The following is a 138,367-nucleotide window of genomic DNA, read 5'->3' as shown; positions in this document are numbered from 1 at the left end:
ATCCATAAACTTTTACATATTGCTTACTTCCTCCAAACTCGATAAATTTCTATTTGGCCTTTTTTATGCCAAGATTTTGTTGAAGTCTTTGAAATAAAAGGAAAATGAGATTTATTGAAGTTCCAATTTATCAAAAGAAAAATACAATATAATGCAAAATAAAAGAATGACTTTGTAAATTTCCCTAGAACAAATAGACAACAAAGCAAGTAATAGCTGAGATGTTATTGCAAAAAAAAAAACCTACTCAAACCCTAAACTAGCTCTCACTTTACATAAATTAATAACCAAACCTCCCCTGAATTTGTATCACAGTTCCAATGCATAAAAAATCAACAATTTACTGATCCATCAACAAATTATAGAGATTGAAGAGGAATATAGAATTGAAATTTAACAAAGACATCATCCATATGAGATGCAATTTCAATTTCTCCAAATCATGCATAACTTTTTGAAAAATTATTTTTTATACAAAAAAAAAGGAGCTCAGGCACAATAACTCTAATACACATTTCCACCCATGAATGAAACTAGACTCTCCCTATATACCATAGCTTGTATTCGGGTGAATTAGTTTGGATTCCCTGTGAATTGAAGATTCTTAATTTCTTGAAAACCAATGTTACACAAGACCATTGCAGCATTGCCTCATTGTCATCTACCAGAAGAAACTAAAGCTGTCCATTTTCAAGTATAGTACTTCATCTTGTTTTAATTTCTTGGTTTCAACCTAATCATCTGATGTGTCAGCAACGACCTTTGGTCAGTTAAATGCAAAACCAACTTTAAGTTGGCAAAGACGAAGAAAAAAACAATAACATGTGTATATGGAGTTACTTCAGCCTGAGTTATTACAACTGACCTTCTAAGAATTCAAATGCAATTAGATGAGTATATGGCAAAAGATAAGATTAGGATATGCGTATATGGAGTTACTTCAGCTTGAGTTTTTACAGCTGACCTTCTAAGAATTCAAATGCAATAAGATGAGTATATGCAAAAAGATAAGATTAGGATCTAACAAAATTAAATTTCATATTCATGAATAACATTAGCAAAAAACAGAGCAAATATCATATATGGGAAGTCTAAAAAAACAAGAATCAGGCAAATCAAATATACTACTAGTGTAAGAAAAAAGGCCAGAGAAATGGGTGGGTTTGGGTTGAATTTGACACCCCTGGTTAGAAGTGATAACTGATAAGAGTTTAATACACATTCATTTAAATCAAACCTTTATCCATTTAATTATGTAAATGCCACATTCCAGATGTAACAAACACATCAAAATGTGGGTGGAATGGCCTTTTAATGACGTCTTCCAGTTGAAGTATGTAATCATGAAGAAATCGACTATAAGGGAGTCTTTTCTGGTGGAGGTGGGGTTGCTTGAAATTCTTACCTCTTTTGTTGTCTCTACTGAAAACTATGTTGGCTTGCAAGTCTTGGAATACATACACCCAAAAAAAAAATCCATGCCGGATGGATCGTGCAATCGAAGGAGGTAAGCTCATCTCATTCCAACCGATTTGTTATTACTTTCAGATTAGAGAAACATTTTTGGTCACATCCTATGTTACTAAAAAATTTCTTCATCACTTTTATTATTTCTGAAATCTTTTACAATTACCACAGTGGCTAGGATCTTTTCCATATTCCATATGCACCTAAAAAAATTTTATTTACATAATTTTTTGCTTTGGAAATTGGTCCTCTTCAGAATTTTGCTTCTTTCTTTTCTTCCTCACTCCAGAGAGCTCTAAAGGCTAATTACATCACTAATCTTGTTATCCTTGCCATCCTCACCAGTAAGAGTTGTCCAACTCCGTCCTCTTAGTATCAAGAATTCTAATTGTCCTATGTTAAGACAGTGGTGCAGAGGCCAACGGTGAGAAAACTGCCCCAAGATGGCTTAGGTGTTTGTTCCATGAAACATCAAGGCCATTCTTGAGGCTCTGTCACATCACTACCAGTAATTACAAGTACGTGTTTTCAAACCAGAGGGTCCCTGCTTGGCAGATGTTTGTTCATTTAATTGAGTTGTGTTTCTTGGTATAAAAATTGGACCTCCAATCATGAATATTTTATAAATCTTAACTATTCTGCAGGTTTTCCAACAAAATCTGTGAAACATGATGAGGCTGCCAACAATAATGTGCCTAACCACTGCTTAACATCTTCCTATTGATGAATACAATAATTATAAGCTTGGTTTTTAAGATCCAAGGTGGTTGCTATCAACCAAATTTGACCTTCTTTAAATTCTGAAGAGCTAAATTTATATCCAACAAGCAACAATAATATATATCCTACTATGTGTTGACTGTTCTGTTTCCTTCATATCAAGTTTGGACCTCCATGTAGCAATGGAGAGAATGATGCCCCATAGCTCCAATTATCAGATTTTAGATTTGGCTGAAAACATATCACTTGCGCAATTTATAAGATTAATTGTTATTATTACAAATCTAGAACTTAGGAAATTTATTGAATGAGGAATTGAAGCAGATTGCTTTTGTGCAATGCGAAATGAAGCAATCAAACAAGTTTAGGTCTTATAATGGTGGTTTAAAAAGTCCCACACAAACACATCTCATATTTCCGCTTTTGGAGTTCTTAACTGGTGTCGAAAAGGTTTTTTTTAGACTAAGTTTCAAAATGGGGGTTTAAAAAGTAATACTATAAGTTCCTAATAGTCACAATTCAAAACAACAGTAATAGAATTTGTAAGTGAGTTAAGCCAGGAATTTATTTCAGCTATAGCTTCCTAACCTAAATTGTAGAGTAGTACTTGTACAATCTATGATATAAAAATATCATTATTTTTATACAGCGATCCTAATTAATTCTGGCTCATGCCAAAGGCATGTATAGGAAAAATGGGGATAAGCATGGTAGACAACAAATATCAAGTGCGATCAGATGAGAGTATGGAAAACGATAAGATTAGGATCTAACAGAAAATCACCAGGGAATTTCATATTGATTAATAACATTGGCGAAACGGAGACCATATATCATATGGGAAATCTAAAAAAATAAGCATCATGAAAATCAAATATACTATTAGTATAAGAAAAAGGCCACAGAAGCATTTTACGAACCTTTCAATAAAGCTTTAGGAATGGTTGTTGAACTTGGAGAGGTCAGACTCAAAGCAATGGGCAATTGACATATATGGACTCTCGGCTTAGGTTAGGAGTAACTGAAATAACTATAAGTACATCCTACAGATAACATAATAATTCAATGTCAAAGCTATGGTGACGACTTCTGAAGATGTGGTCACACTAAGAGTAGGATTGCCAGTATAAAATATAAATTCCAAAATACGACGTTGTCTAAAAGGTTATTTGTGTTTGGAATAGGATTCCTAGGAGAAAGAAAAGAATGGAAAGGAAGGAAAGCGGTAGGTTATTTCTTATTTGGAGTTTTGGGCGTGCAATGGACAATGATAATAAGGAGATCATGTAAAGAGGATTAATAGAACAACAAAACATGGAAACAAGTTTGAACAGAACACAAACCTGTGGCTTGCCTAAAAGAAGCACATCATGATGTATAACAGAACATGAAAAACTATCCATCTAAATTTGTAAGTAAAAAGATCAACAACGTGAACAATTTCAAAAAAACTAGCAATAGAGTCATCTACCTCCAATAAATATGGTTTCCATCAAAATATATAAAACTTAATTTGTCACATTACCCAGTGATACAGATCCTCAAGTAACCAAGTATTTGTAAATTTTACTAGAACAAATAGACAACAAAGCTAGCAATAGCTGAGATGATATTTAGCTCTCACTCTAAATAAATTAACAAACACATCATCCATATGAGATGCAATATCATCTTCTCTAGCCACACATAAGTTATTGAAACAATATTTTTTTGATATAAATAACTAGGAGCTCAGGCAAAATAACTCTAAAACACATTTCCACCTGTGAATGAAACAAGACTCTCCACGTAATCGATAACTTCCATTGGCAGGGATGTGTTTGGATAGCCTGTGCATTGAAGAATCCTAATTTCTTGAGAACCAATGTTATACAAAACCATTGCCCAATTATTATCAAACAGAAGGAATTCTACATTCCTGAAAAATCGTACTGGACATGTAATTGGTACAGGGGGATTTACAACAAGCTGTTTGGTCCAAGAATCCTCGACCCCATATTCACGCATCACCCATATATCAATGCATTCAGTGATACCATAAAAAAAACAAGCAAGGCAATCATTGAATACAGCAAGCCTTTTTCTTTTTCTTGTAGAAAACTCTGGAAACCTTATTATTTGAAAAACCTCATGGCTCATGTCAAAGGATATAATTATGTAACTATTATATCTCTCCCCGGGTTCTTCGTTGAGGAAACCAAGCCAATGATGAACTCCATTAAAGTATATTTCACCATGACGAGAATCCACCCTAACGTTTGAACGATGAAAAGGGGTGCTAAATATTTGGGTCCAGGAATCAGCCCTTAGGGAGTAAACATAAAAAGAATTGTAGTAGCTTGTGATTGCAGATTTCATAGTATATCTGTCAACTCTAACCACCTTGTAGTCATTAGAAATTTGGTCATAACCAAATGCAAAAAAGGAAAACGATTCTTTTGCTCGAACAGAATCAGGAGATAGGGTCAAGGGATAGTCAACGGTTTTGCCTTCTCTGATCGCCGGATTCCATAAAACAAAGCCATCAAAGGAGGGGTAGCAATTGAATAGACCGCCAATGCAAATAATGCCGTTGATGCAAGCAAACATGTTGGGGAGTAGTAGTCCATCTGTGAACAAGCCACTCATCATGTTCTCCCCCTGAAAGTAGTCCACAAAAGGTAGTCTTCCTTCTTTTTCAGAAACATAATCATCTTCTTCAGAAACAGAACCAACATCATGATCAGGGACGGAGGCATTCATTGACCAAGGGGGGCAGTGGCCCCCCCTAATTAAAAAAAAAAATTATATATATATATATATGCATTAATTTTAGCAATTTTGTTCTATAAAATTACATTTTACCCTATTAACAATATTATTGAATCTTTTTAGAGTAACGTTAAAGATACAAACTTATTTACAATATTTTTATAAACTGTTGACAAATTCTTATTTGGTTAAACTATATTACTTGCATAACTTTTTTACTTATCAATAATTACTCACTATATCATCAATATACTTCTAGCACTTTTCTCATTTTAAAGGCCATTAAAATTTTATAGATCTAAAATCTAAAACAACATATACTAGCCCAAAAACATTTGTGCAACAACAAAAATCACCAATAGCAAAGCTAAAAAAAATTAAGTCTAATTAACCAATTTTACTCAAATAAATAATTGCCCTTTAAAAAGTTTTAAATAGAATAATTTTGTTTTTACCTAGCAAATGCACACATTAAAAATTTAAAAAAAAAAACCTCCACAACTAAGAAGCTGCCAAACTAGAGGTCAAAGTCGCCCCCCTTAACTTAAAATCTTGGCTCCGTCCCTGATCATGATGATATTGCAGGAGGTGATCATGATAAACACTTCGGTGCTCATTGGCCTCGTCGTGATGATGAGATTGCAGGAGGTATTTTGAAAGAAGACTTCTTCGGCTAAGGATCTGGACAAGAAGAGTTGGATTTGGATGGTTTTTAGTTTTAGACTGACTGTAACGAAGGTGGTTGGCAATGAAAGTTGGGGTTTGGAAAAGAGCTGACCATGACTTTTTAACGCACTTGAAACGAACTAATGATTTTACTGGAAGCCATGCCAAGATCTCTTCCACCAACTCTTCTGGTAAACTTTTTAACCTGCACCTTCTCGAATCAGAATCATCGGAGCTTAAACTTAAGCTGCACCTTCTCGACCTCCGCCCCCACCTCCACTTCGAATCATCGGACCTTAAACTTAAGCTGCATCTTCTCGACCTCGACATTTTCGATTGACTACTACAATGAAATCCTAATATATACTCCTTTACTCCCTAGTCGGCTAGTCCGTTGGGTCGGCCCTTGACATATTTTTATTTGCACGTGCTTAGAGTGGACCGGGTCTGGGTAATGGATACAGCCGAGTCCAACTATTGTGTAAGTAAGAGGGGCCCAATTATGTATTCATTGCTTAATTTGCCACCATTATAATTTAGGATTACAACATTTTTCAATCACAAAATAAATTTTAGAATGCTTTTTCTAAAATAATAATAAAGTATTAGAAACGTAAGTTTTTCTTATAGGATAAAAAACAATAGCAACGTGAGTTGTTTAACTTATTTTTCTCTTTTAAAAACAAAACAATAAACGTATAGTTGCTTTAAAGAAGTGGGTTAGTGAGAGAGTGTTTTTATTTTGTAAGCAATGTTTTAGTGCAAATTAGACATGTATTTTTACCAGACTATTCTTTAATTTTGTCTTTACTTGAACGCGGGGATATAGGAGTATTTTGAAATAAAAAAAAGTTCAGTCCAAATAGGGAAAATCCCTTAAATAGTAGTATAGATAACACACACACATGTTGGGTTCAAGATACATAGTCTTTTTTTTTTTTTTTTCTTTTGTTTAAAGAGATAATTACAATATATTGTTAGCCTCCATAATTCGAACATTTTCTTCTTAAAAGATATTGAAATGTTAATCAGAAAATTTTGGTGAGGTCTGAGAGGTGACAGAAGGAAGATTCATAGGAAAATTTAGGAGTCCATGTGTTTGCCAAAATCAGCTGGAGATTTGGGTTTTAGAGATCTTGCTAAATTTAATGAAGCTATGAGTGTGGCATCTGGTTCAAGATACCTGTTCTATCTTCTATTGGGTCTTAAAGGCAAAATACTTCTCAAACTACTCTATTTTTTAAGCTAAATCCTCCTCGGGTTCTTTTGCTTGGAAAGGTATCCTATTAATTGCTGAAGGGTGGTGATGGAAGAGTGTTATCTCCTCCTACTTTCTCTCTTCAGATGCAATAGTGGATGCCCTTTTTGATCCACATTCGTGTTGGTGGAATACCCATCTCATTGATCTATGTTTCTATCCCCCCAAAGCTCAACAAATTAAGTCCATCCCTATCTGCTCTGTCCCACAATCTGATGTGCTGATTTGGCTGAAGGAAAGGATTGGAATTTATTCAGTAAAGATGGGTTACCAAGCTCTCTGTGAAGGCTCCATACAAACTCATGTCCCAACTCAAAATGCAAAAGCTAAGAAATCTTTTTGGAAAGGAATTTGGAAGCTTAAAGTATCGAGTAAGATCAAACATTTTATGTGGAAACCATGTTCTAATGCTTTGCCTACAAAAACTAATTTATAGTATAGAAAAATTCAAAGTGATCCAACCTATCATCTATACTCTAAAGTTCCAAAAATTATTTTGCATGCTTTATGGGGTTGAGAAAAATTTCAGCCTATCTGGGAAACTGAATTTGGCTGGTTGGACAAAGATAAAGCATCATCGAGCTCTTTTGCGGTTTTGGTGGAACTAGTCTGTGAAAACCCTCTCTCCTAGCCCTATTTTCTATCACGGCTTAGGCTACATAGAATCACAGAAACAAAAGTTGTTTGCTTGAAAATTTTGTGCCTTTGGATCAAATTGCAGGCATTGCAAAGGATTACCTTCACAGCTTCAAGAGTTTCGAAGTGCAGCAACCAAGAAAGAAAAGTACAATTAGAAAGAAATGGTCTCCTCTAGCGGTGGGATCCATAAAAACAAACTTTGATGGTGCAATGTTTGATGAGTCAAGCTCGGCTAGTATTGGAGTTGTTACTCGAAATTCCAATGGTGAAGTCATAGTTGCACTCTCATAAAAAACTCAAAAGGCCTTCATTTGTGGTGACATTAGATATGTTAGCAGCAAGGAGAGCGGTTTAATTCATCGATGAAACTAGGTTCATCACTCATCCTTCAAAGGAGACTTTTAGATTGTTATAAACTCTCTTAAGCTTGAGGATATGTCCCTTCTTCTGTTGGTCACCTTATTGAAGACATTGTGTCTTTTGCCAGCTCTTTATAGAGCTTCTCTTTCTCTCATATTGGATGCCAAGGTAATGAAGTGGCACATGCCTTAGCCCAGAGAGCAAGACTTTCTTTTCCCTTTTAGTTTGGATGGAGTTTGTTCCTCCAAATATTGTCTCGTTTGTTATGACTGATTTACCAGTCCATGAATAAAGGGATTAGGATTCAAAAAAATAATTTCTTTAATTAGACTGCAACATTAGAGACACCCACATTAGGATTCAAAAAAGAGGACCCAAGTTAGGCTTTAAAAAAAATAATAATAAAATAAAAAAAATAAAAAGGAAAGAGACTCATATTAAGAGTCCTCTCTTCCCACCTCAAAACCCTAAACGTAACTCTTTTTTTTTTTGACAAACGAGAGTGTCCAGACATCTTTGAGTATCTGACTATTCCCTCAAGTATATGTAGCCCCCCCGTCTCACATGCACTAGGTTATTACAGAGAGGAATCCCATGGGAGTAGCCTCAAAGATGCTGGCAAGAGGTTTTGAGCCCAGAATCTCATGGATATCATGAGGCCTTAGGAACTTGGTAAGGCAACATTGTAGCTAGGCTTCTCCTCTCTCTCTAGTCCACATCTAGCACGATTTCAAACTTCCAGCCCAGAGAATGATCGGTTTTTATTTGGTATGTTATATATAAAATAGATAAATTCTCACACGATGCGAAGATACTTTACAAATTAATTCGAAACAATTTTTATGTTTTTTTAAGACCTATTTATAATACTTATTTTGCTGTATAATGGTATTTATGTTTTACCAAAATATTTCTAAATGTTTTGAAACTCAATTTTCTTAATTCATATTTTATAAAATAAAATAAAAAATTGTCATAGAATTGGTTTCCAAATATTGAATGTAATTGCTCTACTAATCTAAAATTTTAAGGTTGGAACAGTCAAATTTTTCAACATGTAGGAGACTGACATATTACTTTGAGACTTTATTTTTTAATTGATTAAATGATTTTGAAATTTATAAATTTAAATTCAAAGTATAAAATACTTTTGTGGGGGGTCCGAGGACCAAGGAGGATTGGACTGGGGAATAATTTGCTTAATCCAAACCCGAAGAGATAGATGTGCTCCAAGGATTTCATCCACCCGAGGATGGAAACAAAATCAAAACAATTGGCATCTTGTGATGTTCCAGGGTAAGGAGAAGGGGTAGCAATGGAGGCAAGGACGATAGGAGGAAGTTTCTTGGAAGGAACACTTTCCTCTTCCGCATTGAATGCTCTACACCAACCTTATTAGCTGCGCTAATGAGGAAATGACCCCTGAATAGTAACTTCACAACTAGCAACCCTTTCCACCATTCTTAGCAGAGTTTTGATGGGATAAGTATCCTTAGGAATGCCTGGAGGCATACATGTGGAGGGCTAAGATGCAAAGAAGGGGGATATAAAAGGAAGGGAGTCTCCAAGAAATGGGGGGTGGACACTCTCTAAGAAATAGAATAACAAGAAAGTGAACAATGTATTATCTGGTGTAGAACTTGAACAAAGTATATATATAAGAAACTGATCCTCGAACTTGTCCGAGGAGAGCATTTTTTCTCATTCGTTACTTGTGTTACACCTCTCTGTTGCTTTGGGCTCTTTGGCCTTAGATTTGAACTTAGCTTAGAATTGCACTTGAATTATTTTCCCACTCTCTAGAGAAAATTCTATTGTTTAGGCTTGATTTGAAAGACAAGATACCACTGTTCGAAGTGGGCTTAGGCCTTTGTTTTCTGAGCACTTACAGCTTTCTTATCCTAAAACTACAAAAAATTCAAGCAACACCAGAAATACTTCCTCAACTAATCAATTTTCACAACCAAATACTGAGCCCCATATCTCAAACACTCATTTTATTATCTCAACAAAATGAAATCATTTGTAATTACCGGCATATAGAGAATGTGATAAAATAAAGAAAAAAAATGGATAAAAACATTTCCAATTATCAAGATTTAATTGCCTTTAGCAAGACTTCCACATTAAAAAATAAATATAAAAATAAAGAACGAAAAAAACTCTAAAATCATCATTGACTTTTACTTTTATCCTCGTACCTCATATAATTTAATATTGCACAAAATATAAATAGTAAAAAACGACAAAGGAACATATAAATTATGAGTTCTAAAACATAATAAAAATATAACTAATCTCATCAACAATCAATTAGAAAGTTTCCTTCTATTTCTCTTTAGGTTTAAAACAAAATACATTTATGGTTTTCTCACGCCAAACACCTAAAGACCCAAAGCAATTACATGCTTTACGAAACCTACAATTTTGTAGCAGAGAAATCATGAGATATTTTCTAGAGAGAGAGAGTGAGAAAGAACTTTATTAGTAAAAAGTGAAAATTTTCATGTGAGAGAGAGGAATTTATTAGCAAGGAAAATTGATTTTCTATAACTTTTTAGAGAGAGAGAGAGAGAGAGAAAATTTTGATGCAGAGAAAGTTTAGGAGTCACGAGTGATTTTCTGGAGAGAGAATATGAGTTTTGCTAGAGAGAGAAGATGGCTTGATTAGAAAAAGTGAAAGTTTTCATTTAAGAGAGAGAGAGAGAGAGAGAGAGTTTATTAGTATGGAAAAGTAAAAATTTTGAGCTAAATTTTTGGTCTGATTGGTTTATGGTTCGAAATGAGTGTAGAGTTTGGGAAAATCATTGATGTTGGAGAGTATTGTAGAGCGTGACTTTCTTCCAAGAGGATCAAGTTAGTTCCATGGTTTTAAAAATCGGATTGGACTGGCCGGTTCAACTAGTTCAACCGGGAATCGGCCACTAATCCAGTCCGGTTATGATTAAAAACTGAAAAATAGTAAAAAACCGAGATTAACAAAAAACCGACCGGTTAACCATGAAAATTGAAAACCGGAACGGCTCAACCGATTTTTGAACAATTCTTTTAAAATGCCAAAATGATCCCAAAGTCACAGTTGTTAAAGCAATCAGAGGCACTTTTGATCTTAGTTTTTGTTTTTTAAACTCTTGAAATTATTATAAATAGAAAGAAAAAGAACATTTAGTTGAAACACTCACAGCAGATCTACAAATTTTGACTTGCAAATCTTTATCATAGTTTTTAACTTCCAACTCCCTTTTGGAGGCACACCATAGATTTCATAGTGTGCCATAGTGCTAATGCCGTCATTGTCGAGAGAGAGAGAGAGAGAGAGAGAGAGAGAGAGAGAGAGAGAGAGAGAGAGAGAGAGAGAGAGAGAGAGAGAGAGAGAGAGAGAGAGAGAGAGAGAAATTTCGATTTGAAATCTATATCAATGGAGGTTTGAAATCTAGAAATTAAAATTAATGAGAGAGCAAGTGGGCAGCTATGAAATCTGAGAAATTTATTAGACTAGTATTATGCCCATGCGATGCATGGCTTAATAAAAAAATTATATATAAATTTAAAAAAATATTTTTTTTGATAATATAATCAAATCTAATAACAAATAAAATAGTACAAATATTTTTTAAAATTAAGTTACATAGAAAATGTATATTATGTGTAAGTGCACAATTACGCCTGGACCCCAAAACACACGTAGGCTCAGGCCCAATAAGCCTTAAACAATGAAATTTGTAGAGTGTGGGTTCGCAATCTAGTTTAGTGATATTCGAAACTTGGTGAACAGGCTGAACTATTACAGTGTTTGCAAATAAAAGACAAACGGGGAAAAGTAAACTTCCTCGGACGTGAGCCGAGGACAAATTATATATTATTTGTCTTTTTCTTTTCTCAAAGGCCACAGTTCTTAATATTTCTCCCTTTTTTTCTTTACCCTCTTTCCTCCTTAAATACTTCTTCTTCTTCCCTCTTTGTCCACGTGTCACACAAATCACCCTATTAGCCACCTGTCCCATCCACCACCCTCTGGAAGTCTTTAAATTATAGCAAGAAGACTGACTTCTACTACTCAGGGGTCACTCCCCCATTAATGAGGCCAGGGTGGTAGGTGCAGGGTCTTTAATGTGGAGGTAGCAACCTTTCTATAAGATATTTCCCTCACACCGTTGCGTCTGGAGGGTGCTTAAATCCCCCTCTTAACCAACGGTTTTTCCGTAACTCTGCCTTGATCTTTTTGGCGAATTCCAGGGTCATCGTGGGTCTGTCCGATGAGATATTTGACCTCGGACGAATCCTCGGACTCTCGACTCATGGACCGAGTTACAGTTCTAAGAGGCTTTTAGTCTAAAACAAACTAGCGCCCATTAACAAAGCCCGAGGCCCAAATACTTACTTAGGTCCTTTTAGCCCCCACATTATGTAATTTTTTTTTTTTTTTTTTTTGCAAAAAAACACATTATAAAATATTTTTAAAAATTATGGCAAGTTTTAAATTTCTAAAAGCTCTTAGTAGTAAAATTTTAATTTAATTATATATGTGTGTGTGTGTGTGGCACTTAAAAATCTTTCCATAATACTTGCTAACATGTATAGTAGCAAAAGTGCTAATCATATATAATTTTTTTTTGTATATATGACTTTAAAAAAAATTCCATAAATTACAAAAATGTAAGTATTTAGACTGCAATGTAATGTTTACCTATAAATTACCAGTCATAGTCATTTTAATGTTGCCATAAGTGAGGAAATAATCTACATGATCAATTAAGAACGCCAAATCAAAAAATAATATCAATAGTCAAGATGAATTGCATTACCTAAAATTTTAAAAAAATTATATAATTTAAGACTCATTTGACCTCTTTCTTTTTTTAGTGTAGTATACGATTACTGCAATTTAAGATGCATTAGATCTTTTGAGTTAATGTAATATACGTTATTGCAATTTAAGATGCACTAGACCTCTTTTTTCAGTGTAGTATACAGTTGTTGCATTTTAAGATGCATTAGACCTTTTTACTCTAAAAAAAAGCGCCACTTGGAGCAATCACGGTGTCTAAGCTCAACTTTTATTATATAGTATACTAGTCGCTAAACCCATGCAATGCACGGGAAAAACTATAGAATGAGTTTAGAAGAGAATATCATTATATTTAAGTTGAATAGTTAGCATAATAATAATTATAAAAAAAAAAGAGAGATTATTTAGCATAAATGATAAATGTATGAAATGCTTGTAAATAGGAGATGACAATTTCTTTTTTTTTTAGAAAAAATAGGAGATGACATTGATAATACAATTATGTAAAATAAGATTTGAAAATTATTGATATAGCTATCCAATAGACATTGCATTCATTCTGAAATGAGTTGTAATCATAAATAAAAAATTTTTTAGAAACAAATCATAATAATTTTGTATAACAAAAAGAAAAGAAATTGACATAATAAATTTGACTTACAAATTAAAACATATATTCATAGGTAATTGCATTTTTTATTATAATATATTTCTTTATAATTTTTAAATATAATTAGTTAATATAAATAACATAATAAGTTGGCTTAAAAGGAAAGCATAATACATAAACCTTTGAATTATTATTTTTAATTTTTTGTGAATAATGCAGTTTTAGCCAAATCTAGCAAAAATTTATACAACATTTTTACAAAATATTAATGTGGCCAACCTCTTATTGGTTTTCATGTAGATCCACCATTAATATCACATTTTTATTTATTGTCTGTTCCATAGCAATTTTTGGTTTTTTTTAGAAACAAATCCATGCCAATTATTTTAATAAGGCTAATGGCAGATAGTTGGAAACCAACAACAAGCACAAGTAAAAGATGAAATAATAATAATATTAATAACCAGATTTTGTTTATGAACCCCACCACATTTACTCCAAAAAATAATAATTTTATCTATATATAAATTACGAGGAAAACAATTTTTGAGCACTGATTTTTATAATACGTTATAGTGAAAAAGTGTAGAATAAAAAAACAAGGAAATTATAAGAGTATGAACCTTCAATTATGTCGCGACATAATTTCTTGCAATTCTTTGTTTCTTCTGAACCTTCATGCTTCCTACCATGGCTTCAATTTGCTGTGTGTGTGTGTGTGTGTGTGTTTGTTTTTTTTTTGTGAAAATTTGAGTGAGTATGAAGAGTTTTGACCTTAGCAGGGGTTTATATTTGTTGAAATTTTTGTTATAGAATTTTAGTTGAAGTAGAATTTTCAAGCTCTTGAAACATATATCTAATAAAGTTTTACTTAAATTAAACTATTGTAACACTTGATAAGATTGTGTGGGGCAAAAAGATCCTGATGGGAACGTGGGCCTTTTGGGCCATGTTAAAGAAGGCCGACCTGATCCTGGGTTTAGAATTTGTTAGTACTATGGGTCGGCCCATACGCCGAGGATCCGAGGATCCAGCCGAGGGTGACCTTACCCTCGGATGAACACCGAAGAACTCGAGATTTCATAGTAAAGATTAGGGGATGACACGGTTAAAGCCAATGGTTAAGAGGGGTGAGCCCTAGAACGCCCCAGAAGCACCGGTGTTGAGGAAATGTCAAAGATAAAGGCTGCTGCCTCCACATTAAAGACCCTGCACCTACCACCCTGGCCGCATTGATGGGGAAGTGACACCTGAACAGTGGAAGGGAAACTTCTGGTTACTATTCAAAGGCACTGAGAAAAGAAATATCTAGGCTAAGGGGGAGGTGAGGCAACACGTGTACAAAGCATTCAAAAGAGTAGTATTTAAAGAGCAATCTAAGACAGGAAAATGGGACAGACTTTTTGTAACCTAAAAAGAAAAAAGGCTAAGAGAAAGATATAATATAAGAACAGCTCTCGGCTTATGTCCGAGGAGGTTGATTTACAACATTCCTTGTTGTTTTCAAGTGTTAACAATCTTTGACTTGTCATTTAATCCTCACACACTTCTAACCTGGGTTTCAAGCCCACACTCTACAAATTCATATTGTTTAAGGCTCATTGGGCCTGAGCCCATAACTGTTCTTGGGACCAGGTGCAATTGTGCACTTACAATTGGCGCCGTCTGTGGGAAATCTAGTCTAGAAGAGGTAGGGATATTATGGCAAGCTTAGGCTCTCACCATGCAGAGTCACAAGGATCACAACCGGAAGATCATTTCTAACGTCTTGAACATCGTGGGGATCGTGAGGGAAGCGTCCATACAGAATACCCAGGGGCTAGCCATACTCATGGAGGGGGTAGCACTACCCATGATGAGGGTTCTAAATCCATGCAGAGGGAAATCAATCGTTTGAAGAGGAAGTTACGCCGCGCTAAACGTAAGGTTTCCCCGTCCTCGTCTAGTTCTTCCTCAGAGAAGGATAGGAGACTTGCTTACAGTTCAAGGTCATGTTCCCCTACCAGCGCAACATCCTCCGGTGAGGAGGACGACCAGCCAACCAGCAGATGTAAGAAGTTTCGTTCTAGGGGCTTAGGCAACGATACCATGAGTAGGGCGTTGCACCAACTCTCTAAATCTCCGTTTTCACGGAGGATTGAGAAGGGGAGGCTTCCCAGGAGGTTCACCCAGCCCACATTTACCATCTATAATGGCCGGACTGATCCGGTGGAGCACGTGAGTCACTTCAACCAGAGGATGGCAGTGCACTCTCACAACGAGACTTTGATGTGTAAAGTCTTCCCCTCTAGCTTGGGACCTGTGGCTATGAGATGGTTTAACGGTCTCAAATCAGGTTCTGTAGGCTCATTTGGGGAGCTAACTAGGGCATTTGCTTCGCGATTCATTACGTGTAGCAGAGTCCCTCGGCCATTGGACTCGTTGCTATCCATGGCCATGAAGGAAGGGGAGACACTGAAAGCATACTCCGACCGATACTGGGAGATGTTTAATGAAATAGACGGTGACTTTGATGAGGTGGCGCTTAATACCTTCAAGGTGGGTCTCCCTACTGATCACGACCTAAGAAAGTCCTTGACGAAAAAGCCTGTCCGCAGCGTACGCCGTCTTATGGATCGTATTGATGAATATAAAAGGGTAGAGGAAGACCAGCAGCAGGGAAAAGGAAAGGAGAAGGTTATCCCACAGGAGAGAAGGGATTTCAGGTCGGACAGATATCACAACAACAAGCCGAGGAGGGATTACTTCGGACAATCCGGCTCGGCAGCACCTCAGGCTGTAAATACTGTGTTCCGAGAACCAGTGCATCAGTTATTAGAAAAGGTTCGTAAGGAGCCCTTCTTCAGATGGCCCGGCAAGATGGCAGGGGACCCTGCGAGAAGAAATCAAAACCTTTTCTGTCAGTATCATCAGGATGTGGGTCACACTACTGAGAACTGTCGGACCCTGTGGAACCATCTAGAGCAGCTCGTCGGAGAGGGAAAGTTAAAGCAGCACTTGTGTCAGCCCACTGGGCAGGTCAGTCAAGTTGGTTCAAACAACCAGAGGAACAGTTCATCTCGGCCAGCATTGGGAACAATTAATGTTATCTTCGCTGCACCTGGTAGGACCGGCTCAGGTCCCACTAGGGTGATGGCGGTTTCCCATCCGCAGGCCGAGGATGTAGGTAGCAGGCCGAAGAGATTAAAGTGTACTTTACCTGTCTTGGGTTTCTCTGAGGAGGATAAAGTAGGGACTATCCAGCCCCATGACGATGCTCTTGTGGTTACCCTCAAGATAGGGAACTATGATGTGAGGAGGGTGATGATAGATCAGGGCAGCGGTGCAGATATCATGTACCCTGATCTATTTAAAGGGCTAAGATTGGAGTTGGAAGATTTAACCCCTTACGACTCCCCACTTATAAGCTTCGAAGGAAGGGCCGTTGTGCCGAAGGGACAGATCCGTTTACCCGTTCAATCCGGCACAGAAACGGTTGAGGTAGATTTCATTGTGGTTGACGCGTACTCTCCATATACGGCCATCCTCGCCAGGCCATGGCTGCACGCTTTGGGAGCTGTCTCCTCTACCTTACATGTTAAGGTGAAATTCCCCTCGGGGGAGCATGTTGAGGAAATCCTCGGCAGCCAGGTAGTGGCTAGGCAGTGCATATTGGCTGCGGTGCTTCGTCAGTCGGAAATTGAGTCATCAACCTTGCCCAACCAGAAGTCATAGCAATTAACAGCTCCAGAAGCATCTGGAGCGATGACAGGAGACGAGGCTGTTTGCGAGGAGTTAGAGAAGTTTATAATAACAAACGATCCAGAGAGGTTCTTTCAAGTTGGCATACTTTTGCCACACCAAGAGAAGATGGAGTTGTTGAAGTTTCTGAAGGATAATTTGGATGTCTTTGCATGGGACCCCTATGAGGCTCCAGGCGTAGATCCGAACTTTATTTGTCATCGCTTAAACGTCAATCTTGCCATTGTTCCGAGGAGGTAGCCACCTCGGCGATCTTCCCGAGAACATTCTGAGGCCGTGAAGGAAGAGGTTCTTAAACTCAAAAGGGCGGGGGCTATCAAAGAAGTTTTCTACCCTGAATGGTTGGCTCATACTGTTGTTGTTAAGAAGAAGAACGGCAAATGGAGAGTATGTGTGGACTTTACTGATCTGAACAAGGCCTGTCCTAAAGATTCGTTCCCAATGCCACGGATTGATCAACTGGTAGATGCTACTGTTGGACATCCTCGGATGAGTTTCTTGGACGCCTTCCAGGGTTACCACCAAATTCCCTTGGCGCTAGAGGATCAGGAGAAGACTGCTTTCATTACTCCAACCGGGAACTATCATTATAAGGTTATGCCATTTGGATTAAAAAATGCTGGGGCTACTTATCAAAGAATGATGACCCGAATGTTTGAACAGCAACTGGGGAAAACCATCGAAGTATACGTGGATGATATGGTGGTGAAGAGTAAGACAGTACCTTCACACATGACAGATCTGGCCGACACCTTCCAGATGCTAAGGAAGTATAAGTTGCGCCTTAACGCCTCCAAGTGTTCTTTTGGCGTGGGATCCGGAAAGTTCTTGGGATATATGATTACTCATAGGGGCATAGAGGTAAACCCAGTGCAGGTTAAGGCTATTCAGAATTTGCAGCCGCCTAGGAACCCAAAAGAGATTCAGAAATTGACTGGAATGATTGCTGCGTTGAATAGATTTATTTCTCGGTCAGCTGACCGGTGTCGTCCTTTCTTTCAGTTGTTGCACAAGTGGAAAGGGTTTCAATGGACTGAGGCCTGCGAGTTAGCTTTCCAACAGCTTAAGCAATATCTTTCTCGGCCACCTATTTTATCTCGCCCTGAGGTAGACGAGGTATTATTCGCTTATCTGGCCGTGGCTATTCACGCGGTGAGCTTAGTCCTTATAAGGAACGAAAGCGGAGTACAGAGACCGATCTACTACGTTAGTAAATCCTTGAATGAGGCCGAGGTGCGCTATCTGCCCTTGGAAAAAGCACTTCTGGCTGTAGTCCACGCCACGCGCAAACTTCCTCATTATTTCCAATCTCATACTGTGGTTGTTTTGACCCAGTTGCCTCTTAAGGCTGTGTTGCGTAGTGCTGATTATTCTGGCAGGGTGGCAAAATGGGGAACCATTTTGGGAGCCTTTGATGTTAAATACAAGCCTCGCACATCGGTAAAGGGACAGGTCCTCGCTGATTTGGTGGCAGAGTTTACTGAACCATTGTTAGAAGAAACTTCAAAAGAATCACACATGGGTGAAAAATCAGTCGGTGTGATCACAGACGTATCGCCCTCGGTTTGGAGAGTTTATGTGGATGGGGCTGCTAATCAAAGAGGGTCTAGTGTTGGACTTGTTCTAATGTCCCCTGAAGGAATTGTCTTCGAAAAATCTTTGAGATTGGCCTTCTCGGCTACTAATAATGAGGCCGAGTATGAAGCAGTCTTGGTAGGCATGCAAATGGTACATAAGATGGGTGGCAAGGAAATCCACGTGTTCTCGGACTCTCAGTTAGTGGTCGGCCAGGTCATGGGAACCATGGAGGCTAGAGACCCCAGGATACAGGAATATTTGACCTAGGTCAAACGCCAGCAGGCTGAATTTGACTTCTTTGCCTTAGCTCACGTTTCTAGGAGTGGAAACACTCATGCAAATTCCTTGGCTACGTTGGCAACATCCTCGGCTCAAGGTTTACCGAGGGTTATCCTCGTTCAGGATTTGGTAGAACCTTCTCTTGTAACTGCTAACGCACCTCGCATCCATCAAATAAGGCCTGGTCCTAGTTGGATGGATTCGATCATATCTTTTCTTAAAAATGACATTCTTCCCGAAGCCAAGGTTAAAGCAGAAAAGGTACGTCGTAAGGCGCCGCGTTTCTGGTTGTCCGAGGACCAGAAGCTATACAAACGATCCTTTTCAGGACCGTACTTGTTGTGTGTACACCCTGAATCAACAGAAGCATTACTGGAGGAATTGCATGAGGGAATTTGTGGGAGCCACACTGGGGGAAGGTCCTTAGCCCATAGAGCCCTGACTCAGGGTTATTGGTGGCCCAATATGCAGAGGGAGGCTCAGGACTATGCCAGAAAGTGTGATCAATGTCAGAGGTTCGCCCCTAATATCCACCAACCTGGAGGGGTTCTTAACCCTCTTTCCAGCCCTTGGCCTTTCGCACAATGGGGCTTGGACATTGTAGGGCCATTTCCGAGAGCTGCTGGCAACAAAAGATGGCTGCTCGTGGGAACAGACTACTTCACTAAATGGGTTGAAGCTGAGCCCTTAGCCAATATACGAGATGTTGATTCCAAGAAATTTATATGGAAAAATATTGTCACTAGATTCGGAATACCACACACACTCATCTCTGATAATGGTGTCCAGTTCGATAGTAGAGCTTTTAGGAAGTATTGTGGTGACATGGGTATCATAAACAGATATTCCACCCCAATTTACCCTCAAGGAAATGGACAAGCCGAGGCAGTAAACAAGGTCATAGTTAACGGGCTCAAGAGGAGGTTGGACGATGCGAAAGGCAGATGGGTAGAAGAGCTCCCTCATGTCCTGTGGACATATCAGACCACACCGCGCAGGTCCACTGGAGAAACGCCATTCTCTATGACGTGTGGTGCCGAGGCGGTGATACCATTGGAATCTGGTTTTCCTACTCTAAAGACAAGTTCTTTTAGCCCAGAGAATAACAAGGGACTTCTAGAGAAAGATCTTGATTTACTTGAGGAACGACGTGAGGCAGCTATGGTCCAAATGGCTTATTATCAGCAGAAGCTAAAACGAGGATATGATGCCCATGTGAAGCTAAGGCCACTTGTACCTGGTGATCTTGTATTAAGGAAAGTTGTAGGCACTTCTAAGAACCCAGCTTGGGGTAAGCTGGGACCTAACTGGGAAGGCCCCTATCGCATTGTTTCAGTAGCAGGCATAGGGTCATATAGGCTAGCTGATCTAGACGAACGAGTTGTACCACGTCCATGGAATGTAAATAATCTTAGAAGGTATTATTATTAATGAAATGAGCTTTTGTCAGTTTGTATTTCAAAGTTATGAGTAGCTCTGACGCTCGCAGTTATCATTTTTAAGAATCAAACAGAAACTTGGTTAAGTGCAGTCTTCGGACCACAAACCTTGTGGAAATTGATGTCTTGTCATTTGTTAAACAGAACCTTAGTTATGTCGGGTCTTCGGACCTCCTACTTTGGGAAAATTAACATTTGAAGTTACAACTTTAAGAATCAAACAGAAACTTGGTTAAGTGCAGTCCTCGGACCACAAACCTTGTGGAAATTGATGTCTTGTCATTTGTTAAACAGAACCTTAGTTATGTCGGGTCTTCGGACCTCCTACTTTGGGAAAATTAACATTTGAAGTGACAATTTTAAGAATCAAACAGAAACTTGGTTAGGTGCAGTCCTCGGACCACAAACCTTGTGGAAATTGATGTCTTGTCATTTGTTAAACAGAACCTTAGTTATGTCGGGTCTTCGGACCTCCTACTTTGGGAAAATTAACATTTGAAGTTACAATTTTAAGAATCAAACAGAAACTTGGTTAAGTGCAGTCCTCGGACCACAAACCTTGTGGAAATTGATGTCTTGTCATTTGTTAAACAGAACCTTAGTTATGTCGGGTCTTCGGACCTCCTATTTTGGGAAAATTAACATTTGAAGTTACAATTTTAAGAATCAAACAGAAACTTGGTTAGGTGCAGTCCTCGGACCACAAACCTTGTGGAAATTGATGTCTTGTCATTTGTTAAACAGAACCTTAGTTATGTCGGGTCTTCGGACCTCCTACTTTGGGAAAATTAACATTTGAAGTTACAATTTTAAGAATCAAACAGAGACTTGGTTAAGTGCAGTCCTCGGACCACAAACCTTGTGGAAATTGATGTCTTGTCATTTGTTAAACAGAACCTTAGTTATGTCGGGTCTTCGGACCTCCTACTTTGGGAAAATTAACATTTGAAGTTACAATTTTAAGAATCAAACAGAAACTTGGTTAGGTGCAGTCCTCGGACCACAAACCTTGTGGAAATTGATGTCTTGTCATTTGTTAAACAGAACCTTAGTTATGTCGGGTCTTCGGACCTCCTACTTTGGGAAAATTAACATTTGAAGTTACAATTTTAAGAATCAAACGAAACTTGGTTAAGTGCAGTGCTCTGACCACAAACCTTGTGGAAATTGATGTCTTGTCATTTGTTAAACAGAACCTTAGTTATGTCGGGTCTTCGGACCTCCTACTTTGGGAAAATTAACAGTTGAAGTTACAATTTTAAGAATCAAACAGAAACTTGATTAAGTGCAGTCCTCGGACCACAAACCTTGTGGAAATTGATGTCTTGTCATTTGTTAAACAGAACCTTAGTTATGTCGGGTCTTCGGACCCCCTACTTTGGGAAAATTAACATTTGAAGTTACAATTTTAAGAATCAAACAGAAACTTGGTTAGGTGCAGTCCTCGGACCACAAACCTTGTGGAAATTGATGTCTTGCCATTTGTTAAACAGAACCTTAGTTATGTCGGGTCTTCGGACCTCCTACTTTGGGAAATTTAACAGTTGAAGTTACAATTTTAAGAATCAAACAGAACCTCAGTTATGTTGGGTCTTCGGACCTCCTGCTTTGGGGAATTTTACTTTTGAAGTTATAACCTTTACGAATCAAACGGAGAATTGGTTAAGTCTTATCTTCTGACCACAACTTTTATCAAAGTCATTCTCTTATTATGTCTGGATGTTAATGCGTTACTGTTTATTAACTCGGATCTTACATCTTACTAGAAACAGAGCTATGCATTACAAGGGTTTAATCGTTATAGGAGGCCCTCTCTTCTCCTTAATCGAGGCATTGTTCAAATATATTAACCATGTCACCTTTTATTGAATCTTTAATAATATACGCATGATTATGTGGAAGTTATGACTGTGCAATCCTTGGAGTTAGATTTGTGTACTCTGAGAAACTTTTGCTATGACTTAATGGGAAGCTTTTGTAATAAGTACAAAAAGAATAAAGTAAAAATAGATATAACCCAAGTAAAAAGCAAACGAAATTGTTCTTCATTAATCTGTCAAATGTACATCACATATATAATTCAAAAATGGAAAAAGAGAAGCCCTAAGCTAAAGTCCTAAGCTTTTAGAGGAGGATCTTGCTGAGAGGTACTGGTGCCCTTGGTCTTTCTCAACTCCAGCTCAAAGGGAGTCAAGACTTGCTTTCCCTTATCTGTTGTCTTCGTTGAAAGGACGTTGGGTTCCGTTGTCTGGCTCAAGACCTTCTCTGCATCCCCTCCTCCTTCCTTCTCTTTGTGGGAACCAGAAGGTTCTGTAGGATCAGGAATCTGCTGTGGGACCACCGGAAGAAGAGCAGGAAGAGTTGTCTCGGGGGTAGGAGTTGCAGCAGGAGCCTCTTCAATCTCCTGTATTTCCAGAGGAAGCCAAACGTTCTCGGATTTCCTCAGATCCAAAGATGGAGGAACTCCTGCTACGTTTAAAGCTTCCCCCCATACTTTCTGACAGTATTCCCGGCATAAAGCCGCGAATTCCTCTATCAGCTGCTCCTCTGTGGTTGCTACCCCTTCATCGAAACTTGCCTGCTTGGCAGCTTGAAGAGAGAGTTGGAAGGAGCTGGCTTCTTCCTTCATCAGCGCCAGTTGCTTTTTCAGATCCGAGCACTCCCTTTGAGCTTGGGAGAGCTCTTCATCTCTTTCACGAAGGAGCTTGCGCTGTCCTTCTATCTGGGTCTTCATGGTCTTCAAGTTTGACTCGACCCCATTTTTCTCTCTCCTCAGATCAGCCACCTCCGAGGTCAACTTCTCATTCTCAGCAAGAGCTGTGCCTAAGGACTTCTCAGTTTCCATCCTGATTTCGAGCTCAGTTCTGGCTATTTTCCGAGTGTCTTCAATAAACTTCTCAGCTACGAAGACCTCCTAAATAGCCTGTAATAAAGTATGATGGAGTTAGGAACAGTAAAAAACAAACTTACTTATAAATATTGTTAAAAGGAGAAACACTTACCAGCGCTAAGTCTCTTTTTAGGGAGAGGAATAGTTGTGGCTGGCCCATTTTTTCCAAGGTCTCCATGTCCTTGGGCGGCGGGAGAGGGCGTTCCGGGACCTCGGCCAGGTGGTGGGCATGACCTTGTTGAACCGCCTTTATGGAGATGGGTGCGCCGTCCAGTCTTAGATCGGGGGACCAGGTGGTCGGTGCTCGGCGCACTTCAGCCTCGTCCCTGAATTCCCCGATTTCAACCGAGCGGGCCCTACCCTTGCCCTTGTCCACCTTCTGCTGCTGGGCCGGGGGGAGTTGTTGTCGTGATTTCTTGGGGTCTTTATTAATCGTCCCCTCGTTGTCCCCCTTCCTCTTCTTCTTGGGATCCTCGGCTGGAAGTTTTGGCTCAGCTAGAGGAAGGGGAGGTGGTAAGGATGGGGGAACTTGGGGTGTCCCCTTCTTTTTCTCTGCCACTTTAGCAGCCCTATTGGTGAGGAGACCCTCCATTCTTCCCATGTCTTCTTCAAATTCGTCCTCGGGAAGGGCAACCACAAACCCTGCAATTCCAGAGGCCTCGGTGGCTTCTTCCTCCTCGTCGGAAAGTACCACAAACTGGTTCCCGTGAGGTCTCTCGGTGTCTTCGAGATGGAATTAATCTATCTCGTCGTCAAGTATGTGTGAAGAAGACACCTGCTCTTCTGGAACGATATTTGCTTGTGAGTGCACAGCAAGGGGGACTGCTGCTATTGGCCGGTTGTACAAAATGGTGTTAGGAGCGTCCGGGAGGTCGCGGTCGTCCAGAAAGTGGGGCCGAGCTACGTTTATCTTCCTTCGTCTTCAGTCGCCCGCAATTATGGCGTTCTCTATCTCCTGGAAGTCTTTGGAAAGGGGGGTGTACCCTAGAATAAGATGAGCAGCCCGGAGTTATAGGTCTTCACTAACGAACACCTCGGAGCGAAGTACTCGGTTTAGATCTGCGATGTTACAATGACTCAGACAAGGACGTACGTGCTGCTTATCTGCAAAAAAGACGTCAAAACAAACAAACCTGGTCAGATTCACACAAATATTTAACAAATTTAAGTAAGTACGAATACGCATTTCTGTGTGTGTTAGAAGAAGTGGTGTTGTGGGGAGATTAATCCTACGGCATCACACTTGGATCCCCCCACTGAACTGGGCAGTGGAAGCCGTCGTGCCAGTTCCTGGACACTATCAAGTAGTCGTCCTTCATGCCTTTGTTTGATTTGGGCAGACAGGAGATTAGCCTAACAGTGCTGGACCAAGACTTAATGTAATAACCTACATTAGAAAGTTTATGGGACTCATATAGGAACACGACATCGTGCCATGAGAGGTTTAAACCCATCTGCTCGTTTAGAGCATCTACACTACCCAAAACTCTAAAAACGTTTGGCAGGCATTGATCGGGACACAACCGGTGGTTGCGAAGGTATTCCCTAGTTACAGGTTTCATTGGAAGGGTCATCCCACCCTCTATAAAGGCTATCATAGGAATGATAACCTCTCCCTCCTTCCTAGAACCGGCCACGGCTTCTGCCGGGCAATATTCTAACCCTACGTCGCTGGGAATACGGTATTTGGCCCTAAAGCCTTCCATCCCAGCGGCGGTATCAACTAGACACTTGAATTTTCCCATTACAGAGGAACGATAGACTAAACTCTAAAAGGGAGAGTGTTTGTAGTAATAGCCGAGGACAAATATCGAGGAGAAAATGTTAAGAATAGGAGCAAGAACTTACAAGGTTGAAGGTGTGCGAATCTCCACGGTTTTCTGCAAGTAAGGTATGATGGCTGATGTCTTGATGGGATTACCCCCTGAGGAATTAAATGAAGGCGCAGGTTCCCGAAGCGTCACGACGTGCGAAAAGGCGGCCTCGAAATTATATTTGTCCCGCCTAAAATTTCGTGGAGTAATGAGGGCCGTTAGATGTCCATCTCACCGTTGAACGTGAGGGTCAAAGTGTAACTGGCAGTAATAAATACGCCCGTTGTTTAAAATAAAACCGCCAAATGGCATTTTCTGGGACGCGAAACGATTTCCACAAGTGCCATTACTCGCAAAGTGAGTAGAGTAGGTCCTCGTCGGATCAAAACCCTATTTTTCTCCTCGGACGTTGAAAATTAGAGTTTTGAGGGGCTATTGTGTGGGGCAAAAAGATCCTGGTGGGAACGTGGGCCTTTTGGGCAGTGTTAAAGAAGGCCGACCTGATCTTGGGTTTAGAATTTGTTAGTACTATGGGTCGGCCCATACGCCGAGGGTCCGAGGATCCAGCCGAGGGTGACCTTACCCTCGGATGAACACCGAAGAACTCGGGATTTCATAGTAAAGATTAGGGGATGACACGGTTAAAGCCAATGGTTAAAAGGGGTGAGCCCTAGAACGCCCCAGAAGCACCGGTGTTGAGGAAATGTCAAAGATAAAGGCTGCTGCCTCCACATTAAAGACCCTGCACCTACCACCCTGGCCGTATTGATGGGGAAGTGACACCTGAACAGTGGAAGGGAAACTTCTGGTTACTATTCAAAGGCACTGAGAAAAGAAATATCTAGGCTAAAGGGGAGGTGAGGCAACACATGTACAAAGCATTCAAAAGAGTAGTATTTAAAGAGCAATCTAAGACAGGAAAAGAGGACGGACTTTTTGTAACCTAAAAAGAAAAAAGGCTAAGAGAAAGATATAATACAAGAACAGCTCTCGGCTTACGTCCGAGGAGGTTGATTGACAATATTCCTTGTTGTTTTCAAGTGTTAACAATCTTTGACTTGTCATTTAATCCTCACACACTTCTAACCTGGGTTTCAAGCCCACACTCTACAAATTCATATTGTTTAAGGCTCATTGGGCCTGAGCCCATAACTGTTCTTGGGACCAGGTGCAATTGTGCCCTTACAAAGATAATTACACGTTGAAGAAAAATAATAAATATATAAGATATAAAACCTAAAATAAATAAAGAATCTATAAAAGAAAAAAAAAAAAAATAGTGGTGATTTGGAAAATTGTGAAAGTTTCAGAGGTTTCGGTTTTATATAACTAGCATTATGCTCGTGCGATGCACGGTTTAGTCAAAATTCATATGTAAATAATTTTTTTATTAATTTACTTAAAAATAAATAATAAAAATAAATGAATATTTTACTTTTAAATTATATAATGAATGTATATTGTATAAGGCTTAAGGTATCATAATAAATAAATAAATATATATATATATATATATATATATATATATAATTGAATGGAAGATGGTAGAAATACCTAAAAAAATATAAAATGATTTTCAATAATACATTAAATTTTAAGGCTCAATTAATCACGTGTATTTAAATGGATAAACCTTGAATTTAATAATTAAAAACTATCGAAAGTAACAATTGAAATTATAAGGGCATGTTTTGCTCCCCAAAGCCCAAGTAAAATGGACAAAGGCCCCAAAAGCCCAAAACAATGAACTTGTAAAGAGTGGGCTAGAAACTGAACTCCAATGAGTTGGACAACAATCACTGTAGGCTGAGTGTTGCTTGAAAGTATAAATAAAAAGTTTTGTGCAAAGAAAATCCTCCTCGGCAAAGTCCGAAGAATGTTGTTTTTATATATTTCTCTTGGACTTAAACAAAATTACAGTTCTTGAGTGTACAGTGATTTTTCTACAGATTATTTGATCCCCCCTTGTAATGGGGTCTTTCTTCTTTATATTCCTCTTCTTCACTCCATCTCAACCCTTCGTGTGTAGATCAGATTGCTGGCTTTGATACTTGTCTCATTAGCATCTTCTTGAAATCTTTGTAAGTAGCTGTAAGGCTGAATGTTACTGTTTAGGTATCACCTCCACATTAATGTGGCCAGGGAGTTAGCTGCAAAGCATTTAATGCGGTGGTAGCAGCTTTCTTCTTAGATATTTCTCAGCTTTCCTTTGTCTTATCCCCATTTGATGCTTATCCTTACTAGTATGATCGTTTGGTGCCTTGTTCTTGACGAAAGGTCAGACCTTTGACCTTTACTCTGCTTAGCCGAAGAGATGTTTCTCCTTGGACTACACTCCCAATCCCTTATGACCAGACTTCTTCCATGGACCACTAACTTGTATGCCCCAATTAGTATCTACCTGTCCTTAGACGATTTAATGTCCTCGAACACGGCCCACAGCCCAATATCCATTTCTGGACCCTTTATTCCTGCAATAGCCCCTCGAAATTCCACTCTTTTGCTCCTCCGGAAAAAAAAGGGGATTTCGATCTTCCAATAATTATTCTTCCCTACTCTTACGTCATCTCTTTCTGTGCAAGTGTCTTTTCAACTTCCCAGAAGCACGCTCCTGACGCTTCGGCCTCTGGGATGCTTCAACATTTATTTGACACGGCGCCCTGTCCCCCATGTTCTACGGTGTGATGGAGATCCTACAGTGGACAGTTTTATAGGGTTAGGCGGGAATTGTCCCACTTACTTTTCCCTCTTACATATATATATTACCTGAAGATTTCCATTGTTCCACTTTTTGCATCTTCAACTCTCAAGAACTAGTCCGAGGAGCCCTTCTTCTCTTCTGTAAGTTGCCCTTAGCACTTCTTTTTTAAATTTAGAGCATTTTCTTCCTTGGCCTTTCTAATTTCACCTCGTCTCCCTAACACCTTCAGTTATTTTTCAAATTGATAAATTTGCTCATTTAGTAGACACCCTAGAGGGTATAGAGAGCTTTAAAGCCCGCTACCATATTCCACCTGGGATTTCCATTAGGTATTTCCGCCAGGGGGAATGGCATGCCTTGAGGTAAGAGGGAGAGGTAGTGATCCCTATGATCGCCTTCATAGAGGGAGGGATGATAATCCCTATGGGTAGAGTGATTAGGGATTACCTTATAGCTCATAGGCTTTCTCCTACCCAGTGTGCCCTTAATGTTTTTAGGATTCTAGATAGTGTAGATGCCCTTAACGAAAAGATTAATGTGAACCTTACTCACCACGACGTTAACTAGGTTTACAATCGTCACAATTCACAGGCCAGGGGTACTATCTGAAAACTAGAGTCCCTGCGGTCAGACTTATATTTTGTCTCCCTGAGTTTAATAAGGGTATGGACAAGGATTTTCTAATTGTCTCAGGGGAGTGGCATGATGGACTTCATTGCCCGACACGAGATGGGACTCTAGGTGAGATGTTTAGGTTTAGGTTTACTACTCTAACAATACCCCTTATTAATACTTTTTGTGTTTACTTTATTATTTTTCCTTCGTAAATTGGTTCTTATTTTTCCCTGTGTTACATTCTAACAATATTTTTATTTTTGGGTGCATTTGCAGATAAGTACTCTGCAATTCCCAACTTCAATCTTATCAAAGAGCCTGACCTGACAAGGATATTGAAGGCCGAGATCTTTGTCCACACCAACGAACAATTGCGAGCTGCCCACATAATCCTTGGTTACGACCCAATCTCTTCAAGTTTCAAAGATCCTCGGCTATAGCAGATCAATATTGCCGTGCTTGGTTTCTTGGCTAGCGTTCCTCCAAAAGGTACACAACAAGTGGAGTTGCCCTTCCAGCGCATTGCCGAGGAAGAAGCGACCCCTTCCCAACCAGCTCTTGAGGAAATAGTAAAAGTAGTTGAAGTTTCAGACTCCGAGGAGGACTTTGAAGTTTTCAACCAAATTCAATCTCCAGAGCCTCCGGTCGTTGATTTTAGCCATCTTCTTCCAGCTCTAGTAAGCATTGTCCAAGAAGTCCCCAATGTACCTAACGCTATGGTGCTTCAGTGCAAAGCCAAGACGAGCCTTCTTGAGCTCTTGGAGTCCCAAGCAGGGGACAATGTGCTCAAGGTGGTTGTCCAAACCAAGCCTCTTACTCCTCCTCCTACCTAGACCTCTCAGCCTAATCCTGCAGATAAGAAGAGGAAACGGGACTAAAAAGGCAAAGAAGTAGTGGAGGAAGGAAGGGGCATTCCCCCCCCCCAAAGAAACTGAGCCCTAGAAAGGGGCCAAAGTAGCCAGGACAGCTCAGACAAGGTCCTTAAGCGAAGGGTCCATCGAGGAGAGGGGACGTGATTGGCGCACCAAGGTTTAAGCTTAGAACCCCCCTTTGGTGCTGAATGGATCTCCTCTCCCTATAGATTCTTCTATCAGGGATTTCTAACAAGAAAAAGCTAGGTACATAGCAAACGCCCTAGAGCGGCCCCTACAGCCGACCTGAGGACCATGAAGAAACACAAAGTGTTTCTTACTTTGAAGAGAGATCATGAGCTGGTAAGTGATTCTTTATTATTATTATTATTTTTACTTAGTGTTCCAATTGCTTTCTCTCATCGTTACATTAAAAAATAAAAAAGTTGTTCAAGTTGCGTATATGGCCGAGGAGTTGGTGAACAACTCCCACAAGCAAATGAAGGAAGAAGAGGGGCGGCACATAGTGGCTATGGATGCCTTCTCGCTGGCCAAGAAGAGGATTCAGGACTTGAATACCAAATTGATTGAGGCTGACAGGGAGAAGAAAAGCGCCGAGGCTGCTCTGCAAAGGGCTGAAAGGTAGGCGGAGAGTCAGCGCAAACAACTCCGCCAAACTGAGGACCAACAGGCCACAGCCAAGGAGTAGATAGAGGCATTGAACAAAAAACTAGAGGAGGCAGAAAAAGCCGTAGAAAAAGCCAAACAGAAGGGGTATGGCATTAGGGTGGCGGAAACCGAGGAAAACCTCAGGGCTGACGTTTCTGGGGTTTACAGAAGCTATTACCTCCAAGTGTGGATTGAGGCTTTAAACCAAGCTGGAGTAGATGCGTCCTCCACCTTAAGGAGAGCAGAGAATATTATCCCCTAGCCAGCTGAGCGTCAGCCCTTCAAGTTCCAAGGCTAAGACATCTCCCAAAGATCCTGGCCTTAGCAAGAACTCCTCTGCCAGTGCTCTCCCCTCTTCCACTATCCCTCCTAAAGAGGTCGTCCAAGTTGGCGCTGTTGGGAAAGAAAAAGTAATAGTGGAAGAGGTAGCCCCTGAGGCTACAAAGCTTCCCCCTGCACCCAAAGACTCCTCCAAGGAGAAGGGAGTTTCCCAGAGCTAAGAAATAGTTCTGGTAACTCTCCCCTTCCCTGCCAAGGAGGATCCTAAGGGTAAGGGTCCTGCCTCCTCAGCCACAGTGTCAAAAATACCTGCTAAGGCCACAGCAAAAGACAACCCTCCTCCCAAGACCAAGTAGTGCCTAGATTATGTTTTGTAGGTTTTTTTTTAATGTATTTTTCTTTATGCATACTTGTTTTTTACTTTCCTGGATATGTACTTTCTTTGCCCTTTTTCAAGGCTTTACTTAATGAAAAACATTAACTTCTTTTTTATTTCCTTGTTTTTATGCCAAGTCAAACATGATCTCTTTTTTACTTAGTATTTAACTGACCTTAGCATAACTTATAGTTTCTTTTAATTCAATATATATCTTCATTCCTTAATTTTACCAGTTATTTGTACGAATGGCAATCTAACTACTACATTCCATGCAACCAACAATATAACAGGCTAACCTTTCCAAGCCTGCAACGTTTAGTAAAGTGTAATTTAACTTCAAAACATACTTTATGTACCTGAGATAAGCAACTCAAAGGATTATATGTACTTTAGGATTTCCTTCTCTACTTCAAACAATGGTAACACATCTATTTATCCAAGACTTCACATAATCCTCCACTTAGCAGTAGATCTAGGTAGTTGTAGGTGTTAATTTACCCATAGTATGTGGTCCAAGGAGCCAAGCAGTACTAAGGTTCTATTTAACACTTAGATAGATACTGAGTAGTGCTAATTTATCCAAGGTATGTGGTTCGAGGAATTAGGCATGACCAAGGTCCTATTTAACACTTAAATATATGTTGAGAAATATTAATTTACCCAAGGTATGTGGTCTGAGGAACTAGGCATGACCAAGATTCTGTTTAATACTTAAACAAACAACATGAAGTATTAATTTACCCAAAATATGTGGTCCGAAGAGCCAGGTATGACCAAGGTTCTATTTAATACTTAAACAAATAACATGGAGTATTAATTTACCCAAGGTATGTGGTCTGAGGAGTCAAGCATGACCAAGGTTCTGTTTAATACTTAAACAAATAACATGAAGCATTAACTTACCCAAAGTATGTGGCCGAGGAGCCTTCTATTAAGACATGACCAAAAGTGTTACTTAAAAGTGTTACAAAAGTGTTGCCTTCTATGAAGTATTACTTAAACAATTAATACACATAACACATAATATTATAAACAAAAGTGTGGTAGAGTTGCCTTCTATTAATAATAATACCTTCGTAGGTTATTTACGTTCCATGGGTGTGGTACAACTTTTTCATCTAAATCTTCTAGAATATAAGCACCTATACCAGCTACTAAGGTGATAAGTTATGGCCCCTCTCAATTAGGCCCCAGTTTTTCCCATGCTGGGTTTTTTGCAATACCCACAACTTTCCTCAGTACTAAGTCACCAAGGGCTAATGGCCTTACTCTCACACTAGTATCATACCCCTGCTTGAGTTTTTATTGATAATTTGCTAGCTGAACCATGACAGTTTCTCTTCGCTCCTCAACCAAGTCTAGATTTTTTTCTAATAGCCTGTCATTGTTGTCTGGAGTGAACAAGCTTGTTCTTAATGTTGGAAATCCAGTTTCTAGAGGGATCACAACCTCAGACCCATAGGTTATTGAAAAGGGTGTTTCCCTAGTTGACCGACGAGGAGTAGTCCGATATGTCTAGAAAACATGTGGTAGCTCTTCCACCCATCCACCCTTTGCCTAGTCCAACCTCTTCTTAAGCACATTCACTATAACCTTATTAACAGCCTCGGCCTACCCATTCCCCTGTGGATAGATTGGAGTTGAATTTCGGTTCCTAATGCCCAATTCATAGCAATACCTCCTAAACACTTTACTATCAAACTAAAGCCCATTATCTGAGATGAGGGTGTGAGGAATCCCAAATCGAGTGACAATATTTTTCCATAAAAACTTCTTTGCATACACATCCCAAATATTGGCTAGTGGCCCGGCCTCTACCCACTTTGTGAAATAATCAGTGCCGACCAGAAGTCATCTCCTGTTTCCGACAGCCTTTTTCTACAATGTTCAAGCCCCACTGAGCAAAAGGCCATTGACTAGACAGAGGGTTAAGGACACCTCCTAGCTAATGAATATTTGGAGCAAATCTCTAGCATTGATCACATTTCTTCACATACTCCTGAGCTTTCTTCTGCATAATTGGTCACCAATACCCCTGAGTAAGGCCCCTATGAGATAGTGACCTGCGCCCTGTATGACTTCCACAAATTCTCTCATGTAATTCCTCCAGGAGTGGCTCCACTGCCTCAAGATGGACACATAACAAGTATGGTCTAGAAAAAGAATGTTTTTAAAACTTTTGCTTCTCAGACAACAAAAAACGAGGAGCTTTCCTCCGAACCTTATCTGCCTCTCTCTTCTCTTCAGGCAGAGTACCTTCTTTAAGGAATAAAACTATAGAATCTATCCAGCTTGGCCCGACCCTAATCTAGTGAACCAGGATCTTCTCTTTCTTCTCCTTAGTGGATTTATGCAAATCTTCAACAAGTATAACTCGAGGTAAGCTTTATGCAAAGGAAGTTGCCAAAGTAGCCAGAGAATCAGCATGTGTATTTCTGCTCCTTGGGATTTGCTGCAAAGTGAAATATTCAAAACCTGATTGCAAGCGCCTAGCTTGGCTCAAATACTCTTGCATTCTCAAATCCCTAGCTTCCAACTCTCCCTTTACTTGGCTCATTACCAACCTCGAATTCGAGAACACATCCACTGCCTTTCCTTCCATTTTCTGAACCATAGCCATACCTACCAACAAAGCCTCATACTCAGCCTCATTATTTGTGGTTGAGAAACCTAACCTTAAAGACTTTCAATAGTAATCTTTTCTGGAGACACCATAAATAGCCTTTCTCCAGATCCTCTTTGATTAGTTACACCATTAACATACAATTTCCAAGATAAGGTTCTCTGTAGGGAAATTGTTTCAACTGGTTTTCCTCCCAAGTTTTGCTTCTTGTCCTCCGTTTCTACTGCAGATTCAGTAAATTCTGCCACCAAATTTGCAAGAACCTGGCCTTTAATAAAGGTCCGAGGCATATACTTGATGTTAAAAGCTCCTAAAATTGTTCCCCACTTGGCAATTCTCCCTGTGTAATCGGCCTTCCGAAGTAACGATTGAAGAGGAAGTTAGGTTAAAACCACAACTGTGTAAGCTTGAAAGTAGTGAGATAACTTCCGAGTGGCATGTACCACCACCAAGATAGCCTTCTCCAGTGGCAAGTAACGAATCTCTGCTTCGTACAATGACTTGCTCACGTAATAGACCGGTCGTTGTACTCCATTGTCCACCCTTATCAGCACTAAAGTAACTGCATGAGAGGCTACAACAATGTAAGCGAAGAGAACCTCTTCCTCTTCGGGCCTTGATATAATGGGTGGCCGAGAAAGATAATCCTTCAATTGATGAAAGGCCAAGACACACTCTTCAGTCCACTCAAATCCCTTTCATTTGTGCAACAACTAGAATAAAGGCCTACACCTGTCTGTAGACCGAGAGATGAATCGATTCAAGGCAGCATTCATTCCTGTCAACTTCTAGACTTCTTTGGGATTCTGAGGAGGCTGCAGATTGTTGATTGCCTTAATCTGATCAAGGTTGACTTCAATCCCACGATGAGTGACCATATAACCTAGAAATTTGTTTGAACTGACACCAAATGAACACTTAGATGCATTGAGACGTAGCTTATGTTTTCTCAGCAATTCAAAAATATTTTAAAGATCAATTACATGCCCTGACTCTACCTTGCTCTTCACCACCATATCATCTATGTAAACTCCAATGTTTCTGCCAAGTTGAGGTTCAAACATCTTAGTTATCATCCTCTGATAAGTAGATCCTGCATTCTTCAATCCAAAGGGCATCGCTTTGTAGTGGTAATTCCCAGTGGGCATAACAAAAGCAATCTTCTCTTGATCATCCATAGCCAACGGTATTTGATGGTACCCCTGAAAGACATCTAATAAGCTCATCCGAGGATGACCAACTGTTGCATGCACCAATTAGTTTATCCGAGGCATTGGGAAGAGGTCTTTTGGGCAAGCTTTGTTTAAATCAGTGAAGTCCACACATACTCACCACTTCCCATTCTTCTTCTTTACCACCACTGTATTGGCCAACAATTCAGGATAAAACACTTCTTTTATTGCTCTTGCCCGCTTAAGTTTGATCACCTCCTCCTTAACAACATTGGAATGTTCTTTAGAAGAGCGCCGAGGTGGTTGCTTCTTAGGAGTGACAGATGGATTAACATTTAAGTGATGGCAAATAAAATTTAGATCCACCCCAAGAGCTTCATAAATACTCCACACAAACACATCAACATTCTTCCTGAGGAAGATAATCAGTTCTTCCTTCTCCCGAGGAGGTAACTGAATTCCTACTTGGAAAAACTTCTCCTTGTCATCATCAATGACAATTTTTTCCAACTCTTCACACTTTGCCCTTTCTACCACCACATCCGTGGACAAGACTATTGTCCTTGATTGCTATAAATCCCTCTTTGTAGAGGCCGAAGACTCACCTCCAGTCTGATGCCTAATTGCAGCCACCAAACATTATCTGGCCATAGATTTACTTCCAATCAGCTCTTCAACTTGATCCCCTGATGGATACTTCACCTTCAAGTGCAGGATTGAAGCAATAGCCCCCATGGCATGAAGCCAAGGTCTTGCCATAATAGTAGTGTAAGGGGAGTAGGCATCTACCACAATGAAGTCCACTTCCACGACTTCTGACCCTGCCTGAACAGATAATCTGATTTGGCCCTTCGGGATGATTGTTTTCCCATCAAACCCTACTAGAGGAGAATCATAGCAGGCCAGGTTCTCAGGCTTCAACTTCAGCCCCTTATATAGATCAGGGTACATGATCTCTGCACCGTTGCCTTGATATACCAAAACCCTTTTTCACATCATACCCTCTAATCCTGAGGGTAACCACCAGGGCACCATCATGTGGCTGCATGGTTCCTACCTTATCTTCATTAGAAAAGCTCAAAGTTGGTCGGACTTCCATTCTACCCCTCTTAGGATCAGGGGTCAAGTCTTCAGCAAATGATTGAGCTATAGACATCACCTTGGATGGATAGGAACCAATCCTGCCTGGGGCAGCAATAATAACACTAATCGTCCCCAAAGATGATCTTGAAGAAGCATCTCTCTAATGTCCCAACCCTGCCTAGCTCCCCTGTCTGTTGGGCTGATACAAGAATTGCTTTAACTTCTCAATTTTAACCAGCTGCTTTAGATGATCCCGTAAAGTCCAACATTCTTCTATAGTGTGTCCTCGGTCCTGGTGGTACTGACAATGAAGACTTTGGTTGCGCTTCGTGGGTCTCCACCTATCTTATTTGACCACTTAAAGTATGACTCGTTCTTTATTTTCTCCAAGACTTGGTGCACGGGCTCCCTGAACACAGTGCTAACTACTTGGGAAGCAGTAGATCCAGTATGCCCAGCAAAATCTCTCCTGGGTCAGTTGTTGCTATACCTCTTTGACCTGAAATCCCTTCGGTCCTGGGGAACTACTTTGGCCTTCCCCTTTCCTTGTTGTTGGTCCTTCTCGGCCCGTTTTTACTCATCAATACAATCCATGAGCTGACGTACACTCTTGGCAAGCTTCCTAGTTAAAGACTTCCTCAAATCATGCTCGGTAGGCAGGTCAACCTTGAAAATCCTTATCGCCACATCATCAAAATTTTCATCTATCTCATTAAACATCTCCCAATATTTGTCCGAATACATCTTCAAAATCTCTCCTTCTCGCATGGTCATAGACAATAAGGAATCCAAAGGACGAGGAACCCTACTGCAAGTAACAAAACGAGCTCCAAAAGCTCTAGTAAGCTCCTTAAAGGAGTTAATTGAACCTTCCCTCAAACCATCAAACCATCTCATCGCCACTGGCCCCAAGCTGGATGGGAACACTTTGCACATCAAGGTTTCATTCTTTGAGTGAACAGTCATTCTCTGATTGAAATGGCTGACGTGCTTCACAGGGTCTGTTCTACCATTATACATGATAAATGTTGGCTGAGTAAACTGCCGAGGAAGTTTTCCTCCTTCAATTCTCCGTGTAAACGGTGACTTAAAAATCTAGCGCAAGGCCCTACTTATAACATCATTACCCAGACCCCTGTGAGATGGACTTTTGCTTCTCTGCCTATAAAGGCGGTCCTCATCACATGAATAAGACTCACTGAGGGGAGTCCTTGATCTGGGCCTATAGCTATCATCATCATCATCATCATCTGAGGAAGGCTCTGAGCTTGAAGGAGTCCCTCTACGTTACTTACAACGCAATTTCCTCCGCAAGTGATCTATCTCCAACTGCATATTCCTAGTGTTCTCTCCATGAGACACGTGACTCCCACTTCTAAATTGACTCCTACTAGCGTGAGTGGTGTGTATGCTAACTTCACGGTCCCTCCTTCGTTCAAGATTGAGAAATTGGTCTTAACGTTGGGACCCCACAGATTCTTCACGGTTTGGTCCTGAACCTACCATGGTTAAACGTTGAACTCACGAATGTTCAAGTTCCTCACAAATGGCCCTAACTGTAAGGGCACGTAGGGCTGTAAATGAATCAAGCCATTCAAAAACAACTCGAACTCAACTCGATAAAAAGCTTGTTCATATTTGTTTGTTTATAAACAAGCCAAGCTTGAGCCTTAGTTTTAGACTCGCTTAGTAAACAAGCTGAGCCCAAGCAAAACTATTTGTTCATGAACAAGCTCGTGAGCTATAAGGCTCGATACAAAACAAGTCAAGAATAAACTCATTTATAGGCTTGATATGTGCTTTCTAAATAAACTCAATACACATATCTTAATAATAAAATGTCTCATTTTGGACCACTATCCTTTACCTTAATTTTTCACTTCCCTTTAAATTGATCAAGCACCACTTTAGACTTTAGTTACCTTTTTTAAAAAATTTATAAGTAGGCCACATATGGTCCTTCCTTATCCATTATCTAATGTAAAGTTGATAGACCAAGAATGTATTGACCCCTTAGTGATGAATTAACAAATTAATTATCCAAGTTAATTATAATTCAATTAGCATGCAATAGCGTGGTAGCACAAACAAATCACCAACTAAGTTAAATGCAGCAGAAAATAAATTTGACATGAGTGATTTGTTTACAAATGGGGAAAACCACCGAGGCAAAACCCCACCGGGTGAATTTAATGTCACCACTCCCAAGAATTCACTATCATCACAACAAGCGTTTACAAGTAAAGGAATCTCAGTACCTTATACCAACCTACAGTTGAACCCTTACCCCAATACCCAATTGGACTTGTTATGTAGTGACAATCTCTCCTTTTCAATGCACGGTACCTAGTACGTGACTAATCAATGATGCATGGATCCTAGTACGTGACTAACTCCACAGCAACCCTCTGATTGTTGTAGTTGATTTGCAGCAGCTTCACATAGAAACACCAATAAGATCTTTAATGTTGGTGCAAGAGACTTTGCTTGGTTACAAAACCCAAAGGTATACAAGAAATGCAGCAAGAACTCTTTCTTCTGAAGGAGGAGGCTAGGGTTTCAAAAAGAAAACCTTATAAAGTTCTCTAGGGTTAGGTTTTTCTTTTTTCACCTCCTTTAAATAGGATTTTAATGGGTTCTCCTATTCCAAATAGGTTTACACAAACCTTGGACTTTCCTAGTCCAATAAGGATTATACAAACCCACAAACCTTGGGTTTTTCTAGTCCTATAAGGATTATACAAACCCATAAACAAATAGTCTTTTAGAATAAAAACGTTGCTGGCTATAGTCTGAATCATATAAGCTCGATAGATCGAGACATGTGTCGAGCTTTAATGAATCTTGACAGATCAAGCTTTTGTTAAAGAGGTATCGAGACCTATAGATTGCACTTTTCTTGAGCAGTTCTTGAGTAATCTTCATGTTTTCAATTTAACCACTTGTAATAATCATCTTGAACCTTCTTAGATTTACCTAAATACAAGTAAAGTACGTTTTGTCAAAGGATATGCCAATTACATAAAATTATGTCCTTAACAAAAGTTATAAAACATGTTAATGCTTTCTCATTCACAATAGTTACAAACAAGTCTTTTTCTAGTTCTTTATCATCTAATGTTGATGTAAAAATTATATTTTAAACAATTGATGAAGCTATAGACAATAAACGATGAATGGATGAATTTAATTTTGTAAAGTTGCAATATGAACGATGGCTAATCATAGGTCGAACTTGAAGCATGATAAAATGAGTATGCTATTTTCTTATTTTTGTTTACTTGATTTTGGGAGATTTAAGCATTTGATAAGATAATTTTGTTGGATTTCAAGCTCAAAATCTTGATCTGAGCTCAAGTTTGAGTTTGATATTAAGCTTAAGTTTGGCTTGATTAATGAATCAAGCCAAACCAAGCCAAGCCAAGCTCAAGCTTTTTGGCTTTCCAACAAACTCTAGCTCAAACAATATTTTAGGCTTGTCTCAAGCTCAAGCCAAGCTTGAGCTTTTTAATTTTACCAGCGAGCCAAGCTTAAACATGCACTACTCGCTCAACTCGTTTACAGCCCTAAGGGCACATTTTGCTCCCCAAAGTCCAAGTAAAATGGACAAAGGCCCAAAGAGCCCAAAACAATGAATTTGTAAAGAGTAGGCTAAAAACTGAACTCCAATGAGTTGGACAACAATCACCGTAGGCTAAGTGTTGCTTGAAAGTATAAATAAACAGTTTTGTGCAAGGAAAATCCTCCTCGGCAAAGTCCGGGAAAGGTTGTTTTTATATATTTCTCTTGGACTTAAACAAAATTACAATTCTTGAGTGTACAGTGATTTTTCTACAAATTATCTTATTCCCCCTGTAATGGGGTCTTTCTTCTTTATATTCCCTTCTTCACTCCATCTTAGCTCTCCACGTGTAGATCAGATTCTTGGCTTTGATATTTGTCCCATCAGCATCTTCCTGAAGTCTTTGTGGGTAGTTGTAAGGCTAAATATTACTGTTTAGGTGTCATCTCCACATTAATGCGGCCAGGGAGTTAGCTGCAAAGCATTCAATGCGGTGGTAGCAGCTTTCTTCTTAGATATTTCTCAGCTTTCCTTTGTCTTATCCCCATCTGATGCTTATCCTTACCAGTATGATCGCCTGATGCCTTGTTCTTGATGAAAAGTCGGACCTTTGACTTCTACTCTGCTTAGCCGAGGAGATGTTTCTCCTCGGACTACACTCCTAATCCCTTATGACTAGACTTCTTCCATGGACCACTAACTTGTATGCCCCCGTTAGTATCTACCTGTCCTTAGACGATTTAATGTCCTCAGACACGGCCCACGGCCCAATACCCATTTCTGGGCCCTTTATCCCTACAGAAATCATATTTAAGTGAAAATCTCAATTCAATAATTAAGAAAAATCTAAATTACTAAATATTTAGATTTTTGAAGTAGATAGACTCAAATGAGAATTTAATTTTGTCCTTGAAAGTATGAGAGAAGACACTGAAACTTGAAGTTTAAGTCCAGTGAGTATAAACTCATAAAACGGATAATTTTGTTAAAAAAATAATAGCTAAATGAATTACAATTATATAATCAAAAGTAATTGAAAGTAAAAATCAAGTTACATGTTTGTGTATATGCATGAAAAATGAACTGAATTCAACATTTTCTTTTATTATAAAATACACGTTGCTAATTTTTTTTTTTATATATATATCAGGATTAGATAGATTAGATGAAGAATTTGAGAAGGATTGGATTACACTATGTTGCTACATTTTTTTTTTTTTGTAATACACACTGCTGTTTTTTTTTTATATATATATATATATATATATATATATATATTGTGGGGAGTAAAAGGACTCAAGTGGGCATTTGGGCTTTTAGGCTCTAGCAAGGAGGGCCGATCTGTTCTTGAGTTAAGAATTTGTTAGTACTGCGAATCGGCCCATACGCCGAGGGTCCGAGGACACATCCGAGGGTGAGTTTCTCCTCGGACATACCCAAGAGAACTCGGAGATTCACTACGAAGGTCAAGGCAGAATTTCGGAAAGACTGTTGGTTAAGAGAGGGAAACCCTGAACCTTCTAGATACACCGATGTTAGAAAAATATCATGAGCAAAGGCTGCCACCTCCACATTAAAGACTCTGCACCTACCTCCCTGGCCGCATTAATGGGAAAGTGACCCCTGAATAGTAGAACTGAAACTTCTGGTTACTATTCAAAGGCACTAAGAGAAGAAATATCTAAAGGGGATTGCAACCATGAAGTGGAAGATGATGAAGAGAAGGAAAGGAGTATAAATAGAAGGGAAGACATACGAGGAAGAGAAAGGCTTTTTCAGGAATAAAAAGAGCCAATAGTATATGATAATCAATATTTGTATCCAAACTTAAAGAAATACTATTATAAACCATCCTCGGATTTCGTCCGAGGAGGAATTCTCAGTCTTACTTTTGCAAACAACTCTTTAATTTGTCCAATTGGGCCCAAAGCCCGTTCTTTCCCTTATTATCTAAACCATCCTTGAAATCTAGATTACAAACCCATCCTCTACAAATTTATTGTAAAGAAAGGCCTTTCAAGCCCATCTCCCTCCAATTATAGTTTGGGAATTTGAATTGTGTCCTTACATATATATATATATATATATATATATATATATATATATATATATATATATATATATGTTTTCTCTTATGTTTAGTATAGTAATTAAATAAGAATTAGATGGATTAGATGAACAATTTGAATTGTAATTAAATTAAGATATTTATCTACATAGAAATTATAGGAGAAGAAAAATTATATATTTTTTTTTAAATTATAAATGTTTTCTTTTACGTATAGTATAGCAATTAAATAAGGATTAGATAGATCAGCCAAAGAATTTGAATTGTAATTAAATTAAGATATTTATCAACTTAGAAATTATAGGAGATGAAAAATTATATATATATATTTTTTTATAATACACGTTGCTGTTTTTTTTTTTTTAATAATACACATTGCTACCTTTTATATATATAAATGTTTTCTTTTACGTGTAGTATTGTAATTAAATAATGATTAAATGGATCAGATGAAAATTTTGAATTGTAATTAAATTAAGATATTTATCAATTTAGAAACTAGAGGAAAGAAAAATTATATATATTTTTAAAAATCTAAAAAAATTTATGCAATATGGTGCAACCATTTGGCGCAACCACGACTTCTAAGCCTAAATTTTATGTAGTATATAGTATATGATATAGATGATTTGCAACCATGACTTCTTGCATTCCTCAATATAAAATTTATTAGGAATTACAAAATCGATGTGCATGCTCATTGGTGCAATCAAGATTGTCTTTTCTTGAGTCATAAGAAGCAGCGTAGTCTCAGTCTTTCTAACTTCAATAAGCTCTCATCGTTTATGCACCATGGAGGGGTGATCATAAAAACAATCATCAAACTCAAACTTTTTAGCAAGTGCACCATCTAATGAATCACTAAGTTAATAGATAAATTTCATAATTTCCTTTCATTTTATTTATCTGAAAGTCAATATTCCCTTTCTATCCATTTGCTTTATTTAAATTTAAAATAACGAAGAATTAGTTATGGAAATTGATAAACTTTTTTATAAGACGATACATTAAATTATTTTCTCTTAAAAGTTGGATTTTTTCAAAGGTGAACAAAGTAAAATAAGACCAGGGGAGTATTTTATTTTCTTGGTGAAGGGATTAGATTAATGGGTGAGAATAAATTTTTTTAAAAAAAGTTAAAAAGAACATGATGAATCTTATCATTTCAACCCAGAAATAAAAAAGACATTATAATTTGATGACAAAAAATTATTATAATTTTAAGAGAAGAAAAAGTTTTCAAAAGATTGTAGGTTGTCTCAAATGATAATAATTTTTTGATTAGGGCAAAATGAAGCAAAGGATGTCATCAAACTTTATAGGAATGGGGAAGAAAGGAGTGGAATATTTCCTTCATCTTGTTTGGATGATTATTAGGAAAGGAAAAAGGTTGAAACTAGGAGGAACTTTCCTTTCCCTTTTTTGCCAAAAGCCAACGGTGGAAATTTCTGTCTTGAGCTGGGTGTTTTATTCAAGACTTCAAAGCTAAACATACATGTGTTATATAAGGCTCCAGTTGTTTTGTATGAAATCTTATTTTGTCGGAAAATGTTTTTAGCTGAATACTTTGTTACTCAAGTTACATGTCTTTAGCTCTAGTTAATAAAGATTTTTAGGGAAAACTAATTGTTTTATAGGGTTTGGTTATGTTTCAGAAAATTTCCTAAAAAGCATTTTTCAGCGTTTGGTTTGTATGAAAAATTACAAATATATATGCTATACTACTGTAGACCATCGATTTGTTGTTTGCTTGGTTGCGCTTGTTTCGTGCTTTCTCTTAGATTTTTAATTTTACAAAACTTATTTAGATCCTAATAATCAAGGGAATATTTTTTTTTTTTTTTTTTTGAGAAACAAACACACATAGGGGAGAGGGAATAATTTGTTGGTAATCAATTTTGTTTTAGAGAGAAAAAAAAAATCATTAGACATATTTTTTTGACGATCGAACATGTACAACCACAAGTTTTTTTTTTTTTGAATAAAACCCTTTGACAACTTTAAAATTTGACTATATATGTGAAACAATGAGACTATTTATTACTAGATGAGTCAAGGAATCAAGGAATATGTATTGTGATATCAAAATGTATTTACTGTAATGTTGCTTGCTTATGTTTTTGCAGGATATTGGTATCGATTCTCACCACCACATTGGAAATATTAATTTTTTGTTGGCTGATTCAATCTCGAAGTTCTCAATCCACATTAATTTCTCTGAATGGTCTCCTCCAAATCTACAAAGACCAAAATGATGATGAAATAGACCAATTCCAAAACCCTAGTTTCACTGCATCATCCCCCAAGGCCTCCCCACGGCGCCTTCTTCCCGCCAAGTTTGCAGCACCAAAGGTCGATGAAACCATGGTGGCTCAAGCCTACCAAGCACAGTCGAGGCCAATAGACCCACTCCAGCACACCAAGGACGGCATTGCCAGGGCATGCGCAACCACAAGCTCGGCTTTGTTGAGGATGCCTCCATTGAACCCTTCATCTTCGATGAGCAGTACTATACTTTCCATAAGTACGGCTATGCCCCTGACCCCTCTGCCTCCGCTGGCAACAATTATGTCGGTGATCTTGATGCCTTGCAAAAGAATGATGCCATCTGTCTACAATATCCCACAGCACGAGCAGAAGAAGAGGAAGATTGAAAAGAAGGAAACAGAGAAGGAGGAAGGTAATGGCCACGAAGAAAACCTCAATAAGGTTGAGCTTCAGAATCCAGCCAGTGAAACTTGGTTGATGAAGAATAGGAAGAGTCCGTGGGCAGGCAAGAAGGAAGGATTACAAACTGAATTGACGGAAGAGCAGAAGAAGTATGCAGAGGAGTATGCTAAGAAGAAGGGTGAGAAGAGAGAGAGAGAGAGACGGTGAAAAGGGAGAGATTCTTCCAGATAAGAGTACATTCCATGGTAAAGAAGAGAGAGATTATCAAGGTCGGTCTTGGATTGCGCCTCCCAAGGATGCCAAGGCCAACAGCGATCATTGTTATATACCGAAGAGATTGGTGCACACTTGGAGTGGCCACACGAAGGGCCTGTCTGCAATAAGGTTCTTCCCGAAACAGGGGCATTTGATATTGTTAGCAGGGATGGATACAAAGGTGAAAATTTGGGTGTGTTCAATTCAAGCAAATGAATGAGGACCTACATGGGTCACTCCAAGGCAGTTAGGGATATTTGGTTTTGCAATGACGGGACTAAGTTTTTGACTGCTGGGTATGATAAGAATATCAAGTACTGGGACACAGAGACAGGGCAAGTGATATCAACTTTTAGTACCTGGAAGATTCCATATGTGGTTAGGCTTAATCCGGACGATGACAAGCAGAACATTTTGTTGGCGAGTATGAGTGATAAGAAGATTGTTCAGTGGGATATGAATACTGGACAGGTTACGCAACAGTATGATCAACATTTGGGGGCCGTGAATACCATTACGTTTGTTGATAATAACAGGAGGTTTGTGACTTCGAACGATGACAAGTCGCTTCAAGTATGAGAATTTGGGATTCCTGTGGTTATAAAGTATATTAGTGAGCCTCATATGCATTCTATGCCATACATTTCGCTTCATCCCAGTACAAATTATCTTGCCGCACAGAGTTTGGACAATCAGATTCTTACGTATAGCACGAGGGACAGGTTTCAGCTCAATAAGAAGAAGATATTTTCTGGGCACATTGTGGCAGGGTATGCTTACCAAGTTAATTTCTCGCCAGATGGCCGGTTTGTTATGTCAGGAGATGGTGAGGGTAAATGCTGGTTTTGGGATTGGAAGACACGCAAAGTTTTCAGAACTCTCAAGTGTCATGAGGGAGTGTGCATTGGGTGTGAGTGGCACCCATTGGAACAAAGCAAGGTAGCAACTTGCGGCTGGGACGGATTGAGTAAGTACTGGTAAGTTAACCTCTCATCCTCTGACATTATTGTGGACTCATTCATATATGCATCTATTTTGGTACATTCTGACTTATCTGCCTTGATATTCATCTTTCCAAAACTTGCACAATGTATATTTTAATCTTTTATTGCTAATATCTGGTACAAATAAGAGTAGTATTTTTATAGTGACACGTTCTGGATGTTTTGTATGATGACACAAATAAAAGATCATCCTTGGAGTAGATGTCCATGTAGATACAGGGCCTGACTTTGTGACATCATTCTCATCTATTTTTGTTCATAGATTGATTTAGGGAACCAAAAGTTGTTGTCTGCAGACCCTTAGTCCGCTGTGTGCTTTTTTAAACAGCTGCTTTCTTTCTTTCTTTCATTTGAGGCTATCTTCTTCCTCCCACTGGCGGCTCCATGTTAGAGCCAGGTGATGAGCTAGAAAAAAAAACCATTATTATATATAAAATTTAAAAAATTTATTATTTTTTTAACCTAAAAAAAATGTGTGACCACCCTAAATTTTTTAAGCTCAATATAATTAAATTTTGGACAAAGTTTAGCAATAAATTAACTTGATTGTAAACTAAGACTACAACTTCACTCGATATTTTTTTTAATGGATATGAATTTTGACAAATCTACAATTAGATTACATTTTTTTTTCTTATATCTTTCATGTTTGCAAAACTTCAAAAAGATCAAAAATCAATAACTTATGTCATCAATCAACTATTTAAATTTTGAGTTTTTATAGTCTAAAATTATACGCAAAAAATAAATTTATAAATCAAATAATAAATAACACTGATTGATATGAAATTTGACATGCATTTTAAGAACATAAAGAACATACAATTCAATTGTTAGATTTTCAAAATATATAGCCAAGCTAATTTGTTTAGTGAAAGTTATAGTCTTAAGCTACAACTAAGTTTGTAGTCAAATTTTGTCCCCAAAACTTTGTTCCTCTTAACAATATATTAAGCCCTTACAAACAAAAAGAACAATCCAAGAAAAATTTTATTTAACTAAAATTTTAAAAAAAATGTAGCTTGCAGCATTTATAACGAGATTATTATGCAACGATTTCAAAATAAAATAAAAAATTTTGTAGAAGAAAATTGTAAGACTTCATGTATTTGGGTTTTTTTTTTTTTTTTTGCTTTTATTTTTGGTTGTTGTCAATGTATGAATTTATCCTTTTATTAAATTTTGTTTAATTTAAGTTTCTTTATGACCACCCTGAAAAAAATTTCTGGCGCTGTCACTGCTTCCTCCTCATGCAATAATATATCTCTCTGATAAAAAAATTACTATTTTTAACCTTTATTCCTTTAAGGATGTTCACCTTGAAGCCCTAATGATATGAGGGGGATGACTGACCTTAGATCCTAAGCAACAAATTCTTCAACATTCTGTTTACTCAGCTGTAAGACATATAGGAGTGTAATTTTTTTTTTTAATTAAAATATATTAGTGTAAATTATTAGTTTCCATTATCTGCCTTGCAAACATGTTGGTCCTTCCTCAGTTATCTACCACTCGCAGCAAAACTCCCATTCCATTAACTAACCTCTCTCGACAAAGCAGGGAAATAATTCTCCTCTTTTTTCATTCACTGACACCAAGAGCAGAAAATACAATCACTTTAAATACTACCATACACAACTTAAACAACTTCTTTGCCGGAAATTTTTTTCACAAGTCATAACATGTTTTTTTTAACATTTAACTTGCAAATACTTTGGAGGGCTTGCTTTAAAGCTGCTGATTTAGATACTTACTCTCTATCTCTCTCCATAACATATATATATAATATATGCATATGTATATGTATATATAGAAGACCTGCATTATGTGTGCTTGCACATTGAATTTCTTGTTTCCTATATGTTCCTAAGCCTCCTAGTCTATTAAGGTAAGAGTTTCATCACAAATACCCCCCTAAGTCATTGATTGGAGTCTATTAACAAAAATGACCAAGTACTCTAAATTCAAGAAAAATATCAAATTCTTCCCCATTGTCCTGCAACTGGTCTCATCATCATTACAATGCGGCAGTCTCCTGGGGACATAATTCATTTGTTTTTTCTTCAGATTCAGATTAATTAATTTGTTAATCTATAAAGTTTCTTCCAACTCTGTGTTTGCATGTTTGTGTGTCTGCGTCTGTGGAGGAAATATCCTTCAGAGTGCAAGATTATGCAACTAAAAAAATGTGCATTATCTATCAGTAATCAAGATTAGCAAAACATAAGGTGATAGGATTAATGGCATTACAGGACGAGATGACTTCCACATATATTATGCGTATCTTCTTATACCCGTAAACCCTCAAAGATTATAGAGTTGCTTCTTCAATCATTTCCATTACATTCACCGTTAACATCAACTTTGCCACTGCTAATACTTATTGGATAAAAGACTCTCTCTCTCTCTCTCTTGTTGTTTATGCAAGGCATCTAAAAGATTCCTTAAATTTCAAAATCGGTAGCATTTTAGCTTTTGGGATTCAAATCCAAAATTATGTCACAACATCAGAGGTTTTTTTTTTGGGGTGCTAAATATGTTGTTGTTGCAAATATTATTCATGAGTATCTTAAGTATGTGGTTTTTACTCATTGGGGATGTTGTAACCCTGCAATGTGCAACTTTGTCATGCTCCCCTCGCATGATTTGTAAGGGTTTCCTTGCCTTCTAGTAATTTTTACCAAGTTATATATAGTGGTTGGCTGAGATTAAAGTAAATTATAGGGGTGAGGTATATGTTTATGGAATTAAGTAGATTGTAGTCAGTTTCATTTGAATCGTCATCGGTAGATTTGCTGGCTGTATGGATATGACCTTGCCATTGGCTGTCATTCATTTGCTATTGACTTCTTGCTTCTTTGGCATCTTCCTTCGGAGTATTATATTAGGTTACTGGTGATTCATGTGACTTGTCTCTCAATTTTCGATAGGATGAAATCATTCTTCTACTGCCCTCTACTCTCCTGAATTTATGTGGTGTTTATGATGTGTTTTTAATTGTTGCATTAAACCTACTTACCAAAAAAACAAAAAAAGAAATCATCACATTAAACCTGAAGTTGCAACTGCTTTACACGCACACCCTCATGTTAAATAATTTTTTCTCCCTATATTGACTCACATGATGAAATGGTGAATCTGTTTAGCATTTTGGAAACTAACTTTTTAAATTTTGGCTTGCAGGGACTAGTTGCTTCTCTGCTCTAGGTTGCAAGGTGTGGTAATCATGTGGCGAACCTGTCTTTGGCCCCTGGACTTGATGCGGGAGACGCAAGAAGCTTTTTATTTAGTATTATTTATATTTTTATGTTTTAGGTTCTAGTGGTTTATTAGGCTATTAGCATTTTTATACTTGGGAGTAGGGTTATTTTTGTATTGAGGCAATTAGGGTTTCCTACATCAATTAAAACTAGGGCTTAACAATCCTCTATAAACAACTACTGAACTCCTTTGACAGCTATGCCCCGGAAACTTCAACTTCTCACCACGAGGGCCAACTTCAACATTTCCATGATGAAGACATGGAGTTGGCTTCATATGTTACCAATGAACTAGTATTTTTACTTATAAGTTATAAACCTGGGTGTTTACTTTTTATTTTGGTTAATCACTTTCTTAAAAAAATAAATTGTACTTTCTACTATTATATCTAGAAACGGTTCCTACCGTGAGTGGTAATTCACGTGTTGTGTGCTACAGTGTGTGTGGTGATTCAAGTAATATTGTGGAATTAGTGTGTTGGTGCATGTGTAATATTGTTACGTTAACTAGAATCACTTTTAAAAAAGAAATTTATAAGTGATGATTAGAATCAGTCTTAACCTGATGGTGGTGCAAACCTCTCTGGTATGTAGCCTTTCAAAATAGTGGACAAATTTATTTCTTTGTTCTTGGATACGATTGTTCAATAAAAGTGTCCTGTATATGCAGAGTAGTTATTTTCCTGTATCAATTTTAAAAATAGAAAAGATCGAATTGCAGGAAATAGAGGACATACATATACCCCTATCTAACTAATTTGTACGGATTATATCACAACCCTCTTGTAGGAGAATTGAGGCATATGGTCCAACTGTCATCTCACTTTTCATAGTTTCACTTGAAGATTATGAATAAGAGCACTTGTAATAGTGGAGCTAAATAACTATTTCAGCTCCACCAAAACACAAAAATCAACCATACAGCAATGGAGCTAAAGGTATTTTTTTTTACCTTCAAAGCTACAGTGCACAGCTATCTATGGCTGTGCACTATAGCTGAGAGCTAAAAAAAAAAAAATTATTCTCCAACCTGGATTAAAATAATATACGTTTGTTTATTTTTTTTACTCTTTTATTCTCACCGTGCCTCCCTCTCAGTGTCACTCTCTGAAGCTCTCTTCTCTCAAAACTCTCTCAAGCTCACTCTCTCAAACTCTCACCTCTCTGTTTCACCGGCAGTAGTGGCCCTACTCATCCTCAACGTCACTGACCCACCAGCCATCCCAAGCCGCTGATCATCGTCTATGGGTGGCTAGGTTTGTCGGCATTAGTAGGCTGTGGGCTGTGGTGTGGTTGAATAGTTGACGTCGGTTGGGTTCATCGGCGTCGGTGTGTTGTGGTGTGGTTGGTGTGCTGTGGTGGGTCAGTGTGGTTTGTGAGTGGGTCGCTGGGTTCAATGCGATGTCTGTGTGGGTGGGTTTGTGGGTAGATTGGTGTGTTCGTGGTGGTGGCTCAGGTGGGTTTCATGGTGGTGGGTGTGGGTGTTGCCTGGTGGGTCTGGTGGGTGTGGGCTTGGTTGATTATTCTTTTCTTTGTTGTGGGTTGTGGTGGTGGTGGTGGTGGTTGTGGTGGTGGTTGTAGTTGTGTGTGTGGCTGTGATGGTTGTGTGTAGAAGATATATTATTTTATTATAGTGGATATATTATTTTATTGTGATGTTTATATTATTTTATTGTGTTGAAAGCTAAAATAGATCCACTGCTGCAGCATGTGTATAGGTAAAATAGATAAAGTAACTTTTTATAGTGCCAAATAGCTAAATTTTTAGCTCCACTGTTGTGGATGCTCTAATATTGATAGTTGTAAATTAGAATAATTAGTAGTGATAGCTCACATTTAGGCTCCCCAGCTTGCTACCAATTTAATCCAAAATTAACCTTAACCAAGTGAATAAATGTACAACTATTAAAGTTGCAAGCACCAAGAATAAGTAAAAATTGAGCGGAATATAAATCACAACTTACACACAATAACGACTTACAAAACCTTGTTTCTCTTCAAACTCTCCAAACGCAAGTCAAGTACGTTAACCGCAAGTTTGATTTCTCAAACATTCTAAGGCCTCTTAAAGACTTATGTTGTCTATGTGGTTTTCAGCAAACCAAAGCACTCAAGGTAACAAGGTATTTTGGTGAAGTTTACCACACAAGGATGGTCAATGGTAGAGAAAGTAAGGGAATAAAAGGAATTCTCTATGAATTAGGGTTCCAATTTCGTGCATAGTTTTAAACCAATGGTTGGATTGTTGACTTGAAATAGAAGAATTGATATGGAAAATTTTCTGGGCACATTCAGTTGACACAACGTTGGACGAGAGATGAGGCAACCGCCTTTGTAACTCTGAACTTGACTACTCGTTTAACAACTCGGTTGATCTAACTTCAGTTGAATAAACAGTTTAGAATCAACCTTTCAACTTTCGGCTCTTTTTCTTCTAGAATACCAAAAAGAACTTAATCCAAATGACACAAATACATGAAAATTTGTTGCAATCAGAAACTTTGGCACAAAATCTGCCAACAATAAACATAATCCAATGGAACAAAGTTTATCTATAAACTAGTTTGGAGAGAAACTATTCAAACTTCTCATATATCTTTTTTTTAGGTGTGAATTTTGAAAATCTAACCATTGAATTTCATGTTCCTTATGTTCTTAATATGCATATCAAATTTTGTTCAAATCGGATGTTATTTACTATTCGATCGATAACCTTATTTTTTATACACAACTTTAGATCACAAAAACTCGAAATTTTAACATTTATTTGATGGCATAGAAATTGATCTTTGTTTTTCTTGAAATTTTGCAAACATGAAAGATGTAATAAAAACATACAATCTAACGGTTAGATTTTCAAAATTTACACTCAATATAAAGATATATGATGAGTTTGAAGAAAAACCCTAGATGCGAGCAGAAAGATTGAGAATGTTTGTCCGAGGAGGACTGTCTCCTCGAATAATCTGGCACGGATCAAGGATATACCTTATCACTCAAAGCAACCTTCCAAGATGATCTACTGATAGAGACGGAAGATACGAATGTACCAAAGGGATGATAGCTCAGAGATGCCTAAAGAAAGCTACTATCACCGCATTAAATGCACTGCAGCTGCCTTTCTGGCCGCATTTATGTGGAGAAAACCCCTAAACAGAGCTGTCTTGGCTATCGCGACTCACAGAATACCAGAAAGGGTGTCAGATGGGACGGGCACTCAAGTAAGGGTTCAAATGATCGACAAGTGTAGGGTCAAGATGGTCTAATAAGGTCTATATAATGTAAGGGACCTTCCTAGGAAAAGGGGAGGAAAAGAAAAGAAAGAGAGAATATTGTAGCACTCAGAATTGTATTAATCCTTTGTTTAATCGATTTATAGAAGAAAATTCCTCCTCGGACAGGGACTCTATTCACTTTTGCGTTTATCGTCTTGTCTTGATCATCTTTTAAATCCATGCTAGTCATTGTTGAATTCATTAGGACCTAGTTTTTCAACCCGCTCTCTACAAATTTATTGTATTGGACTCATTGGGCCGACATCATTCACATTTTGGGTTTGGGTAGGAAATCGTGTCCTTACAATTGGCGCTGTCTGTGGGAAAGACTTGTGTATCAATGAATGCAACAATTAACTGGTAGGTTCAAGTCCACACCAAGCAGGTCCACAACGGGCCAAATTTGTTGGATCTCAACGACAAGATGATTTTCTTAATCTTGAACGCGAAAGAAACCGTGAACGTGAGAGATATCGAGAGGGTAGTATGCACACTAGGACTGTGCAAAAGGAAACCGGAGCTGACCCTCCTGACTGGCGCCGACCTTCCCGCGCCACATTTGCAATCGACCGACGAGGCCGACGCCGACGATCGGAACGTGAAGGGACATCCGACGCCAGTGTGGTGCATTCGTCGGAGCTAAAATCCCTCACCAATGAGGCGCCGAACCGAACCAATATATGCATCTGATTATGAGTTTTTCAACCTTTGGATACATGGCGTCGTTTTACTGAGTGAAATTTTAATTTTTTTTAACTAAAACGACGTCGTATTGGAACACAAAACGCACTGTTTGGTTGAATTGGATCTAGGTTTTCAGATTTCCCTCACAACCTCACTATAAATACACTCTATTTCTCTCTCATAAGACTTAACTCTCTCTCTCTTGCTCTCGCCTCTCGCTGGACTGCTGCTGCTACCTCGTCGCCTCATGTCTGAGCTAGCACCGGCTCACCGCAGACAGGTGCCACTCACCGGTAAGCCATCTTGTTGTCTTGGGTTTGTCTCACCTCTCGCCTCGAGTTTGTCACGTTTGTGACTTTGTGTTTCTACTTTCTTGTTGTCCTGCTGGGTTTGTGTTTCAGTTTCACTGTTTGTTTCTTCACTTCTTGTTATTTTACTTAAGAAATAACAAATATCACGTTGTTGGGTGTTGGGCTACAAGCTTTGTATATTAACTTTTATGAGAAATGTTAAGTGTCTACTGTCTATTAAGTGTAATAGATATTAATTGTTAATAGTGTTTCTTCACTTCTATTAAGTGTAATAGATATTAATTGTTAATAGTGTCTACTGTCTAATAGACTCACCCAGCAAAGAAATGTTAAAAATTAAAATGACCCACTTAATTAGCTGAATTTGTGGTTTTATTTGGGTTGTGCAGACAGTTTCAACTTTCAGACAGTGGTTTCAACTTTTTTATTATCAATTTTTCAGCACTTGTTTGGACTTTTGGAGTGTTACATTGTTACTTTAGTCCCACTTAATTATTTAAGTAACTTATTGCATTGCATGAGCTAGCTAATTAGTAATTAGTGACTCGGTGTGTCACAGACTAAGTAGTAAGTACTAATTTTTTTCTCCAGCATTTTAATTTTTGAGGGAAACGAGATTGAGAGAGTTCACGCTTTCCATCCTTCACCAAGAGGTAATCACTAAACACTAATCACTTACTATATTTAGTATTTTCATTTTAAATTTTTAGTACTCAGTAACATGATAAATTTTATTTTATTTTATATTTATACTGAGAATAATATGATGAATTCCTTGTTAATACTTAATATCAGTGACATGAATTGTTGAGTAATGACTAATGATTGATAGTTTATTATTGTTGCCTTGTTGTAACTAAATTGAGTAGTTATTGCAATTTACTATTATTGGATTTGGTTGTGACATTCATTGATTGAGAGTAAGCTATTTGATATTATATTTGTTGAAAAATTATAATTTGACATTGTTGTGGAAATTTTGTTTTTTGGTTGGTTGGAAATTTTTTTATTAGATGGATGTCGATGCTCCACCTGGATTTGGTGCCCCTAGGGACCCTAACCCACCTCCTCCTGACCCTAATCCACCTGAACCTGCAGCACCAATTGGACTTGGTGCATCACTTCCCCCATTGTCACCTAAACAAGGTGGTAAGGACCCGTCTATAGTATGGCAACACTCATTAAGTTGGCTGGTTTTGGTCCTAAAAATCCTAGGTCTCAATGCAAGTATTGTAAAAATCAATATAATTGTCATGGTAAGAAAAATGGTATTTCAGGCATGTTGCAACATATGAAGGTGTGTAAGAAGTGGCCTTTTCCTCGTGATGATAAGCAAAAAACTGTCTTTCCAAGCCAAGAGAGAAGGGGAAAGTGGTTCAAATGTGTTAATGGTTGGGAACTATAGTGAAGAGAGGATAAGGTTGGCATTGGCAAGGATGATCGTTATTAATGAATTGCCTTTTAAATTTGTGGAGCATCAAGGCTTTCAAGAATTTATGGAAATAGTTGAGCCTAGGCTTCCTATTCCCCATCGCACTACCATTGCAAGGGCTTGTATGAAGATTTATTCTAGTGAGGTGGATATTTTGAGAAGGGCTTTTGTTGGGCAACAGGTTTGTGTGACAACGGATACTTGGACGTCCATACAAAACTTGAACTACATGGTAGTCACCACACACTTCATTGATGGGGATTGGACTTACCAAAACAAAATCTTGAACTTTTTCCCTATAGCTAATCACAAAGGGAACACCATAGGTAGAGCGGTTGAGTCATGGTTGTTAAAGTGGGGTATAGACCGGTTGTTTACAATTACCGCGGACAATACTAGTTCTAATGATGTGACAATTGATTATGTGAAGAAGAAAACAAAAGAAAGAGATAGTAGCATATTGGGTGGTGAGGTCATGCATATGGTTGTTGTGCGCATATCTTGAATTTGATAGTGCAAAATGGGTTGAAGTCCATTCATGAATCAATTGCCAAAGTTCGGAATGTGATGTGATATGTAAGAGCCTCTCCTGCAAGGTTTGAGAAGTTTCAAGAATGTGTTGAAAATGAGAAAATCAAAGTCAAATGTTTGTTGTCCCTTGATGTGCCAACAAGGTGGAATTCCACTTATCTCATGTTAGATTGTGCTTTGAAATTTGTGAAAGCATTTGATAAGTTGGAAGAGGAGGATGGGCATTACAAACTTTATTTTTGTCAATCGGATGGGAATGGGAAAAAGTCCATTGGTCCTCCTAACTATCTTGATTGGGAAAATGTCAAGACCTTTGTGAAATTTCTTGGCATGTTTTATGAGGCGACTCTTAGATTTTTTGGATCCTTGTTTGTCACTTCTAATATATACTTCCATGAGCTAATTAGCATTGAAGATCGATTGCAAAAATTGTGTAGTGCTGATGGGATCCACTTTTGAAGAGTATGGCGGTAGAAATGAAAAAGAAATTGTAAGTGCACAATTGCACCTGGACCCAAAGATAGACGTGGGCTCAGGCCCAATGAGCCTTAAACAATAAGATTTGTAGAGTGTGGATTTGAAATCTAGTTTAGGGGTATTAAAAACTTGATAAGCAGGCTAGAGTGCCACAATCTTTGCAAATGATAAACAAATATGACCAAGAAACCTCCTTGGACGTAAGCCGAGGACGATTTATATATTACTTCTCTTTTATGCCAAAATTACAGTTCTTAGTTCCTTTTTTTTTTGCTCCCCTTTCATCTCCTTCTTCAAGTCTTTAAATAATAGCTGGAAAGTTTCATCCTACTGTTCAGGGGTCATTTCTCCATTAATGCGACCAGGGAGGTAGGTGCAGGGTCTTTAATGTGGACGTAGCAGCCTTTTTCTTAGATATTTCTATCAAGCCGTTGCCTCTAGAGGGTACTTGGATCCCCCTCTTACTCAATAGTTTTTCCAGAACCCTGCCTTTAATCTTCTTGGCAAATCCCAAGGTGTGCACTGGGCCCATCCGAGGAGACATTCATCCTCGGACAGTTCCTCGGATGTCTATAGTATAGGCTGACTCGTGGGCCTAGGGGCCCAATGACAAAAACAAACTGGTACCAATTGATCAAGCCCACGACCCATTTGTTCATTTTATAAATCTTACCCCCCACAATAGCCCCTCAAAACTTTATTTTTCCCCCCATCCGAGGAGAGAAATAGAGTTTTGATCCGACCAGAATACCTCTCACAAGTTTTGTATATCGCCACGCATGCGGGGATCCTTTCGTTTCCCAGAAAATGTCTTCTGGCGCTTCGAATCCCAGAACGCGCGCATTTATGACCGCAAGTGACACCCTGTTCCCCACATTCAATGGTGAGATGAACATCTAACGGTCCAGGTCGCCCCCTGAAAATTTGAGCGGGACAAATTTAATTTTGAGGCCGCCTCCCGCTCGTCAAAACGCTTCGGAACCCGCACCTCCATTCATTTCTTCAGAATTCAATCACATCAAAGCATCAATCATAGCCTTTTCTCTCCAGAAACTCGTGAAGACTTGCATAACCAAACCCCGTAAGTTCTTGCTTTCTTTGTTCTTCCCGCCTTAGATTCTGTCCTCGGCTCCACTCTTAACTTCTTTTCTTCTCAAAACTTGTATTTTCACCTCTCCCAAATGGGTAGGTTCAAGTGCCTAGTAGATACCGACGCTGGTATGGAAGGGTTTAGGGCCAAATACCAGATTCCTAATGACATAGGTTTAAAATACTGTCTGGTAGAAGCCGTAGGAGGCTCTAGAAAAATGGGAGAAGTCATCATTCCCATGATCGCCTTCATAGAAGGTGGAATGACTCTCCCTATGAGAAGTGTGACTAGGGAATACCTCCGCAACTATAGGTTATGCCCAGACCAGTGCGCACCAAATGTGTTTAGGGTCTTAGGAAGTGTCGACGCTTTAAATGAGCAGATGGGCTTGAACCTCACATGGCACGATATTGTCTTCATGTACGAATGCCACAAACTTAGAAACGTTGGTTATTACATTAAGTCGCGGTCTAGTGTAGTTAGGTTGATCTCATGTCTACCCAAATCGAACAAAGGCATGAAGGATGACTACCTTCATCACCTCAGGGAACTGGTATGACGGTCCCTACTGCCCAGTCGAATGGGGAGATCCAGGTGTGACTTCTTAGGAATTAGATTTGCTAACCCCTAATTCAATCCTACTACCTTTACCATTTTTCAACTTGTATCGCACATTGTTTCCTTTTGCTTTGATGTCTATCCTTAGTCTGACCATGTCCTTCTCCTTGGACGTTTTTCCTTGCAGATAAACAATACGTGCGCCCACTCTTGAGCCATTGCAACGTCGCCGATCTAAACTGCGTTCTCCGCTCAGAAGTCTTTATGAGTGAAGACTTTCAAGTGAGAGCGGCACACTTGATATTAGGATACGACCCTATATCAACGGACTTCCAGGAGATAGAAAACGCGATTATCGCGGGAGACAGGCGACGTAGAAGGATAAACGTAGCAAGGCCGCACTTTCTCTCCGACCACGATATTCCCGACAAACCCAATACCATCCTGTACACGCACCCTATCGCAGCAGTTCCACTCTCGGCGCACTCCCAAGCGACCGTCATCCCAGAAGAACAAGCCTCCTTGCCGAACTCGTTGGACGAGGAGATAGACCAGCTCCAACTTAAGTACGTTGAAAGGCCCCGAGGAAACCCGTTCGTCGTACTCTCGGACGAGGAGGACGAGCCTGCCGAGACTTCCAGGATCGTAGGTTTGATAGTTGCCTGCCCCGACTCCAGCTCCGAAGAGGAAGAGATGGATATGCTGAAAGGGCTAATGCAGCAGAAGGGCGAAAGAATCACCAAAAAAAGGAGCAGGGGGATCTAAAGTCCCTCCGTCCTTGCCACCGCCCCCTCCTCCATCCGATCCTAAGCCTCACACCGAGGATCCCAAGAAGAAGAGGAAGGGAGAGGCCGATGAGGCTAGTGGGGAAAGGCAGAAGAAGCTAAAACAACAGCAACAGCAACCCAAGCAGCAGAAATTGTACAAAGGCAAGGGACATGCTCCTTCAGTAGAAAGCGGGGAGATCCAGGATCTTGCTGAAGTACGCCGTACATCGGCTAACTGGTCTCCCGAGCTCACGCTGGACGGGGCACCCATCTCCTGCCAATCCAACATCAGGATGTTCCAACATGGCCATGCCCTCCACCTGGCCGAGGCCTTGTAACGTCCTCTCCTGCTGCCTAGGGACATGGAGGCCCTAGACAAGATGACTCAGTCCTAGCTGTTCCTTTCACTAAAAAGGGACTTGGGCTTGGTAAATATTCAAATTTTATCTTCATCCTTTTTTTTTTTAACTCATTGTATGAGATCTTTTTATATGTTTGATAACCTAATATCTTGTTACAGGCCGTCCAGCAAGTCTTTGCTGCCGAGAAGTGGGTGGAGGATTCTCGAAAGAAAGCTGGACTGGAACTGGAGCTTCGGTTGGAAACTGAGAAGTCCCTGGGCCAGGCCCTAGCGAAAAATGAGAAGCTCACTTTTCAGCTGGCTGGTATAAAAAGAGAAAGAGACGGCGCTAAAGCCAGCCTGAGGACCATGATGACCCAAGTGGAGGCGCAGCGCAAGCTTCTTCATCAAAAGGATGAAGAGCTGTCTAAAGCTCAGTGGGACCACTCCAACTTTGAGAAGGAGCTTGCGAAGATGAAGGACGAGGCTCATACCTTCAAGGGTTCGCTAGAGGCCGCGAAGAAGGCAGCTTACGACGAAAGGGTGGAGGCCACACAAAACCAGCTGACAAAGGAGTTCGCGGCTCTGTGCCGAGAATACTGTCAGCAGGTTTGGGGGGAAGCCTTAACTGCAGCAGGGATTCCCTTAACTTCCGAGCTGAGGAGGCCCGAGAACACTTAGCTTCCCCTGGACATACAAGAGATAGAAGAGCCTCCTGCTGTCACTCCTGCCCCTGAGACAACTCCTTCTGCGCCCCCTCCAGTGATCCCAGAGCCCATTCCAGCTCCTACAAAACTTACAAGTTCCAATAAAGAGAAGGAACAGGGTGAAGGTGCTGAGAAGGCCCCAAGTCAAAGCGCTGAGCCCATTGTCCCCCCACCAACTGTAGCGAACAAAGGAAAACAAGTCATGTCTTCCTTTGAAATGGAACTAAAGAATACCAAGGCCACCAGTACTTCTCAGCAAGACCCCCCTCCAAAAGCTTAGGGCTAAACCTAGGACTTTTTTTTTTGTAGTTGAGATTTTCATTGTAATGTATATCAAGAACAATTAATGAAAATCTATATTGTTTGATCTTCATTTGAATTTTATTTATATTATTTTTGTTTTTACCATAAGAGCTCTCATTAGCACAAAAAGAAAGAATGAATGAGACAACTAACTCGAATTCCAATAGTTGAACTATCGTAACTTTAAACAATAGTACACATGCTTAATTTGTGCTTCACAAATTACACCTTAAGAATATAACATGTGCAACAGAATGATAACGCTTACCAAGCTAACATAGAATTTAATTTGAGGCATGAAGTGATAAAAAATACTTCATCAAAATCTCAACATTAACACGACATGGATTTTTGCTAGCATTTCTAAAGTAAACTTTGTTTTGATAGTAAGTACGACATCACTTTGCACAAGGCATATGGGCCGAGAACCGCGCATATCAATGTGATACTTAGAATTTGTAACTTGGAACGTTAATTTTGCCGAGGTACAGGGTCCGAGGACCCTACATTATCAACTTTCTACTTGATGCTTAAGAATTTGTAACAAATAAGAAGACATCAATTTATACAAGGTATATGATCCAAGGACCATTCCTGACCAAGTTTCTGTTCGATACTTAATAATAGTAACTCAAGATGTTAATTTTCCCAAAGTAGAAGGTCTATGGACCCGGCATAACTAAGGTTCTGTTTAACAAATGATGAGATATCAATTTCCACTAGGTATGTGGTCCAAGGACCATCTATGACCAAGTTTTTGTTTGATATTTAATAATAGTAACTCAAGATATTAATTTCCCCAAAGTAGAAGGTCTATGGACCCAGCATAACTAAGGTTCTGTTTAACAAATGATGAGATATCAATTTCCACTAGGTATGTGGTCTGAGGACCCTCCATGACCAAGTTTCTGTTTGATATTTAATAATAGTAACTCAAGATGTTAATTTCCCCAAAGTAGAAGGTCTGTGGACCCGGCATAACTAAGGTTCTGTTTAACAAATGATGAGATATCAATTTCCACTAGGTATGTGGTCCGAGGACCATCTATGACCAAGTTTCTGTTTGATATTTAATAATAGTAACTCAAGATGTTAATTTCCCCAAAGTAGAAGGTCTGTGGACCCGGCATAACTAAGGTTCTGTTTAACAAATGATGAGATATCAATTTCCACTAGGTATGTGGTCCGAGGACCATCTATGACCAAGTTTCTGTTTGATATTTAATAATAGTAACTCAAGATATTAATTTTCCCAAAGTAGAAGGTCTATGGACCCGGCATAACTAAGGTTCTGTTTAACAAATGATGAGATATCAATTTTCACTAGGTATGTGGTCCGAGGACCATCCATGACCAAGTTTCTATTTGATATTTAATAATAGTAACTCAAGATGTTAATTTTCCCAAAGTAGAAGGTCTATGGACCCGGCATAACTAAGGTTCTGTTTAACAAATGATGAGATATCAATTTCCACTAGGTATGTGGTCCGAGGACCATCCATGACCAAGTTTCTGTTTGATATTTAATAATTATAAGAGATAAACCCAAATAGATATTCACAATTTGAAACGCAAACGACACAAGTGCTTTTTTTATTAGTAATAATACCTTCAAAGGTTGTTTACATTTCATGGGCGTTGTACCATTTTTTCATCTAGATCAGCTAGTCGATATGACCCTATGCCTGCTACAGAAATGATCTGATATGGCCCTTTCCAATTTGGTCCCAACTTTCCCCAAGCTGGGTTTTTGGCAGTATCAACAACTTTTCTTAACACCAGATCCTCAGGCGCTAATGGCCTTAACTTCACATGGGTGTCGTACCCTCTCTTAAGCTTCTGCTGATAATAAGCCATTTGGACCATAGCAACCTCTCGCCGTTCCTCAACCAAATCCAGGCTTTTTTCCAAGAGGCCGCCACTGTTTTTAGGGCTAAAAGAACTCGTCCTTAGCGTTGGGAAACCAGATTCTAAAGGTATTACCGCCTCGGCCCCATAAATCATAGAGAACGGTGTCTCTCCAGTGGATTTGCGCGGCGTAGTCTGATACGTCCATAAAGCATGTGGTAGCTCCTCTACCCATCTGCCCTTCACGTCATCCAACCTCTTCTTAAGTCCACTGACTATGACCTTGTTAACGGCCTCAGCCTGCCCATTTCCCTGAGGATAGGCTGGGGTAGAGTACCTGTTTATGATGCCCATGTCACTGTAGTACTTCTTGAAGGCTCTGCTGTCAAATTGAACACCGTTATCTGAAATATGCGTGTGGGGTACCCCAAATCTAGTGATAATATTCTTCCAAATAAACTTCTTGGAGTCGATATCCCTAATATTCGTTAAGGGCTCAGTTTCGACCCACTTTGTGAAGTAGTCGGTCCCCACGAGCAGCCACCTTTTGTTTCCCACAGCCCTCAGAAATGGCCTTACTATGTCCAATCCCCATTGAGCGAAAGGCCAAGGACTGGACAAAGGATTAAGGGCCCCCCTAGGCTGATGAATGTTGGGAGCAAACCTTTAGCACTGGTCACACTTTTTTGCGTAGTCCTGAGCTTCCCTCTACATGTTGGGCCACCAATATCCATGAGTCAAAGCTCTATGGGCCAAGGACTTCCCCCCGGTATGGCTTCCGCAGATTACCTCATGCAATTCTTCTAGAAGTGCCTCCGTTGACTCAGGGTGCACACATAATAAGTATGGTCCAGAGAAGGAGCGTTTATACAATTTCTGATCTTCGGACAGCCAGAAACGAGGCGCCTTTCGACGAATCTTATCTGCCTCAGACTTGTCCTTGGGAAGAATGTCGCTCTTCAGAATAGATACCACAAGGTCTAGGCCTTATCAGGTGGATACGAATAGCACTTGCAGTGGTCAGAGTTGGCTCTAGCAACTCTTCGATGAGGATAATCCTATGCCAACATTGAGCCGAGGACGTCGCCAAGGTGGCCAACGAATCTGCATGTGCGTTTCCACTTCTAACGTGAGAAAGGATAAAGGAATCAAACTCAGATTGTAAACGATTGACCTGGGTCAGGTACTCTTGCATTCGTGGATCCCTAGCCTCCATGGCCCCCGTGACTTGTCTGACCACTAATTGAGAATCCGAAAACATATGAACCTCTCTTCCTCCCATGTTACGCACCATGTTCATACCAACTAAGACTGCTTCATACTCGGCCTCTTTATTAGTCGCCGAGAATGCTAATCTCAAAGATTTTTTGAAGACAATTCCCTCAGGGGATACCAAAACAAGTCCGACACCAGACCCCCTCTGTTTGGCTGCCCCATCAATGGACACTTTCCAAATCGGTGGTCTTTTATCCATAATCATGCCAACTGATTTTTCATCCATGCATGATTTCTTTGCTATTTCTTCCAATAATGGTTCAGTAAAATCTGCCACCAAATCTACGAGAATCTGGCCCTTCACCGAGGTGCATGGCATGTATTTGATATCAACAGCTCCCAAAATAGTTCCCCACTTTGCTACCCTTCCTGAGTAGTCAGCATTACGTAACACTGACTTGAGAGGTAGTTGGGTCAAAACCACAATGGTGTGGGATTGAAAATAGTGAGGAAGCTTTCGCGTAGCATGGACTACGGCCAGAATTGCCTTCTCCAAGGGTAAATAACGCACCTCAGCTTCATTCAAGGATTTGCTGACATAATAGACCAGTCTTTGCACCCCGTCGTCGTCCCTTATGAGGACTAGGCTAACTGCATGGACGGTGACAGCTAGGTACACAAACAGGATTTCATCAACCTCCGGCCGAGACATAATGGGTGGCCGGGAAAGATATTCCTTAAGTTGCTGGAAAGCTAAAACGCACTCCTCGGACCATTGGAATCCTTTCCATTTATTTAACAGTTGGAAGAAAGGCTTGCACCTGTCAGCTGATCGAGAGATAAATCTGCTGAGAGCAGCAATCATTCCGGCCAGCTTCTGAACTTCCTTTGGATTTCGAGGTGACTGCAAACCTTGGATGGCTCTGACCTGCGTTGGATTCACCTCTATTCCTCTATGAGTCACCATGTAGCCTAGAAACTTTTTGGCACTTTCCCCAAAACAACACTTTGAGGCATTGAGGCGCAGCTTATACTTTCTAAGTATTTGAAAGGTGTCATCCAGGTCTTTCACATGCGTGGGTATTGTCTTACTCTTCACTACCATATCGTCTACATATACCTCAATGGTTTCTCCAAGTTGTGACTCAAACATTCTGGTCATCATCCTTTGATAAGTAGCCCCTGCATTCTTTAACCCGAATGACATCACTTTATAGTGATAGTTCCCTGTTGGAGTAACGAAGGCAGTCTTCTCCTAGTCTTCCGCCACCAAAAGGATTTGGTGATAACCCTAGAAGGCATTCAAAAAGCTCATCCAAGGATGTTCGACCGTGGCCACAAGCTGATCGATGCGTGGCATAGGGAACGAGTCTTTTGGGCAGGCTTTGTTTAAATCTGTAAAGTCCACACATACTCTCCACTTTCCGTTTTTCTTCTTCACCACAACCGTGTGTGCCAACCACTCTAGGTAGAAAACTTCTTTTATAGCCTCGGCCCTCTTAAGCTTGAGCACTTCCTCTTTAACAGCCTCGAAGTGCTCTTTAGAGGAACACCGAGGTGGCTGCCTTCTAGGAACAATAGCAGGGTTGACGTTTAAATGGTGACAAATGAAGCTTGGGTCAACCCTTGGAGCCTCGTAGGGGTCCCAGGCAAAAACATCGATATTGTTCTTTAAAAACTCCACCAATTCCATCTTCTCTTGGTGTAGTAAACGTACCCCAACTTGGAAGAACCTTTCAGGATCATCAGCTACCAAAAACTTCTCCAAATCTTCACACATGGTCTCCTCCGACGTCACCACTTCAGGTGCATCGGGAGTCGTTAACTGCTATAAGTCCTCTCCAGCCGAGGACTGATGCAATACTGCGGCAGATATGCATTGCCTTGCCACTGATTGGCTACCAAGAATTTCTTCGATGAATTCCCCCGATGGGAACTTTACCTTGACATGCAAGGTGGAGGAGACAGCACCCAAAGCGTGCAGCTAGGGCCTGGCAAGGATGGTTGTGTATGGGGAATATGCGTCGACCACAATAAAATCCACTTCAACCGTTTTCGAGCCAGATTGTACAAGCAATCGAATCTGTCCCTTTGGTATAACGGCCTTCCCTTCAAAACTTATTAACGGCGAGTCGTAAGGGGTGAGATCCTCCAATACTTTAACCCCTTAAATAAATCAGGGGACATAATATCTGCCCCGCTGCCATGGTCAATCATCACCCTCCTGACGTCGTAATTCCCTATCCTCAAAGTGACTACCAAGGCGTCATCATGAGGTTGGATGATCCCAGCCTTGTCCTCCTCTGAAAATCCCAAAACGGGCAGATTCACTCTCAGCCTCTTCGGTTTCGCGCCTGCCTCCTCGGCCTGCGAGTGTGAAACTGCCATCACTCTTGTGGGACATGAACCGGCCCTGCCAGGCGCAGCGAAGATAACGTTTATCGTTCCCAAGGACAGCTGAGATGAATTATTCATCTGATTATTTGAGTCAAACTGACTGTCTTGCCCGTTAGGTTGGTATAGGTGCTGCTTCAACTTCCCCTCGCTAACGAGCTGCTCCAAATGGTTCCAGAGGGTCCGACAACTCTCTGTGGTATAACCCACATCCTAGTGGTAATGGCAAAAGAGATTCTGATTCCGCTTCGCAAGGTCCCCCGCCATCTTAGTAGGCCATCTGAAGTAGGGTTCCTTACGAACTTTCTCCAGTAGCTGGTGCACTGGCTCTCGGAATACAATATTAACAGCCTGAGGAGTTGCCGAGCCAAGTTACCCAGAATAATCTCTCCTCGGCTTATTGTTGTGATATCTGTCCGACCTGAAATCCCTTTTCTCCTGCAGGATAACCTTCGCCTTACCCTTACCCTGCTGTTGGTCTTCTTCCACCCTCTTGTACTCGTCAATGCAGTCCATAAGGCGACGTACACTCCGTACGGGCCTTTTGGTCAAGGACTTCCTTAAATCATGGTCAGTAGGAAGGCCCACTTTAAAAGTATTAATCGCCACCTCGTCAAAATCTCTGTCTATCTCGTTGAACATTTCCCAATACCTGTCGGAGTATGCTTTCAACGTCTCACCCTCCCTCATGGCCATAGATAAAAGTGAATCCAACGACCGAGGAACCTTGCTGCATGTAATAAACCGTGACGCGAATGCCCTAGTAAGTTCCCCAAACGAACCGACAGACCCCAATTTTAGGCCATTAAACCATCTCATAGCAACAGGTCCCAAGCTAGAAGGGAAGACTTTGCACATCAAGGTCTCATTGTGAGAATGCACCTCCATTCTCTGATTAAAGTGGCTCACATGTTCCACCGGGTCTATTCAACCGTTATAAATGGTGAAGGTGGGCTGAGTGAACCGCCTGGGGAGCCTCCCATTCTCAATCCTACGCGAGAATGGCGATTTAGAGAGTTGGTGTAGCGCCCGGCTCATAGCGTCGTTCCCCAAGCCCTTGGAGGGGAGCTTCTTGTGCCTGCGATCTAGTAGGTCACCCTCCTTGCAAGAGGAAGTTTTGCTGGGGGGTGACCACGACCTTGAACTGTAACTACTTCCCTGGAATTCCCCAGAAGAAGGATCAGATGGGGGTGAAACACGCCTTCCTTTGATGCTACGCAGCTTCTTCTTGAGGTGGTTTATCTCCCTTTGCATGGCCTTAGCATCATCTTCATAGGTGGCACTGCCTCCACCGCAGGTATGACTCGTGCCAGGATATACAGTGTGAACGCTCCCTTCTCGATCCCTCCAGCGCTCAAGACGTTCGAAAAGATCTTCAGGTTGCGATCCCTGAGGTTCTGCATAGTGTGAGCCTAAGCCTGCCATGGTGTTCCAGTTCCTTCAACACTAGATCCCCACAGAAGGCACCAATTGTAAGTGCACAATTGCACCTGGACCTAAAGATAGACGCGGGCTCAGGCCCAATGAGCCTTAAACAATAAGATTTGTAGAGTGTAGATTTGAAATCTAGTTTAGGGGTATTGAAAACTTGACAAGCAGGATAGAGTGCCACAATTTTTGCAAATGATAAACAAATATGACCAGGGAACCTCCTCGAATGTAAGCCGAGGACGATTTATATATTACTTCTCTTTTATGCCAAAATTACAGTTCTTAGTTCCTTTTTTTTTTTTTCTCCCCTTTCATCTCCTTCTTCAAGTCTTTAAATAATAGCTAGAAAGTTTCATCCTACTGTTCAGGGGTCATTTCCCCATTAATGCGGCCAGGGAGGTAGGTGCAGGGTCTTTAATGTGGAGGTAACAGCCTTTTTCTCAGATATTTCTATCAAGCCGTTGCCTCTAGAGGGTACTTGGATCCCCCTCTTACCCAATAGTTTTTCCAGAACCTTGCCTTTAATCTTTTTGGCAAATCGCAAGGTGTGCATTGGGCCCATCCAAGGAGACATTCATCCTCGGACAGTTCCTCGGATGTCTGTAGTATAGGCTGACTCGTGGGCCTAGGGGCCCAATGACAAAAAAAAATTGGTACCAATTGATCAAGCCCACGACCCATTTGTTCATTTTATAAATCTTACCCCCCACAGAAATATGATAAGTATTGGAGAAGTATAGATAATATCAATTTGATGCTTTTTGTTGCTGTTGTTCTTGACCCAAGGTATAGATTGAAGTATGTAAAGTTTTGGTTTAAGAAGTGGTATGGAAAAGACAAGGGGGATGCAATGAGCTCTAAGGTTCAGGATGCATTGAAGAGGTTGTATGTGGAGAGAGTGGGTCACACTGGAGCTTCGAGTTCTAGTGGTAGTGGTGTTCCATTGTCTAGGGACTCCAGGCCAAGTGTTGGTAATGCTTCATTGTCTGATCGCATTAAAAGTTATAATAATAGGTTTAAGCAACATTTGGCAGACGAGGATAGTGTGGAAAGAAAATCTGAGTTAGATACGTATTTGTTAGAATCTTCTGAGGACCCTGATGTGGAAGATTTTGACATCTTGATGTGGTGGAAAATGAATTCTTCTAGATATCGAGTCCTTTACCAAATTGCCCGTGATGTGTTGGCTATTCTTGTCTCTACTGTTGCATCCAAGTCTGCTTTTGGATTCGTTCCATAATTCACTATCTCCTAATACAGTTGAAGTCGTACCCAATATTGGTTAAAGGATGCAAAGAAAAAAAAACCAATAAAGCTTCGGGAGTGCATGGATAATGTGGAGGATATGGATGGTTTTGAGATTGACGCTGGTAAATATATGTTCATTTTGTTTGTTATATATATCAATTTTTTATTTATTTGCTCAATGCTTACGAATCATTTTATTTTGAATGGGATTGTAGAAATTGCATCGGTTTGCCCAATGCCTATGGAGGAGGATCCAAGCGTCGTTGTGTTGGATGATGATGAGTGATGTGCTACTCTTTGATTGGAGTTAGTTAGTAGTTGGTATTACGTAAGTATACTTGCTATTATCATTCATTTGTATTAATTATAAATATTCTATTGTTCATGAACATTTTATTGTTATTAACACGTGTTTATTTTGTTTTGTTTAGTATTTTGTAGGAGTTCTAGAATGATGCATAGTGCACAGACTTACTGGACAAAGGACTTACAAGAATTAGCATTTTTTTGCCTATCTGCTAATTATATTTGTAAATGTTATTGGTAGTGGAATTTTCACTAATGGTAGTTATTTTGGTATTCATGGGTGGGATTATTATTGGAGATACAAGCAATTAGCATTTTTTTTTTCCTAAATGCTAATTTAAATTGTATATCTTTCTTTTGGCATTTGTGGACAGTGACAAATGGTTCTGTAATACGTTATTAAGTGGATACATTAACGCTTATTGTTATTGACACTGACACACACAGTGACACTAATGATATTTATATGCTACATGATAGTATTTTGAGTTGAACTCTTATTGAGGCAATTCCAAATTATTTTTGCTTGGTGAATGAAATGAAAACATTTGAATCATTATGTGAACAGATTTTTTGCATGGTTTTTGGAATATACTTTTGTTTTTACTTTTCTTTTGCTTTTGATTATGTGTGACTAGATTTTTGATGGCTTGCTAAATAAAAAAAATTGTTTGTATTTACTTGAAATCTTGAACAGGTTGATATATTGATATTGGGCTTGAAAGCCCAATTTTTTTATTAATAAAAAAATAGTTTTTTTTTAATATTTCAAACCAACTAAACCGCACCGCAAAAACTGCACCGCTATAGGTCGGAAAACCAACCCTAGGCGGTGTGCATCGGTTCCAATTATGAAAAAATCGATCTCTATCAGTTCGGTAATAAATTTGGAAAAAAACGCTCCTACCGAACCGCGCACACCCCTAATGCACACTACGCATACAAGCAGAAGCCATTCACGAGTAGGAAGTTGTGTTTCTCAAAAGCAGGATGACAATAAAGCCATGCAACAGGAGATTGACAACCTGAAAAAGAAGCTACGCCGTGCCCAATGGAAATGATCTCCTTCTAGTTCATGCATGTCCTCTAGTGACGAAGAGGATGATAATTATAGGCGGAGGTCGAGAACTCAGCCAAGTGAGACTTTCTCCTATGAGAAGGGGCACCATCGCAGACATAAGAACAAGAGCCTGCCTCGTAAGGCTTGGGGAGTGACACTATGGGAAATGCGTTGAATTGAATTTCCAAATCACCTTTCACGCACAAGATAGAGGGGGATAAACTTCCTCGGCGTTTTCATCAACCTACGTTCACCATTTACAATGGTCGAACAAACCCCGTAGAGCATGCGAATTCAACCAAAGGATGGCTGTCCATTCTAAGGAAGGCTCTAATGTGCAAGGTATTTCCGTCCAGTTTGAGACCTGTGGCGATAAGGTGGTTCAATGGTTTGAGGTCGAATTCCATAAATTCCTTTAAGGAGCTCACCCTAGCCTTTGGTGCTAGATTTATTACGTGTAGCAAGGTTCCTCGACCCTTAGACTCACTACTATCCTTAAGCATGCGAGAGGGAGAGACCCTGAAAACGTACTCGGACAGATACTGGGAGATGTTCAACGAGATAGATGGTGACTTTGACGATGTGGTCATCAGTACTTTTAAGGTTGGCCTCCCTGCCGAGCATGGTTTAAGGAAATCTCTAACTGGCAAACCGGTCACCAATGTATGCCAACTCATGGATCGAATTGACAAGTATAAAAGGGTTGAGGAAGACCAACAGCAAGGGAAAGGAAAGGCAAAGGTTATCCTTCAAGAGAGGAGGGATTTTAGGCCGGACCGATACGACAACAACCGGCCACGACGAAACTTTGCTGGACAGACAAGACCTGCCAACACTCAGATGGTTAATGTTGTGTTCCGAGAGCCAGTACACCAAGTTCTCGAGATGATTAAGAACGAGCCATTCTTCAAGTGGCCAAATAAGATGGCAGGGAATCCCATGAGGCGCAATCAGAGCCTTTATTGCCACTACCATCAGGACCTAGGGCACATTACTGAAGACTGTAGGAATTTGTGAGATCATTTGGACTAGCTAGTCCGAGAAGGAAAACTCAAGCAGTTCTTGCATCATTCCAACAGTTCGCAGGGACTAGCGAATCCAGAACCCCGGAGAGACACTTCTTCAAGGCCCCCTTTGGGTACAATAAATGTCATCTTTGCCGCTCCAGGAAGGACCGGCTCTTGTCCTTCCAGGGTAATGTCAGTGGCTCGGCCGCCCGCCAGGGACGCCGGTCCGGAGCCGAAGAAGGCTAGGGTGAACACCCAGCTAATACTAAGTTTTTCGAACGAGGATAAGGTTGGAACCACTCAGCCCCATGACGACGCTTTAGTGGTCACGCTCAGGATTGTTGGGTATGACATGAAGAGGCTGCAATTAAGAACTCCGACGTTGCCTACCAACGGAACATCCGAGGAGGCGAAATGTGAAGATTTGGAATCGATCGTTGTTGGGGAGGATCCGAAGAAGTTCTTTCAGATCAAGGCTCAGCTGCCTCCTCTAGAAAAGGAAGAGCTAATAGAGTTTCTTAGAAGAAATGTTGATGTGTTTGCATGGAGCACTTACGAGACTCCGGGGGTAGATCCAAGCTTCATCTGCCACCACTTAAATGTCAACCCATCCATCACTCCCAAGAAGCAATCGCTTTAGCGCTCGTCTAGGGATCACTCCGATACCGTCAGAGACGAGGTGAAGAAACTCAAGCAGGTAGGGGCTATCAAGGAGGTTTTCTACCCTGAGTGGCTAGCCAACACTGTCGTAATAAAGAAGAAGAGTGGGAAATGGCGAGTGTGTGTAGATTTCACAGATCTAAACAAGGCTTGCCCAAAGGATCCCTTCCCTATGCCAAGGATTGACCAGCTGGTGGATGCTACTGTGGGCCATCATCAAATGAGCTTCTTAGACGCCTTTCAAGGGTACCACCAGATACCACTCACTCTGGAGAATCAAGAAAAGACAGCTTTTGTCACTCTGGTTGGGAACTACCACTACAAAGTGATACCGTTCGGTTTGAAAAATGCAAGATCCACCTACCAAAGGATGATGACTAGAATGTTTGAGCCACAGGTGGGCAAGAGTATTAAGGTCTATATAGACGATATGGTGGTGAAGAGTAAGGTAGTGTCCGAATACCTAGGAGACTTTGGGAACATTTTTGACATTCTAAGGAAGCACAAACTGTGACTCAATGCTTCCAAGTGTTCTTTTGGAGTCAGTTTAGGGAAGTTTTTGGGGTACATGGTCACTCATCGCGAAATCGAAGTTAACCCTGATCAGATTAAAGTAATCAACAATTTATAGCGACCTCAGAACCCCAAGGAAGTCCAAAAGCTGACTGGAATGACTACTGCCTTAAACCGATTTATCTCTTGGTCAGCAAATAGATGCAGACCCTTCTTCCTATTGATGAATAAGTGGAAGGGATTTGAGTGGACAGAGGAGTGTGCCTTAACCTTCCAGCAGCTCAAAGATTATCTCTCTCGGCCACCTATCATGTCCAGCCCCGAGGTGGATGAGGTCTTGTTTGCTTATATTGTTGTGGCCCCTCATGCAGTAAGCTTAGTACTGATACGAGTTGACAGCGTCATACAAAGGCCAGTTTACTACGTGAGTAAATCACTGCATGAAGCCGAAATCCGTTATCTGCCACTAGAGAAGGCCATTTTGGCGGAGGTACATACTACATGAAGATTCCCCCATTACTTCCAAGCCCACACGGTAATTGTCCTAACTCAACTCCCGCTCAGAGCTCTGCTCCGAAGTGCAATTACACGGGAAGGGTTGCCAAGTGGGGGACGATCCTAGGGGCTTTCGACATCAAATACATGCCTCGCACCTCCGTCAAGGGCCAGGTCCTCGCGAACCTGGTAGCTGAGTTTGCTGAATCCCCGTTGGAGAAGAAGCAGAGAAGCGGAACATAAATGGAAAATCATTTGGCATGATCTCCCAACAAGGTCTCATACCCTAGAAAGTATACGTCGATGATGCAGCGAATCAGAAGGGATCCGGAGTGGGGCTCGTTCTATTATCCCCCGAAAAAATTATTATTGAGAAATCATTGAGACTGGACTTTTCGGCCACGAACAACGAAGTTGAGTATGAGGTTTTACTAATGGGGATGTCCATGGTTCAAAGAATGGGTGGAAAGGCAATAAAAATGTTCTCGAACTCAAGATTGGTCGTCAGCCAGGTGAAGGGGGAGTTTGAAGCAAAAGATCAAAGAATGCGAAGGTACTTGAGTCAGGTTAAAGGTTTGCGATTAGGCTTCGAATCTTTTGACCTGTTGCATATCCCTAGAAGTGGAAACTCGCACGCTGATTCCTTAGCAACACTTGCAACCTCCTTAGCACAAAGTTTACCCCAGGTCATCCTCGTGGAAGACTTGTGCAAGCCCACAGAGATGAATAGAGAGGTGGTTCACATCCACCAGGTCAGAGTGGAACCTAGCTAAATGGACCCCATAGTACGATTCTTAAGAGAGGATATCCTACCCGAGGAAAATTTAGGAGCTGACAAAATACGAAGGAAGGCCCCACGGTTCTGGCTGTTCGAGGATCAGAAATTGTACAAACGCTCCTTTTCAGGGCCATACCTACTCTACATACATCCCAAGGCAACAGAATTACTCCTGAAAGAGTTACATAAAGGGATTTGTGGGAGCCACACTAAAGAAAGATCTTTGTCACACAGAGCCATCACTCAATGCTATTGGCGGCCCAACATGCAAAGGGAAGCACAAGAATATGTAAGGAAGTGCGACCAATGTCAAAGATTCGTACCAAACATACACCAGCCAGGAGGGATCCTTAACCCTCTGACTAGCCCTTGGCCATTTGCTCAATGGGGCTTGGACATTGTTGGCCATTTTCCCAAGGCAACGGGGAACAAGAGGTATTTGCTAGTCGGCACGAATTACTTCACGAAGTGGGTCGAAGCTGAGCCCTTGGCAAATATCAGAGATATAGATGCCAAGAAGTTTTTTTGGAGGAACATCATGACGCGGTTTGGAGTCCCTCATACCCTCATCTTGGACAATGGCCTTCAGTTCGACAACAAAGCCTTCAGGCAATACCGCTGCAATCTTGGAATTACAAATCGATACTCCACCCCAGCTTATCTCCAAGGGAATGGGTAGGCCGAGACTGTTAACAAGGTCATAGTAAACGGACTCAAGAAGAGGTTGGACGATGCCAAGGGAAAATGGGTGAAGGAACTCCCTCATGTCCTCTGGACATACCGAACCACACCTCGCAGATCGACAGGGGAGACCCCCTTCTCGATGACCTATGGAGCCAAAGTTGTTATTCCCTTAGAGACCAACTTCCCAACGCTGAGAAGAAGTTCTTTTGATCCGAGCAATAACGACAGACTGCTAGAAAGAAGCCTAGGCCTAATAGAAGAAAGAAGAGAAAATGCAATGGTCCAATTGGCTTATTACCAACATAAGCTCAAGCAAGGCTATGATGCCAATGTGAAGCTGAGGCCGTTAACACCAGGAGACTTGGTGTTGAGAAAGGTTCTAGGTACGGCGAAGAACCCAGCATGGGGGAAGCTAAGGCCCAACTGGGAAGGGTCATATCGCATCACCTCAGTGGCTGGTATAGGAGCATACTTTCTTGAAGACTTAGATGAGCATGTAATACCACGCCCTTGGAATGTAAACAACCTGAAGAGGTATTATTATTAATAAAAGTTTCCTTTATCAATATGATCACTCGTTGTATAAATGTGTTGTGCTTCTTGTTATTCTTCTTTTATAAGTGTTTAAACTGAACCTTAGTCATGCTTGAAGTCCTCGGACCAAATGCTTTAGGGAAATTAATACACTACGACATCTTTATAAGTGTTTAAACTAAACCTTAGTCATGCCTGAAGTCCTCGGACCAGATGCTTTGGGGAAATTAATACATTACGACATCTTTATAAGTGTTTAAACTGAACCTTAGTCATGCCTGAAGTCCTCAGACCAGATGCTTTGGGGAAATTAATACACTACGACTTCTTTATAAGTGTTTAAACCGAACCTTAGTCATGTCTGAAGTCCTTGGACCAGATGCTCAATGGTACACTCATTCCGTCAAAAGCTTTGTAACTCAACTAACAACTCATGGTATTTCCAATGACCCTCTACCCTATTGTAATTGATTTTTTTTTCATCTTCAAAGGAAAATTGTCCTTTCTATTTTTGCTTCAAAATAGAGAGTTTCTTTCATAATGAAAATCTAATTTTCAAAAAAAGCAAGTGTAAATAGGTTCACAGGTTCATGTCATTTAATTTCCATTCCATTGAACAAAGAATGATAACTACTTCAAAATGATGCGGTGTCCACAATAATAACTTTTGGATCCGTGAAATACCAAATCTTCCCAATGAAGTATATAAGATCTTGGCCCAATAGAACTCAGTTGAAAGTGGTCTTAAAACTTAAATAATGCCACTGCAGTCCTCCATGCCGTAGGATTTTCACTCCAAGACAAAAGGACAATGCTCCTCAGTCACTGGAACTAAAAAACTTTATCCAGAAGTCCTGGATAAATAGCATCAATTTCCTTTTCTTTTCTTTTCTTTTCTTTTACCTCCCTTTTCTTGGTAAATCTTAAAAATTTTAAACTAATAATACTTACCCTGGCCTAGCTTATGTTCCCTAGTTGCTTTCAATGGGTAGCTTCAGGGATTACTTTTTCAGTACTTGCTATAGGTAGGTATCTGATGGTCATAACATGGTCAAGGCTGTAAGTTAAATAGGATCTGCTACATACAAGTGCATCTTAAAATTGGTCATTATAATGGTAACGCTATGCCTTTAATCACATTGTGATGGAATGGTTCCATTGAACAGGGGTACCTAAAAGCTATGTCAAACTCTTACAAACCCAGCTGAAAATCCTGCTTCCAAGCTTTTGAGAATCCGACAAAATTTGCTCCTGAATAGATTAAATTCTTTTAAGTAATCTAGTTTGGAATCAACAATCAAATCACTTTCATAAACTACATCACAACTAGCATATTCCATCCAAATGATGGACAACAATTACCCAATTTCAGGTGAAAATGGAAAATTAACCATAATTTTCTAACTATATAGTTAGTAGTCACTGTTACGAAAGTTTATATAATACTAACATCTCGAGTCTAAAAGACTCGATTTTTTGGCTTATAAATCGAGTCTCAAAGACTCGGTTTTCATGTTCTGATCGCGTTTGAGTTGGCATTTTGTCCATGTAGCGTCTACCTGGAAATCGAGTTTTATAGACTCGATTTATAAGCCAACTCTTTAAGCATCGATTTGTGTGTGATGTGGTTAATCCACGTGGAAGCCACCTGGAAACCGAGTCTCTAAGACTCGATTTCTAATAGGGCTTTTTCAAAATTAAACACACAATCTCTAACGCCTCTCCACTCTCACTCACCCTGTCACTCTCTCACACAGACCAAAGCGATCTCACGCCTCTCTCACTCATCGACCCACTCTCACGCCTCTCTCTCTCTCTCACTCACCCTCTCCACTCTCAAGCACCCTCTCCACTCTCACTTAGTTCTCTCAGGTAATTTTCTTATTGTGTGAATTTTTCATGTGGGTTTGTGGTTTTTTTCCGAAATTATGATTGATTTTTTCATGTGGGTTTGTGGTTTGTGATTTTTTCGTGTGTTACTCTGTTTGGTGATAATGTATGAGAAATTTTGTGAAGCACGTTGTTGTCTATTTGGTTGAAATAGACTCCCAAATTCCAAACCAGTTTGTAGTTTTATATAGTAATTGCTTCGAAAATAAAACTTCTAGGACATTTTAGCCAAAACTTGATGTGGGCAGAACTTTGATATCATATTGGTGAATAGATAGCCATTTTACAAGGGCATAGGATCTTATTTACAATATTTCTTATAGGACAGCTTTAACATTAACGGAAATGACTTGAATCAATTAGGAGGAGCTTTGATAGTTGGTAGTAGAGCTAGTGATGAAGTTTTATGGGTCTAGAACTGTAGATAACAAACTAGAAGCATAAAATAGGAAGAAATACATCAAATTGCTTAGATTGAGTAGAACTCATCTCACTTCAATGAGTCGATGATCTTGATTAAGGTTTTGTGGCGGGATGAACAGCAAGTCACCAAACATTGTGTATATGGTTGCTTAAATTCTTTTTGAAAGGTTAATTTAAGGACTGAATGGACTTTACTTGAGGGTGAAATGCAAAAATAAGTCAGGATTTTCCTTACAGATAAAGTATCCTTGGCCTTAGTAACCTAATCAAGAATTATGCTTTTGAGTTAGCAGCTGGTTCTTGAAGTACAAAACTACAAAAGGTCTCATGTTTCACATAGTTACAAAATGTTCAAAACGACTTCATTTCATTTTGTGGGAGGAACTTCAAGCTTCGAAGTGGGGCTTCTATAAGAATTAAGCATATTTTGGGGGCCTCTTTGTCTTTGGCTTTGCATTAGAATCATGTGGTTTTGATTAGAGACTTAGTCTTCCCATCATTTATTAGTCTGTTTATATGTGTTGAAATCTTTTTGGTTGTTTTACCACCAAAAAAAAATAAGATTTTTTTTTTGGTTGTGTTGCTTAACTGCTGTCAAAACAAGAGTTACTTACCATCTTGTATTACTTACCAGTAATACTTAAAATCTCATTATATGATGCAATTTTGCAAACTTTCTTTACCCTTTAGTTTTTTGATTAAACAAATAGGAGAGGAGCTGTCCCATCCTCTAACATTCTAATAAAAAATTTAGCTTTGAATGAGAAAAACTTATTTCTTCATTCGTTCTGTTTTGGCCAAATGACTATTTTTATCCTTTGAACTACAATTTAAGGTTAAATTGTGTTCATAAACAATCAATTGTGTCACTATAGTCCTTAAATTTTTTGAAAATATTTCATTGTTTGTTTACTTATTGTAAAAAAATAGCCACAATTATACAAGTCGTGTTACCTTCAAACTATTTAGTTTTGTTAGTACGAATCAAAGTTAACTACAAATTAACTCACGTCTGTAAGCTACTCTCATAGGCATCACTTCGTTTCCAAAAGGAGAGGACGGGCAAGGGTAACATTGAACCATTTTCAAAAATTTATGGGTCTAAATTTTAGTTGGTAGTTCGGGTATGAAGTCAAACATTGATGCATATGAAGTCAAACATTGATGCATAATTTAGGGTTCAAAATTTACCTTATATAAACTTTTTTTAGCTTTTACCATAGAGCCACACTCTTTCTCCCCCAAATTTTCCGTTTCTCCTGGGTTGAATCATAGTCATTATTCTCAGAACTGGAGTGGCAGTATTTGGCTGCATTGGCTGACGATTACAAATTGTCTTGTAGGTGCAAAAAATTAAGCAAACTTCTTCTAGTTTTGAATTATTTTGATTTCCTAATTTACTTTGAGAGACAAGTTTGGTTGATACTTTTAAGTTTCTGATCAGTTTATTTAAACAGTTTGGTCCAGGAAGTTCATCAGAAGTTCTCATCACATCTGCAGATTCACGATTTCGGGTTGTTGACGGTATTGATCTAGGTCACTAGTTTAAGGTATAAATAAAATACATCAAATTATGTCTTCATATGTTGTTGTTACTGTTCCTTTTATTTTTATTATTAACATGGAAATGCTTGATACATGAACTTTTTTGTCTTAAACTTGATTGGCATAATATGATTGTACCTCCAAAAGCCGATGCCTTTTGTCATGTCCTGAAGTTCTCAATAGTACTTTCATTATGCAAAGTGTTTCTTGTGCTTTGAACTTTTGGCCTTGGTACTCTATGGCTAACTCTTAAATTTAGGCTGTTATAGTTCTGACTTGCAACTATTAAAATATTGTAAATATTTGATCTTTAGGAAGGACAATGGCTAAGCCACTAATTTGGAGAGCAAGAACTTATTGTTAACTTTTCTGGTGAAACCACACTGTGGACCACAAAAAAAATTTTATAAACAATTTTGGTAGCCTTTTAGTTAAAATATGCTAAACCTTTGACCTTCAGATATATGGTGTAGCACGGATGCGCATGACTTGGTGCTCTTTAGAAGCATGTGTAGAACTTACCTATAAAAAAAACTACATAATAAATTAGTTGAACTTTTTAATAAAATTAGGCATAGTTCTATGCCTAATAAATTAGTTGAACTTTTTATTATGTAGTTTACATCATCTTTGTCAACTGAAGTGCCTATTACGCTTTGACTGTGACGAGAAAATATCAAACACAGCCACAGATTTCTACCAAAACAGAATTACCTTATCTAATTTGATTGCATTCTAATAAATTAGATTAGGTTTTGGTAAAAATGCTGATTGTCCTTATGTTATCAATCTTGCTCCAATTTTTACGACCCAATAATCAAAATTTGAAAAAGAAAATCTCGAAAGTCTTAGCAGTTAATTAACTCAGCTCTAATTCTAAATAGATCGAAGGTGAAATTAATCATTAAAGAAAAACGAATATCAAATAATTAAAGAGATTAAAAATGAAAGAAACTGTTAACTACGGATTTTGGGTGAGCATCAGTTTTAAAAAGCTCGGTTTGAAAAGCTTCACGGAGTGTTAGCATTCAAAACTAATAATTCTCATCATCTGATCAGATCCCAATTCCATCTCACATAAACAAAACCAAACCAAACCAAACCTAAAAAATTAGACCAAAGCCAAAGAAAGATACAAAATCAAAGAAACACGAAGCCAAAAACACATAACAACAAAAGTAAAAACGAAGACTTTGTAACGGAAAGAGATGCATGTACTTAAGTTCAGTTTGCAGAAACTTGAGGTTTTGCTAACTAGCACTACAAAGCTCCTTATATATACTGCATAGAGTAAGGAGGGACACTGGAAACCCTATTTGCTAAAACCTGCTAAAGTGACGTCATTTTACTCGCATACTTAAGCTTGACCGCCGCACCGTTTCACTTATTGCATCTTTTCACATGCTATCTTTGAAACGCTGCCGTCCTGATAGTCTAGACAGTCTTGAGAGTTTTTTTTTTTCCCTAAAAAAAATTTAATAAATATTTTCGATAATACAATTAAAAACAGTGAGAATTTTTGTTTGGGGCAATTAGATGACTGTCCAAATTGTGAGTTAAACTATAAGACTAACTCCTTAATATTACTATGCATGTATAAATTTCCCAATAATATTTTTAATATTACTATGTATGTATAAATTACATAATAAATTAGTTTTTTTTTTTTTTTGATAAGTAAACTACATAATAAATTAGTTGAACTTTTAATAAAATTACTCAACAAAAAACGAAATTAACAAATTAGTTGGAAAAAACTTGCTGTCAAAAGGTGTGAATCCTTGAGTTGGACCTGTTTGTAGAACTTACCTATAAAAGAAACTACATAATAAATTAGTTGAACTTTTTATCATATAGTTTACATCATCTTTGTCAACTGAAGTGCCTATTACGCTTTAACTGTGATGAGAAAATATCAAACACAGCCACAGATTTCTACCAAAACAGAATTACCTTATCTAATTTGATTGCATTCTAATAAATTAGATTAGGTTTTGGTAAAAATGCTGATTGTCCTTATGTTATCAATCTTGCTCCAATTTTTACGACCCAATAATCGAAATTCGAAAAAGAAAATCTCGAAAGTCTTAGCAGTTAATTAACTCAGCTCTAATTCTAAATATATAGAAGGTGAAATTAATCATTAAAAAAAACGAATATCAAATAATTAAAGAGATTAAAAATGAAAGAAACTGTTAACTACGGATTTTGGGTGAGCATCAGTTTTAAAAAGCTCGGTTTGAAAAGCTTCACGGAGTGTTAGCATTCAAAACTAATAACTCTCATCATCTGATCAGATCCCAATTCCATCTCACATAAACAAAACCAAACCAAACCTAAAAAATTAGACCAAAGCCAAAGAAAGATACACAAAATCAAGGAAACATGAAGGAAAAAAAAAAATCAAAATGCAACCCAGAAATGGTCATTTTCATATCTATGATTAATGTCAACCAACAATAAACACATCCATTACTGGTAAACAGGAACAAAGAAACAACACTAGAATCAAAAGCTCAAGGGAAAAAAAATATCACACTGCTTTTACTCATATAATTAAAGAAAGACTTCCAAAAAATTATGAAATAAGTCATCTCATTACATACAAAATCAGTAAGAAATCACATAGATCAGATTACACCACATGCTGTCACAAAAATAGGACAATAAAACAGCAGCCTAGGATATCAAAGTACAAAGTAGACCCATAAAGCAGTGCACAAGTACTACCACTCTTTAAGTTGCATGGACATTTTCAGAAGCAAAATGTACACATCCCAAAAAACCGGTTAAACCTATTCATATCAACCCAATTGGAATCACAACTTTAGTTACCACCCAACATAGTATGTCCAAAATTATAGGATCTCCATACCATTACAAACAGAACCACCCTAACTCCAATCCACACTATCACAGCACATCGAAACATATAAACCTTAAAACCATTGTCTTCTGGGTAAAAAGAAGACAATCATCTATAATACTATTGTTCAAACAGGATTGAGCTATTTTCTTTTAATATTACTTCAGCAATTAAAAATTCCAACAAAATATAAACAACCCAGAAAATCTTTAATAGATTCAAAGCCTCTAAGCTACTTAAACCATCTATTTCAATTGGTTTGCTTAAGCTGATTTCAAAAAAAATATTTTAAAAAAAAAACCATATAATAATATCCAAACAGGAAAAAATCATCAGATTCAAGCTAAACTAGCATATGGGTAAGCATAATAACATCATACAAACAACAAACAAACGAACAAAATTTCTCCTCTATTATTTTCTCAGCAACCAAACAACAGGGAAAAATGAAAGCAAACACGATTTCAAGCTAAAAGCTAACAGTTTTGTCAAAACCCAAATGCCAAAAACATAAATCAGATCCCAAACTTGAACATCAAAAAGCTGAGAGAGTACCATTTTGGTTGGGGCTTAGGAGGAGCTGGAAACCCTAGACGATGAACTCTCTGTTCACGAGCGGCCAGGCTAAGCGTATCGTTTCGTTAATTGCTTTATATATGTATATATATAGAGAGAGAGAGAGAGAGAGAGACGAAGAGAGAGAGGCCGCTAGGGTTTATGTTTTCTCTTTGAGGCCTGTGTTCATGGGCCGGGTTTGTGAACCCAAAGGCCTATGAGTTCCCAACTTCTCTTTTGGATTTTATTTTAAGACAAAATTGCAAATTCTTGGGCTAAATTTGATTTTCTTCCCTCAAATATAATTTAATTATTAATTCTCATTGTATAATTATAATTTTTTTATAGAATTTTAGTTGTAGTGTTTAATATTTATAGAAAAATAATAAGTTAATAATCAAGTACAAGTAATATGTGAACAAATTTGAACATATAATTTTGTTGGGCAGTGAAATTGAGCTTGATCCAATTTTGGCTCATGTTCGAGATAAAATTAATAAAAAAAATTCATATAAGTTTTAAATTCAACTTGATTCAACTTGTTTGCAGCCATATATTTTTTCTTATGAATTTTCAACTTTTTTAATTAGTTAATGACCATTGAAACATAACAATTAAAGAATGAGTAATGCTGCATGACATTTTTCATAATATAGTTGCATTAACAAGTTTTTATTGGTTTTTATCTACGCCCCCTATTGACATCACTTTATCATCTCTTTTATTTTCTAGGGAAAAAAAAGGGGGATTCGCTTGTGTAGTCATCAACCCCCACCCCCATGGTACATTGTCACTTGGGCTTTTTGGTAAGCTCATGGGTACCACCAGTGCATATCAAGGCATACAACTACTCTCATGGGTACCACCAGTGCATAGCAAGGCGTACCGCTACTTAACCTCATTACCTTGTTTTCTGCATTTTGAAGTTTGAGTATGTATTCGGTACTTGAACCCACAACCTCTTGGCACTTGATTCAAAATGATGGGTCTTTTTGAGGGTTGTATATCTTACTACCTCAATAATTTTGAATTTTTTATGACAATTTTTGTGACTCTAAACTTATTGATAAAGAATCTGTAGTGTCATAAGGTTGTATAAAGAATCTATGGGTCTTTTCGAGGGCTGTATAAATTACCCCACCATCTTGTCTCTCATGTTGAAAAGTTTATCTTTTAATAGGGATTCTGGATCTTAGGCCAATGGGGTGAGGAGAAAAAAACCTCCTTATATAAAGAATTCTACAAGCAAATTATATGGTTCATATCCTCCCAAGTGTGATATAAATTTTGGAAGATTGTAACATATCCACCACACAAAGTTTTAAAAACTATATTCACTAGATTGTAATGCATGCATATACATGAAAACGTTCTACAACAGTGATGACGATGTGGTCTTAATTAGGTGAGTGAGACAATTATCTCAGTTTTTAGGTTGAGTATTAAGAATGGATCGCTCGGTACCAAAAATTTAAAAAAAAAATGAAATTAGATACATAGCGTTTTGTTCGGGAAAAAAAAGGATAGTAGCATAAAATTAGACAACAATTAAAAACTAATTTAAAATCAATTTTTGATTATTATCTTGTGTTGACTTTAATATAATATATGAACTCTTTTAAAATAAGTGAATTTGATTTTGTTATTCTATAAATATTGAATATGTATTGAATGTCATTATGTTGGTATTTATTTAAATTATTTTTTTGAAAAATATTTATTTCAATTATTATTTATATGATAATATTAAATCTATTTATATCCAAATAAATGAATAGAATTTTAGAAAGCACAAAGCATATCCAATTTCTAGTGCCCACTTCCTTATTTTGCCTAAGGTAAGACTAGAATAGAATATTATACAAATAAAAACAAAATGTGTGCCCACTATGACCAAGGCCAATCATACATGTGTAAAACTCCTTTATTCAACCGAGTCCAACTTGTTCTATCAATTACATTCCTGATTCCTTTCATTTCCTATGTATACTCTCAATACAGTGGCAAATAAATTATAAGTGTGTAACAATCCTAGTGTCATTGCACAACTTTTTAGTTTTTATCATTGTGGTTCTTAATTACTTCTTAGTTCTAGACCGATCCAAAACAACAAGAAAGATCTAAACCTTCTTAATACATCGGATTTCTAATAAGAGCTGAGGTCCAACCAGGACATGAAGTTCCAAGCTATTCCAATCAAAGTTCAAAGTTAACTCTGGAAAGTTATAACTTTGTAAGTTGCAAAATTTCTCAGCAGAAAATTTGTATAATTAACCAAACAAATTAAAATAACTGCGTTTAATGATTCTCCAAAAAAAAAAAATAATAACTGTGTTTAATCATCAATTACACCCATAATTGGGAGATGATATTAGGTGTAACGAGGATAAGTGTAACACCTCTCACATGGAATTCGTTGTGATGCCCTTTGGGCCCAAAATTACCAAGAAATCAAGAACCATGCCAATGCTAGTCCTCGCAATATGCTGCCTGCTCCTGCTCCTCCTCCTTTTTCAACTTTGCCCTTATGCAACGTGCCTCGTCCTCCATCGCTGTACAACCACATGCCTCCAGGGCCTCCCCTCAATGTGCACGGGAGAAAGAAGGCAGTGATCGTGGGAATATCATATAGGCACTCACGGCACGAGCTCAAAGGTTGCATCAATGACGCTAAATGCATGCGATACCTCTTGATCAATAAGTTTCACTTCCCCCAAGAGTCCATTCTCATGCTCACTGGTATCTTTGTATCTTTGTAGGCATGTATCTAATATCTATGTATGCATCTGTGACTCTTATCATAATGGTTTGTTTCATCTCTTTCTTATTGTAGTAATTTGTAACATAAGTATGATCATTATGTATGTATATTAGTAAGGCCTCATCCTTCAGCTTGCTTTTACAACCAAAATTTCATGTGTGAGAGTGTGGATATATGTCTAAGCATAAATTAGGTTGATTTGGATTGTACTATGTTAAGCATTATATGTGCTAGTATATTCTATTGAGCTTGCCTCTTGTATCTTGCTTGAGCCTACCGCTTAGTTGATCTAGGATGACAAGTGCGGAAAAAAAAAAAAAAAAAAAAAAAATTATTGGTTTCACCACTAAGCTTAAAAAATTATTCTCTAATTAGAAATTTTGAATTCAAATTGCTATGCTCAAACTTTCTTGGAGCCTTTTTTAAATAGGATTTGAGAGTACCTTCTCCTAAGAGCTAGGCTAAAACTTGTCCACATCTCATGTCCGAACAATCATCTCCCATCGTCATTTTGGCTTGCTATCTCTTTATCTTGAATCCCTAGTGATGGTAGGACTCTGTCTTCTAGTCTTCTAGTCTTTGGCCTTGGCTGCTGATTAAATGGAAATTGGGTGGCTTTTAAGACCAGATTTGCCAATACGGTAAACTTTCATATATCAAGCCAAAATTTAATTCAAAATTCAAAAGTGAAATTTTAAAAATATGAAATTTTAAATGAGAAAAAAATCTGAAATAATGAATGTTGAAATAATTTTAAATATGCTCCTTCCATCAATAGGCCTACAAATAATTAAATAATCCTAGTATTACTTACAATTTTTTATTGGTAAGTTACGCAGACAAACCTAGTGAGTTTTGAACCCAAAACCTTATTTCCACCTTTCTCTTACAAGAGGAGGAGGCACAATTTGAGCTGGAGTATTCTTATACTTCAATTATAAATAAGTGACACTTTTTTCTTCTTTTAAAGGTAAGAACATGTTTTATCAACACATTACCATAGAGAACTAATTGTAGCAAATTTTGTTTAACTTCATATTCAAAATGGAATAATGAGTCATTATACAAATACCATTAGCAAGTAATAACACTGTTGGTGACATTAACCTTACATCCATAGTTCATAACAATAGGATGGAAACAATCAAACTAAATCTCAACATCATATTTATTTAGTAAGGCTTGAATTTCTCTCTCTTTATCAGGTCAGATTTAGTCTTCTTTTTAAAACTACATTGATTAAAAGCTTCTACCTATCCTCCACAAATTTGCTCCCTAGTTTTCATAGAAAATTAGCAAATATTTAACAGACCCACAAATGAATAACGATAAAATCAGCACTAATGTGCAATAGATGCTCCAGAAATGATATCTCCTTTGCTTTAAATTTTTATTTGTTTAGTTTTTGCCAGCCCACATACTCCTCTTTTGTCACTTGTGTTTTAAAATTTGAATTTTTTCTTTGTTTTGTTTTTGTGAGCCCCGCGTGACTAACAATAAAAACAAGGCATAAATGAACTTTTAGTCCCTACATTTTGACGTTTTTCTCATTTTAGTTCCTACATTTTAATTTTACCACTTTTAATCCCTAATTCAATTAAAGCGTTCCATTTTGGTCTTTTTCGTCAGTCAACCGATGAAAATAGCTGAGTTGGCTGTCGGAAGAATTAAAATATTATAAAAATGCCACATCATCCATGACACGTCAGCATATAAATTTAAAAAATTAATTTATTAATTTTAACTAAATAATAAAAATAAAAACAGAATTAAAAACTAAAATTCAAATTAATTAAGATTGTTCTTCATCATTCTTTAATTGTTCTTCACGTTCTTCCCAAATCAAACCTAGCAACCAAAAAATCAATCCCATCACAAGAACACAAACCCAATAACTCAAACCCAGATCAAACATCAATGAAAACAAGAATACAAACCCAAGAACTCAAACCCAGATCAGACATCAATGAAAACAAGTAGAAAAAACCCAGCAACACCAAACTTTCAAAAACCAAACCCAACCAAATCCGAACCCATAGAACAAATCACAGCCAACTTCCCATCGCTTGCAACTAACAACAGCAACGGCAATCCACAACAGAAACCCCACATCCACCAACAGCAACAACAACCCATCAACACCAACACCAACCCACAACACACAAGACCCACAACGAGCAAAACCCACAACCCCACGACTACCCACAGCCACCCACAACCCCAACGACCCCACACCGGTCTAAAGCCCACCCACCCAAAGCCAATCTTGAAAAGAGAGAAACCCCATCTTAGCGTCGTTCAAGATGCTCTTACCTTGTAGATCGGAGACTTCAGAAACCCCATCTCTTCCTCGCGATGATGGAGATTTACCGAGCCAATCGCGATGACTCCTAGGCGAGCTTCTCGAAGATATCGTAGATGAAGCTGTTCATGATCTTCTTCTCGGCCTTTGCCAGAGCTTTCTCCGCCGCCACTGGCTTCTTCTCCGTTGGCTTCTTCTCTGCCTTTTGTGGGTGCCATTGATTTTTGAGAAAGAGTGAAAATTCTAGAGAGAGATTCGGAATGTGAAAAAGCTTGCAATGAAAAAAATGTGACGAAAAGGTTGGTCAGTTTGTTTGGGAGAGTTTATATAGGGAGGCAGAGTAGGTTCTTATTGGAGGATAGGGTTTGTGTTTGATTTGGGTTTGTGGTTGAGCTGGATTTGTGTTGAGCAATAAGATCGTTGATATCAAATTCTCCCAAACCCAGAAACCCTTGAGCAATAAGATCATTTTGGGATTTTAAATTCCTTCTTTTCTGTTTGTTTTTATGTTCTTTGTGTTTTTAAATTTGAGTTTGTGTTTGGTTATTGGTTGGTTCTGGGTTTGTTTTTGTGTTCTTCGTGTTCTTTGAAATTTGATATCAATGATCTTATCTGTGAATTTGAGCAATAAGATCATTGATAATTATGTTTTTATTTTTATTATTTAGTTAAAATTAATAAATTAATTTTTTAAATATATATGCTGACGTGTCATGGATGATGTGGCATTTTTATAATATTTTAATTCTTCCGGCAGCCAACTCAGCTATTTCCGTCGGTTGACTGACGAAAAAGACCAAAATGGAACGCGTTAATTGAATTAGGGATTAAAAGTGGTAAAATTAAAATGTAGGGCCTAAAATGGAAAAACGTTAAAATATAGGAACTAAAAGTGCATTTACGCCTAAAAACAAATGTTCCAGCCTTTACCCTCTTCTACTGTTCCAACCTCCAACAACTAATATTAAGTATTAACATCAATTTTTTTTTTTCATATTATTACTCTTATTATATTTTATAAATAACTGAACTGATACTTATTATTATTATATTATTATTATTATTATTTGGACTTAAAGATTATATATTAGTTGAAATATGTACTTATAACTTCTTTAAAACCCTTAATAATTTATATAGGTTTTTTTATTAATAATATATATTTTTTATTATAAAATAACGTAACTCCGAAACACTCTGAAACGGTACGCCGAAATAAGCCGGTACCGAAATATTTCGTTCCAATGGACAAACCGAAACGGTATTCATAACATTGACATAAACACCACATCAAAAACCCAATACCCTTATCGTACAAATATGTACACATGTACGTAACATACACATGTATACGTACATGTATGTAATCCACAACCAATCTAAATTATAAGAAGTGAAAAAGCAATCAAAAGAGCCAAAACGATGACGAATCGAGAGGGATAAACCAGCTACAACAAGTGGTAGAGGCTTAGAAGGAAGCTTAAAGACGGGCTGAGCCACCACCACAGCCAACTTCAACTGGCCTGGTGCTGGCTTCTTCACCTGAGACCCGGCGGTGGCAGAGGTGGCTGGCTTAGGCTGGTGAGTAATCAGCTGCAACGGGTCCTCGGTGTCATCATCACCCATTAGCACCTCCTGCCCCATCAGGAAACTCTACCACAACACCCCCCCTGACCCATCGTCACCACCTCCCCCTGACCCATCCTCATCACCTACCTTCCTCTGCTTACACTACACAAGGATATGCTCCCAAAACTCCAAAACTCTATCACAATTCGTGGCTGTTTTTACATTACAGAAATCATCTTTCACCTCTTCTTCAATATCTACTAAAACTTTTTTCAATGATCTTTCCAAGCCATCTTTTATACAAGCAATAGCTCTCCCCTCTAAAAAATCTATTTTTCTACCTCCTTCTATTTTGGAAACCCTCAATTCAAACTCCAAATATTCAGAAGTAAATCATCGAGTCATCGTCTTATAAACCTCAAATCCTAGGCCATCAGGGAAAATCTTCCTAAATATGCAGCCCGGATCACAGGTAGTCTTGTTGCTTTGGCATACTAGACAATCCATTTCAACACTGTTTTGACAAAAAAAAAACTTTATTAGGGTTTTCCAATCCATTGACAAAAGATAGTTTTACCAATCATTTATAGCAACATCATATACATATACATCATAAATTTATCATACACATTGTAAATTATAAATTTAAGAAGAACACTTGGAAAGAACATAGGTCCCTAAAATATGTGGGTACCTATCTACTATTTCTTATTTTATTTTTAATATCACAAATAACCACACCAAGCAAACATAGCAATTTAGTTTCCAAAGCAATCAAATTACATCACATCAATATAAAACCAAAAAAGAAAAAATTACCTGCGGCAATTGCCAAGCACTGGATAGATCCAACCTTGAAGCAGAAAAAATCTGCCCTAACCAAAAATATAAAATAAAATTGAGTCAATTCAACACATACATATAAAAATCCATCTACAGAACAGAGAGATGGGATATATAGTAGATCTTTTTGGAAGAATTCATGAGACAAATACCAATTTCAGAAACTCAATTCTTCCAAAAAGATCCACTATAAAAAAGAGATTCTAGGTTATTTTATAGTAGATCTTTTTGGAAGAATCGAGTTTCTAATATTGGTATTTGTCTCATGAATTCTTCCAAAAAGATCTACTATATCTCCCATCTCTCTGTACATGGATTTTTTATATGTATGTGTTGAATTGACTCTCAATTTTATTTTATTTTTTTGGTTGGGGCAGATTTTTTCTGCTTCAAGGTTGGATATACCCAATGCTTGGCAATTGCCGCAGGTAATTTTTTCTTTTTTGGTTTTATATTGATGTGATGTAATTTGATTTCTTTGGAAACTAAATTGTTGTGTTTGCTTGGTGTGGTTATTTGTGATATTAAAAATAAAATAAGATATAGTAGACAAGTACCCACGTATTTTAGGGACCTATGTTCTTTCCAAGTGTTCTTCTTAAATTTATGATGTACAATGTGTATGATAAATTTATGATGTATATGTAAATGATGTTACTATAAATGATTGGTAAAACTATCTTTTGTCAATGGATTAGAAAACCCTAATAAAGCTTTTTTTGTCAAAACAGTGTTGAAATGGATTGTCTGGTATGCCAAAGCAACAAGACTACCTGTGATCCGGGCTGCATATTTAGGAAGATTTTCCCTGATGCCCTAGGATTTGAGGTTTAAAAGACGATGACTCGATGTTTTACTTCTGAATATTTGGAGTTTGAATTAAGGGTTTTCGACATAGAAGGAGGTAGAAAAATTGATTTTTAGAGGGGAGAGCTATTGCTTGTATACAAGATGGCTTGGAAAGATCATTGAAAAAAGTTTTAGTAGATATTGAAGCGAAGGTGAAAGATGATTTCTGTAATGTAAAAACAACCACGGATTGTGATAGAGTTTTGGGAGCATATCCTTGTGTAGTGTTAGCAGAGGAAGGTAGGTGATGACGATGGGTCAGGGGGTGGGGGTGATGGTGACGATGGGTCAGGGGGTGGGGGTGGTGGTGATGATGGGTCAAGGGGGATGTTGTGGCAGAGTTTCCTGATGGGGCAGGAGGTGCTAAACTGAAGAATAACTTTATAACTTAAAAGTTAAAAATGACAGATCATTGTTCATTGTCCTAATTTCCTATGCCAGGTTAGACATCTAATTCGAAAGACAACCTAGATGACAAAATAGAATTGTAGAATACTATCTTCAAATCATGCACAATGCTGCACCAGCACACTATGTAATTTCTCGCCAAGTTTGTGCAAAAAAAGGGACTTGTATGGAAAAATACAAAGCACATGATGAGAAGTTGAAAACATTCCTAGCAAGGCCTAAATTAAGCCCCTCAACAAATAAGGCAAGTGTCTCACAAGAACCAAAAACTCTCTTTTTTCAATGATGAGGAAACCCCTCAAGGTACGGGCCAGTGGGACACCCTTAAGAGTAAAACCCTAAATGCCTACACACCTCTACTGAGCAGGCATCAGATAAATCGCAAAATGCCTCAGCTAAGAGTCAAACTAATGACTTTTGGGATTTAGTCTAGGCACTCTCCGCTGAGGCATTCTAGGTGGGGGCTCACAAGAACCAAAAACTTCGGAGTTCGAAGCCTTAAATAGACATGCCAAGCCCCATGGCATTTCACCAAGCATTACTTCTACATGTGAAACTTTTTTTTTATTGGTAAGTTGCACACATACCCAATGCGTCTTGAACCCATAACCTCACCCTCCACCTAGAACTTTTAGGTGGAGGAGGTAGGCTCATTGGCGCTTCTACACATGAAACCTTTAAGGCTGCGTTTGGTTGAGTGTAAAATATTTTTCGGGTGTAAAATATTTTCAGGTGAAAATATTTTCGAGAAAGAAAAATAATTTCTAGTGTTTGGTTGCAATTTTAAAATTATATTGGAAAATAATTTGAAGTGTTTGGTAACATTCAGAAAATGTAAATTTTCCACTAATTTCTCACATTTTCTCAGCCATTTTCTCAGCTTCCAAACAAGTTTTATATCAAAATATCCACCAGCACCCACACAGCACCCACAGAAAAATCCACCACCACCCACACACCAGCACCACAACACAAAAACCACCAAAACACCACCACCTACACCAGTGCAACAACAACAACAACAAAATCAGATATCAAAAACCACCAAAACACCCAAAAAATCAGAGATCAAAAGCCACCAAAACGCCACTACCCACGCCACCACAACAGCAACAAAAAAATCAGAGATCAAAGAGAGAAAGATTGAGAGATTAAGGGAAAGAGATCGGTAACGGCGGCCAGATTGGTAACGACGGGAGTGGGTTTGGGTTTGGGCTTGGGACGGTGGTCTCGCGACTCGATCTCGCCGACGCGAGCTCACCGGCGTGGTAGCGATCTCGCGGCTCGATCTCGCCAGCGCGAGCTTGTCGGCACGTCTGGGCTTGGGGCTCGATCTTGTCAGCGCGAGCTCGTTGGCGCCGGCTCGTTGACGCAAGCTCGTCGGCACTTCTCTCTCTCTCTCTCTCTCTCTCTCTCTTCGTTCTTTGTCTCCCTCTCTTCGTGCTCTCTTTCTCTCTGTTTTCAGTCGAAAATGTGATTTGAAGGTAAAATAGAAACGGATTTGATTTTCCATCGTATAAGGGCTATTTTACGGTCAAACTGTAAAATAATTTCAATTGACTAAATTTTCTGTGCCTACCAAACACACGCAAATGCGAAAAATAATTTCTGAAATTGGTTCACCGTTGAACCAAACACAGCCTAAGTCAATGATCTCTACGGTGGAATGCACAACTCAGGTTTTGAAGAAATTAAACGAAAAACTAATTCCTGCAGAATACCAGAGGTCCAGAATCCCTTTCCTAGATATCATATTAAGGAAGAGAATATGGATACCAACGTCAACTCCATGAGGTACTATACGGTTGCGAGAGATAAAATTCAATACCAGAGTAGCAAATTCTTTAGGTACATCTTCCTGCAACAATGTGCAAAATAAGAGTTAAACAACTTTTCAAAAAAAAAGACAAAAAAACAAAAACGAAATTCACCATGAAAAAATATACACAATATATTCTTCCATGTCAGACCAAGGCTAACTATTTTTGTTGGGTCTTCATAATATACAAAATAATCCTTTCTCATGTTACAAAAAATCAATCTTACTTTTTTTATTTCAAAATTATATTTTTGTTTCTCCAACTCTTTCAAAATTATATACTTAAAGACTGCTTGACAATTCCCATATCACTAAACAGCCTTCAAAAATAAATTCCAGCTCAAAAAACTGTTTCTATTCAGAGAATAACATTACAGAAATAAAAATTTCTTCTTCTTTATTTTTTTCTTCAACTTTTTAAGCAGCCATACAGATCACTCAAATCAAAACCAGTCAGATCTAAGCAAATTTCATTTCAACTACATCCTCATAATTAACAAAAAACAGTTCATTCAACCCAAACAGATCTCAACAAATCAAAACCACACAACAAAAATCCAATAAACATGAGCTAAAGTCACAAACTTTGAATTATCACTCAGATCCAAACACGCCGCAACCAAATCGAATACTTATAAAAATAAATAAAAAATCAGAAAAAAAGTGAATACCTTGCTTGTGACCAGCACCTTTGTCAACGGTGTGGCACTGAGCGCACTTGGTTTTGAAGATCTTCTCTTTGACCTTTGGATCGCCAGGTGGAGCTTCAGAAAAACGCCATTTCTCTCTCTCTCTCTCTCTCTCTCTCTCTCTCTCTCTCTCTCTCTCTCTCTCTCTCTCTCTCTCTCTCTCTCAGTTCTTCTACTAGAGGCTGAGAAAGTTGAAGTGAAAAGGAGAGGTTTTAAAAAGCAGAGCTCAAAGAGAGAGAGAGAGAGAGAGTTGCTGAAATTTCTAGGAAAGAGAAGAATATTCGAGAAGAGGTGGCTGAGAAAGGGAGCGTGATGTTTTTTCTTCAATTTTGCTGATGGGTGAGGGAAGCATGGAGGTTCAGAGAGTGGTGGAGGCAAGGGAGACACTGGTTGAAGTGGGAGAGAAAGAGAGAGGAGAGAGTGTTTTACTGAGAAGTGAAGCTAAAATGAAAAGTTGAGGGAGCACACGGATTGCTAGCGTGTCCTGATGAGGTGTCAAAATAAGGAGTCATTGGATTAAATGGATGGCTGGGATTTGTTCAATTGCACTCCGTGCAATACCCTCTCAATCCGTAGGACTTCTACAGAGTTCCTGGCCCTGGCCACACCACCATGTTCTCCTTTTACTTTTTATTTTCCCTTAGGTTTTTAACCATTTTTTTTAAAGATTTTGTAAGTAAAAAAAAAAAAAAACATGTATTTTATTGTAACTTGGGTAAGACCAAGGATATTAAAGAATCAAAGAAACAATCAGTAGTGACTGAATTGGCAGTTTTGTTTAAACACATTTCTACACATTTTAAATAACATTACACACTTTTTCACACACTTTTTCATCCATACGTTTATCAAAAACACTCTAACAACATAACTTAAACTACTCTCCCAAACATCCCTTAAAAAATCAAAGACAAACAATAAGTGGTGATTGAGGCCCGTTTGGTAGAGTATCTTAAACATACATTTTCAGTTTTTAAACAACATTACATGTATTTCTACACACTTTTTCACCCACACGTATTTCAAAAAAACTCAAACAACATTACTCAAACTCCTCTACTAAACAAGCCCTGAGTTGTGCATTTCAAATGAGTCTAACTTGCCTAATTAGGGGAGTATTTGTATTTAATCATTATCTTGTTAGTGGTTTAATTGTCACTTGTACTGATCCAATACATAAAAATTTTCATTCTTGTTAGTATCTTTTAATCTTTCTTTTCAAAATAGTTGTAATCTTTCCGTTCATTTTGTAGAGAAATTGTTTGTTGTACAATTAAATTGTGCGATCACACGACAAAGAAAATTTTGACAAACTTATATGTATATCTCAATTGGCACTTTGTGGGATATTCTAATTGTTCAAATCATTCTTTATATTCATTATACTAAATTCATCATTTTTCACATTATATTGAAGTCACCCAAGAGCCTAAAAAATGATGCCATATTGCTATATTATATACTCCTTAATCTCACAATGAGTGATTTATCTCTTAGAACTACTGAGAGTTAGAGCCCACCAACTAGAGACACATTATCATCTTTAAGGCTGAGCATGGAACCCGCCCAATCCGAAAACTCACCAGACCCAACCCGACCTGAAGGGCTTTGGGCGGGTTAGTTAGAATTTCAAGTCAGGTTCAGGTCTTGCTCTTGTATATTTTTGGTTTTCAGGTTGGACTCAGGTTTAACCCAACCTGCCTAATCTTTTCTTTTTCTTTTAAACACCTTTGAAACTCTACTTTTGAAAAATTAGAATTTGGAAATTATATATTTTTATTTCCTATTACAAATAATAATAATAATTATTATTATTATTATTATAATAAATCAATTCCTATTATAAATTTCCCTCCTATTTCCTTTTTCAATTTGAAACCCGACCTAATCTTCTCATTTAAAACTCTATCATCTTTTATACTTTCCATATTTTTTTTTTCAATTCAAATTTTAAATAAACCTTAAAAGGAAATCTCTTGACAGTAATGAACCAACTTATTTGAGAATAAATGTCAACTTAAATTTGAATTTAAAAGCTTAATTCTAATGGAAAGATTTTATCTATAATCACCTCATTAAAGCTTCTGCAATTTCCAAATTGAATAAGATTCAAACTTAAAATTTAGCATTAACTAACCCAATTATATTTGGAAATGCAATATGAATATACCAATTGAATTGAAATTAACTAATTAATTCCCAACAAAAATCATAGCAAACCTCATATAAAATGTACACAAAAAATTACTGTACTAATTAATTAAGAAAATCACAGAGACATAGAGAATGAAAACTTGTAGGAGCCTAATTTCATAGTGTGCTTTTTCAATTAAGGGATTCCACCTCACGTGAATTTGCAAATTCAAAAAGGCAAAGTCTAAATGAAATGTGCTAGACTAGGAAGTTGACAAAATGATCTAATTAGCATGCTTCCTATTGGGTGTCTTTGAATTTGAAATTTGATTGTTCATTTGAAAGAAATTAAATTAAGGAGATGGTAAATTTTCCTAATGCAAATTCAATATCATTTTTCAAACAACTCATTAAAACCCTATATTTATTTTCCATATTGGTTTTTAATATTCAAATTCCTAAAATGGATGTATAAGGAAAGAAACATGCTTTGTCAACTATAGTCAAGGAGGAAAGAAAGCATAATGAATTATACCCTAAAAAATTATTTTTAAGAGAGAGAGAGAGAGCAGCCCGACAAGAAGAATCCCACAGCCCTAATCATCTTTTAGGCTGACTAAATGCTAAAATATCCAATGGTAAGCAAGTGCCTCCAATAGTAAGTGCATTATTCCTAGTGTTTTTCCAAGGGCTCTGCAAAGGTTCCAAGTGATTTTTTTTTTTTTTTACATGATCTTAAAAAAGATTTCAAGTGGTTCCAAGTGCATCATGCATGTGAGTGAATGTACATAACACATTGTATCAAACTGGTGTGCAATTGGCTATAAAAGGCCTCCAAGTGGCAGTTTTTGCAGAAAACTAAAACTAGAGAGCTAGAAAACACCATTAACCATTTAACCTTTAAAACTTCTCCCCATAAAATTTGCTCTCATTTGTTATATGCAATACATTTTCAATTTTCTATCTTTGTATGATAGCTTAATTTGGTTAAATTGTTACTGAATCGTTGTGACTTGTGACTAATTTTGAGAAGCAAGCATTTATGTGAGATATTCCCTCCATATCCATATCCATGTGATGTGAGGAGGATATAGAAAGAGAATAGAATACTATTCTATTGGTCTAGTTTAGATGAAAGAAGACAAAAGTAAGGTAATTTTAAGAGTGAAGTGTGTGATACAGCCGAACAGTGTTACAAAAAAGGTTAAGGTAGGGAATCGAACATGCTGCCTTCTAATATAGAATCAAACGTACTACCAATGCGCCACGTATTCTCCTGAATTTATTCCCCTTAGTAATATCTAATAAAACCTAGTTCATAAATTTTCTAGATGTCTAAAGTTTTCACCACCAGCAGGAACGGTGGCTCCGTGACCGCTGTCAAAGCGTGTCACCAATGACCGAAACAGCAGGAATGGTGTCTCTGGTAACTAGACTACTGGACCCAGTTGCCAAAGCGGCAACTCTGTTCACAGGACCACCAACATCGATCGTTGGTCCACTAGAATCGGTCCTTAGAGTGGTGGCTACGGCTATCGAAACCTAGAACCAGCCATTGGAGTGTCGACTCCATCCACCAGACTGCCAACACCAATCATCGTAATGGCGGCTCCGTCCACCAGACCAGTGACCTAGTCACTAAATGGGGTAAAGGAAGCCATTGTGTGTTTTTGTAAAATATTTTACCAAATTTTTAAATGTAAAACATTTTACAAATTTTTATGAAGAGTTTTATGGTCAACAATTTATTTATTTATAAATTTGACCACATTTTAACTACAACAAACACCCGAAAATAAAAAATTTAAAAAAATTTATAGAAAATTAGTTAACTCTTTTTTTCTTCTCGTTTATGATTTTATTTTTCAAACTCTCATAAAATTTATAAGAAAAATTGCATGGATTAAACATTTCAGTGGTGTGTTCAATTTAGATGTAGCACTTCTCTAAATTCTTTTTTTTTTTTTTTTTGGTTAAACCAGAGATATCACTCAACTAAGAAAAATAAGCAGATACATCAAAGTCTGAAATGATAAACACCATATAAATCAAAGAGAAAAACATCCAACGGACAAGGGGGGGGAGGAATTATAATACAAAACATCAAAAGCTTGTTGGATTCCTAATCTGGTAAGGGCATCCACACAGCGGTTGGTTTCCCAAAAGTAGTGCGGCACTTTAACTTGAGTAACTTGGGAAATTAGGAGCCTGCAATTAGCCACAATAGCATAATTTACAGCATTAGTATTTCTAGAATTGTTCATCAAGTCAGCAACAACTTTAGCATCCTACTCAATTTCATATTTGTGAAAATGTACAGTAAGATTTTGTCATCCAACGTTTAGACAATAATTATTAATTTTTTACTAGAAGTTTTTATATTACACAAAGGCATCCGAACCCCTCTTTCCGTGTGGGTCTGTTTCTTAAAAAAGAGTTCTTATATTAGTACTATATAACCTTCGTCCCTTGGGAAATTTTTTTAGCTGCATTTGCCATACTACTACATAGCAAACACCGAATTAGGAAAGCAAGAAAGGTCTTTACCAAGAAACCCCTTTCAATATGAATAAAGATTCTCTCCATTTGTTTATAAAATGAAGAAAGTCTATTTCATAATAAACATTTAACAGTTCACAAATATGTAAACATTTGCAAATATAAAAAATCAATATAACGTTACACCATAGTTATTGTATACAATAATGCTCACATTTCTTTTTCTGTCTTTATTAAATTTTGGTTTCACTCAATGGTCATAGATCATCACACTCAAATTGACTGTACATAGAACATGATTTAAGGGTAACGACAAACATGTAAGTGTCTTTGAGTCCCACACAACCTAATGTGAAAGCATGTACCTCAATATAAAAAGAGTGTTAGAGGTATTTTGGAATTCTTGGCTATCATTGCTGTAGTGATGAAATTTACAACATATTTTAAGCAATTCTGAACATGAGGGTTTTATGATTCAATTTTTTTTTTTTTTTTAATGATGAATTTGTTCACTGCTTTCTGTTTCAGATATAGGAATTCAATAATTGTATGATTTCTCAATCTAAAGTATATAGTTAAAACGAACCTCACAATTGCACATCTACATCTACATCAAATTAGTATTTGATAAAATCTTTTCTTATCAAGTAAACGTGACATGAATTCGAATGCTACAATATAAAAAATTAATTAGTGTCTCGGCCAAATAATAAAAAACTATAATTATCGAGTAAAGTAATAGATTCAAAATAATGAAGAGGGAATTAAATTAAACAAAAGAGTTTTAGTAGCTCGCTCGAGTGAACGTAATCCCATTGAAGCAAAGTCACAGTCAAGGAATAGAACTCCCAAAATTGCAAACAAACTTAAAATAACATTTCAAGTAAGCTCACTCCAGTGAATATGTCCTATCTCCCAACCTTGCTTTGAGTTTAAACCTGTTTTTTTTTTGGGCAAAAAACTTTTTTTTTTTTTATTGATTTGCTAATACAACATAATGAAATTCTGATGACCCAAATTTCTACTAACTAAAATAAAGTTTAAAAAATATGTATTTTTAAAAAGTGCATTTAAAACTATTTTAGTAAATAAATATATAGGTTAATGCCTCCCCTATTTTTTAGGCACAACTAGTCGCAAACTCAAGTCATACATGGGAATATGATTCTAAACATATATATACACACACATATATATATATATGCAATTATTTAAAGATGTAGTATAATGTGAAATTTATTCTCTCTAAATTTTATTGTAGATAATTTTTTTCCCTAAAAATTAAACAATTTTTAAAAGTAAATTTTAATTTTTTATCTCTTTATTTTTACAAATATATAATTTTATTATTTTTTATTGATATAATTATTTTTTGAAATGGTCCATATTCTTTTAAATATCATTATTATGTATTATATTTTCCTAATTTGTTTTTGATACAACTAAAATTTTTAAGTTTCAAATTTCTCATTCTCTTAAGGAAATTGTGGGGGGTAAGAATGCGTAAAGACACGTTTGGGCCTTGGGCCTGGTTAGTTGGTATAAGTCTGTTCAATCAAAGTCTTCTGGGCCCACAGGTTAGTCCGCACTATAATGGTCCGAGGAATAGTCCGAGGTAGAGTATCTCCTTGGACAAGCCCAGTAAAGGCCATGGGACTTACTAAAGGGCTTAGAGACTAAATTCTGGATGGTCTGTTGGGTAAAGGCGTGATCCAAGCACCCGTTAGAAGCAGGAACGTGGAAGAAATATCTGAGAAAAAAGCTGCTACTACCGCATTAAAGGCCCTGCATCTACCTCTCTGACCGCATTAATGGAGAAATGACCTCTAAACAGTAGTATTCAGCCTTCCAGCTATTATTTGAAGACTTTAAGAAATTATTATTCAGGCCCATCACTCATTTTGGGTCCGGGTACAAATTGTGCACCTACAAAAATTATCATGATAATCAAGAATTTTCACATAATTACAATTAATATCGCTCAAATAATTGATAGACACATTCAAATATATAGCTTTGTAAATTGTGTTTTGATATAAACTCAAATTCTTACTTCAAAAATAAGGATTAACTTAAAGAAAAATCAAACCAAAACTAGGAGAGAGAGAGAGAGAGAGAGAGAACTTGCGATAGGGAACTCGAAAAACATTACACCAAAACAACCCAAAGTGGAGATATAAAAATTCATCAACCTAAGTAGTAGAGTTGCAAGAAATAATACGAGTGAGAGAGAGAGAGAGAGAGATGACCGAATTGGATTGAAGTGGACCAAATGGACTGAAATAAACCGAAGTTGACTAAAATGGACCTAAGTAGATTAAAATAGACTAAAGTGGTACGAAATGGATCAAATTGGATAGTATGAACCAAAATGCTATGCGAATGTAGCTTAACTAGAATGTAGTAACAATAAATACTAGGCTTCAATTTTAAAATATTATATAGATTGTACTTTTGTTTTTGTCAACTTTTCACTAAGTGAAGTGCCTTTTTTTTTTCTTTATTTATGAAAGTAGATATCTAAATTGAATAGAAATGATGTATAACATAATAGGATAGTTAACACCTCCATACATTTGCCAAAATTGGCTTACAATAAGAATAGTAGGGTATAAATACAATTTTTTTTTTTTCTGTTTATGAGTTTTTAAAATTTAGAGCATTTAATTAATTTTTTCATACAATTTTAAATCTATTAAATTTATATACAATAATGAAAATGACGTGTTATTTTTTCATTGGACCAATGAAACACACATGACTAGCTAATATTTCACAAATGGGCGGGGCTAACAATCCAAACACTATCAAACTTTAAAGTGTAAAATCCAAACACTTTCAAACCCTTATTTAATTATTTTTTTAATTTTCTATTTTTTCCTAGTTACTTTTTTGAACTATTTCTCATTTCTTCACAAACTCTCGTCTCATGTATTACATAGACATGGCAAAACGGGTCAAAATTTTCTAACCCAACCCAACCCAAAAAATACTCGACCCGAACATGATTTTTTTGACCCGAAACAAAAACGGGTTGACCCGTAACCTGACCCGAGTTTTCCGAGTTTTTTGCGAGTCAACCAGACCCGACCCGAACTCGAATCACTTTTTTAATTTTTTTTTTTGGTAAAAAAAAAAGTAAAATTAAAACAATAGTAGTTTAATTGTTTATTGTGAGTTTTAACGAAACAATTGATACATTTACATATGCAAATTAATTAAAAGATAAAAGGTTAAGCATTCTGTAATGAGTAAAGATTTTTAGATATCAAATAACAAAGTACATGCCAAGATAATATAGTTATAGTAGAATTAAAAATATAGATTTATAATTGTAGACATGTGTGAGAAACATTTACAAGTGTAAAAATAGTGAAGCTAAAGTATCAAATTAGCATAAATTATGAATGCTTAGACTTATTTTTTAACAATTTATGTCTAAAATAAACGGCTTTTCAAAATAAATTATGATATTTCCTAGAGTGTGTGTTGCTTAACAATGATATGATATTTATAAAAGAGACCATGTATAAATAAGTAAGCAATTAAATTTTAATTTATATCTCAAATTGAAATAGAGTGCCGACCACAATTGATAATAGATTCTAAAATTAATTTTCAAGATTGTAAATTTCTTATATGTTTTTATTCTTTATCAAATGAGTTATCCAATAAATCATTTGTAATTTTGTTATATATTTTAGAATGTTGATATTGTGTAGAAATAAAATATGTGTATTTGTTTTACTTATGGTTGTGTTATTTTGTTTTAGATATCAATGTTAGGATTTGTATAATTTTAAAATTATTGAATAAGTATTAATAAGTTTAACTGAATTCATTCTTGATATAAGTGGTGAAATTAAAATAATACATTTTACATCAAATAATTTGTTGCATATATTTCCAAATGACAAATGCATGTTTTATTTTTTTTTTTTTTAAAGTCTTGTGAAAAATACGGGTCAACCCGACCTGACCCGACCCGATTGACCCGAAACCGTTTTTAATCCGCTTAAGATGACCCTTTTTGACCCGTGACCCGACCCGACCCGACCCGTTTTGCCATGTCTAGTATTACAGTATTAGAGGTCCTGAAACTGTAAGTCAATGACACTGGCCTTACCTTATCAATTATTTTTATTTTTATTTTGTTAGGAGGCCTTATCAATTATCATTCACCGAAACATGCGGTCAAGCTCTACCTGCACAGTGCACTCCCAATTTTATGTCAAGCTCTGTTACTGTGATTGGCTTGTTCTCCGCCATCTACTGCTAGCAGCTGTTGTGGGCCTGGTGGCCTTTAAGACCATGGTACTGTAACCAAGCGTTCTTCTTTATTTATTTATTTATTTATTTTTAATGTTTTGGAACTATGATGTCAAAGCATCGATCTGCCTTTAGATCTTGTTTTGGCATTGTGTGCGTTTTTTTTTTTTTTTTTTTTTTTTTCAATTTAATTATTCATTTCATTATGTGCATTTTCTCTTGCTGTGTTTTATGAAACTAGGAAGTTTAGCATCTCCACTTACTCTTTGTCTTTGTACTTGTGTATTATACAACTGGAGCTACTGTTCTGATAGGTTAAGTTAATTTTCCAGTGCCATTATGGTACTTGAAGAATGACCTGAAATGGTGATGGCTAAGAGGAACACTATATATTCCTGACTATTCTTTAAGAGGCTATACCACTCTCTTACTTTTATACATAACTGGGTTTTAATTCACTGTTTCTTCCATTATTCCATCTTTCTTTGGCAGATGAAATGAACCCCTCAACATAATTCATTAACCATAGCTCTGAAAATGGGTTTTCATTCACTAATTTTAAGAGTCAGCCAACCAATGAAGCTATGTTTAAGAATGGCTTTAGGAAACCATAATAGTTTCTTGAAAAGTGAACACAGTATGTGCTTATTTTCAGCTTATATATGGGTCATCATCTTCCATCTCAGGTAATTAACTATTTTATGTGATAGTGTGAACTTTTCTGGGTAATTTCAAATGATTATGTGGATTCTGGGGACTGCAAATGTTAGGGAGAGAGGGAAAAAGGATGATAGGGTACTTGAACCAGTTCACATGTTCTAACTACATAGTAAGTAATCATTATACCCAAATTTGGTAAATGCTAATCTATATAGAGGAAGATTGTCATCTTTTTAAGTTATTATTATACCCAAAATTGGGATAGAGAATTAATATTCAATTAACATGATGGATAACATGAACAAACCTCCCGTCAACAATGATTTAATTTCATATCATTTTCCAAAATCTTATGCCATTGTGCATGAACAGTAGTGCATAAAATTCAGCATGGATAAGATAATTCTCCAGGCAGTGAAGAAAGCATCTTTCTAATTTATTAAGTACACAACAAAGGCCAAAAATCATAGTAAATTGTTGACCACTACTCAACCATAAATCTTAGTTAATTGTTGACCACTACTCAACCATAAATCTTAGTTAATTGTTGACCACTACTCAACCACAGCCAACAAGTCACCTGATTTACAGAAGCAGTGCTTAGCATCTGTTCCCAAATCCACCTGAAATACCACCCAAAAAAAAAACGTTAATTAATAACATCAACAAGAAGAAGAAGATTTCTGTGTGGTAAATAAACACACATCTGACAGGAGTTCAAACAGTGACAACCACCAACACATGCTCATAGGTGGTGAACATGCCATTTAGCCCAAAGAACATAAGCTGATAACAATAATAATATCAAATAATGGTAACAGCAAGGACAATTTAAAGTTAATTAATATTTACGTAGGTGCTTGCCTGTGCCTAAGAATGACACTATCAGCAGATAAGCTGCAGATATTGAATGAATAAGTGCAATTATGTAACATCACCATTTCAGTGCAAGAATATTCATAGCATACCCTATTACACTACTATTAATGAAATAACATAAAGCAGGTTTCATCAGACAAAAAAAACACACTAATGTGAATATGATCATGAGCAATCAAAGTTATATCATCTAATTTCAAAATCAAGCCATTAATATACAGTCAAATATAACAGATGTGATATACAAACTCAAATTTACTCCAGATTATGGAGAAAAGGACAAAGTAGATAACTTCACCGAAAGCTAGCAAAAAGACTTACTGGATCATGAATAAAAATATTTACTGGCTAAAAAAGGATGATCTAAATATATCTAATAATCACAACTTCTTTCCACTCGTACAACAATGGCCATATGGCCTAGTAGCATCTGCATCTTTCTGTGAGTTTAGATCCAGGGGTCAAATACAGTTAATTAAACTTTGCCAAAATTTATATTAATATATATATATATATATGTATGTATATATATATATATATATATATATCTTTCCCCTCACTCCCAAAATCTGTACATTATTAGTCTGAGTCTTTGATCTTCAAGCCATGTGTAGAAGGAATAAAGTGCTTAATACAGATAAATATTTTATCAGGAAATGTCATGACAAATTCAACACAAGCAACACTTTTTAAAGCAGATTCAGCACAATATAACCCATTTCTATAACACTGATACTGCAGCAGCACAAAAACTTCAATTTATAATTTATGGTGAATATAAGAGCCCCAATTTTTTGTCACAGCACAATCATGAGAAATAACATATTTGATGAGGGTCATTTCACAAGAATATCATTTGTGAAGGCACTTAATGGTAGCAAGGGCTATATGATAAGTGATAATTTTACAGTAAAATAATACTCACCTCATAGGCATTTATGTCTGAGAAAAGAACCTGCAACAAAATAAGCATTTGATCAATTTAGATGAAACATCAAGCTACAAAACATTTCTTGGAAATGATACCATAAAGAACGGGAAAAAGTTCATTCATCAGGAAGTTTATAGTGCCAGCAGCATCAAAATTGTTTCAGGCTTCAGCCACTGACTGAAAAAGCAAAACCAAAGCTGAATACAATTTGGTTGCTTACCTTCTTTCCAGCCTCCACTTCCCCAACATCAGCACCAACAGAGAGAATCTGAAGCATATTCAGATATATTAAAACTGCTGGTTAATTAATCCAGAGATATTTTTTAATCTAAAAAAAAAACCATGTTTTCACAAGATACAAAGGGTTAGCATTTCACATACCTCTCCCATAAGATACCTCTCAAATTTAACAGCTGCTTTGGGCAACAATACTCCACCAGCTGATTTCTGTGGCATAAGACATTTCATCCATCAGAATGCCAGCTAACAACAGATCATACATGAAATGTGTATTTATACAATGCAGAATTCTTGGCAACCGCTATGTAGAAAGCACAAAATGACAACCAGTCAACATGCAAACCTATACAGGTACCCTGGTCACAATGTGAATTTAAGTCATGTGTAGAATGATTAACACCCAAAATCTCTTTTTGTCCATTCTTCTTTCCCCTAGAGAAATAATGCCAGCTCACACTAGGCTAATTCCCAAGAGATCATCAGGACAAGATCTTCTTTTCAAGAGATGCTTGTATCTTGGAATTCTTCTGTATATGCATGGGTAGCACAAGCCATTGTAGAGAATTCAGTTATTCTTTTCGGTTTTTTTTTTTTTTTAAGTTAAGTTACACACCCAGCGAGTCTTGATTCTCTTCAACCCAATTTCTCAAGGGAATGCACACTACTTTTGAGTTACATCAATGAATTCAAACATAAAGAACTAGAGCCCATTTCGAGCAGCTTCTAGCAGCATTGGAATCAGATTGTTTCTGTTGACTTGATTTGTCCGATAACAAATACAATACGAAATAAGGATCCTCCTGCTGGAAATTAGATCCTACTCTTTCTCCCCTCGCATTTGGCAACACAAAGAGGCACAATCAGACTGTCTCAATTACTATCATTATCATTGACACAACATTTTGTCTGGACTTGCCTTAAATTATGGACACTTTTCTTGTGTGATCACTACTCCCCACCTAAAGAGATGATTTTCTTATGCCAGTTTTGTGGGTGGATGAAAGAGAGAGAGGTTTTGCCCAAAATCTTTGCTACATATTAAATTCACAAGGGTCTCCTTTACTAGACACTTTAGAGGTTGGACATTAATCAAAGCTGGGTTGCACATCTCCTTTTCTACATATATACACTACTTTGGTGTATCTATGTATCAAAACTGAAGGTTTTGGCTGAGTCCCTGCATTCAAAGTTTCAGCCTTTCAAGCAATAGACGAGCTAGACTCAAAGATGAATACCCCAACTTGGCACCCTAAACCGAGTTGAACAACACAGTGATACAAACCCATGAGCAAAACTCAACCTTAAAAACCGGATCGCAAGGGGAGGGTGCCCAAGAGCTTATATGCACATGGTTAAGCTTACACTTAATCCATCTAGGACACTAGGATCATAACACACAGCTTACATTTTAACATGAATAAAGGCAAGATGACTTCATATTGTTGCCATCTCTGAGCTTTAAAATTCAAAGACTGATACTCTAGGTCTCAAGTGTTTCACAATCAAGATTAAACTATATAGACATAGCAGCAAAGGATTAATATATATGGTTACAACATGGTACCCAGTGCCCACAAATATTACTGAACAAGATTGGTATGACCACCCCAAGCATGGCTTTATTGGGAAATAAATTCAATTTAATCAAACAATCAACTCAGCCCAACTTGGTTCTACTTCAAGAATCTTACATTCTAATGCAATAATAAGAATAATAAGAAGAAGAAGAAGTCACAATACAGAACATAAGCAGTAAAAGCAGGCATACCTCAGGCAACTCCTCAAGACGAACAAGTACTCTATCAGCTTGTGGAACCACCTGCAGCACAAAATTACCACCACTAAGCATAAAATTCAAAACCCATTTAATATTTGACAGCAATCAACAATACTTAGATAATTAAAGACCAAAACAAATAAATACTAACCATGAATTTTACATACAAAGTGGTAACCTATCTATGTAAAAAAATTCAGCAAAACAATTAACTAAAAAAAAAAACAGAAAACCTTGGTGGGTTCCCATTTCTTTGAAATTGCGTTGACTCTGAGAGAGTTTCTCCGCAGACCTGTTCAGGACCCAGATACAAAAAACCATTCAAAAAGATTTCTAGAAAGAAAATGTTTGTTTTAAGTAAAAACAAAAGGGGTTGAAAGTTAATTTGTATAAGCTATAGAATTTAGTACCTAGTAGTGGTCTCTGGTTGGAGTTGTGGAAAGAGGGAGCATTGGTTTTGAAAAGAATGGGTTTTGGTGCTGTGAGGAAACTTGACGCCATGGATAAGAGAGGCAGCTCAACTGTTTGTACTTCGTAGTTTGTACTATGTTGGTGTTGTTGAGTTCGGAGAGCAAAACCCTTTTAAAAGCCTTTGAACCGCACGTGTGGGCTCGATGTACACGTGTTTGTTTGGTTGAACGGTTAACTATCTATAACAATACCTAGGCATTCTAGAGAGTTCGTGAGTACACCATGTTCTCTTCTTACTTTTATTTTGAAAATATATTATTTTGTAAGGAAAAAAAAAAAGATTGATATTATTTTATTTGGAATAAGATTGAATATATTTTGTTTGCTTAACTAAACAAAATTGTCCAATAAAAACTTTGTAACTTGACTCGTTGGCAACTTTCAGTTTTTTTAAATGAGATATCTAGATTTCAAATATCTTCTTTCTCATTGTAACTATCCAATTATTGAAAACAAAAACACAAAATTATTCCGTGAAAAATATAAATTTTGGTCTTTCTTATATGTTTTTTCAATCAAATTAGTAATTGATTAAATCTTTTATTATCAAGTAAGTGGATGAATTCGAATACTAAGGGGTTGTTTGGTAATGTTGTTCTAGTAACGTTGTTTGTATTTTTTTAGAAATATGCGTGGGTGAAAAAGTATGTAAAAATACGTGTAATATTGTTTAAAAACTGAAAAGTGTTGCTTAAAATCACATACCAAACGGCCTCTTAGATTCTTAACTGTACCAAAAAATAACTAATGCCTCGAATTTATAAAAATAAAAATAAAAAAACTATCTATCATAGAGTACACACAATAGATTTAAATCTCATTATAAAAAAAAATAAAAAATAAAATAAAATAAAAACATCACATGAGGAATTACAAAAGTAACATTACTACACAATAAATAACTCTTAATTTTTTTTTCTTCTCAAAAAAAAAAAAACTCTTAATTTTTTTCATTGTTTTAAAGTTGTCGTATATATAGATATAAGTGATTTTACTTTGATAAATAAAATAACAAAGAGAAAATTAAATTAAACATTAGAGTTTTAGGGTCTATTTGGATAAAACTTATTGCTAAAAACTGAAAACACTGTAGCAAAATAATTTTTAAATGTGTGAATAGTACTGCGGGACCCATTTTTAATATAAAATTTTGAAAAAGTGCGTGAACAATGCGCGCACTGCACTGCTTGTCTCCCGCAGCAGCAAAAAAAAAAGAAAAAAAAAAGAAAAAGAAGTAGAAAACTCAAAACGCAAAATGCAACCTTTGTATCCAAAGGGATACTTGCCCGAGTGAGCTTAATCTCGTTAGAGCAAAGTCACAGTGCCGATCAAGGAACAAAATTCCAAAATTGCAAACATGCTTAAAATCACATTTCAAGTAAGCCCACTCTAGCAAGTACATCCTATCTTTCAACCTTGGTTTAAAAATGGATTTATTGGTCAGCTAAATACAACTTAATAAAATTTTGATGATTCAAATTTTTATTAGGATAAGCTATATATTTCGTCCCTATCTTTTATCTCATATATTTCAATTTGGTCCACAACCTTTCAATTGTGCCAATTTAATTTATAATTTTTTAGTGTTGTGTCAATTTAATCTCTGCTGTTATATCTTGGATGAAAATTAGTGACATGACAAATGGTGAAATTAAATTTTAGTTTATTCTCACATCAATGGAAGCTAATTTTTTATTTTGGCCATTAGACACGTAATTAATTTTCATCCAAAAGATAACGGTAGTAACTAAATTGACACTATACTAAAATGTTATGGACCAAATTAACACAATTAAAAAATTATGGATCAAATTGAAATATGATATATAGAATAGGAACCTAAAACATAGTTTACTCTTTTTATTAATTACAATTTGTTTACATCATCCTTACCACAAAAGGCAATCTTCTAAATACAATTGCTTTTTTTGAGGGAAAAAATTACAATTGCTAATTAACAAAGTATTCTATATTTGGTTTTATTTTTTACTGAAAAATGTTGGTGTATTTGGATTGGTTTAATTTTTTATTATATATTTGAGCTTTTAAAAACAGTATTTTCGCTTATTAATGTGCCCAATTTTTTTTTTTTTTTAGAAATAACGTGCATATTTAGTATAACTAATTTTTCAACTTTGAAATTATGGTTGTTTGAAAAAAAATGTACTTAAATTTTTTTTTAAAGTAGTATTTTTTAAAAAGTATGATATAGCTTAATCCTTTTTTTTTGTACAATTATACTTTTGTTTTGTCAACTTTCACCAAGTGAAGTGCTTTTTAGTTTTTAGTTTTTAGTTTTTACCACATGATAGGGTAGTTAACACCTCCATAAATTTACAAATCACAATAAGAATAGGAGGGCCTGAATACAATTTTTTTAAAAAAAACAAAACAAAAAACAAAAAAGAGAAATCCCTACAACTATATTATGGCCTTTGCCAAAGGGTTTGTGCAATAATTACCTACAACAAATGAAGTTTTTATTAACTTAAAACCATTTTCTTCCCCCAGTTATTTTCCTATATTTTAATTATATATTCTTTTTAATTCTTTTCCATTTATTACTTCTTTTAATTTTTTTTTCTTTTTTTGGGAACTGTTCTTTCCCATTTCTTCACAGAATCTCACCACATGTATTAGAGGGCCTGCAACAAAGTCTATTAAAATAATAGGGCCGATCAGAGTTTTAGGACATAGGCCTTTTTCAATTATGATACATGGTACATAGAAACATGCTCTCAAGTTCTACTTGCACAGTACACTCCCAAATTTCTGTCAAAGCAGGGCCCATCAGAATTCTATATTTATTTTGAGATCCGCTCCATTTTAGACGGGGTTATTGTTTCTTATATGTTCAAGTAATTTTCATAGGTCAAAATTTATTCAAAAATTTTTTTTATAGTAAAACTTATATTTTACTTAAAAAATTGTCCTTAAATTTTATTCTAGATAATTGTGATATATCTCCATCTCTTTATTTAAGCTAGTTCCATGATCTCGAGTCTCAATACTTAGTTAAAAAAATATATATATATATATCGATCAAATGATTTTTTTTCATTTGTATTATATTGTTGTATTAATTGATAAGATTTATTTCTAATCTTTATAAATAAAAAAATTAAAAAAAAAAAAGGTGATAAACTTTAGCCATATGAAAGAGTGGCAGCAACAATTTCCTAATAGTAGTTTTTTTTTTTTTTTTGTGCTAATCCTAATAGTAGTATAACTACATACTTTAAAAGACACCTTTCCTTCAAATTGAGTTATGTTTGATTCTCAAAAAAAAAAAAAAGTTATGTTTAGTTCAAATGACTGACTAAACTATTTGTGTTTGTCTAAACAATTGGCATGAATATTCAATCAAATTGTCAAATCATTGGTCCAATAAAGAGAAAGTTTGGATAACTTTTGTATCACAAATTTTTGTCACAATTTTGAAACGGTTAACTTTTTGAGCGGTAAAGTTAAAGTAATGGATTTATATGAATGTAGTTGTCCATCACTCAATGTCAACCATTTTGTGAAACGTGACAAATGTTGTGCTCATCAAGTTTTCCAAATACCCATTAATATTGCAAGATAATCAATCCAAGCATCGAGTATTCAGAGACCGAGAGACGCATCAAAATTCCAACATAATCCCAACTGATATGCATGGTACAAGTCTTTCGGGTTTGTAGCTCTTAAAATCGAAGATGCATAGCTTATTTTATTGTCTTTGTCCTCTCTCTATATAAATACCAATCACTTGGCAAACCATCTCTATCTATCACAATTCCAAATAAAGTTTGCAACTTCGCTCTTTTAGGCTTTAGAGAGCTTCTCGATGTGGTAGCCATGGCTTTTGGCTCAGGTTTATGGTTGTGGCCTGTGGGAATGATGGTTGTGTCTTTATTAAAGAAGCTTCATTTGCTTAATGGTAGTTTCTCACTCTTCCCCTTTTATTTTTTTTTTCCCATCATATTGTCTTTCTCTCACAATTACTTTTCATTTTCTTTCAACCATTTACTCTCATATTCTCACACTGGCTTTTGCATCTGGATGCAGCTCTTGACTTTGGAATTTCAGGGAAGTTGATTTGAGTCATGGTGGGTTTTTTTGCTCAATAATACTGTTTTTAATTTATTTTGGCAAAATAGTATTGTTTGATGAGAGGAGATTCACCAGTATGTAACTTGCAAAAGCTGGTGAGAATTCTTCTGCAAATAGTCTCTAAGGGGTCCTTTTTCCTCCAACTCTATTGGAGTGCTTTGTAACTCCTCAACTAAGCTCTTCCATAATTGTCTAATTATGGATGCATAACCTGTTTGTTCACAAACTTATTTTGTATGACATCTCGAGAAAAAAAAAAGTTTTTTATCAAATAAGTTTTAAATAGTGCTAATTTGCCAAATAATTTTAAAATTTTGTATTATTAAGCACAAAAAAAGCCAGCCAGAGAGCTTTAGTTTTTGATTATTCAGTTGCCCTCCCAACCCTTCTCTCTCGTTCTTAGTCATGTTCATAGTTCTTGCAGATTTTAACATGGAGGTTAGCTGATGTTGTATAATGAAGATTGAAGTCTTCTCTTGATACTTGCCAATCTATTATTTAGTTGAGTGATATTCTTAACACTCTATGACTCCATGGCTGTGATCTAGTTAATAATAATCTTTGTACAAACCAAGAGTACCGGTATCCGTTACTGATCTGGTGGCCCACACACCAAGTATCCTTGGTCTATTTCCATACTAAGTCGAGCCCCATAATGCCTGCCCAAACATTTGGACGGCGTACCCCCCCCCCCCCCAACACGCGTGAACATGGAATAATGTCTTGGGAGAATTCACCTACCGAGTATTAAACAATGTCTGGTGCAAGTTTTAAGGGAGTCATGTCAGTGATATGCAAAGAGTCTCATCTGGTTAGGAATATACTACAAAACCCCCTTTCATCATGACAACCTCACTAAAGAGAGGCTATAAATAAGAGAAGACAGGCACGAATCAGGGGTTGAAAAAAATTGGGAGACACAAGAGGAGTAAGGAAAATTAGATCTCGGGAACTTAGGAATCTTGCTTGGATTCCAGGGGAGAGTGGGGGAGTTGGGGCCTTGAGCAATATCCAAAACTCCATCTATAGCGAATAAGGCCATCTTTTGGGCCTCCTATTGTGGGATAATCCCAACCCAACATACAAGTTAATTGGGGGCCTAAGCCCAAAAAGCTTAATTCGATAGGGTTTGGCCACCACAATCTTAATTACTCTCTTTACTAGAGTAATAATCTCTTTGGGGGGAATATCATTGTTCTTGTACAGTTTTTGGTTAATTAGTTGTACTTCCATGATGGTAGTTTTTTGGTTGGGAAGCTTGCACTCATTCACTAAAGCCTGCTTATGACATAATATTATCCTCAATCTCTTTCTTTTTTCTAACGGTCAACATATAAATTCAAGCACATTTGCAACTTTAACCAGAAGGTTTGAGTTTGGTTAATCCATAAATGAATTGCATGAAAACATCTCTGCGACTTTAATCATGTTATGTATGCTCTTGTTTTGCAGATGGTATGGTATATCTCCCACCAGCAGCAAATTTTGGTGAAGCTGAAACTCTTGTTAATAGTCTTACCCACTCCCCTCCACATACGCACTGCGCGGCGCCAATACTTCCTACTAGATAGTCTTCCTAATCCTTCTTAGTAGATAGTCTTCCTACTTGAACACAACAACCTTAGCATGATGAGGTGGATCGAGTCCAATCAAGAACTTTGCAACTCAACTCATTGACATCTTTTAGTTTATTCAAATGAGACATCTAGAGTTTAAATATTCTCTTCCTTCTTGTAATTATCAAAAACAAAAACACAAAATTATTCAAATGTGAAAAATAAAAATTTTGGTCTTTCCTATATGTTTTCTCAATTTAAAATATATAATTAAAACAAACTCTCACAATTGTACATCTATACCAAATTTGTAATTGATGAAATTTTTAGTTATCGAGTAAGTGGCATGAATTCAAACCCTAACTGTACCAAAAAAACAACTAATGTCTTGATTTAATAATAAAAAACTATTATCATAAATTTTATTATATAAAAAAAAAAAAACCACACGTGGGATTACAAAAATAACATTACCACACAATAAATAATTCTTAATCCTTTCATTGTTATTAAAGTTGTTGTACATATAGATATAAGTGATTTTACTTTGATAAATAAAATAATGAAGAGGAAATTAAATTAAACAATAGAGTTTTAGTAGCTTTCCCAAGTGAGCTTAATCTCGTTAGAGCAAAGTCACAGTGCAGTCTGTGCAGATCAGGGAACAAAATCCCAAAATTGCAAACATGCTTAAAATAACATTTCAAGTAAGCCCACTCTACAAGTAGATCCTATCTTTCAACCTTGGTTTTAGTTTAAAAATGGATTTATAATTGGTTAGCTAAACTAAATACAACTTAATAAAAATTTTATGATCCAAATTTTTATTAACTACAATCAGCCTTACCACAAAAGGCAATCTTCTAATTACAATTGCTAATTAACAAAGCATTCGATATTTGGTTTTATGTTTTACTGAAAGATGTTGGTGTATTTGGATTGGTTTAATTTTTTATTATTTATTTGAGCTTTTAAAAACAATATTTTAGCTTATTAATGTGCCCAATTTTTTTTAGAAATAATGTGCACATTTAGTTTAACTAATTTTTCAACTTTATGAAAATATGGTTGTTTGAAAAAAAAAATGTACTTAAAAAAAAAAGTTTTAAAAAGTTGTATTTTAAAAAGTGTGGTTTAAAACTAATTTACTAAAAAATATATAGATAGCTTAATCTCACTTTTTTTATAGGTATTGTAGGGACGCGATTTGCAACCCAAACCCAAAGTAAAAAAAGAGTGTAGGCCCAATGAGCCCAATACAATAAATTCGTTGAAAGTGGGTAGAAGAACTAGGCCCTAATGAATTTGACAACGGCTAGTATGGATTCAAAAGATGATCAAGCCAGAATAAAGAACATAGAAATGAAAGAACTCACTGTCCAAGGAGATCAGTCTCCAAATAAATTAATCAAACCGGTTACCAATTTAATTTTGGTGACCACAATATTCCTTACTTAATTTTCGATCCCCCCCCCCCCCTCTCATGGAGGGTCATTTCCATTATATATCTCCTTTTGGACCATCTTGATCCTACACTTGTCGACTATTTGAGCCCTTACTTGAGTGTCCGTCCCATCAGACACCCTCTTTAGCTCTCTGTGAGTCGTGGTAGCCAAGGCAGCCCTATCCAGGGGTCTTCTCCACATAAATGCGGCCAGAAAAGTAGCTGTCGTGCATTTAATGCGGTGGTAGCAGCTTTCCTTTAGATATTTTTGGGTTTCCCTCCTTCTCGTATATCCATGAGTCACATCCCTATCACTAGAGCTTCTTGAAGGGTCACTCTAATCGCTGGAATAAATATTTGAGCTACATTCATCATATCCGAGGAGAGATTCCTCCTCGAACCACCTTCCCATTTGTACTTCGCCCATTTAGTTCCGAGTCCAAACTATTCATTACCATTCGTTCGTCCTCGGACTGCTCACGCTCTTGGCCAAGGCCCAGGGCCTAATATATGATTTTGGGCCCTTAACCCTACCGTTACAATTATACTTTGTTTTGCCAACTTTCACCAAGTGAAGTGCTTTTTAGTTTTTACCACAGAGCATTCACATAAAAGGTTTTAAATTTTTAGTTTTTAACAACTCAAAAAACTACTTTTATCTATTTTATCACCTTACTCCACAATACACCTAGCATCAAAGGTTTTTTTTTTTTTACCACTTCATTAAAATATTCTTTTTCATTCTTTTAAAAAAAATAATTTTATTCTCTCTTGCTCTATGTCTCTCTTCTCCCAAGCAAAAGCAAAAGCAAAAACAACCAACAAACCCACCACTCACAACTCAAGGCCACCGCCAACCACCACCACTATACTACTACTACCACCCACAAGCCACAACTCCTACATCATAACCACCTATCCAACTCAGCCACCACCCACCACAGCCATCACATACGACACAAACTGAAACCCACCCACTACACATGCCAAAACACAAGCCACCACACACAGCACAAACTGAAACCCACCCACCGCACAAACTAAGAGAGACGGTATGAATAGAGAAGAAAGAGAAAGAAAAGAAAAATATGTTTTTAAGGAAAAAAAGAGAGAGAAAAAAAATATTAGTTTTTATTATAAGTTTCTAACTATAGCTCCATTGCCTTTTTTTTTTTTTAAGTATACCACTTTTGTTGTAGCCTGTATTTTAGTGTTTTAGTTGTTAAAATAGTATTATAGCAATTATACCTCATTTGTTGCGAATACTCTAGAGCAGTTAACACCCCCATCAATTTGTAAATAGTTGCTTACATTAAGAATAGGAGGGCCTAAATAAAATTAAAAAACAAAAACAAAAAGAAAATTCCATACAACTATATTATAGCCTTTGCCAAAGGGTTTGTGCAATAATTACTTACAACAAACGAAGTTTTTATTTACTTTGACGGGGAACATTTTAGCTAACTCCACATTCAGTCTTCCAAAATGAGCTAGTCTTCCGAAATGTTCTCTTTCGTAAATACCTACTTATCAGAAATGGAAGACTCAATGTAACAAATGCAAATTTTCACAACTACTCCAACAAGACGCTCGTCACGCACAAAAGCAGATGAATAAGCACTTGCGAGCCTAACCTTGACACCTGTCCACCACCCTCATGTACGGACAGGTAAAGATAGGCGTACTAAGCCTACTTACAACGCTCGCATCACCTAAGACTCTCCTACATTCACACAACCATCGGCAAAGGGATAACTCCCGTCTCTTACAAAGCAACTATGGGACAATTCCCAACTCCTACAAGTTAGCTAAGGGATAACCCCATGTCCCTACAATTTAGCTAAGCTGGTCATCCACAGACCCCTATATAAAGACCAAGACACCCCAATTTCGAGGTACGCAAAAATACTATTCCTTTCATATCCATGTGGGGATATAAAAAGAGAATAGAATACTATTGGTCCAGTTTCAATGAAAGAAGATAAAAGGTAATTTTAAGAATAAAGTGTGTGATATAAAAACACGACACCAAAACAACCCAAAGTAAAGATATAAAACTGCATCAACCTAAAGTAGAGTTGCAAGAAATAATGTGTGTGTGTGTGTGTGTGTGTGTGAGAGAGAGAGAGAGAGAGAGAGAGAGAGAGAGTAGACCGAGTGGACCGAATTGGATTGAAGTGGACCAAATGAACCGAAATAGACTAAAGTTGACTGAAATTGTGCATTAAATGTGGTAGGGTAAATGTGGTCGTAGCCACCATCCATTCAGTCATGTCAGAGCTAACTCCTTCTCCGAAACTCTTTTTCTACAGTATGACCTCTTCTAGTAACGTGTCAATGACGTGGCCTTACTGTCCGAGGGTGTGATCTCCTCAGCATGGTAATGTCCCCCTCGACCATGGGTATGACACGTGGCACTATTACCTTACTTAAATTTCTGTACCCTACAATATATATATATATATATATATATATATATATATATATATATATATATATATAGGATAAATTGCAAAATACACCCTTAAAATTTGGGGTGTGTGGATTTTACATCTTGAAGTTTCAAAATTTAATTTTTTTTTTTTTTTTTCTGTTTATGAGTTTTTAAAATTTTAGAGCATTTCATTACTTTTTTTCATACATTTTAAAATCTATTAAATTTATATGCAATAATGAAAATGTCGTGTTATTTTTTCATTGGACAAATGAAACACACATGACTAGCTAATATTTCACTTAACGAACACATTAGCAACAAATGAACGGAGGCTAACAATCCAAATACACTTTAAAGTGTAAAATCCAAACACTCTCAAACCCTTATTTAATTTTTTTTCTTTAATTTTCTATTTTTTCCTAGTTACTTTTTTGAACTATTTCCCATTTCTTCACAAACTCACGTCTCATGTATTACAGTATTAGAGAGCCTGTAGCTGTAAGTCGATGACACTGGCCTTACCGTATCAATTATTTTTATTTTGTTAGGAGGCCTTATCAATTAACATTCACCGATGCTGTCAAGCTCTACTTGCACAGTGCACTCCCAAATTTATGTCAAAGCAGGATTTTCACTCCCATGATTTTTCCATTCCCACAAAGAACCAACGCCTTTTCTTAAAACAAGCTTTCCTTTTACTTTCCCTTTCGTTGTCTCTCAGATTACTCTTTCTAAAGCAAAACCCACATTAGTTCACATTTGGTGATAATGGTGGTGATGAAGCTCTGTTACTGTGAGTGGTTTGTTCTCTGTCATCTACTGCTAGCAGCTGTTGTGGCCTCCAAGAACCATTGTACTGTAACCAAGCGTTCTTTCTTTATTTTGTTTTTTGTTTTGGAACTATGATGTCAAAGCATCGATCTGCCTTTGAATCTTGTTTTGGCATTGCGTTTTTGTTTTTCTCAATTTAACCATTCATTTCATTATGTGCATTTTCTCTTGCTGTTTTTTATGAAACCAGGAAGTGTAGCATCTCCACTTACTCTGTTTTTGTGCTTGTGTATTATACAACTGGAGCTTCTGTTCTGATAGGTTAAGTTAATTTTCCAGTGCCATTATGGTACTTGAAGAATGACCTGAAATGGTGATGGCTAAGAGGAACAGAATTTATACATAACTGGGTTTTCATTCGCTGTTTCTTCCATTATTCCATCTTTCTTTGGCAGATGAAATGAACCCCTCAACATAATTCATTAACCATAGCTCTGAAAATGGGTTTTCATTCACTAATTTTAAGAGTCAGCTAGCCAATGAAGCTATGTTTAAGAATGGCTTTAGGAAACCATAATAGTTTCTTGAAAAGTGAACACAGTATCTGCTTATTTTCAGCTTACATATGGGGATCTTCCATCTCAGGTAATTAACTATTTTATGTAATAGTGTGAACTTCTCTGGGTAATTTCGAATGATTATGTGGATTCTGGGGGCTGCAAATGTTAGGGAGAGAGGGAAAAAGGATGATATATTGATAGGGTACTTGAACCAGTTCACATGTTCTAACTACATGGTAAGTAATTATTATACCCAAAATTGGTAAATGCTAATCTATATAGAGGAAGATTGTTACCCAAAATTGGGATAGAGAATTAATATTCAATAAACATGATGGATAACATGAACAAACCTCGCGTCAACAATGATTTAATTTCATATCATTTTCCAAAATCTTATGCCATTGTGCATGAACAGTAGCGCATAAAATTCAACATGGATAGGATATTTCTCCAGGCAGTGAAGAAAGCATCTTTCTAATTTATTAAGTACACAAGAAAGGCCAAAAATCATAGTAAATTGTTGACCACTGGTTCACTACTCAACCATTAATCTTAGTTAATTGTTGACTACTACTCAACCACAGCTTGTTTGGGCCGAACCGGGCCGATTTGCCGCTGTCGCCGTCTTCACGACGCGCGCCGATCCGCACACGAAACACACTGCTATCGCCGTCTTCACCGGCCTTAACCCCTTTCTTCTTATTCTTCTTCTTCTTTGCTTCTTCATCTTCTCGCGAGCTCAGCGTTTGTTCTGCACTTCTTTGATAAGTTCTATTTCTTTTTCTTTCTTTTTTTTTTTTTTTTTTTTTTTTTTTTTTTTTTGAAAATGATGGTTAAATGCCTTTGGTCAGAGGGGCTTTATTTTGTTTGTTGTGCCTCTCTGACCAAACACGTGAGCCTGAGCTTTCTTTTTTTTTTTTCTTTTTTTTCTTTTTTAAATAATGAGAAGCTATACCTTTTTTAATACCTGCCCCATATATCTTTTATTTTGTTTGTGGGCTGACTAAATAAGTGAGCCACTAAGCCACATTTTTTATTATTATTTATTTATTTATGAGAAGTTTTATCTATTTTAATACCTCTGTCAATAATTCAAATGTCAAAAACTTGTTTATACTTATTACTATCTATCTATCTATTATTATTATTATTATTATTATTATTATATAAGTTTTCTATTATTATTATATAAAAAAGCATGCTTAGCAATATATAAAATATATATATAAATATTTTTAATAATTTTTTAATCGCCACACCCCGCTGCAACTGCACCCTATTTTTTCAAAAATTACCGAGACCCGCACCCGCACCCAAATCTAGAAACGCACCCGTGTTTCATAGCCAACAAGTCACCTGATTTACAGAAGCAGTGCTTAGCATCTGTACCCAAATCCACCTGAAATACCACCCAAAAAAAAAATTGTTAATTAATAACATCAACAACAACAAGAAGATTTCTGTGTGGCAAATAAACACACATCTGACAGGAGTTCAAACAGTGACAACCACCACCACATGCTCATAGGTGGTGAACATGCCATTTAGCCCAAAGAACATAAGCTGATAACAATAATAATATCAAATAATGGTAACAACAAGGACAATTTAAAGTTAATTAATATTTATGTAGGTGCTTGCCTGTGCCTAAGAATGACACTATTAGCAGATAAGCTGCAGATATTGAATGAATGAGTGCAATTATGTAACATCATCATTTCAGTGCAAGAATATTCATAGCATACCCTATTACACTACTATTAATGAAATAATGAGCAGGTTTCATCAGACAAAAAAAAAAAAACACTAATGTGAATATGATCATGAGCAATCAAAATTAGACATATCATCTAATTTCACAATCAAAGCATATACAGTCAAATATAACAAATGGTTGTGTTTGGATACCGCTTAGTTTGCTGAAAACTGAAAACACTGTAACAAAATAATTTTTAAATGTGTGAATAGTGCCATGAAACCCATTTTTAATAAAAGTTCTGGTGAAAAAAGAGATTTGTGGGTCCCGTGAACAGTGCATGAGACCCACTGAAAAAGACAGAAACACGCTTCTCCAAAAAAAAAACAAAAAACAAAAACGCAGACGCAAAGAAGCTCTATCCAAACGGATATGTGATATACAAACTCAAATTTCCTCCAGAGTATGGAGAAAAGGATAAAGCAGAAAACTTCACCAAAAGCTAGCAAAAAGACTACTTGGATCATAAATAAAATTATTTACTGACTAAAAAAGGATGATCTAAAAATATCTAATAATCACAACTTCTTTCCACTCATACAACAATGGCCATATGGCCTAGTAGCATCTGCATCTTTCTGTGAGTTTAGATCCAGGGGTCAAATACAGTTAATTAAACTTTGCCAAAATTAATATTAATATATATATATATACACACACATATATTTATTTATCTCTTTCCCCTCAATCCCAAAATCTGTACATTATTAGTCTGAATCTTTGATCTTCAAGCCATGTGTAGAAGGAATAAAGTGCTTCGTACAGATAAATATTTTATCAGGAAATGTCATGACAAATTCAATGCAAGCAACATTTTCTAAAGCAGATTCAGCACAATATAACCCATTTCTATAACACTGATACTGCAGCAGCACAAAAACTTCAATTGATAATTTATGGTGAATATAAGGACCCCAATCTTTTGTCACAGCACAATCATGAGAAATAACATATTTGATGAGGGTCATTTCACAAGAATATCATTTGTGAAGGCACTTAATGGTACCAAGGGCTATATGATAAGTGATAATTTTACAGTAAAATAATACTCACCTCATAGGCATTTATGTCTGAGAAAAGAACCTGCAACAAAATAAGCATTTAATAAATTTAGATGAAACATCAAGCTACAGAACATTTCTTGGAAATTATACCATAAAGAATAGGAAAAAGTTCATTCATCAGGAAGTTTATAGTGCCGGCAGCATAAAAATTGTTTCAGGCTTCAGCTACTGACTGAGAAAGCATAACCAAAGCTGAATACAATTTGGTTGCTTACCTTCTTTCCAGCCTCCACTTCCCCAACATCAGCACCAACAGAGAGAATCTGAAGCATATTCAGATGTATTAAAACTGCTGGTTAAATTATCCAGAGAGATTTTTTAATCTAAAAAATGAAAAAAAAAAAAAAAAAAAAAAAACTTGTTTTCACAAGACACAAAGGGTTAGCATTTCACATACCTCTCAAATTTAACAGCTGCTTTGGGCAACAATACTCCACCAGCTGATTTCTGTGGCATAAGACATTTCATCCATCAGCATGCCAACTAACAACAGATCATACACGAAATGTGTATTTATACAATGCAGAATTCTTGGCAACCACTATGTAGAAAGCACAAAATGACAACCAGTTAACGTGCAACCCTAACAGGTACCCTGGTCACAATGTGAATTTAAGTCGTGTGTAGAATGATTTACACCCAATATCTCTTGTTTGTCCATTCTTCCTTTCCCCTAGAGAAATAATGCCAGCTCATACTGGGCTAATTCCCAAGGATTAATATATATAGTTACAACTTGGTACCCAGTACCCACAAATATTACTGAACAAGATTGGTATGACCACCCAAAGCATGGCTTCAATTGGAAATAAATTCAATTTAATCAAACAATCAACTCAGCCCAACTTGGTTCTTACTTCAAGAATCTTACATTCTAATGCAATGATAAGAATAATAATAATAAAAAGAAGCCACACTACAGAAGATAAGCAGTAAAAGCAGGCATACCTCAGGCAGCTCCTCAAGACGAACAAGTACTCTATCAGCTTGTGGAACCACCTGCATAAAATTCAAAACCCACTTAATATTTGACAACAATCAACAATACCCAGATGAGTTAAGACCAAAAATAATAATAATAATAATACTAACCATGAATTTGACATACAAAGTGGTAACCTATCTATGTAAAAAAATTCAGCAAAACAATTAACTAAAAAAAAAAAAAACAGAAAACCTTGGTGGGTTCCCATATCTTTGAAATTGCGTTGACTCTGAGAGAGTTTCTCCGCAGACCTGTTCAGGACCCAGATACAAAAAACCATTCAAAAAGAATTCTAGAAAGAAAATGTTTGTTTAAGTAAAAACAAAAACAAAAGGGGTTGAAAGTTAATTTGTATAAGCTATAGAATTTAGTACCTAGTAGTGGTCTCTGGTTGGAGTTGTGGAGAGAGGGAGCATTGGTTTTGAAAAGAATGGGTTTTGGTGCTGTGAGGAAACTTGACGCCATGGATAAGCGAGAAGCAACTCAACTGTTTAGGCCCGTTCGGTTTTAAAAACTGAACATTGTCGTTTGAAAATATTAGTAAAAATATGTGGGTAAAAAAGCGTATAAAAATACGTAAAATGTTATTTAAAAACTAAAAATAATTTTTTAAAATCAACCACCAAACACCCTCTTATACTTTGTAATTTGTACTATGTTGGTGGTGTTGTTGAGTTCGGACAGCAAAACCCTTTTAAAAGCCTTAGAACCGCACGAATGGGCTCGATGTACACGTGTTTGTTTGGTTGAGCCGTTAACTACCTATAACAATACCTAGGCATGCTGGTGAGTTCGTGAGCACACCATGTTCACTTCTTACTTTTATTTTGAAAATATATTACTGTATTTTGTAAGGAAAAAAAATGAATATTATTTTATTTGGAAGTGTTCTTTCTTCTTCTTCTTTTTTTTTTGGGTAAAAATTTGGAAGCGTTATAGTAACTTGTAAGGGCATTAGAGCATCTCCATCCCAAAATCCTATTATATCCTATTTTACCATCTCAAAAAGTTATTTTATCAATTATACCATACCATTTTACAATATACTCAATATCGTAACTTTTATATTTCTATACAATACATTAAAATAATATATCTACACAATAAAATATATATATTTGCAATAATAATCTCTCTCTCAACCTCTCTCTCACCGCCGTGAACAAACCCAAAACCCCACACAACCACCATCAAAACCCCACAACCCCACCACTGCTGCACCCAGTCAACCTTTCTCTTTTATATTTTTTTTCTCAAAAACTCAAGCAAAGAGAGAGAGAGAGAGAGAGAGAGAGAGAGAGAGAGAGAGAGAGAAATGGAATCAACAATCTTTCATAGAAACCATTAAAACCCAACTTTTCTGCCATCCCCAAACAGCCACAGCTCAAACAATAGCACCAGTGGCAGTGGTAGTGGACTCCAACAACAACAACAACCCACACCACCTCCAACTCCACCATCATTTCCACACAAAGCAACAAAACCCATCACCAAATCCGAATCTGCCAACCCTTACCTAACTACCTTTGTTCAAGCAAACACTTCTTCCTTCAAACAAGTTGTCCAAATGCTCACCGGATCCTCCGAGACCGCAAACCCCACACAACTTACCCACGGCAAACCCACGTAACCCACGGCAAACCCACGCAACCCATGGCAAACCCAAACAAAACCCAACAAACTTTTTCCCATCTTTCCGAAGTGAATGACGATCCCCACGCCACAGCCCAACGTCGATCTCCACACCACACCCAAACACTGATCTCTGTGCCAAACCCTAAACGCCGATCTCTACGCTACCACACTGATCTGCAATGAGGGAGAGAAGAGAAATAATGAGCGAGTGGTAGCTTGCCATGGCCGATGACAATGGGTCAGGCCATGGTGTGGTGGTTATGGGGTTTTTGAAGAAAAAATTCTGATTTTGTATCTCATACAAAACACATAGCGGAAGCAACAAATAATGATCTATTTCATTCATGGTTGATAACGTGCACTATGTAAATTTCAGAATTTAAGAACATGATAGCGTACCTTGGTATGGAAAAATTCAAAACAAAGATTAGAAGCACTTAGGAACACTTTTAATCTTCACTCCAATTCCACTTTACGCCCAAGATGTGTGGTCTCTCAATCAGTTTTCAAAGGGAGAATGAAAGTGTGTCTCGCACTCTCTCACACACCGTTTCTTTTTTTTTCTTTCTTTTTTTTGTCTTATCTAATAAAAATTATGTATGTTTCTCCCTTTATAACTAACTGATTATCTAATTGGGCTGGCCTATTGGGCATTTCCAATTGGGCTTTAGTGTGTGACTTGGAGTAGGACCAAAAGGGACCAATAAAACACTAGCTCCAATGAGCCTTGGGCTTTTCCGTCAACTCTTGACAAATCTAAAGTTACCATTAATTATATTTAATACCACTATATAAATATAATTGCACTCTAGGCCTTATTAATAAATTATATCCCAAGACTTTATTATACTCGTAATCCCTTCATAAAATATTCGTAGTAACACAAAGTCATAAATGTAGACTGCCACTTTGTAAATTACTACATTTTATCCTTGAGTACCCGGTTTAATTCTTTAAAGTTATTCATTATATATTTATGAAATCCAATTTCATAAATATATACTTAGTAATTTCTTACTAAAGTGGTTAGACCTAACTCTCTGAATAACTGAAACTATTAAACTTATCTCAAGGGAATATTTTATATCTCCATTAAGAGACTATGAATTCCATCTTGAGAATATATGTTCCATCAACACTAAATGTGGCTGCCCAACATATTGAAGTTTTGACCATCACTTCAGATCTCACTCCTGATATATCAAAGCAACCTACACTTCATGATCAGGTCCATTATTCTCTCAGGATTAAGAGTTCATGCAAATAGAAGTCGTGAGATTTATTATTCATTTGACAGTCATTAGAAGAACAATAAATCTCACAGCGGTCCTGTTCAATATATTTTAACTCTTAAAACATATCAACATATCAACTAGAAGTCTCCACTTCCATGATCAAGACAAATCATCGTAGTTGACACGTTATAGTCTTCGCAGATGAAATGTCCAATTTCATCACCGACTATGAACTATAAATTCTGAGTTTACAAAGAACTTGTGATTTACATCTTCTGTGACTTTTCACATAAATCACATACAATGCATCTCATGGACTATATGATAATGTCCCATATTCATGTTACCATTATTTTAGATAATAATAAAATAACTTTATCAATCACAATATTAAGTCATACATCATGTCTTACATAATGTCATACATAATATCATACATAGCATCATACATAGCATCATACAATAGGATTTAAGGACACTAATCCTAACACTTTTGAGTCTGAAGAGAGGAGAGCAGAGCAAAATGAGAGAGAGAAGGAAGATAGAGAAAAGAAAAGAAATAATGAGAGAGAGAGGAATAAGAAAGTTTGAGAGAGAAAATTAAAAATTAATTTTTAGAAATACCATTTTGCTACAATAGCATCATATAAATAAGATGCTACTGTAGCATAATTGTAAAATTTTTTACAATTCTGAATGTTTACAAGTCCGAATGTTGGTGAATTTGGGTCTTTAATGGTATATCATCTCAAAATATAGGATATGCAAGGCAGGCTACGGATGTTCTTAGTATCGTGAAGGCAAATTACTAAAATGCTAAATTTACTAACCAAATATAATAAAAGTGGACTGCATTAGAGCACTACCATTAGGTGTGTCAAATGCCAAATATTTGGCATTTGACACACCAAACACCACTATTCAAGCTTCATGAGGTGTTCCAAATGTGTCAAAAATTTAAAACATGCTACAGTACCCTTATAAGTTTGGACGGTACGGATGAATATAACACATCAGTTTATTGTTTTTTTATTCATCTTTCTCTCTCATCTCTCCGTCAGTCTCTTCCTCTCTGTTTTTTCTCAAACCCCAATCCTCTCCTCTCTCTCAACCTCTCATCTTTTGTTGTCTCACCCTCACTGCTCTTCCACGCCGACGCCGACGTTAATGATCACTTCCACTCCGATCTCTTTCTAGCAATGGTTTTTTTTTTTTTGGGCTGTGGTTTGATGGGTGGGTTTAGACGGTGATGTGTGGGTTCAGATTGTGTTGGCTGGGTTCGGTTTCGACGGAGGTGGGTGGGTTCGGATGGGTGGATCAGTGGTGGGTGGGTTAGGCTGTAGGTGGATTCAGGTTCCGATAGATGGGCCGGCGGTGGGTGGGTATGGGTTCGAGGTCTTGGTCGTTGAAGCTTTTGTGGTTTTGAGGCCGAAGTTGCCGGTGGTATGAGGCCGGAGTCTAGGTTGACTTGGATTATGAAGGTTTTGGGTTTGGAAGTGGGTGTGGGTGAGGGTGTGGAGGAGGTGGGTTTGTCGGGGTTTGTGGTTGAAGTGGTGGGGCTTCCGATTTGGTGTTGGTGGGCTATGGGTTTGTTTTGAATTGTGTTTTGGGTTGTGGATGTGGTGGTTGTGTGGTGGTGGCTGTTGATTGTGTTTGATGAGTGGTAAATATTATTTTAATATGTTGTACATATTATTTTAATATATAGAATTGAAGAATAGAACATGTGATAAATGACGTATTGTAAAATGATGTGGTAAAATAATAAAATAGGTGTTTTGATGTGTTAAAATGGCATAATTTTACAACAGCTGATGGTGATGCTCTTAGTGGAGGCAAAGCCAAAATTTTTGGTTGTTGAGCGACCGTGCATGCCCAAAGATGGTTGTGCACGGTAGCTAAGATGGTAAATATATATATATATATATATATTTTTTTTTTATTGAAAGATATATTATCTTATTGTGTTGGTGGTGGTGGTGGTGGTAATGGTTTATTATAATAGATATATTATATTTTATTGTGTCGTTTATATTATTTTATTATGTTGAATGCTAAAATAAAATCACTTATATTGAGTGTTTTGTAAAATGAGGTAGTAAAATAGATAAAATAGCATTTTGTGATGCCAAATTGCTCTTATTTGGCAAGCAATTTTAAACACAAAACTACACATTTTAAACAACATTACACACGTTTCTACGTACTTTTTCACCCACACATATATCAAAAACACCCAAATAAAATAACTCAAACTGCTCTCCCAAACAAATTTTTTGCACCATCAATGGTGATACTCTAAGATAAAATATATTTAGCTTGCTTATTTTAACTAAACAAAAGTGTTTGATCAAGAACATTGTAACTTGACTTGTTGGCATTTTTCATTTTTTTTTAAATAAGACATCTAGAGTTCAAATATCATGTTCTTCGTTGTAATATCTATCAAATTATTGAAGAAAAAAAAACACAAAATTATTCAAATGTGAAAAATAAAAATTTTGGTCTTCCTTATATGTTTTCTCTATCTAAAATATATAATTAAAACAAACTCTCGCAATTGAATATCTATATCGAATTAGTAATTGATAAAAAATTTTGTTATCGAGCAAGTGGCATGAATTTGAACCCTAACTATACACAAAAAAATAAAAATAAAAAAATAAACCAATGTCTTGACTTAATGAAAAAAAAAATATCTATCATAGAGTAGACACAATAAATTTAAATTTTATTGTATAAAAAAAAAACAGACAAACAAACACGAGGGATTACAAAAATATAACATTACTACACAATAAATAACTCTTAATTTTTTTCATTGTTATTAAAGTTGTATATATAGATATAAGTGATTTTACTTTGATAAATAAAATAATTAAGAGGAAATTAAATTAAACATTAGAGTTTTAGTAGCTTACCCGAGTGAGCTTAATCTCGTTAGAGCAAAGTCATAGTGCCGATCAATGAACAAAATTCCAAAATTGCAAACATGCTTAAAATAACATTTCAAGTAACCCCACTCCTCATTCTCCAAAAAAAAAAAAAAAAAAAAACAAACAAAAAGAAGTAACCCCACTCCAGCAAGTACATCCTATCTTTCAACCTTGGTTTAGAAATGGATTTATTGGTTAGCTAAATACAACTTAATAAAATTTTGATGATCCAAATTTTTATTAGGGTAAACTATATATTTGGTCCCTATCATTTACTCAATATTTTAATTTGATCTCTAACCTTTCAATTGTGTTAATTTAGTCTTTAATCTTTCATTGTTGTGTCAATTTAGTTTCTGCCGTTATATCTTAGATAAAAATTAGTGACATGGCAAACAGCAAAAATAAATTTTAGTTTATTCTAACATCAACGGAAGCTAATTTTTTATTTTGACCATTAGATACGTTATTAATTTTCATCCAAAAGATAACGGTAGAGACTAAATTGAGACGGTACTAAAAGGTTAAAAACCAAATTAACACAATTGAAATGTTAGGGATCAAATTGAAATACAGTATATAGAATAGGGATCAAAAACATAATTTACTCTTTTTATTGACTACAATTTGTTTATATCAGTTTTACCACAAAAGGCAATCTTCTAATTACAATTGCTATTTTTCTTTTGAGGGAAAAATTACAATTGCTAATTAACAAAGCATTCTATATTTGGTTTTATTTTTTTACTGAAAAATGTTGGTGTATTTGGATTGGCTTACTTTTTTATTACTTATTTGAGCTTTTAAAAACAATATTTTAGCTTATTAATGTGCCCATTTTTTTTTTAGAAATAATGTGCACATTTAGTATAACTAATTTTTCAACTTTTGAAATTGTGGTTGTTTAAAAAAAAATGTACTTAAAAAAAAGTTTAAAAAAGTTGTATTTTTAAAAGTGTGATATAGCTTAATCTTTATTTATTTATTTATTATTGTACAATTATACTTTTGTTTTGTCAACTTTCACCAAGTGAAGTGCTTTTTAGTTTTTACCACATTATAGGGCAGTTAACACCTCCATAAATTTGCAAATAGTTGCTTACGAATTACAATAAGAATAGGAGGGCCTGAATACAATTTAAAAATAAAAATAAAAAAGAGAAATCCCTACGACTATACTATGGCCTTTGCCAACATAAGGAACCCAACCTGATGGGTTGAGTTAGTTTCCTTCTTCTTCTTTTTTTTCTTTTTTTTTTTTTTCCTCTGAAGCTTGGATTGCCCATTGGGTTTGAATTGGCAAAATTTTCAGTCAAAGTAACCAAACCCAACCCAACCCATGCTATTAATGGTTTAGAAAATATATATTACTTAAATTTGTTAGTTTGATTTATTTTGGTATTCTAAAACTTAATTTTGATAAAATTAGAACATTGTGTTCAATTATCTAAATTGTAATAATTAATTGTATAATGGCTTAAATATTTGAATTATACCCGAACTTCTATTAAGTATGATAAAATAATTACAACCTGATGATTCAACTGGATTCTCAAAAAAAAAAAAAAAACCTGATAATCCAACTCGATCCGTATGAGTTGAGGTGGGTTGGTTTTTGGAGTTACTATTAATTGGATTGGGTTGAAAATTTTTCAACCTAAAAAGGCTGTGTTGGATTAGAAAATCTTTCGAAGTGGTGGGATTGTTGATTGTTGCCTGTCATAATAGAAAGGCACTAGAGGTACTCAATGTGACCCTAAGAAGTAAGAACTAAAAAGTTTACCTAAGGCTTTTGAGCCCAAAACTATATATCGTTTAATTATTGATTTAGAAGGTAATGATGAGTGTTACTGTTATCTAGTAGTACTATATAAATAAATAAAACATGATCATATTCACTGAATCCATTTAGAGCTGCAATTTTGATCACGCCCTCTTGGTCTTGGATCTACTATACCTACCAATATTGAATGGAGACGTCATTGGCTGAGTTGACTCAATAACATTCCTAGTAACTTCAATGATGAAAGTCCTATGCCTAGTAATATGCATTTTATAAAAATTGGAGAGGATGATAACCTTGAATGAATAATATTATGGTCACTACAAATATGTCAAACTTTTAATATATATATATATATATATATATATATATATATATATATATATATATAATTAAAAGGGTATTCTTAACGAGTGCACTTAGAGCATTTGTTAATAGATCATTTTAGGAGGAAAAAAAAAAAAAAAAAAACCTTTGTTGAGATAGTTACAATATGATACTAATCATTTCTCCTCTAGACTCTAAATACTTTGTACATAGAGAGCTATCAATTCAGCTACAAGGCCTTTTTAGGAAAGTTTTAGTATTACTTTCCTAGGATATATAAAAGTTGTGACAATTTTTTTTTTTTTCCTTTTAAAAAAAAATTGAACTATTTTCTAAACCAATACTTTCATAGCATCGGTCAACTTTTCCTTAATTAAAAAGTAATCAAAATAAATTATTTACTTAATTATTGATGTATCATGGATCACATTTATTATCTTGCTATTTTGTAAGTCTTTTATAATAAAATTGATAATAGTTTTAGTTTTTCTTTATATGAATACTATTAGTATCTCCAATGCCATGTCAAAAGCTTTGTATCTCTTGGTGTTTTTAGTAGAGATATGGAGAGTTCTAATCCCGCAAGGCTCCAACTATAAAATTATTCTAACAAAAAAAAAAAAAAAAAAAACCAATGCCATGATTACATGCATTGCTTTGAGAGAGAGAGAGAGAGATTAATCTTATCAGGTGAGCTGCACCCCGTAGGCCAACAAAACATTAAAACTTTGGAGTAGAAACCTGCAACATACTTCATTTAAGGTGGAGACTGGGCCCCTGATGATGATGACATAGTTATTAGAAAAAAAGAGTATTGACTATTGAGTATTCTTTCTTTCCAAAGTGAGTTTGGAATTTTATATTAAAAGGGATTCTCATCTATTCTTTTATATTTCTTGAAATTAGTACTAAAAAAAGGCATGATTACTAAAATGATAGTAGTAAAAAACTGAACCCAATAGAATATATAAACAACACCTAGTAATTTAAAAAATAGCTGCATATCTGTCCCTCTGTGTTGCTTCCTTTGGACTCTTGGCATGCCTTCCAAAACTATGATGTTGGTATTGTTTACTCTGAACCAAAGGCTCTCATGCTACTCCCGTCCCTAAAAGCATTTACTCAAGTAGGACAAATCTCCCAATAAACTAGTGGCAACACCAGCACTCTTTTTTATGCCTTTTGTTTCACTTCCCTACAATCATGGTTACTATCTAATTTTATTTTATTTTTTAAAGAATTATAATAATACATTTTGCACGAATATTAAAAGGGTCAAGCCAAATGCATCCATAATAATACTTTCTTTTTCTTTTTTAAATAAAAAAGTACTTAAAAGTACTTGTATGACTTCTTCTATGACTTTTTAAGAGTCAATTTCGGCCAAAGAATAGTATTACTTTCTTTTTCTTTTTTTGGTTTAATAAAAAAGCACTTAAAAGTACTTGTATGACTTTTTAAGTGTAAATTTTGGCCAAAGAGAAGGATGCAGGTTAGTCACATCTGCTTCATGAGACTTTTTCCAGGTGAGTGTACTATCCTTCAAGTTCATAAACTTTTTTTTTTTTTTCCTTAATGTTTTGGGAAAGAAAAAAAGGGACGCTGCATATATTTTTTGTAATTACCCAATTTCAGTACCTCGCTTTTCATGAAAATCCCTTTTGCATATTGATGGTGTGGCAATAATATTGATGATAATCCTTTCTAGTTTTTATTACAAAATTTTATGTGCTGGAATTTCAACAGGGAAACTACAAGATGCATATGCCCCTTTTCTTAATTCTCTGGAGCCAACTTATGGAATATCATATTACCGAAGCACAAAACTTTTACTGTTTTACAACAATTATATGGGCATAAAATATTTAAAGAAAAAACCTTTACCTATTTATATAAGTATTTACATATCCATCAAAAAGATGAAATTTCTGGATTTCAGGCGGAAGCCTCGGCAATGCCCTCACAAACATCTCTGCAAATTGGGCATACACCACAGCACCAGCAAAGGAACAGAAGGGGCAACGTTACATTAGAAAATAATTGAACTTAATTCATAAAGTAGACCCCAGTAAAATGATAAAATAAAAGCATGAAAGAATTAAAGATACCCGTGTATTTCCTTGAGCCATTTATCAATGCATGACATATGATATTCATGACAACAAGGGAGAACTCTAATTCTTTCCCCTTCCTCGTACTCAGCCAGGCAAATGTAACACCTGTTATTGATGGCAACATATACAAGGACCTTGAATAAGTTCTGAAGATGAACAAAGATTATGCAATTTTCACTGTAAACTGTTGAAGAAATAGTGGGAATCATTCAACTGTATACTTAAAAGAATAACCACAAGAAGAGGAACAGCAACAACATCTTCCAAACTTCCAAAGAAAAATTGTACACGTAGTCAATCTATAACTATTAGATCACTCAACTTTGGAAAATGCATAGAAATCCGTTAACAATGCAAATAATAAATTATCTATTTGAAGCAAATTTCAGTTAAATATATTCTAAAATTCATGTACAATTAGGCTCTTTAAGATCTAAGCTTGTTTGGTTTCAGAGAAGAAACAAGAAAAACGAAACTACTAAATTTCCCTCATATACCCTCATGTAAGCAACACTTCCATATAAACAAACCAAACCTATATGATGCATACTTCCTTTTTTCTTTTCTTTTTTTCTTTTTCTTTTTCCACATGGTTTTGTTTTTCGCCAAATTGACATATACCAAATAAACTTACTGGGCTCCATTTACAGTTGCCTCGGCCTTCTTGTCATTCTTGAGAGGAAATGAGTCTACAACATCCACTGGAGCTGGCAGTGAAAGCACAGACGGCGAATCAGACACTGGGTGGTGATGGATTTCATCCAAGACCTGCATTTTGAAATTTATGATAATACTAAATTGTTTAATTAAAAGTGTGAACTAAAAAAGATAGGGAGAAAGAGAGAGAGAGAGCCTGCCAGCCATCCTCTTATAATTCAGTTTTTTGCAAATTGCATGTGACAGTTCTACAATTCTATATAAGCAAAGTATGACAGCGCACTAAATAGTAATCATTAAATTAGACTAATGTTCACCTCCCTCCTCCTCTTGCCAGTCATTTAAACTAAGAATTATAGGCATTAAATAGTCTAACCCCCTTCACATTATTACCAAATGCCCATGCTCTCTTAGATTTTGTTTTACACACGGTTAAGTCAAGATCATGGAAGGAGGATGGGGGGAGAGAAAATGACTTAAAAAACTATTATTCAGTGATATTGAAATTTTAAGGTCTACTTCATGGCTTAGTTAACATGCTTTCCTTAGTCTTCAGGGGAACTCATGTACATTGCTATTCTCACACTTGATTCTGTTAAGTTTTCTTTTTTCTTTTTAAAGCTAAAATATACTATTCATCCCAACTTGGTCCAGGTTCAAAATCCATCCATCATTTTTTTTTTTTAAAGCATATATCAACCCTTTTTTTTTTGTTATTATTTTTTAGGGGCAGACTATTCCACTCTTCAACAACTTCCTGGGAAAATACAATATACAAGTCCCCAATTACGCATGTTTATGGCCGTATATGAAAGGAGACAGCCCAATCAGTGATCTTAAGGATGGAGCCTGCTAACAGTTTGGGCATAAGGTCTAGGATTTATTGAATTTTTTATGTAATCAGTTAAACTTTCTTTTCTTTTCTTTTCCTACTTGCTTTAGGAATTTAATTACTTTTCTACGAGGTGGTAGAATTAATTTTATTGCTTAGAATTGTTTCTTTTTCTTAATAGGGTAACAAGTTTGGTGTGTGTGTATATATATATATATATATATATATGTTATCGGTAAGTTTGGAAAATATATATAAAGAACCTAGAGTTTGGAATTGTTTCAAAGTATACTTGAATAATAAAATTTATTGCTGGAGTATTTATTTTCCTACAAAAGTTTGGTGTTGATTCCGTACAACCCTATGGATTGATTCCTAGGTGTCAAATTTGTGCTGTATCACTATCACCTCCATTGCATCATCCTCATCCTTTTATTCAACAACCTACAAATCCTAAAAGAAACCAAGATTCCAAAATATCCAAAAATTCCTAATCCCTAAATACCATAAAATTATTTTTCAAGCTTTATTCCAACTAAATCTAAGGGTCCACTTCACTTACCCTATCAAACTTTATCCCAGCTGTTGTATATTTAAAAGGGACGAAAGATTGCACCACTGCCTCTCTAAATTGAGGGTTTTGTCACAATGGCTTACCTTTATAAATTTAAAATGATGTTTGGACAATGTGCCAAAAAAAAAAGAAGGTCAAATGACAGTAACATGTTCAATTTCTGTTTATTTCAGTTGATGGAACATAATGGTTCAGTCAGATTAAAAAACTAATGAAACTACAGGGTTCACATTGTTCCTATGGAACTCAGGACAAAATCATTTGGCTGTTTGATTGAGGTTTTAGTTCACCAGTTACCATTATTCTTTGGACAAGCAAATTACATTGTCCATCCTCTTTGATCAAATTACCCTTAAGCAGATCAATTATTTAATCCCCAAAAAGCTATTATTTCCTACTACAACTCATCAAAATTCATCTAAAAACTAAATGTACAATTTGATATATAAATATATATTAGCAGGAAAATAATTTAAGCATAACAATATCTGGAACTAACAATGAAATCCAATTACTATGTGCAACCAAACTTTATACTGTAAGAACAGCAAATGCACCAAGCATCAAGGAGCAGTTCAGAACAACAGCCAATGCTGCCAATCAATTTGTAAACAGAAATTTAATCACTAATAAGCAGAATTACATTCAGATAACTTCTATAAATCTCAACTTATTAACCTGAGAAAGAAAAACTATCTGTTTTATTTGTAACTTTTACACGGACCCAGTAGATTTTGAACCCATGACCTTACCCTTCACCCTTTCTTATGAGGAAGGCTAGAGCTCACTGGCAGCAACAAATAATTTATTTGATTGAGTACACCCAAAAAACTCAGTGCTTAAACAACCAACAGAAAATTCAACAAAAAGCTGATATTTTATAATACGTAAAAGCTAAAAGTAAGAAAGTTAACTTATAATTCAATGCCAAACGGACGCTAAATGTAGCATTCCATTAACTTTTGAAGCTAAAAGTTTCCCATAAAAGAATGTAATAAAACTTTATATATAAGCCAGATAAAATAAAACAATATCTGACTTGGGAAATCTACCTCAAATAGTGCATCAGCAAGCATGAGTATTTGAAAGATACTCGCATGAATACTAGGCTCTTCAGCTAAAAAGAACGTCCCACAAGTGCATCTACTATTAGGGTGGAGTCCTGATGCACAGAAAGACATATGTCTATCTTCATCATCCAGGTCACTATGGACTCTTTCTGAACTCTGCAAGAATAGAAAATGCACATGAATGAAGGACAAAAATATAGCAGCTGCAGGTGAAAGCAGAAAAAATCCATACACCGAACTGAACGAAAGCGAACAACAGGGGATATAAAAGAGGGGGAAAAGGCAAATATTTACACAAAAACAAAGACATCATGCACTCATTGCATCACTCTTCCAAAAGAACTGGAAAACAACTTCATATAAAATAGTTCTTTGTTCCAATTTGTTACAATTGACACAGTACAAAGGGACAAAACAGAAACGAAGCAACGCAAAAATTAAAGAACAGAAAAATAAAGGATAGGAAACCTAAAAGTCAACACCCATTATTGCTTGGAGTCAGAACCAAGCAAGAGAGAAAACCTCTAGATTTCAACATCTAGGGTTGGTTGGAGTCAGCACCAAAAGGAGTCAACATTTTGTGGGAAATTTTATTAATCAATCAAACTGTGATATGTGATCAGTCTCCATAGGAGTACAGTACAATACTAGGATTAAACCTAATTCTAATTGACAGAGGAAACCCTAATTCTAATTGATTTGGGAGATCCCAAACATTGAATTACAAAACATAAATTTGACTCTAAATACGACTGAATTAGTTTTTTTTTTTTTTTAGAGACTAAATTAAAATAAATATTTAGCTTAGCTTACCAAAACGATGCAATCATGCAACTCAAAAATTAAAGTCTAGAAAATAAAGGATAGGATACCTAGGAGTTACCACCTAGGCTTGGTTCAAGTCAACACCAAGCAAGACAGAAAACTCTAGGAGTAAGGACCTAGGGTTGGTTGGAGTCAGCATCAAACCATTGGAAATCCAAGAGAAATTTTATTAACCAATCAACTTGTAATTTGTTTCCATAGGAGTACACTACTGTGGTTATATAGACTACTAAGACAAATCCTAATTCTAATTGACATAGGAAACACAAATTCTCATTGATAATTTAGGAGATCCTATTATTGAATTACAAAAATAGCATTGACTCTGATAAATTAAATGTTTAAAATAAAATGCAAATTACTCCAATTAAATAAGACTAAATCAAAATATATATTTCTTTGCGCTTCCCTGTAACGCTTACTACAAACCATTTGCTTACAAGCAAACCTTAGGAAGAAAGTAACATAAGAGCATGGGAAATGCACTTTTGCAAAGGAACCAAAAGAAGATCACCATCAATTTAACACCATGCAGTATTATAGAGACTAGACCTACTAGGCTACTAATCCTTTAAATAATATAAAGCACTAGACAAATTCCTCACATTTACATAAGACGACATATTGAATAATGTAATAATTCCAGAACAGCAGCTTTAAAGCCAGCCCTGAATTAAATAATAAACGAAAAAAGGTTGGACCAGATTGACATCTAGTTTGAAACTTCGTGTTACTACCTATTATAGTTCTCACCCTCCCCCGAATAAGCAGTAATGCGTGGTGAGAACTTCACTACATAAATGAGTCATCCACAATGCTAAAATAATATATTACAAGTTTTAATGTTCTTGCATGGACTACAAGAGGAACAAATTAGGGTTGGAGCTCGCCCATGAACCCCATAAAGTGGCAAGATTTAGTTGGCAAACTCAAGGGGAATTTCTTTACTCTAATTCTAATACGTCACTTGAATTTTTTGAAAAAGATATCCCGCTGCTGTCCAGTCCATTCCTACCACATCGTGGGGTTGGACAGGCTCCAACCAACCTTGTCCTTTTAGGTGGAAGTGTGGAAGATATTCCCAAAAAAAAATTCAACAAAAAATTCTGCAAGTTGCCATTATAATTTTCATCATGGACATGTATTCAGAAGTTAATACTTATCAAAAAATGTATTCAGAAGTTAATAAAAAAATCATATCTTAACCCCCCCCCCCCCCAAAAAAAAATTACACTTCCATCAACTTCTATCAAGCAAACTTCAATCAAATTGCCCCGCCTAGAGGAATTGGTTTTCTAAAAAACTAAAAATAGAATCACACTAGAAAACTTTTTATTAGTTCAAAAGTTTGTGTTTGTGATGCCTAATCATTTAAGCCCATTCACCCTTATCCAAAAATTAAATAAATGTCTGATCCAATGGGTCATACTTTGCAACAAAAATGGAACTTTTCAGAAGGTATTAATACTTTAAGTGCAAATACAAATAAGAGGGTTTTATTTTATTGAGATCCTTTTGACATAACTTTTTGAAAATTCCCAAAATAATGCATCACATGATAAGAAAAAGGGCATAAAGTTTTACCTCATATCTTGACCACCGTCGTCTTTCACGTCTATGATGACCACCATAGTGAGGGTGTCTAGAGTCATGACCAAACCCATCATAATGGAGATCACTGAAATCAAGGAGCCATCTGTCATGAGATCTAAGACCATCAGCATGACTGGTTGCGAAAACAATCGTTGGGGAATCACTATGCTGTCTAAAACTGCGTCTTGAAAAAGTATCCCAAAACATTCCTCTACTACTTCTTGCCTCACGGTTACTTACATCTGAAATGCCTCTAAACAAAGTGTCAGAGGAGATACTCACCATATCAACATGAAGCCGACTTCTATTTCTCGAATCTTGTTCTGTAGCAGAAACAATGGATCCTAGACCTGAGGATGTGACCCTTTCAGCAGAATCATCTTGAAGCAATTGACTATTTTCTGGAGAATCAGGAACAACAGAAGCAGATCCAGAATCAGAATCAGAAGAATGGAAGCCCTTAGCTGCATCCGGAACAGATTCCTCAACTAAACATAAATTTGCAGGCCCCTGAGCCACACTGCTTGAAGGTCTATCCTCTGACTCTAGAGATGATTGTTCTTTAAAGGTAAAACCAGATGTTTACTGCTCTCCCAATAAAATTCCACAGGAGTACTATGAGCACTTGCCTGATGAGGCAGTAATCCGTCATTCTCAGAAAGGCATTTCCCACTGCTAAATGTTTCAAGATTTATCAGACCAAATTCAGCAGAACTTTTAACAACAATACCATGGACGCCTTCAGATGAGGCTCCACTATCAGGGCTGGAGCTACTGAACCCAGTTTCTGAAGTACAATTTGAGGATAGCTGCTCCATGGGCTTTAGGGATACTTTATTAAGGGGAGCCTTCTTTTCTAGAGGTCTTGCTGTTGATTTAATGAGATGATTTTCCACCTACAGTTAAAGAATTTACGAATTTAACATCACTGTTAAAACTGACATTGTGATGGTTCAATTTAACTTATAAAATGACAAAGTTCTGTGATAACAAAAATGACATGAACAAAACCACCAGCTACTAAGATAGATCTTCCCAACTCATCATGCAACAAACAGTATTACTTACAATTTTTTATTGGTAAGTTACGCAGACATACCTAGTGAGTTTTGAACCCAAAACCTTACCTCCACCTTTCTCTTACAAGAGGAGGAGGCACAATTTGAGCTGGAGTATTCATACCTCCACCTTCAAACAGTATTACTTACAATTTTTTATTGGTAAGTTACGCAGACAAACCTAGTAAGTTTTGAACCCAAAACCTTACCTCCACCTTTCTCTTACAAGAGGAGGAGGCACAATTTGAGCTGGAGTATTCTTATACTTCAATTATAAATAAGTCAGATTATTTACCACAAAGCAGCCACTCAGAAGAGGGAATAGCCAACCTACAATGCTAACTACACAACATTAACCTTTTTTTCCCATCATCTACAATTATTCTAGCCCAGTAGTGTGAATGCAAAAAAGAGTAGCACATCTTCCCATTGATCTATACATTTCAAGAGATGTATATCAAAGAGGCAAATTTGTTTGAAGAACTTACCATACTTCCCAATGATACCGGCCTTCTTGGTTCTCTTAGTTGCATACCATCAGAATGATCAAGACAGAAGGTAAGGCACAAACCATGAAAAAAAAAATCAAAAGGCAACCCAGAAATGGTCATTTTCATATCTATGATTAATATCAACCAACAATAAACACATCCATTACTGGTAAACAGGAACAAAGAAACAACACTAGAATCAAAAGCTCAAGGGAAAAAAAAAAGTATCACACTGCTATTACTCATATAATAAAAGAAAGACTTCCAAAAAATTATGAAATAAGTCATCTCATTACATACAAAATCAGTAAGAAATCACATAGATCAGATTACAACACATGCTTTCACAAAAATAGGACAATAAAACAGCAGCCTAGGATATCAAACCATAAAGCAGTGCACAAGTACTACCACTCTTAAGTTGCATGGACATTTTCAGAAGCAAAATGTACACATCCCAAAAAATCGGTTAAACCTATTCATATCAACCCAATTGGAATCACAACTTTAGTTACCACCCAACATAGCATGTCCAAAATTATAGGATCTCCATACCATTACAAACAGAACCACCCTAACTCCAATACACTCTATCACAGCACATCGAAACATATAAACCTTAAAACCATTGTCTTCTGGGTAAAAAAAAAGACAATCATCTATGAAGCTTAGCAGCAGGCTGAGCCACCACCGCAGCCAGCTTCAACTGGCCCAGTGCCGGCTTCTTCACGGCTTAGGCTGGTGAGCTGTGATGTAAACACGTCAAAACCCAGAAATATCAATAACCATTCCACGGCAAATTCACATTTCTCATTATTAAAAACCATTTCAAATTTCAAAAATTGCAAATTAATAAAAAAAAAAACAAAAAAAAGTCACATATCGAGAGGACAAACCAGCTACAGCAAGTGGTGGAGGCCGGGAAGGAAGCTTAGCAGCAAGCTGAGCCACCACCGCAGCCGGCTTCGACTGACCCAGTGCCGGCTTCTTCACCTGAGACCCAGCGGCGGCGGAGGCGGCTGGCTTAGGCTGGTGAGCTGTGATCAGCTGCAACGGGTCCTCGCTGTCATCGCCACCTATTAACACCTCCTGCCTCATCACCACCCTGCCACCTCACCCCACTGCCACATCACCATCACCCCACCCACGGACCCCAAACCACCCCCACCCCCTGACCGATCATCACCACCACCACCACCCCCGGACCCATCATCACCACCACCCCACCCCCGGACCCATCGGCATCACCACCCCACCCCCGGACCCATCGTCATCACCCCCTGCCCACCTCCGCTACACTACACAAGTGTACGATCCCAAAATGAAAACACTCTATCACAATCCACGA

At 37.0% G+C, this 138,367-nt stretch overlaps 6 protein-coding genes, 2 non-coding genes and 1 pseudogene across 9 annotated transcripts; 2 read left to right on the top strand and 7 right to left on the bottom strand.

The window, feature by feature from the left end:
• Window positions 1–3,717: 3,717 nt before the first annotated feature.
• On the bottom strand, window positions 3,718–5,934 carry LOC142616722 (F-box/kelch-repeat protein At3g23880-like). The gene is made up of 2 exons (XM_075789515.1): window positions 5,514–5,934; window positions 3,718–4,910 (listed from the first exon to the last, which is right to left on the bottom strand). Exons 1-2 carry the CDS (start codon window positions 5,932–5,934, stop codon window positions 3,934–3,936), a joined length of 1,398 nt encoding a protein of 465 aa, XP_075645630.1. The 3' UTR covers window positions 3,718–3,933.
• A 26,947-nt stretch (window positions 5,935–32,881) lies between these two features.
• LOC142616721 (uncharacterized) lies at window positions 32,882–33,408 on the bottom strand. Its single transcript, XM_075789513.1, has 2 exons — window positions 33,260–33,408; window positions 32,882–33,170 (listed from the first exon to the last, which is right to left on the bottom strand). The coding sequence occupies exons 1-2, from the start codon at window positions 33,406–33,408 to the stop codon at window positions 32,882–32,884; spliced, it is 438 nt and encodes a 145-aa protein (XP_075645628.1).
• An 8,919-nt stretch (window positions 33,409–42,327) lies between these two features.
• On the top strand, window positions 42,328–44,909 carry LOC142616720 (uncharacterized; annotated as a pseudogene).
• Window positions 44,910–66,309: 21,400 nt separating this feature from the next.
• On the top strand, window positions 66,310–66,795 carry LOC142616719 (zinc finger BED domain-containing protein RICESLEEPER 1-like). The gene has a single exon (XM_075789512.1). It carries the CDS (start codon window positions 66,310–66,312, stop codon window positions 66,793–66,795), a length of 486 nt encoding a protein of 161 aa, XP_075645627.1.
• Window positions 66,796–77,673: 10,878 nt separating this feature from the next.
• On the bottom strand, window positions 77,674–77,755 carry LOC142618125 (small nucleolar RNA SNORD36). The gene has a single exon (XR_012841176.1). It is a non-coding gene; the product is annotated as a small nucleolar RNA SNORD36 (small nucleolar RNA).
• A 1,156-nt stretch (window positions 77,756–78,911) lies between these two features.
• On the bottom strand, window positions 78,912–78,993 carry LOC142618127 (small nucleolar RNA SNORD36). Its single transcript, XR_012841177.1, has one exon. It is a non-coding gene; the product is annotated as a small nucleolar RNA SNORD36 (small nucleolar RNA).
• Window positions 78,994–101,233: 22,240 nt separating this feature from the next.
• On the bottom strand, window positions 101,234–105,314 carry LOC142615722 (10 kDa chaperonin 1, chloroplastic-like). 2 transcript variants are annotated; one of them, XM_075788499.1, is made up of 8 exons: window positions 105,158–105,314; window positions 104,981–105,039; window positions 104,739–104,789; window positions 103,112–103,177; window positions 102,951–102,998; window positions 102,725–102,754; window positions 101,486–101,543; window positions 101,234–101,450 (listed from the first exon to the last, which is right to left on the bottom strand). In XM_075788499.1, exons 1-8 carry the CDS (start codon window positions 105,246–105,248, stop codon window positions 101,440–101,442), a joined length of 414 nt encoding a protein of 137 aa, XP_075644614.1. In that variant the 5' UTR covers window positions 105,249–105,314; the 3' UTR covers window positions 101,234–101,439. The 2 variants fall into 2 exon arrangements, with proteins under 2 accessions (XP_075644614.1, XP_075644613.1); XM_075788498.1 differs by having other exon boundaries at window positions 101,234–101,543.
• Window positions 105,315–117,356: 12,042 nt separating this feature from the next.
• On the bottom strand, window positions 117,357–120,402 carry LOC142615721 (10 kDa chaperonin 1, chloroplastic-like). Its single transcript, XM_075788497.1, has 7 exons — window positions 120,264–120,402; window positions 120,082–120,140; window positions 119,853–119,903; window positions 119,300–119,351; window positions 119,120–119,184; window positions 118,894–118,923; window positions 117,357–117,483 (listed from the first exon to the last, which is right to left on the bottom strand). Exons 1-7 carry the CDS (start codon window positions 120,352–120,354, stop codon window positions 117,376–117,378), a joined length of 456 nt encoding a protein of 151 aa, XP_075644612.1. The 5' UTR covers window positions 120,355–120,402; the 3' UTR covers window positions 117,357–117,375.
• Window positions 120,403–129,504: 9,102 nt separating this feature from the next.
• Window positions 129,505–136,051, bottom strand: LOC142615411 (uncharacterized). Its single transcript, XM_075788159.1, has 5 exons — window positions 135,462–136,051; window positions 133,035–133,208; window positions 130,554–130,687; window positions 129,914–130,024; window positions 129,505–129,777 (listed from the first exon to the last, which is right to left on the bottom strand). Exons 1-5 carry the CDS (start codon window positions 135,753–135,755, stop codon window positions 129,741–129,743), a joined length of 750 nt encoding a protein of 249 aa, XP_075644274.1. The 5' UTR covers window positions 135,756–136,051; the 3' UTR covers window positions 129,505–129,740.
• Window positions 136,052–138,367: the final 2,316 nt, after the last annotated feature.

The sequence above is a fragment of the Castanea sativa genome, chromosome 11, assembly GCF_040712315.1.
Source record: "Castanea sativa cultivar Marrone di Chiusa Pesio chromosome 11, ASM4071231v1".
Lineage (NCBI taxonomy): Eukaryota > Viridiplantae > Streptophyta > Magnoliopsida > Fagales > Fagaceae > Castanea > Castanea sativa.
Note: the sequence above shows the minus strand (reverse complement) of the source record. Positions and strands in the feature narration are given on the sequence as shown.

Coding starts and splice junctions, on each gene's coding strand:
- LOC142616722 (XM_075789515.1), bottom strand. CDS start 5,934: ATGTCGAGGTCGAGAAGATGCAGCTTAAGTTTAAGGTCCGATGATTCG. Junction 4,911..5,513: donor TGATCACCTCCTGCAATATC/ATCATGATCAGG, acceptor CCTCCGTCCCTG/ATCATGATGTTGGTTCTGTT.
- LOC142616721 (XM_075789513.1), bottom strand. CDS start 33,408: ATGCCTCGGACCTTTATTAAAGGCCAGGTTCTTGCAAATTTGGTGGCA. Junction 33,171..33,259: donor AGAACCTTATCTTGGAAATT/GTATGTTAATGG, acceptor AAAGTCTTTAAG/GTTAGGTTTCTCAACCACAA.
- LOC142616719 (XM_075789512.1), top strand. CDS start 66,310: ATGCTTTTTGTTGCTGTTGTTCTTGACCCAAGGTATAGATTGAAGTAT.
- LOC142615722 (XM_075788498.1), bottom strand. CDS start 105,248: ATGGCGTCAAGTTTCCTCACAGCACCAAAACCCATTCTTTTCAAAACC. Junction 104,790..104,980: donor AGAAATGGGAACCCACCAAG/GTTTTCTGTTTT, acceptor TTTGTGCTGCAG/GTGGTTCCACAAGCTGATAG. Junction 102,755..102,950: donor AAGTGGAGGCTGGAAAGAAG/GTAAGCAACCAA, acceptor ATTTTGTTGCAG/GTTCTTTTCTCAGACATAAA.
- LOC142615721 (XM_075788497.1), bottom strand. CDS start 120,354: ATGGCGTCAAGTTTCCTCACAGCACCAAAACCCATTCTTTTCAAAACC. Junction 120,141..120,263: donor CAACCAGAGACCACTACTAG/GTACTAAATTCT, acceptor GGTCCTGAACAG/GTCTGCGGAGAAACTCTCTC. Junction 119,352..119,852: donor GTCTTGAGGAGCTGCCTGAG/GTATGCCTGCTT, acceptor CTTATGCCACAG/AAATCAGCTGGTGGAGTATT.
- LOC142615411 (XM_075788159.1), bottom strand. CDS start 135,755: ATGGTGAGTATCTCCTCTGACACTTTGTTTAGAGGCATTTCAGATGTA. Junction 130,688..133,034: donor TTGCTGATGCACTATTTGAG/GTAGATTTCCCA, acceptor TTCAAAATGCAG/GTCTTGGATGAAATCCATCA. Junction 129,778..129,913: donor TGGCTCAAGGAAATACACGG/GTATCTTTAATT, acceptor CCCAATTTGCAG/AGATGTTTGTGAGGGCATTG.